The sequence below is a fragment of the Moschus berezovskii genome, chromosome 21, assembly GCF_049115385.1.
Source record: "Moschus berezovskii isolate FMDL1 chromosome 21, NW_MosBer_1.0, whole genome shotgun sequence".
NCBI lineage: Eukaryota > Metazoa > Chordata > Mammalia > Artiodactyla > Moschidae > Moschus > Moschus berezovskii.
In genome coordinates this window covers 48,663,867-48,777,181 of record NC_142480.1, presented here as the reverse complement: position 1 = coordinate 48,777,181, position 113,315 = coordinate 48,663,867, and the positions used below count along the sequence as shown (strand labels likewise).

The following is a 113,315-nucleotide window of genomic DNA, read 5'->3' as shown; positions in this document are numbered from 1 at the left end:
CCAGCAGGCAGAATCTTTACCATTGAGCCACCAGGGAAGCCAAAGAGATCAGATCTTTATAGTTGCAGCATGTGGGATCTAATTACCTGACCAGGGATTGAAGCGTGGGCCCCCTACATTGGAAGCGTGGAGTCTTAGCCCCTGGATCACCAGGGAAGTCCCTCTTGCCGCTACTCTGGGGTTTCCTTCTCTCCCTCCAGTCTCATGCTGCCTGAGCTCCTCCTCTAGCATATTTGACATAACCTTCTCTATGGCTGACAAGCCAAAGAAAGACTCAGTGAGGCCATATGGAGAGCACCTTCCATCCTGGGTCCTTGCCTCTCTGACCGAAGGCTCGGAGAGCGTTTTGAGAGTAGTACACGAGCCACTGTGGCAGAAGGGCAGCCTGACTTTCCGGAGGGCAGTTTGGGATGGAAATGAAGATCACGTTCAGGAATTTAGCCTAGTGTAATAGAATATTTATGGAAAAGTATTTTACTGCAGTTTTATTTATAGTTCAGAAAAAATCAGAAATAGCCCAAATATTCAGCTATTGGTGATTGGTTGAGTAAATTATGGTCTTCCAATATGATGAAATACTATCCCATCATGAAAAACAAATCATATTGTATACCACTGAATGAAACCATGGGAGAATTTTTTTTTTTAATACCGGAGTAGGGAAGTCCTTTATAATATTATATAAAACCTGAAGCCTCAAAAGAAAAGATTGATAAATTTGACTACCAAAAAAAATTTTTTTCTGCAAAAAACCACCACAAGCAAAGTCCAAGGAAAATTTTAAAACTGAGGGGAAAACTGCAACTCATAACATAGGCAAAGGGCAGATTTCTCTACTATGTGAAGAGCCCCCACAAATAATTTTTTTAATGGTTAAAAAAATATATTTAATGAATTTATCTGGCTGTGCTGGATCTTATGTGACACGTGGGATCTCTTAGTTGTTGCATACAAGATCTCATTCCCTGACCAGGGATGGAACCTGAGCCCCCTGCATTTGGAACAAGGAGTCTTAGCCACTGGACCACCAGAGAAGTCCCCCACAAATCTTTTTTAAATGAACCACCAGTGACTCAAATGGAGGAAAATAGGCAAAGAATATGAAGAAACAGTTAATGGTAATGGAAAGGGGGAAATTTCAATGGGCCCTTAAAGATGTAAAGAGATGCTCAATAACTCATTAAAAAGAGTATCTCCAGGGGAATTCCCTGGTGGTCCAGTGGTTAGGGCTCCAGGGCTTCCACTGCAGGGAGCAAGGGTTCGATCTCTGGTCAGGGAACTAAGATCCCACATACCTTGTGGCATGGTTAAAAAAATAAATAACTAAATAAAAAGTAAAGATTATCTTCAAAGATACTGCTCTTCACTTATCAGAACAGCAGGGATAAAGCTTGGAAACACCATATACTGGCAAGAGTGGGAAGAGAACAGGTACCCACACACATATGCAGCCACGCCTCTGCGCTGCTTGCTGGTGTGCAAACTGACTCAACTTGATAGAGGCAATTTGGTAATATTTATTCAACATCTAAACACAGGTCCCCTTTGACTCAGCACTTCCACTCCTGGAAACGAATCCTATGGATGTGCTCACACACAAGCAACAGGGGGACTGTATAAGGGTTTTCACTGCAGCAGTGACTGTAGCTGGGAAGGACCTCTACTCCACCAGTAGAGATGGGCTAATTGAATTCTTCTAAGTCCATGCAATGGAATGTACTATATAGCTATATGTAACGAAATGTAATATGTAACTATATGTAACGGAATGTAATACCTACCTATAAGAAAGAACTGGGATGCTATCTACAGAACCAAATCCAAGGCATGTTGTTAAGAGCAACAGAGGCTTACTGTATGGCACAGGGAACTGTAGTCAATATCTTGTAATCATCTATAATGGAAAATAATCTCAAAAATAGTATATGTGTGTGTGTATAACTGAATTACCTTGCTCTGCACCTGAAACATTGTAAGTCAACTATGAGTGTGTGAGTATTAGTTGCTCAGTCGTGTCCGACTTATTGTGACCCCATTAACTGTAGCCTGCTAGGCTCCTCTGTCCATGGAATTCTCTAGGCAAGAATACTAGAGTGTGTTGCCATTCCTTTCTCCAGGGGATCTTCCTGACCCAGGGATTGAACCTGGGTCTCCTGCAAGGCAGGCAGCTTTTTAACTGTCTGAGCCATCAGGGAAGCAACTCAAAAAAATATACATATATATATAAAGAAAAATAAAAGGGAAGGAGGGAAGAAATGTGCTATTTAATTAATTCTAAGATAGTCTAGATTGTAAGACACAATTATTTTATGTAACATTATTTTATGTCCCTCCTTTATGAAAGTAACAATGCTACCAATTAAATATGACATGCCATCTCTGAAAAGAAAACAAAAAGACATGTTGTTAACTAATAAAAGCTAGGTGCAGACTATTGTTCAAGTAGTTTATCGATTGTATCTTAAAAGGGGAAAAGCACATAATTCACTTTTACATAATGTATATAAGAAACTGCAAACTGATTTTTTTGCGGGTGGGCACTGAGCGCCTAGAGAACAGGGTAGGAAACAAATTTTTCAATATGTCCTTTTGTCCTTTTCAATGTTGAACCATATGAATAAGCTGACTATTCAAAATATAAATAAAATTAGCAGTATAAGACAGGAAGATCAGAGGATTAATAGATTTTATGATATAAAAATGTTTCAACTTTTATGTTTATGAATGAAATGATTTGATGTTTGGGGTTTGCTTTGAAATAATCCAGGCGAGGTGAGGAAAGTCAGGGCTGGTGGCTCAATACAACATGATTTAAAATAGGGGTGGGACTTCCCTAGTGGTCTAGTGATTAAGAATCCACCTTCTAATGCACGGGACTCCAGTTCCATCCCTGGTCCGGGAACTAGATACCACATGCCTTGGGGCAGCTAAGCCTTCGTGCCATGACTTGAGAGCCTGTGTGCAGCAGCTGAAGGCCTGAGGCAGCCAAAAATAAGTAAGTAAAAATATTTTTTTTAAAAAATAGGGGAGGACTTCCCTGGCGGTCCAGTGTTTAAAACACCACACTTCCACCACAGGGGGCGCAGGTTTAATTCCGGTTTGGGAAAGATCCCCACCCCACCGAGCCAGGAGAGGTGCAGCCAGGAAAACAGAAGAGGGGAAAAACAGAAATAAGTTAATGCTCAGTGGTTGAGGATTGATTAAATAAATTATGGTTCTCCATGTGAAAAAAATACTATGCCATCTTTTACAAAATAATAAATCATGTTTTTGAAGGACTAGAAGAATCTGTTTTATTAATAATTGTGAAGTAGGAAGACTTTTCCAAGTATATATTATATAAAGCTTCAGTTCAGTTCAGTCGCTCAGTCGTGTCCGACTCTCCGCGACCCCATGAACCACAGCACGCCAGGCCTCCCTGTCCATCACCAACTCCTGGAGTTCACTCAAACTCATGTCCACAGAGTCGGTGATGCCATCCAGCCATCTCATTCTCCGTCGTCCCCTTCTCCTCCCGCCCCCAACCTTTCCCAGCATCAGAGTCTTTTCCAGTGAGTCAACTCGTCGCATGAGGTGGCCAAAGTATTGCAGTTTCAGCTTTAGCATCAGTCCCTCCAATGAACATCCAGGATTGATCTCCTTTAGAATGGACTGGTTGGATCTCCTTGCAGTATAAGGGACTCTCAAGAGTCTTCTCCAACACCAGAAGCCACAAAAGGAAAGACAGAAATTTGACTCCACGGAAGCAAAAAATCTCTGCAATGCAAAAACTACCACAAGCAGTGTCAACAGGAAAACTTCATACTGGGGGAAAATCTATTACCCTTATCTTAATCATTATTGGAGCTTAAAAGTAGCTACATTGAGAGTTCATTATATCTTGTAATAGAGTTAAAAATCATTCAAGTATATACAAACTTGTATGGCAAAAGACAATTGTTACACTGGACTATAATATTTGCAACATATACAACAAATAATTCATGTCAATAATGTTCAAAAAAGTTCCTACAAGTTGATCTTTAAAAACAAAGACACCACAATTGAAAACTGGCAAAACTCACAGAAGAGGAAATAAAAAAGGCCAACCGTCACATGAAAAGATGATCTACCTTAGTTGTATCCAGGAAATACAATTTCAAAACAATGAGATGTCATTTTTTGCCCATGATACTGGCAAAGGTTTAGATTATCGATAGCATCTAGAGTTGGCCAGGGTGTGAGGAACTCACATTTTCATACGCTTCTGGAGCTCTTGGGAAATGCTCTGACCATCTGAGAAAGCAAAATGGCAAGACCTATTCACAATTTGGCCACCTAATGCAAAGAGCCAACTCATTGGAAAAGACCCTGATGCTGGGGAAGATTGACAGCAAAAGGAGAAATGGGTAGTAGAAGATGAGATGGTTAGATAGCATCACCAACTCAACAGAATTTGAATTTGAGCAACCTCCAGGAGATACTGAAGGACAGAGGAGCCTGGTGTGCTTCAGTCCACGGGGGTGGCAAAGAATCAAATTAACAATTCACATGCATGTCCCCTTTGACCCAGTGACTCTGCTTTGGCAGAATTTATCCCAAACCCAGGGGAGACACAACCAGAACTCAAAAGACGTGGAGGAGGAGGTTTACTGCAGAATTCGTTGTTACAGAAAGAAAAAACAAAAGAAAAAAAGGCCAGAGTGTCCACAGAGTGCCATTTAAACAAAGTATTGGGTTGGCCAAAAAGTTCCTTTGGGTTTTTCCAACTATGGATAGGTTGGAGGCTGGGGTTGGGAGAGGCTGGGTTATGGGGGTGAGAGGGGAGGGAACCAGAGTGTAGCTTGGGCTGGGGAGAATGGTGCTGGAGTCAGCACTTCCTGGAGTTGAGAATTTTTTTTTTCTTTTATTATTTCTTGCTGCTGTTGTTTGCAAGAATTCAGTTTGGGTTTTATTATAAAATTGATCAAAAACACATTTTTTTGGGAAAAAAAAAAAGGACAAAGAGCAGCTTTTAGAGCAGACTGTCTGGGCAAGACCGGAAGTGGGAAAAGAGCCTGTTGTTGTGGAGCCCAGCGGGGTCCCAGGCATGGAAGGGACAGGATGGACTGGGAACCTAGGGGGAGGCACAGAGGTCCCTGAGGGAGGGTGAGAGGGAGGGACAGGCCAGGGAGGGCAGGCAGGCAGGCTCCCAGCTTAGGGCTCCCTCTGCATCCCCACCCTCCACGTCCTGGCCACAGGCTGCCCCCAGAAGCCCCCGCAGGGCAGGGCAGAGTGCTCCCAAGGAGGTCAGTTTTATAGGCAGATACAATGCTTCCAGTCAGGGTCTGACATAAGCTGGGCAACTATCTTGGGTGTTTACTTAACCCTGACCTTTACCTTCCTTGTCTGTAAAATGGGAAAAGCCTCTCGTAGAGCTGTTTTGAGAGTTACTCAAGAAAAGCTGTGCGTGGTGTTTACCGACGTCAGGCCCACGGGAGGCCTCAGTCATGATCCCTCCATGCTGATGTCTGTGCAGGGCTCGTCTTTGGCCCACTTGGCATGGCCCATGCCTCCTCTGGCCATGCCTCTCCTTTGGGTGCGTCAGCCTCCTTCTCTAGAAACGCTCAGCTCCGGGGGGTTTCCCCTTCCACCTTCTCAGCCAGCCTGCCCGCATCTCTTCCCAGGCCCTTCTGTCTCCTGAAAGTGCCCTTTTCCTGAGTTCCCTCCTGGACCCTGGCTCTCCCATCCACTCTGAGAGCACCAAGCTTCTGCCCACATCCCACCCACAGTCTTTTCCATCCGTCCCCTTCTGCAGGCCTCCTTCTGCGCCCCCAGCCTGCACCTACCGCCCTACACCTGCCGATCTGGGAGTCTCCTTTCCCTGTGCAGTGGGTGAACCTCTGGAACTGCCCGTCTTCACCCACCAACTGATGGTTTCCTAGGGCTTCTGTAACAAATCTCCAAACTGGGTGGCTGAAAACAGCAGTGATGCATTACTCACAGATCGGGAGAGTGACCAGTCTGAAATCGCAGTGTCAGCAGTGCTCCCTCCGAAGGTGCGGGAAGGGTGCTTCAGAGGCTGCTCCAGCCTCCGGTGCCTCCAGGTGGCCTTTGGCCCGTGGTTGCCTCACTCCAGTCTCTGCCTGGGCTCACAAGGCCCTCAACTCTGCGTATCTCCTATAAGGCACTTATCATTGGATTTAGGGCTCATCTGAATAATCCAAGATAATTTCATTTAGATAACTAACTTAATTTCGTAGTGTGTACTAAGTCGCTTCAGTCAAGCCTGCCTCTTTTCGACCCTATGGAACGTAGCCCACCAGGCTCCTGTGTCCTCGGAATTTTCCAGGCAGAAATACTTGAGTGGGTTGCAGTTTCCTACTCCAGGGGATCTTCCTGACCCAGGGATCGAACCGGCGTCTCCTGTACTGCAGACAGATTCTTTACCATCTGAGCCATGAGGGAAGCCCATATAATTACATCACATTCCCTTTTTTCCATATAAGGTCACATTAACAGGTTCCAGAGATTAGAGCTGGGACATATCTCTTGCAGGGACATCATTGAACCCAGTACACTCAGCGGTGTCCTGAGGCCTTCCTCAGCCCCGCCCTGCAGTCTCTTCCAGGCATCCACTCCCCACGTGGCTCACCTGAAGCTCACCCACCGCTCACCCCCAGCCCTGCACCACAGCCTCCCCTGCCCCCTCCCACACACACCCAGCACCAGAGGGAAAGCCGCAGGCATCCTCCCCATCCATAACCTTCATGGCCCCTGGAAGACCTGCTCCAACCTGTCTGGCCACCCAGGGCTTCCTCCTCTTGCCCTGGCAGCCTGAGATCTTCTCTTGAACTTCCTTCTCTGAAGCCCCAGACACTGGACAGTCGGCCCCTTCTCAGCCCCAGGGACCTTTCCACTCCCAAGCCTTCACTTTCCTCACACATGAAGAAGGATCTGAGAGGCCCCTCAGGCTTCAGCGTTCTGGAATTTCTCCTCTTCAGAGCCCTCAGGAGGCTGTGGGGCCTCCACCACAAGGCCCCGCTCTACCCACTCCCGCCTTGAGGCCCAAGCTGTTTCGAAAAGAAGTCAACCTGATTTGGCCTTAGTCATGGGAAATGGGTCTGTCCTCTCCCTGGTACTTAGATCTGCACAAAACGTGGCCCCCAAGACAGGCTATCCACAGGAGAAGTGGGGCCATGGGCCTAGAGGTCACTGGAGCCTACACCAGGCTCCTACCAGCACCCGGCTGGAGGTTTCAGGAGAGGGTCAGCCCAGACCCTGTGTCCAGCACTGATTCCTTCAGGGGGTGCACTGTGTGGACAGCAGCAGCTGAGGATTAGGCTTTGTAACTGGGCTGTGACACTTACTGTTGTTCAGTCACTCAATCATTTCTGACTCTTTGCGACCCCACGGACTGCAGCACGCCAGGCTTCCCTGTCCTTTACTATCTCCCAGAGTTTGCTTAAACTCATGTCCATTGAGTTTATGATGCCATCCAACCATCTCATCCTCTGTTGTCCCCTTCTCCTCCTGCTCTCAATCTTTCCCAGAATAAGGGTCTTTTCCAATGACTCTGCTCTTCACATCAGGTGGCCAAAGTATTGGAGCATCAGCTTCAACTTCAGTCTTTTCAATGAATATTTAGGGTTGATTTCCTTTAGGATTGACTGGTTTGATCTCCTTGCAGTCCAAGGGACTCTCAAGAGTCTTCTCCAGCACCATAGTTCGAAAGCATCAATTCTTCAGTGTTCAACTCTCTTTATGGTCCAACTCTCACATCCGTACATGACTACTGGAAAAACCATTGTTTTGACTAGACAGACACTTATTAGTTGGGCAAGAAACTTCTCTGCAGGTAGTAATAGCATTTTACCTCTTGGGGTTGTGGTGAGGATTAAGTGAAGAAATACATGAAAGCTCAGGCGGCTGGGCTCTAGGCATGAAAATCATTTTATCACTGTCCTTACAGGCAGCCTGGGGCTTCCAGCCTCTGTCTGGGCTTGCCTCTCCCTTCAACCCCAGACCTGAGCCTTCTGCCCAAGACCCTAGGGCTCAGTGATGTGACGATTAAATGTTTAACATTCCACAGGTGAGGGGGATGTGGGGAGCTTGAGGGGTTTGTGTTGATTTAGCTTCTTCCCATCTCTACACAGTCCATGGAATTCTCCAGGCCAGAATACTGGAGTGGGTAGCCTTTTCCTTCTCCAGGGTATCTTCCCAACCCAGGGACTGAACCCAGGTCTCGTGCATTGCAGGCAGATTCTTTACCAGCTGAGCCACAAGGGAAGACCTTTCCCATCTCTAGGGTGTAAATAATCCCTCCGGTCCGAATTCAAGCTACCACAGGAAGAGGAGTTGGGAAGAGACGGTCTCTACCTAACAGACATGATGGTGCGCAGAACTGAAAGAGCATGAATACTGGTCAGAAGTGGGAACATAACACAGAAGTGCTAAATAAAATGTGTGCTAAGTCACTTCAGTTGGTTCTGACTCTTTGCAACTCCATGGACTGTAGCCCACCAGCCTCCTCTGTCCATGGAATTCTCCAGGCAAGAATACTGGAGTGGGTTGCCGGTCCCTTCTCCCGGGGATCTTCCTCACCCAGGGATTGAACCCGCATCTCTTACATCTCCCGCATTGGCAGGCAAGTTCTTTACCACTAGCTCTTTACATACTGACATGAAATGATTGCCAAGGCAGATTCAGTGCAGGAGAAAAATATCTACATGCATGGTTTACTACAATTTTGTGCCTTAGGGAAAAAATATTACAGATCTGTGTTTGCCCAATTATGCAGAGTATTTCTGGAAGGATTCACGAGGAACTCCTTCCCACAGGATATACTTCTCAATTCGAGTCATGCCAACTAATATAGTTAAAAAAGTCCAAGGAAGTACAGGCCGATGTCCAAGTGGGGCCTCACCGGAGAGGAATAAAGAGGATGCCATTGATGATGTTCAGCTGATCCAAGACATCAGGCATGCTGGGGGCTGTGAACTGGGGGCACAGGTGGGGTGAGCCACCGTGTAGCCAATCACACACAAAAGAAGTGGGAACACAGGCAGTGGGGGCAGCTAATACTGGCTTCCCATCATTGCTGCTGTCAGGTCTAGGGACTCCAACATGGGCAAGTATTCCATCCAGTCACTCCCTCTACAGCCATTTTTTTCGTTTGCTACAAACCCAGACCCTTCCATCTTTACTACAGGTTTCCAAACTCTGGGGAAAAAAAAAAAGAAGTGGGAACATAATTAGGAGGTCATGAGTTTTGAGTATTATGACCTTTGTATTTTACATATTTGAGTTAATCGTAAACATATATAATTTAATTTTGATCATGGCTATGTTTTCCTGCTATCTGAAAATACCGACTCTAAAGGATTCCTTTGGCTGTTTGGTTGTACAAATACTTCTTTGCTTTCCTTTAATTTATTTTAACTCTGTAGCAAACTTCTAATATTCCGTGCCTCTTCATTTTTTTTTTCACATTCAAAAAGCACGCAAAGGATTTCTTTGCTAGTCAAAGCTGTTCACAGAACCAAATGGGGACTGTAATTTAAGTTTTTGCAAGGAGCTTCGCCTTAGTGAAATTAGTTGACTTTGTAGGCAGAAACAGATTTACAGAGGATATTTACACCTTGGGAAAATATATCACTGATGAGGCATCCCTATATTTAATTATTTTAATAAGCATGTGACACTGCTAAGAAATAACCACAGAATTCTTCAAAACTTGTACACATCCACGCGTGTGTGCTCAGTTGCTAAGTCGTGTTCGACTCTTTTGCAACCCCATGGACTGTAGCCCACCACACTCCTCTGTCCGTGGGATTTTCCAGGCAAGAATACTGGAGTGGGTTGCCATTTCCTTCTTCCCGTCCCTCTTTAGACCGTGGGAATTCTATGGCAGAATTCCCGTGTTGAATGGACTGAGGACCATTAGGTCACCAAAGTATCAAGTGGTCACTGGGAGATGACATTTCTGCTGAAGCAGCCCTAACTTACTCTAGTTGTCCTGACGATAACCAGAGGGCATCAAAGTGGAAATGATACAGGCCTAACAGAAGATACTCTTCTCTACTAGCCTTTTTTCTTCTTCTTTTGGTCCAGTAAGTGAGTAAGTAAAAAACTACTAAAATTCAAAGTTTTAAAATTTCTCTATTTTTCAATTCAACAAATGCTTACCGAATACCTCCTGGGTGATAACTTTTAGCAGGGGAAAATTAAAACTTCTTTGGGGCTATGCAGATTGTTCTGTATGTCTGGTTTATATTCTGATTTATGGGGGGAAAATAATGGCTATGGTTAGCAACTGATTTGTGAAATTCCTGGAAATTTAAGTCAGCCCTCCCGAGTGGGACCAGTCGGCTCCAGAACCCTGCTGCTGCCATGATGTGCTCTGAAAACTGTGGGCCCGGCATCTGCCTACCTCCCCAACGAGGGGGCTCTTAGGGAACACTGTGTTTAAGCAGGGGCTGTCTCTGGGGTTCCATCAGTTCCGTAGGTGGGCTGTATTCAGACCTGGGGACTCTCACTCCTGGCCCCTTGGCCTGCCACTCAGACTCCTTCGGGATTAAAAGGCACAGGTTTTGAATTAGGGCACACCTGGTTCATTCAGACTCTGGATCCAGCCTTTAAGAGCTGAGCGACCCTCAGCAAGTAATTTAATCCCAAAGAGGCTCATTTTCCTCATCTGTAAAATAAGGATAAGAATTTTATTAGAATTCTAGTCTAGCAGAGTTGGATTTTCCTTAAAAACCGTTTATTGAGGTATGCTTGACATGCAACAAACTATATATAAAGTCTGTAAGTTCTGGACTTCCCTGATGGTCTGGTGGTTAAGAGTCTGCTCTTCCAGTGCAGAGTGTGGATGTGATCCTTAGTCAGGGAACTAAGATCCCACATGCCACATGGCCCAGTCAATAATAATAACAGCAGAAGTCCATAAGTTCTGACACATATGTATGTTCACGTAACCATCTCCACAATTAGTATAATAAACATATCTGTCACCTCAAAACTGTACTCACGCCCTTTCATAATCCCTCCCTCTTGCCCCGCTCTTTCTGATCAGGTCTCCTTTTCCATTCATTCATTCTCCTCACTGAAGCCAAAGCAAAACGGGACACATACACCTCCCCCGTGCCCCACCCCCAACACACACAAAACCACTCCCTCCCAGGTTTCCTGCTGTCCTCAGGATGGCCTCCAATCTGTTCCCTGCCTCTGAGGCCCCAGCTCTCCGTCACCGCCCAGATCCCAGCCTCCACTCCTGTCCTCAGCTACCTGCAGGCCCTTGGTGTGCCCAGTTCTCACTCTCTGGCCTCCCAGCCTCTGCACGAAGTGGCTGATTCCCTGATGAGTGACTGGGCGGCACTGATCCAGGAGGTCTTTCCCCACCACCTACAAACAAGCTCAAAACCCCTAAACTTTTGGCACCAGCTCTGTCTACAGATGGATTTGAGAGTTGAAAACACAGGGGTCTCTTCTAGTCTAAGAGGATAGTGTGGTAGGTGGGAGAAAGACCAACTGGTGACTAGGACGATGCTAAAATCAATGACCTAACATTTATTCAGCTCACACCATGGGCACTATCCTCAGTGCTTCTTGGGACAAATTCTTTTTTTTTTTAAACCTGTATGTTACTATTTTTAATAATTATATTTTTTGGTTGTGTTGGGTCTTTGTTGCAGTGTGGATTTTTTTTTCCTCTAGTTTCAGGGATGGGGGTCTACTCAATTTCAGTGCACTGATTTTTCATTACCGTGGCTTCTCTTCATACCATGGGCTCTAGGGCACTTGAGTTCAGTAGTTACAGATCCCGGGCTCTAGAACACAGCCTCAGTAGTTTCACATGGGTTTAGTTGCTCTTCAGCATGTAGAATCCGCCTTCATTGGGGATCAAACCCATGTCTCCTTCATTGGCACGTGAACTCTACCACTGAGTCACCAAGGAAGCCCTATATGTTTTTTTTTTAATAGAAGTATATCAAGCCTAGAGAAAAACACAAAAAACACAAATCATAAATGAGGAACTTCAGTGAAGTTTCACAAAGAATACACTGTGAAGCCAGCACCCAGTCGAAGAAAACGAGCATTCTCAGCACCAGGAACCCCACCCCGGCCCCTTCTTCTCTGTCTTTCTAGGCCGACACCCACTGTCCCAGCTTCTAAAACCATCCGTCCATTTTGCCTGTGTTTGAATTGGCATAAATGAACCCATACAACCTACGTGGTTTTGGGCCTGGCTTTCAATGCTTGGCGTTGTGTTTCTTAGATATCTCCACATTGTTATATGTAGTTGTAGTTCTTGTGGCTTTGTAGTATTCCAGGGTGCTTATTTATTCATGTATTCCCTTTTTAAAGTTTTTTTTTTTTTTAATGTGGACCACTTTTTAAATCTCTATGGAATTTGTTGCAATATTGCTTCTGTTTTTTTATGTTTTGCTTTTTTGGCCGCGAGGCATGTGGGATCTTAGATCCTCGACCAGGGATGGAACTTGCGCTCCCTGCGTTGAAAGTGTGGAGTCTTAACCGCTGGACCGCCAGGAAGGGCCCATGTATTCCCTTCTTGATGGGCATCTGGCTATACCCAGTTTTTGGTGATTACGCTTAGCGCTGCTGTTAACATTTTTCATCTCCATCTTCCAGAGGACATGCACACTCGCTTGGCATCAGTGAGTCAGAGGATAAGCATGCACTAACTCCAGTGGACTCCACCAGTTTCCCACCAGCTGTGTACAGGGATATGGATTAACTGCTAATCCCTAGGACAACCCTCTGCATGCAATGTGGTGGGCGGTGGCGTCTCTTCCCTGCTAGCTCAGCGAGCTTGCCACTGTGTGATGCTGGGCCAGCCCCTCTACTTGCTGTCTTAGTCTCTGGACCTGAGCTCCACCGATCAGAGGCACTGCTGGGAATCTGTCTCTTCATGGAAGGCCAGCAGGGTCTGCGGCCCCAGGTCCAGTGCTGGCAATGCTGGTGACATACTCCCAAGAATAGTCTTCCTTGTGACCTGGTCAGCTGTCTTAGGCTTTCCATCCTCCTATTGAGCCTCCCCAATAACCCCTTAGTAAGCTTCTGGGTCAGTTCTACTGTTTGCAACTTTGACTGAGCTTCAAGGAAGCTGTTTTAATCCTATTTCACAGATGAGGAAACTGAAGCAGAGAGGTTAGGTAGGTTGCCCAAGGCCACAGAGCTGGCAAGCGGTGAAGCCAGGATTCAAACCCAGTTTACCTCCCATTCAGGGCTTTCTTTACAGCTCTATGATAAGTGTGTTCTCATACACTATTCTTACAACTAGGAAGAAAGTGAAAGTTGCTCAAGTCATGTCCGGCTCGTTGTGACCGAGTTCTCCAGGCCAGAATACTGGAGTGGGTAGCCTTTCCATTCTCCAGGGGATCTTCCCAACCCAGGGACTGAACCCAGGTCTCCCACATTGCAAGTGGATTCTTTACCAATTGAGCCACAAGGGAAGTCCAAGAATACTGGAGTGGGTAGCCTATTCCTTCTCCAGTGGACCTTCCCGACCTAGGAATTGAACTGGGGTTTCCTGCATGGCAGGCAGATTCTTTACCAACCATCAGGGAAGAAGTAGGCACTAAATGACACACTCAGGCTCACATGGGGAATCAGGAAGCCAGGCCCCATGACTCCCTCCTACAAAGCCCTCAAGCCTGGAATGGGTGTGGAGCTCCATGCATGTTGAGAGAGAAACAGCAGAGGTGTTCATTCATTCACTCATGAACAATCATTTAACTGGCAGCAAAAGTGGGTCAGGTGCTGTGGTGGGCACAGCAAAAACAGCAGCAAAAAATAGTTCAAAAAAAGAGCTTGATGTTACATACATGATGATGTCAGTTTGACAAGCGCCGTGAGAAACAGGGAAGGGCAGGGAAGGTCTGAGAGCAACATTTGTGGAAAGACTCTCCTGAAATGAGAGAGTGAGGAAGGCCTAAAGACAGGCAGAGGGGATGGCCAGGGCCAAGGCCTGGCCTGGCCTGGAATCTGAGGCCTTTCTGGGACCACAGGAACGCAGAGCAGCTCAGCGGGGCGGAGTTGGGGCTGGAGTGGGTGACTTGACAGGAAAGGATTGTCACCCTGAGCACTGTGGCTCAGGGAGGGGCCTGACAGGGAGAGTCCGCTGCCATGGGCTGCCAACCTGTGCCAAGTAACTTGCAATGCCAGGTGATATTACCATATCACTTGCCAGTTTGGCACAGACCTTGGACCCAGGGATTCCATCTAATCTTGTAATATCATCACGTACTTTAAACAGCCAATGGGTTGGTTGACACTTCCTAGGGTCCAAGCAGAGGGCCAGTTGGTGGAAAAGAGGCAGGTAGAGGCTGGGGAAACTCAGCAAAAAAAAAAAAAAAGAGGGAATTTCAGCAGAAAACACCCAGAAGTGCCCAGGCCAGCATCTGAGTGGGAGCCACTTCCTGGTGGAGCAGCTGTACCTGCTGGACACACAAAGTAGTTCCAGAAAAGCTGGCTCAGCACTCAGCAGATCAAATCCTAGCTTGCCTCAGTTTAGATACGCTCTTTCCTAGCAAGAAAAGCTTACCTCCCAGGCCATGCATGTTGCCATCTATGGTGTGCAGCTACCCTCTGGCTGCCAGCCAGAGTGAGATTCATGAGGTCTATGGCCAGCTGAGGAGCCACTTGGAGGTTTGGAGAAGGGGCCCAGTGTCAAGTGCTTGGGTCTGGGTGGCTAGAGGAAAACTTCACTCCCAGGTTGCCCAGGGCCAAGGCAGTGACCTTCTGCAATGGGTGCTCTAGCTTGCGGCTATCTCTTGACCTCCAATTTCACTGCCAGTTCATAAGGGTCGAGGGATGGGGTATGAAAAGTTCCTTGTCCTTCCCACCTCAGGACCCAAGCGGGAAGAGGCACGCTGAGTCACCAAGCCACAACTGCAACCAACCAGGCCCCACGCAGGCCAGCAGAGGATGGAGCTGCAGTAGCTCCAGGTATGGCAGCCTCCTGGGTTCTCCTCTCTGTTGCCACAGGAGAGGCAGGAGCATCATGGACCACCAGTAGCATCGCCAAGCCCGTCTGGTAGCTTCATTAGTCAGTGCCTGAGCCAGGCTGAGTTGGTAGATATTTTGAATATCATCTGTGCCTGGGGAGTCTGTGGATCCAGTCTTTGAGAAATTTACCTGGCTTCCTTTCTCAGCTGCCACTAAGGTGCTCAGTCACTCAGAGGAAGCTCGGGTCGCGCTGTAGTGAGGTCTTCACTTCACCCAGTGCCCAGCACCTTGCCCAGCAGTGCCTGCTTCACATTTGCTTGTATCATGGCCTCCATCTTGAAGCTCGCCTGCATCTAACTCGGCCCTCACCCTGCACAACGAGGTGACAGTCACGGAGGAGCAATGCCCTTATTAAGCGGCTGGTGTAAACATTGACTCTTTCTGGCCAGGACGGTTTGCCAAGGCTCTGGCCAGTGTCGGCACTGGTGGGCTTGCCTAGTGCCTGGGACTGCAGCTGCAGGAGTTCCTGCCGCCCCCACCAGCTGAGAAAGAGGGGCCTGAGGAGTCTGACCATGACATGGGCTTTGGGCTTTTGACTAAACCTCTTTTGTAACACGTTCGCTAGAAAGCTGAACTCTTAAAAAATAAAGAATGAAGTACAAATTGACCAGTACCCCCTCCTCCTGTCTATTATGTCAGCAAAGTCGCTCAGTCATGTTCGACTCTTTGTGACCCCCATGGATTGTAGCCTACCAGGCTCCTCCATCCATGGGATTTTCCAAGCAAGAATACTGGAGTGGGTTGCCATTTCCTTCTCCAGATTATGTCAGCTGTGCCTTCAAGTGCCGACTCCTGCCATTGTGCCTTCAGGGTCTCTCCATGGCCCTGATGGAGGAGGAAACTTCATGGACTCCATCTTAGGCCGGGCTGCGAACATTAGGCTACACGCATGGCCACCCTCCCAATGGACTCTGAACTTTGTGCCCGGTGTCTATAGAAATGGCATACCAATGGAAAACCAGACCCCCCCCCTCCCCACACCCACCCCCATAAAAGAGCCTCAGGACTTGTACTTGGACTCTCCCTTGCCTAAAATAATATACTAATTATCTCTGTAACAGAACAAAGTGGTAAATTCCATTGTTTACTGGGATATGACCACAGGCCTATTGATAAATGTCCACTGTTTATCTCGTCTTGTGACACATGAATCATGGGTTAACTTTGATCGTATCTCTCTTTTACTTTGTCCAGACTAGTTTCAAGGAATTCGGGGAGGTGGGTTTGAGCACGTACACTTAGGGTATATAAGGTTTTCACAAAAACTGGTTGGGGTCCTTGGCTAAGAGGAGACTCTGCCTTGGGCCCGCTGGTGTAATAAACTGCACTCTACTATCTGCATTGTCCTTCTGAGTGAGTTTGTTTCCGGAACACGTGGCTACAACACTGACTCTGGGGGGGCGTGAGTTCCAGGCTGTGTTCCCTGCCCTTCTGTTCCCACCAATCACACATTCGTTCTCTGGTGCCTTCAAACCCCTCATTGTAAGGGAAGTTTCACTTTTCAGATTCCACTGCTTCCCCTACAGCTTTATCCAGTGGTGGCCTCTATATGTGGGCTCCCCTGGTGGCACAGACGGTAAAGAATCTGCCTGCAGTGCAGGAGACCTCGGTTCAATCCCTGGGTTGGAAAGATCCCCGGTGAAGGGAAAGGCAACCCACTCCAGTATTCTTGCCTTGAGAATCCCATGGACAGAGAAGCCTGGCGGGCTATAGTCCATGAGGTGCACTGTGAGGGCCTGGGGGACAGGCCAGCAGGTTCTGTCCCCAGCAGCCATCTGCAGTCCCACCTTTGAGGCCTTCTGCCAGGACTCTGGTCTCTGCATCCCAGCACCACCAAACCTCTCCTAGTTAACTGCATCTACCTCGGTTCCCACTCCCTCTGCAAAAGCCCCAGTGGTGACAGCAGCCTGTTTAAGGACTCTTCCGTGGTCTTCATCAATCCTGTTAACCCTCAAACACCTCCCAAGGCAGGAGTTATTGGCACCCCTTTATGGATGCGGATGCTGACCTTCCAAAGAAGGCTCTGTACGTCACAGAGCTGGATTGTGACCCAGCCTCTCACACGACCACCTTGTGGTCCAGACCCGCCCCACCACTAGACCAACCACCCCTTCCAAGTTCCCTCATTCACTTCCTCCCTTAGGGAACCTGGTGCGGGCAACGGCAGGACCAAGAGAGGCCATCTCTTCTCAGTCTCCACTCCTTGGCCTCTCGCAAGGGCCCTTCCCACTGAGAGTCCTCCCGACTTGAAGCAGCTCTTCTCTCTCTCCTCTCCCTTCCTCTAGGCACAGGCTAAGCCCTCAACCCTCTCTTCTCCTCCCTCGGCCACATGACTTGCCCCCAAGGCTTCAACCACTCTCTCTCTAGGAAGGATGTTTGCTTCTTCTCTGCCCTCTCCCAGGTTCCCAGCTGGCTGGCAGACATCGGCCCCAGATACCACCAGCTTCACACACCCACTTCCAGACTCTGGTCTTCCTCCCAAACCACCTCCTCCTCTCGTGTAATGGTCACCTGGGCTCCACTGTCATCAGCTTTCCCTTTCTCCTCTCCCCCTCGCTCCACAGGCCATCACCTGGTCCCTCTTTACCGGCAGTTCCCAATGCCATTACCCAAAACACTGAGCATGGGGCCCTCAGGAGCAGAAGCTACGAAGGACTGCTAGAATGACTTACCATTGGTCTCAACCGCTCACTCATTCCATAGTTATTTACTGATACCACGCACACTGTTCATAGCAGCTGGGACACAGAACTCAGCAGGAGAGACAAGGGCCCACCTTTGAGAGGCGTACATTCTAGTGGGGGAGGTGAAAATGAACAACTCTAACACACAGGACATCAGAGTCCCATGGAAAACGGGGTGGCCTGGGAGACCCTGCCTCCCTACAGAAGATGGCTGGGTGTAGAGGGCTGGAGTCAACCACCAAGGTCAAAGGGAACAGAACTCAGGAAAGTACACTTTGTTTTGGTAATTAAACTCCAGGGGCTTTTGTTTCCTAATCTTTTAAATTGGAAACACTTGTCGCTACCAGGGATTGGGGTGGGAGGTGCTCAGTGGGAACTGAGTGGGAGTTTGAGTTTGGCTCAACAGCCTTGCCTTATTCTCTGGACCACATGAATATACTGAAATAGGAAAGAACTTAATCTTTTTGGAACGAGTAATCACTTCCATGGAACTGTTTCTTAAAGGAGGCCTGTCCATCTGCTAACTGCTGCCAGCACTGCAGATGCAGGATCCCCAGTGCTCCCCAGGTAGCATCAACTTAACCGGGAGGTCAGCCGTTTGCTAGCCTGTGGCACCAGGCTCACAATGACCGCAGTGAGATGGGCATCCTTCTGGTGGCAGGAGACTTGGGAAGCTGAAGGCCAGGCTGTTTGCTGGGAGTCAACATCCTCTTCCCAAGGTCTTGCCCATCCCTAAGAGGCTCTCTCGTGGCTATCACTCTCTCCTGATCTTTATCTTAGGTCACCAATCACTGCTGCATCCTATCTGGAAACCCACAGACCACACTAAGGACATCCCCTACGAAATACTGGTCCACAAGACAGGATTAGCCAGCAGCCTGGATTCAGCCTAACTCTCTGCTTTCTTCTCTGGTGAAGGTGGGGCCCAAGAAGGCTTCCCTGGGCTGGCTCCATGGAGGTGGAGGTGGTGGGGATGAAAGGCTGGCTCTGTAAGTGGCAAAGGCCTGAGTAACAAGGACTTGAGAAGATTCAAGATATTCTAACAGTCCTCAATGTGACAAGCACAGGGCCATGACCAGGCCTAGCATAACAGGGGGTCATTAGGTATGCTGCGTGGACTGAATGCTTGTTGGTGGTGTTCAGTTGCTGAGTCCCTGTTCTTCATCTCCTGGAGTTTGCTCAAATTCATGTCCATCGAGTTGGTGATACCATCTATCTCACTGTATCCTCCCCCAGATTCACATACTGACATTCAGTTCCCTATGTGAATGTATCTGGAGATGGGGCCTTTGAGAGGTGATTAGGTTTTGGGGACATCATGAGCGGGCGCCCCAACGGTGGGTATGGTGCCCTAATACGGGGATGGAGCCCAGGGCTTTCTCTTCAACGTGTGAGGATAGAGCAAGGACATGGCCTTCTGTGAAACAAGAAGCTGGTCCACACTAGGCACCAAATCTGCCAGCACCCTGACCATGACCAGCCTGTGGAGCTGTGAGGCATCATTCTTTAAGCTGCCTGGTCTATGGTACTTTTGAGATAGCAGCTTAAAGACAGGCTGTTTGCAGCATGGACAGCAGGGCACAGTGGGGCCAGCTGGGGTTGGGAGATGAGTTACCATCTATTAAATACTCCCTGGAACACAAAGTCACTGACTCCAGTCTCCACAAATTCAGGCTGCCAGTCAGGTGTAACCTGAGCACTAGACACTCAGCAGAGACAGCTGCAGAGGGTAGAGCCTCTTTTCTCTCCATCTTTGGGGGCCTAGAACTGGGCCTGGCACTCACAGGCACTTAGAAATTGAATGATGGAAGAAGATGAGTTTTATTAGTGGCAGTGAGCACTGAAAACCCAGTGTTCTGTACCACTTTAGGAAATCCTCAGTGTGAGCCACACAGGGCCAAGGACCCCCAAATTCAAACCTAGCCCCTCTTTTCACAACCGACATTTCTCAGCAGCAACATCTGTGTCCCTCTCTGAAAAAAGGCCAATGAGGATTTCCTTATTAATAAAGTTTATGGCTTTGTTGATACCAGGCCAGAAAGGTTGATTTACAGGCAACCTCAAGTAGCTAATGAACAATTACTGTGGCTCATCCAAAGGGATCAAGTGTTCCAAACCACAGACCAGGCTCAAGTTCTATGTCATTTTTTAGAGGCAGTGCAAGGGATGAGGCTGGAATTTCTACTGCTGGAGTCTCCAGACCAGTCAATGGTTGGGGGAAATCACTGGTTTCTGGCAGGCAAGACATTCAAACAGTATCCCAGGAAATCCAGGACATGTGGCTGTGCCGTAGCAATGCAACGGGCCATAAAGCAAACAAGAAAAACAACTTGGTGAGTACACACATAGCTGATTCACTTTACACCTGAAACTAACACAACATTGTAAATCAACTATAGACTTGGTTCCAGCTTTGTGACCCTCAACATGACGCCCGAGGCTTCAGTTTCCTCATCGGTTCACTGCAGGCATGTGAAGGACCTTCCAGTTCTTACACTCTTTCATGCTTTCACTGGCTACTTTAGAAAACCGAACCTGTTTTTAATCACAGCTTCTGAGAACCTATCTAAAAATTTTGAGGTTTCTTTATCTGTAAGAAAGAAAATAAAATTGGGAGAAGCCATCTTGAGCAGCAGAAAAAAAAAAAAAATGAACCGTGGATTTAGGCAGTCAGTCTCAATTCTTAGCCCCATGTGACCTAAAGCAAGTTACTTGACCTCTCTGAGTCTTACTTTCTTGACCTGCAGAATGGGAGATAATAATGTCTGTTATAAGGACTGAGGAAGGATCCTGCTCATGCCATCTTACAGAAAGTATAAAATAAATACCATTTTCCTTCTTTGTTCCTATTTCACTTTAAGCAAATTATGAAAGAGGAATGTGAACAGGCTGAAATGTCTGTTAAAAAAAATTAAAACTTTTTAAAAGAACATCAGAGGCTTTGACATTGGATAGATATATTTACCTACATTTCCCTCTTCTCACATAAGTGCATCTACCTTCTGAGCAACACTGCCCATCTCTGAGGTTATTGGAGAGGTTCCGAAAGACTAAAGTTAAGGGGCTACAGGGAATAAAGGACACCCACCACAGGAAGCACCGTTCAAAGCGGGAGATGTGACCCGACACACGGCCTCGTTGGGCACGTCTCAGACAGGCTCTGCAACACCAGGAGGCCTGAGGAAATGGTCTGGGCACCAGCCGGCAGGCACGAGAAGTCCCCAGGCTGGGAGACTTAACAGCATGGTACCACAAGCTCCCTAACCTCAAGGCAGCTCAACAAGGCACCTGAGCCCTGGCCCCGAGGCAGTGCAGGGGAAGAGGCACTGCTCCGAGGAGCAGCTCCAGCTCTAAGAAAACCACAGGAACAAAGACCCTCACCACATGGAAAACATTTACGGGTTTCCATAGCGAGCTCTAGTGAACTGTCACCTTAGGGTGCAGGGTAAGCCCAGAGTGAGCTCAGGGAGGGATCCTTTGAACGTGGGGAAAAGATGCTGCACTGTCACAGGTCTCAGCAAGCACGCAGCCTGTGTCCCCAGGTCCAGAACAGGGGGCCCCAGCTCAGGCTCTCATGCTCCATAAGCTGGTGTAGGTTGTAGTGGGTTTCCTGTACAGAGAACACCCATCATTCAGAACACAGCAACTGACCCATCTGCTCCTCGGGAAAAGAATGTATTTTAAACCTGGAACAGTCACAATTCTGAGATGTTCCACGTGTTGTCAGCTTTGCCTTCTACAGACATGGGGCCCCGCCCCTTTGACGGGGACCGCTCTGGCTGTGGGGAGCACCCTCCCTATGGGCAGAAATGTGCAGGCAGGCAAGCAACAGGTTTACAATTGGACTGTGTCCTGTACACACACACAGCTGGGCAAGCAGAGCTGGGGCTGTGGCTGTGGGGAACGTAGGTGGGGGTGAGAAGGCTGGGCTGTGCCAAAGGATTCTGGACGTGCCAACCCTAGGAGAGCCAGTAGGCCACTCTGGATCACCTTAAACTCCTGTCCTTGATTGCCACGCACCACGTTTCCAGATCTAGAGGGTCAATCCATTCCCAGCTATGGCACCTCGCCATCACAGTCAATGCTGCAGGATCTCAGGGAGCCTTCAACTCAAGGTTGAAGCCTCGAGTCAGCACACACCCTCATGGTGGGGTTCTGGGAGAGGATCAGGGTGGGGAGAGGGCTCTCACTACATTCCCCAATCCCTGGGAGTGGCTGCACACGGGAGGGAAAGGGGGTATGTGACTTGGGCACCTGACCCCCACTGAGGTAGCCAGGGCCCCTCACATCCGCAGTCGCCGTGTGTCCGAGAGATGGGCAAGGTCGCACGCGTGAGAAGGCTGGCAGTGGACACAGGACTCTTTCCTGCTCCAGGACAGTAGGGGCCAGGGCCCGAGGCTGGACTCCTTGTGAGTGCAGAGCGGGTTGTGGTGCAGGGCTGGCTCGGCTCTGCTGGCTCCAAGGACTCAGTTCAGCTTTCCACCACTCAGACAAACTGGGACAGGTTGGGCACCTTGATGTTGAGATCACCAATGTTGATGTTCCGGGGCATCTCTGGCAGGTTGATGTTCTTCACAGCGGACACCGCCCGAGCAGGTGCGGCTGAAAGGCCACCCTGCAGAGATATGAAGTTGGCTGTGTGATAAACTCTCACTGTCATCTGCTTAATGTTTTCACAACAAAAAAACAAGTGAAAGAGGGAGAGAAAATGTCCAAACTGAGTACATGTAACACAAGCTTTGATTTTTCCATCCTTATGCCTCAAAGGTGGCCAATACAACTCTTTAGGTCAGTGGGTTCCACAGTAAAGGGACCCACACTCTGCACCCCGGAAGATGTGCTGTGTCTCGTGCAGTTTCCTGGCCCCAGCGCCCACAGTGCCTGGCACACAGGGGCTGCTCAACAGATACCCGCTGAAATAACAGCATGGTTTAACCAAGTTGTCTTCAGTATCAGGGTCACTTTTCAGGTTACGAAACAACAATACAACACTTTCCTCAAGAGACTGAAGACTTTTAACAGACGAGTGCAGTCACAGGGACATTCTTAACGGAAAAAGGAATGTCACAGCTTAGGACAACTGCTTGCCAACTAATAACATGAGACGGAGAAGAGCTGGCTTTGGAAATGTCATGTGGCCACAAGATGGGGGGAAGGCCACAGAGGAGGTAGAGCACACCCAGACACGGAAGGGCTGGAAATAGCGCAGGGAAGAAAGGTGCCTGCGGTGAGCCCCAGCCCTCCAGCTCGGCCCAGGCATGCAGAGAAGGGGAGAAGTTGACAAGGACATTCTCAAAACCGTTTACTCCTTCTCGACCACTTTCAGGATCCTGACTCCAATCCCACCCTTGCCCAGCAAGTCTCTGTTTCCTCTAGTTTCCAAACCCCTGGCCTCTGACTCACTTACTATTCCTGGAAGCTTCCCAGCCTTCATTTCTAAGAGAACTCTAGTTGCCACAATAGCTGCGGTTTGGAAAAGCTTCTTCAGCAGGACTGCCAGTCCTCACAGAAAGAATCCCTGGTTTCGCAAGATCAAGCTCTGATACACAAAGCGGTGAAGCTCTTTAAGACGCTCAGATAACTACAGAGGTAATCTGTTGTGCTTGCTCTCCCGTTTGTGAAGGTGTGTGCCGGTAACCTCTGCTCCCTGGTAAGGCTGACGAAGCTGATGGATAGACCACAGGGGAATAGGGTATAATGTACTGGGAGCATCTGTATCAGAGTCAGCACTATGAGGGGGTGGACTGGGAGTAAGCTATTTTCAAACTCAGCCCAAACTCTACTGTAGCTTTTTATCAGGCTAACTGGGAATTGGCCACTGTGAGGTTTGACAGACACGAGAAGTGGCTGCTGGGAGACAGACTCTCAGACACACAAGCTAGGAAACCACACTGGAATCTGAGAAGGTGATTCTGGGTCCCCCAGGGAACATGTGGTGATGAAAAGAGGAATTACAACCCACATAATCCCCCAAGCCAGAAGCTGTCTGCCTTCCTGTACCACTTGGCTTTCCATTCACACTTTTAGCCTCATTCTCACCTGTTTAATCTTCAAACCAATGAATGTCAATGGACTCAGGGAAAAAAAGAGGATGGAGCAGAAAACACTCCTAAGGTTCCACAATAACCCAACTCCACACAGCAGCCATCCCTCCCCCTGCCCAGGTCTTCTCTAAGCAGCCAGGGCAAAATTCCAGCAGTGTCTCACCTCGGACTTCTCCAGCCTGTTCTGGGCTTCAATCTGAGCCACGATCTCATTCATGTTTGTTTCCAGGACCATCCCACCCATCACCACCTCCTGAAGGATGTAGTGTACCTGCAAGGGAAGCAGAAGTGAGAAGGGTCAGAGCCCCTTGCGGTGTGAGGCTGTGGCCCCAGAGGAAACCCTGTGGGCTCTCCTGCAGCAGCAGAGAGGCCAGACACGACACTGGCACTTGATGTGCAATGAACGCCTCAGCCTCGTGCATCACCCACCTCTCAGGTGAGGCCACAGGGGACTCCCCCACATTTCAGAGTGTCAAGACACAGATCTCCCCCAGGACCAGTGGCAGGAGGGCCTGGCTACACTCAAGGCAGGGTGGTGCTGTATGAAGTCAGACTGTGTGTAAATTTCAGCTCCGCTATTTGTGAGCTGAGTGACCTTGGGCAAATGATCCTTTCAGTGCTTCAGCTTTCTTCCAGGATTGTGGTGAGGGCTGAACGAGATAACCTGTATAAAGCACCTGCCTAGTGCCTGGCACACGCTGGGCTCTAAATAAATGATGATGGCTTTCATTACGAGTGTGATCATCATAAATACCGACTGGTATTCAACTAGCCCAGCTATGACAGAACAGTTCCTGTCTACACACATTTCCATGTGAAATACATTATCTTCCAGGCTTCATAAGCTAGGTCCTAACAGGCCCATCCTCTGGCACCCTCCTCATATGTTCTAGCTTAGAGAGGAAACCAGGTTCAGCACGAACACCTCTCTGGTCACGGGGCTCCCATGTGGGCCGTCCACCCAGCTCACAGTTCTCAGACTGTGGTGATGGCCGAGTACTGTACTGATTCAGTAACTCTACACTACGCATGTAGGAAAGCTTTCATGGAGCCCCAGGTGGGTCAGGTCAGAGGTGCCCACTGGGGTTGGTATGTCACATTTCACATCAAGTCATATCAACATGGCCTTCAAGGCACTTTAGTCAACTTGGAAAGAGACCACCTTGTATGGTCAGTTCAGTTCAGTTCAGTTGCTCAGTCGTGTCCGACTCTCCGCAACCCCATGAATCACAGCACGCCAGGCCTCCCTGTCCATCACCAACTCCCGGAGTTCACTCAAACTCATGACCAGAGTCGGTGATGCCATCCAGCCATCTCATTCTCTGTCGTCCCCTTCTCCTCCCGCCCCCAACCTTTCCTAGCATCAGAGTCTTTTCCAGTGAGTCAACTCGTCGCATGAGGTGGCCAAAGTATTGCAGTTTCAGCTTTAGCATCAGTCCTTCCAATGAACACCCAGGATTGATCTCCTTTATTTTTTATTTTTTTTTGATCTCCTTTAGAATGGACTGGTTGGATCTCCTTGCAGTCCAAGGGACTTTCAAGAGTCTTCTTCAGCACCACAGTTCAAAAGCATCAATTCTTCGGCAATCAGCTTTCTTCACAGTCCAACTCTCACATCCATACATGACCACGGGAAAAACCATAGCCTTGACTAGACGGACCTTTGTTGGCAACGTAATGTCTCTGCTTTTTAATATACTATCAAGGTTGGTCATAACTTTCCTTCCAAGGAGTAAGCGTCTTTTAATTTCATGGCTGCAATCAGCATCTGCAGTGATTTTGGAGCCCCCCAAAATAAAGTCTGACACTGTTTCCACTGTTTTTCCATCTATTTCCCATGAAGTGATGGGACCAGATGCCATGATCTTTGTTTTTTGAATGTTGAGCTTCAAGCCAACCTTTTCACTCTCCTCTTTCACTTTCATCAAGAGGCTTTTGAGTTCCTCTTCACTTTCTGCCATAAGGGTGGTATCATCTGCATATCTGAGGTTATTGATATTTCTCCCAGCAATCTTGATTCCAGCTTGTGCTTCTTCCAGCCCAGCGTTCCTCATGATGTACTCTGCATATAAGTTAAATAAGCAAGGTGACAATAAACAGCCTTGACGTACTCCTTTTCCTATTTGGAACCAGTCTGTTGTTCCATGTCCAGTTCTGACTGTTGCTTCTTGACCTGCATACAGGTTTCTCAAGAGGCAGGTCAGGTGGTCTGGTATTACCATCTCTTTCAGAATGTTCCACAGTTTATTGTGACCCACATAGTTAAAGGCTTTGGCATAGTCAATGAAGCAGAAATAGATGGTTTTCTGGAACTCTCTTGCTTTCTCCATGATCCAGCGGATGTTGGCAATTTGATCTCTGGTGCTTCTGCCCTTTCTAAAACCTGCTTGAACATCTGGGAGTTCACGGTTCACATATTGCTGAAGCCTGGCTTGGAGAATTTTGAGCATGACTTTACTAGCGTGTGAGATGAGTGCAATTGTGCGGTAGTTTGAGCATTCTTTGGCATTGCCTTTCTTTGGGATTGGAATGAAGACTGACCTTTTCCAGTCCTGTGGCCACTGCTGAGTTTTCCGAATTTGCTGGCATATTGAGTGCAGCACTTTCACAGCATCATCTTTCAAGATTTGAAATAGCTCAACTGGAATTCCATCACCTCCACTAGCTTTATTCCTAGTGGTGCTTCCTAAGGCCCATTTGACTTCACATTCCAGGATGTCTGGCTCTAGGTCAGTGATCACGTTATCGTGACTATCTTGGTCGTGAAGATCTTTTTTGCACAGTTCTTCTGCGTATTCTTGCCACCTCTTCTTAATATCTTCTGCTTCTGTTAGGTCCATACCATTTCTGTCCTTTATTGAGCCCATCTTTGCATGAAATGTTCCCTTGGAATCTCTAATTTTCTTGAAGAGATCTCTTGTTTTTCCTATTCTGTTGTTTTCCTCTATTTCTTTGCATTGATCGCTGAGGAAGGCTTTCTTATCTCTCCTTGCTATTCTTTGGAACTCTGCATTCAGATGCTTATATCTTTCCTTTTCTCCTTTGCTTTTCGCTTCTCTTCTTTTCACAGCTATTTGTAAGGCCTCCTCAGACAGCCATTTCACTTTTTTGCATTTCTTTTCCATGGGGATGGTCTTGGTCCCTATCTCCTGTACAATGTCATGAACCTCCGTCCAGAGTTCATCAGGCACTCTATCAGATCTAGTCCCTTAAATCTATTTCTCACTTCCACTGTATAATCATAAGGGATTTGATTTAGGTCATATCTGAATGGTCTAGTGGTTTTCCCTACTTTCTTCAATTTAAGTCTGAATTTGGCAATAAGGAGTTCATGATCTTAGCCACAGTCAGCTCCTGGTCTTGTCTTTGTTAACTGTATACAGCTTCTCCATCTTTGTTGCAAAGAATATAATCAATCTGATTTCGGTGTTGACCATCTGGTGATGTCCATGTGTAGAGTCTTCTCTTGTGTTGTTGTATGGTCAACCAAGTGCCAAATTAGTGGGACAGTCCTACAGGAAGTCCAAGAGGGGCGAGAGTGGTGGTCAGAGAGGCCAGAGCTAGCTTCACGGAGACAGTGAGAGACCTGAAGCTGGGTCTGACACCAGAGAAGCAGGGAGGAAGATTTCAGCTGGGGTATGGTCTGAGGCACCCAGGTCTGGCTAGAATGTCAGGTTTACACACGAGAGAGGCTGAGAACAATGCTGAGAAGGTAGTTTGGGTTGAAGGCAAGGTCTCTCAACCTGCCATTTGGAGCTGGAGAGTTCCCTGGGGTGGGGGAGCTGCTCCGTGCACTGTGGCAGGTTTAGCAGCACTCCTGGTCTCTGTCCACTAGATTCCAGAGCACCCCTTCAGCTGAGACAACAAAAATGTCTCCAGGTATGGTCAAACGTCTGCAGGGGCAAAAACTGTCTTCAGTAGAGACTACACTGGTCTAGACTAGACTAGACTATGGAGGATTTGAGGGCCAATATACTCCACAGTATGGAGAGTCTTGTTATGGAGAGTCAAGAAAAAAGACATGTCTGTGGGTCTGTGTACTCTTGACATATGAAGTTTATTGGCCCGTCAGTTCTCCATGTTTTGTTCATGTAAGTAGGGAAATATACTAACAGCTGCCAACTAGAGTACTTCTGACCTAGACGGAGGATACTAAAGCATACATTCAAATACAAATGTTTCCCTACACTAATTAAGCCTTATTACCCACTTTTCTGTCTACACTCACGTGAGGTGTTCTTATAGTTTACACAGTATGAACTATTTCATTATCTATACGCAAAGAAGATTTAATAGTGAAACTCTCATATATAGATAGTTTATAAAATATTAAACAAGACTGGTTTTAAAATTAGTCTCCAGGTAACTACAGTGTTTTATACTTTCCCATCAAGAAACAGGCTTCAGAAAACAGTATGATGTTTCCTTAAAAAAATTAAACATAGAATTACCTTCTTACTTCTGGGATTATCCTCAAAAAATTCAAAGAGAGATTTGTACACCTATCTTCACAGCAGCATTACAATAGTCAAAAGTAGGAAGCAACCCAATCAATGAGTGAGCAGCTAAACAAAATGTGGCATAAACATGGCAATGGAATATTACTCAGCATTACAAGAAAATCTTGCAACATGCTACGATATGGATGAGCCTTGAGGGCATCATGCTAAGTGAAATAAGCCAGACATAAAAGGGCAAATTCAGTATGATTCCATATATATAACGTATCTAGTGGTCAAAATCATAGAGGCAGAAAGTAGAATGGTGACTGCCAGGAGCTGTGGGGAGGAGGGAATGGGGATGCTCTTCAGTGGGTACGCAGTTTCAGTTTTGCAAGAGAAAGAGCTCTAGAGATGGGCTGCACAAAAATGTGGACTCATTTAACACTATTGAACAGTACATTTTAAAATGAAGATAGTAAGCTTTATGTTATGTAAATGTTATCACAATTAAAAAACAGGGGTCTCTATACCAGTACTCCTAGTATTTATTTGTAATGAATCCCTTTTTCATGGGGGGAGTGGTACTTGTTGAGCATCTACTATGTGCTGAGCACTTTATATGTAACTTATTTTAAATTTATAACATCCACCTGAGGTAAAATGGTATGTGGAAATACATGGAAAAGTCAATAAACTGTCCCAACCTCACATATTTAGCAGCTGAAATGATCACTGAATCTAGTTCTGATTCCAGAGCTCAAGTTTCCACCATACTTCCTCAAAATCCCAAACTGAGTCTTTTACCCTCTTCATCTAAACATAGAGGAAGACTACATGGAATCGTTTAAGGACTTGCCTTTGGTGTGTCAAACATAAAGCAAGAATTCTTCCATGTTTTCTTCCCAAGGCCTAGAACAATGCCCAGTGTGGAGTAGGTATATTGAATGAATAACAGGTTTTTCATAAATCTGAACAGAATTCTCCTTGGGCTTCAGTGCTTACAAGATGGATGGCAGTGTGGTGGAGAGGCTTTATGGGGAAGGTGTAGTAAAAGGCCTAGCAGAGGATACAAGGGGACCACCGGCTGGTTAATAGAAAACATTAGTCTGATTTGAACACTGCATCGTAAAGTCATAATTTTTAAAAGTTATTCAAAAAGGTATTCAAGTGCAAGAAGGAGAAATAAACAAAAATGCAAACTCCATTTTCAACAAACTGAAGATAACCATAATCCCAGGCTCCCAATTAAAATGCAGAGATATCACTTTGCCTACAAAGGTCTGTTTAGTCAAAGCTATGGTTTTTCCAGTAGTCATGTATGGATGTGAGAGTTGACCCATAAAGAAGGCTGAGTGCCGAAGAATTGATGCTTTTGAATTGTGGTGCTGGCAAAGACTCGAGAGTCCCTTGGACAGCAAGATCAAACCAGTCAATCCTAAAGGAAATCAACTCTGAATATTCACTGGAAGGACAGATGTTAAAGCTCCAATACTTTGGTCATCTGATGCGAAGAGCTGACTCATTGGAAAAGACCCTGATGCTGGGAAAGACTGAAGGCAGAAGGAGAAGGGGACGATAGAGGGTGAGGTGGTTGGACAGCATCACCTACTCAATGGACATGAGTCTGAACCAACTCTGGGAGATAGTGAAGGACAGGGAAGCCTGGCATGCTGTAGTCCATGGGATTGCAAAGAGTTGGACACGACTGAGTGACTAACCAACAGCCCCCAAATGGGTGTAAAAGCTGTCAAAAGCAGGGAGCCCAAGCTAGGGCTCCTTTCCTCTTGAAAAGAAAGGATGCTACAGAGAGAGGACATGGGAGCTGGAGAACTCAGGAAGACCTGCAAACACATGCTTCTTGGAGGTGAAGGACACACCCTCTGTGATCCAAAAGTTCCCTGATTTTTGGAAGACAGGCACTTCCTTGGACCTGAAGTTGGGGCTAACTGAGAAATCATCCAAATGAGCTCTATTTTCCCTCACAGAGCTGGTCTCTGTGGAGTAGAGAGGGCAGCCTTTGCATGGTAGAAAAATCACAGATGTCCACCTCTCTTGGCTGGGTAGAAATAAAAGTAAAGAAACTTGCCTGGAACCTGAAATCATGAGAACAACTGCAGTCAGCCTGGAACACAGACTTGGTACTTCCCCTAAACAGCATCCTGCAAATAGCTGGTCCCTGAAAAACCCACCTATTTAAAGATGAGTTATAAAAATGAAATCTGCATGGGATCTATATAAAGATACAACAAGAAAAAAATTAGGAAAGAAACAGGAAAACCAAAGGGCAGACTAAGACTACAGGCCAGAAAAATGCTGTCTTAGAGCACATAAAATGCAACAAAGTATTTTACAGAATTGAAAAAAGAAAACTATGAAGCAAGAGCTCAAAGCTGACGTGTAGGAGCTTATATGGGAGGAACAGGGAGACAAGAAGAGAAGACAGAAATGGAAGGGGAAAAAAACAGAGAAATGAAGGAAGAAAAGGGAGAAGAGCCACTGCTAAAAACACAGGAAGAAAAAAAAGGAGAGAAATTTTTAAAAAGCAAATAAAATGAAACAGACAAAAGAAGAGCTAACAGCAATAGGGCGGAGAAGGCAATGGCAAGCCACTCCAGTACTCTTGCCTAGAAAATCCCATGGATGGAGGAGCCTGGTGGGCTGCAGTCCATCGGGTCGCTAAGGGTCGGACACGACTGAGAGACTTCACTTTCACTTTTCACTTTCACACATTGGAGAAGGAAATGGCAACCCACTCCAGTGTTCTTGCCCGGAGAATCCCAGGGACGGGGGAGCCTGGTGGGCTTCCGTCTATGGGGTCACACAGAGTCGGACACGACTGAAGTGACTTAGCAGCAGCAGCAACAGCAATAGGGAGAAAATGAGTTACAGAAGACAGCAAAGGAGATAAAACACATAAAAGAAAACTGTAACATGGAACAGAAGAGGTATGTAAAGACTCAGCTCATAAAGATGATGCAAAAATGTAATGCAAGATATTCCCCAAAACGCACACTGTATCCCAGGGAAAAACTGACCCAGAACAGTCAGTGCCAAGAAAGACCTTGAAGGTAAGGTTTCTCAATTTCCACAAGCAGGTGAAATGATCAAATCACTTAAAAGAGGGACATAAGCTTGAAAATTCCCACAGTAAAATTCAATGTTGGCAGAAAAAGGAGAAGTATTTACAAAAATTTCCAAGGAAAGAAAAGGTAACTCAAGAATTTTACACCGAGGTGACCATCAATTAAGAGTAACAGAATAGAAATTCCTCTGTTTTGAAGAAAAAACTTCTGCCAACCAACAGGTGACTGGAAAAACCGTGGCAGAAAGACTGGCAGTGAGCACTGAATTTCTTTACTGGAAGGACGACAGCAAATGGGGTTAGAGTGACAAGAGAATGTCAATGCTATATGCTTTGACAATGCAGAAAAACAAAGCTAGCAAAATTAGAAAGATAGGGGGAAAAGAGGAAGGCAGGTTAGTAACACTGATTTCTCTACCCCCAATGAAGAGCATTTAAAATCAACAACTCATGTAATAAAGATAGGTATTTTGACTGTGACTGTGACTTTTCCCTCAAAGTCCAAGCTTCTACTACAATCATCTACTACAGATGCTACTCTGAGCACCACCAAACTTCTGGTGTAGAGCCCACGGGATCTTTTTTATCAGTTAGACATCAATGGGGGCTTCCCTGCTGGCTCAGCGGTAAAGAAGCCATCTACCAATGCAGGGAACACGGGTTCAATCTCTGGGTTGGGAAGCTCCCTCTGGAGAAGGAAACGGCAACCCACGCCAGTCTTCTTGCCTGGGAAATCCCATGGACAGAGGAGCCTGGTGGGCCACAGTCCATGGGGGTCGCAAAGAGTCTGACACAACTTGGCAACTAAACAACGTCTATGCAATTTCTCTTGTATAAAATTCACACATAATGTATCATCTACAATTTCCAGTTTCTCTAAAGGAGAGGGAGGACTCAGATGCCTGTGAAACAGGAAGTATGGAATTTTTCTAGACTTTAGGAGTCCTCCTGCTCTGGTCTCCTTTAGTTATCCTGCCCAAACCAAATTCAACTTCATTTCCTCTTTTAAGTAACTTGCCTTTCCAAAGCAAGATAAGTTTTACAGAACAAATCTCTTTTCTCACGTATGGTTTATCTGTATATTATTAATTATGATAAATGACTTAATCACAACACCAATATAACTGGCATCAATAGGTCTGGAGCTATCACAGCTGACCTTTGGTAACCACAGTGACTCATGTGGTGTCAATGAGCCGAGGCTGAGCCACGGGGGGTTAGCTCACCAGCTGCCCAGTTAACCTGACCAGTCGGTGAAGACCTCCTTCCTCTGAATCTGCAGCAAACCATGGAAGATGGATGAGCTTTCTTTGAGTGGAGACAGAGGAGCCTTGAGAAAGTTGAAGGCTGCCAAGCATGAGTGTGGGGAGAAGGCAGTGGAGAATCAGCACCAAATGCACGTACCTAAAAAACTAGAGGTAACAAATCACAAAGAATGGTTCTGACAAACGACAAGAGCTGACTGATGGACTGAACTTGAGGATGCTAGCAGCAATGTAGATAAAATCTCAGAGAACACTGAGAGTTAAAGGATCAAACCAAGAAAGGGAGGTGGAGGAAGAAGAAATCCAAAACCTGAATCAGGGAGGGGGCACAAGAACAGAAGAAAGCAGAGGTGAAAGTCTTCAAGAGTTCGCTCAAAAGTCAAAAAGTAGGACCGACTAAAAGTCAAGGCATGTATAGCTCTGAAAAGCAATCTGACCTGCTATCAAGACTATTTTCACCCCCCCGCCCCCCACATGTGAACAACTGTCTCCCATTTTTCTTTTCCAGGAAGCTGTCACATCGCCCTCCCTTCAGAGGAGGTACCTGCTTCTATAACTGGTCCTGCTGGGCATCCAGTTTGGCCCCCTCTATTCTTTTCTGTCAGTATAAGCTAACTGTTTGAGGCCTTCCCCATCTCACTCCCTAGAGGCAAGATGAAGGTCCTGACCAGAATATAGGTTTGTACCCTGGGCTCCCTCAGAAGTTTTCCTGTGACCCAGTTTACTGATAGAGAATATAAGAAGAATAAATCTGATGCATGCTGAGTGTTCACTAGTGCTTGGGTACAGCTTTGGGACTCCTGGAAGGTGTGATTCTTCTGTTCTGAAGGACCTGAATCAGAGGTTCTGTGCCAACAAAGGCTTGGTAAGCAGTTGCACTGTGAAAATGCACAGAAAGGGGAAAACAGCCCTGGGAGGTAGCAAAGGAGAGTTAAATGACTGTCTAACCTGCTGGGACTTCCTGATGGAAAGAAAGCACTTCTCTAATTGGAACAAGGGCTTATGGTGCTGCTGACTCTGCTGAGAACTGCTAATCCTAACCCTCACTACCTTCCACTATTCTTCATGCTGATCTTAAGCAGTTCTGCAAAAATCAGAGATTGCAAAAGGAGCCTTACAAGATTTGAGGTGATGAACACCCAAGACTTCGGTGAAGTAAATTCAAGAAAGACTGAAGACCTCTCCAGGCTGAGGTAATTACCTCTTCTCAGTGATACTGCTGTGTCCAGTATGCATCTTGCCTGAGGCACTCAGCTCAGTGCACTATCATATTTTTCACTTGTCTGTTCTTCTCCTTGAAGTGAGTCCTTCAGTTTAGTTCAGTTGCTCAGTTGTGTCCATTCTTTGCGACCCCATGGACTGCAGCATGCCAGGCCTCCCTGCCCATCACCAACTCTCGGAGTTTACTCAAACTCATGTCCATGAGTTGGTGATGCCATCCAACCATCTCATCCTCTGTCGTCCCCTTCTCCTCCTGCCTTCAATTTTTCCAGCATCAGGGTCTTTTCTAATGAGTCAGTGCTTCACATCAGGGGGCCGAAGTATTAGAGCTTCAGCATCAGTCTTTCCAATGAATATTCAGGGCTGATTTCCTTTAGGACTGACTGGTTTGATCTCCATGCAATCCAAGGGACTCTCAAGAGTCTTCTCCAATACCACAGTTCAAAACAGTTCACAATTCTTTGGTGCTCAGCTTTACTTATGGTCCAACTCGCACAACCGCACATGACTACTGAAAAAAAACCATAGTTTTGACTAGGCGGACCTTTGTTGGCAAAGTAATGTCTCTGCTTTTTAATGTGCTGTTTAGGTTGGTCATAGCTTTACTTCCAAGGAGCAAGTGTCTTTTAATTTCATGGCTGCAGTCACCATCTGCAGTGATTCTGGAGCCCAAGAAAATAAAGTCTATCACTGTTTCTTCTTTCCATTGTTTCCTCCATCGATTTGCCATGAAGTGATGGGACCAGATACCATGATCTCAGTTTTCTGAACGTTGAGTTTTAAGCCAGCTTTTTCATTCTCCTCTTTTACTTTCATCAAGAGGTTCTTTACTTCCTCTTCGCTTTCTGCCATAAGGGTCACAGATATGTCATCTGCGTATCTGAGGTTATTGATATTTCTCCCAGCAATCTTGATTCCAGCTTGTGTTTCATCCAGTCCGGTATTTCGCATGATGTACTCTATATGTAAGTTAAATTAAAAAGGTGACAATATGTAGCCTTGATGAACTCCTTTCCCAATTTGGAACCAGTCTGTTGTTCCATGTCCAGTTCTAACTGTTGCTTCCTGACCTGCATACGATTTCTTAGGAGGCAGGTCAGGTGGTCTGGTAATCCCACCTCTTTCAGAATTTCCCACAGTTTGTTGTGATCTACACAGTCAAAGGCTTTAGCAAAATCAATGAAGCAGAAGCAGATGTTTTTCTGGAACTCTTTTGCTTTTTCTATGATCCAACGGATGTTGGCAATTTGATCTCTGGTTCCTCTGCCTTTTCTAAATCCAGCTTGGACATATAGAAGTTCATGGTTCACGTACTGTTGAAGCCTGGCTTGGAGAATTGTGAGCATTACTTTGCTAGTGTGTGAGATGAGAGCAATTGTGCAGTAGTTTAAACATTCTTTGGCACTGCCTTTCTTTGGGACTGGAATGAAAACTGACCTTTTCCAGTCCTGTGGCCACTGCTGAGTTTTCCAATTTGCTGGCATGTTGAGTGCAGCACATTCACAGCATCATCTTTTAGGATTTGAAATAGCTCAACTGGAATTCCATCACTTCCACTAGCTTTGTTCATAGTGATATTTCCTAAGGCCCACTTGACTTTGCACTTCAGGATGTCTGGCTCTAGGTGAGTGATCACACCATCGTGGTTATCTGGGTCATTAAGATCTGTCTTATATAGTTCTTCTGTGTATTCTTGCCACCTCTTCTTAATGTCTTCTGCTTCTGTAAGGTTCATACCATTTCTGTCCTTTATTGTGCCTATCTTTGCACGAAATGTTCCCTTGGTATCTCTAATTTTCTTGAAGAGATCTCTAGTCTTTCCATTCTATTGCTTTCCTCTATTTCTTTGCACTGATCACTGAGGAAAGCTTTCTTGTCTCTCCATGCTATTCTTTGGAACTCTGCATTCAAATGGATATAGCTTTCCTTTTCTCTTTGCCTTTCGCGTCTCTTCTTTTCTCAACTAATTGTAAGGCCTCCTCAGACAACCATTTTGCCTTTTTGCATTTCTTCTTGGGGATGGTTTTGATCACCGCTTCCTGTACAATGTTACGAACCTCTGTCCATAGTTCTTCAGGCACTGTCTATCAGATCTAATCCCTTGAATCTATTTGTCACTTTGATTTAGATCATACCTGAATGGTCTAGTGGTTTTCCCTACTTCCTTCAATATAAGTCTGAATTTTGCAATAAGGAGTTCATGATCTTAAGGGCAGAGTCTATGTCACATTCATCTCTGGGTCCACAATGCCAAGCACTGTTGTGGTTACAGAGGTACTGCACAAATCTGGCGAAATGGATGAAAGAGGCTTATATGGTTCACAAGTCCTGATTTTGAGGAGACACAGGCCTTTTGAGTTGGCCTGGCTTCCCACTCTGGAACTGAAAAGCACCCTCTCCTGCCTGGACATAGGACATAACCTCTACAACTAAAAATGGGTTAAAATGAGCTTGTTTGTTTCATGTCAGGATTGATGCAATCTAAGAGGGAAAATAAAAGCGTCACTTCAAGGAGAGATGTGCTCCTTGGGGACACAGCTCTGGAACTGCAGGGAATGGAGGCAAGTTACTTTCAACAACCCTATCCAAGAACAGAGGATTCTAGGATCTTCAAAAGTTCATCCATGGTTATGTTTCTCACTGAAGTCAAAAACGTTCTGAATCCAATCCTAGGTGAACAGAAGCCACCACTGTCTATGGCCATTAGCATAACTGATGCCACCTTGGGCCCACACAGTTCCTCCTGTCCTTCTGCTGACCCTTCCCAGGACTGTACTATGTGTTAATCACTTCTCTGTTGTTGGGGATTTGTATATAATAGTGTTTAATAATCATTAGAACCAGGTGGCCTCTATGTTGTCAGTCCCCAAACAATGATGAAGACCTTAGCTCACTTATACTTAGCACCCATGAGACTAGTAACTCATTCGTAAGTCTTGATTTAGGAACGCATGACCGTTTCCAAGCATACACCCCCTCCTGCACTAGGTAAGCTATGAAATTGTCTCAATGGCCCCTCAGCTATGAGGACTGCAGCTACAAAAGCTTCCGGAGCACTGTCTGCCCAACCCCACCCTGTGAGTAAGTTACCCTATAACAATAAACTGATCCACTGATTATATAGAGCCACCTGCCTTATCTTTCAGTCTCAAGATACCTTCTCAGTTCAGTGGGTACTTTTCCTTCCCTTGGTCCTCCAGAAATCACCAAAAGCAAAGTGATCTGGAGCCTGGTAACAAATATTACTCTTTTTCCTCCAGTAAAAATACTGTCTCCAGAGATTGTGGGCCATATTCCAAGCATTTAAGTATTAAACTTAATGATGTATTTTTCTACAGATACAATAAACAAGGCTCTCATGCCAGTAGGACACAAAGGCTGACTCAGGACGTGGTACCACAGAGCAGCCATGCAGTGACAACGAAGCACCATGAATGACATTGTTCCTACAGTAAAGTGCAGTTCCACATGGGGACGGCAGGAACCCTTCTGGAGGAACTCCACAGGTAGAGGCGGGAGGTAAGATCTTCCAGGACACTAGTGGCACGTTAACACATACCACACTGCAAGTTCACTCATATCCACAGAAACCTCTCAACTAGATTAATCCTCTTCAGGTATTTCACACTGGAGGACAGAAGCCTGCTGTGCACAAAAGACAAGGGCTCACATCCCCACTGGCTGTTCATACTCTCATATCTTTTTTAAAACAATGATCACCACAGAGAAGACAATAAGACACTAATCAAACAAGAAAGCATGGTCACAGAGCCTGCAATGGAACAGGAGGATGCCAAAGCTGCTATACTCAAGTTCTGAAAGAGAACTGTTAATCACTAATAAAACATCTAGTCTACTATATAAAAGCTAAGTGCTGATAATTTTTTCTACCCCAAGTCACAAAGCCTGGTTGGTTTCATCAATTCCTAGGAAACACCTCCAGAGAGTAAGGAAGGAAGAGATTCTAGGTAAGATGGGGTATGCATGCATCATCTCCTTGTCTGTGTTAGCGGGTGTGGTGCTCTTAACAGGTCAATGGGTAGGAGGACCCTCACTGACAGGGGAAGGGAAAATCATCTGAGTCATTTTGCCCAGAGCCAGGCTCTAGTTCCCATATTATCCACTTTAAAGAGAAATGAAAAAGGGGAAGAGGGCATAATAACACCTTGCAGAAGTGTGGCACCCTCTGCTAAAGTAAAGAAAGCAAGCCAACAGAGCAACCTGTTTAATAAAGTCCTGTTTTTCTCTTTTCCTTGCTATTAGTGTCTCCTGAGCCCCTTATGAACTTCCTTGGCCTTTGGACTTTTTCCACAGTTTTCTTCAGATGCCTTGTCATGAAATTCCCTAAGACTCGATACTTAGCCCCTGACTTCCTGTCTTTCATTCTCTTTTACTCACATGATCACACATATTTTCAATGAAAATAAAAACGAGAAAATAGTGGAGTCTCATCTTATATAAGGTTGACGTTCTAAGTAAGATGGAAACCATACATGGCCAAAAGTCCTTAAAATCACCTAAGGTCCAAACCAGGTAGTCTTTCCTCCTGATTACTTTTTCTTTTCTTTTTCTCCAGTTAAGTACTAGATGAAGTGGTTGGTTCCTTAAAGGACTACACAGATTGAAAATCTGCACTGTATCTTTAAGCATTAAAATCACTCCAAAGACCATAAGTTGCTCATGGGAGGCGCATGACAGGCACATGAGGGCAGAGGCAAAGATTCAAATCTTCCATATCACACTCACTCCAGACATAGACTAAGGGACGAAAATTGTGGGCAGAATCATTCTGTATTTACAATTTTTATTCTCTTTCTTTTTGCCAAATGGTTTAAAGATGAATGTGTATAAACTAAATATTTGTATGTGAGTCCACTGTATACACACACACACAAGATAATGTATTAGACTCAAGTAATCCCTGGTTTTCACCAAAAGAATGTGATCTGTAACAATGTCTATTTTTAAATATGCTTAACATCATAGAATATTAAGAGCCAGAAGGAAGAAATGAAGATAAGATTTGGACCCTGTCTTCAAAGGGCTTATAGTCAAGTAGGGGAGATAAAGCATGTATAAAATTAACTATAATAAAAGGAAAGACTGTGATAAATACTATGACCCAAGTATAAAATGCTATGGAAGTCTGGATGAGGGAGGGCCTTTACTGGTAAATGAAAGAGAAGCTATCCAGGCAGAGGGAATAGAAAGTTACCCAGTAACTCATTAACTATTCTGTGTGCTCTGCTAGTAATTCTTCTTCTTTAAAAAAGGATTACTCACTTTCTGCTTTTTTTCCCCTTGCCCAGGCTGTGCAGCATGTGCAATACTAGTTCCCCGACCAGGGATGGAACCCATGGCCCCTGTGGTGGAAACACGGAGTCTAAAACATCAGCCCATCAGGGAAGTCCCTCATGTGCAGGTTTTATGTTTTGTGCCCTTATGTATATATCGTTGACTAGCAAATTATACTCATTGCATATTATTCCTTCCTTTAAAAAACTTCCTATTATGACTCAGAGTTCTCTCTCAAGTAATTTTAAAAAATGTAGCAGGACCTTTTCTTTATCGTCTACTGTTTCACCCTCTGCCATTTCCTTCCTGTTGGTAACATTGGTCCCAAATGCTCTAAGTACAACACTGGGTAAAAAGATGGTCCAGGCCTGTTCTCCTCACTTCCTGGTCCAGTGGGTAAGACTCCACGTGTGCAATGCACAGGGCCTTTGCTCTAACTAAGATGCAGTGAAACCAAATAAAAATAATAAAAAACAAAACAAAGTAAAACACGAGCTTAATACATTCCTTACCATGTTGAGGATGCTAAATCAGGAGAGGACACTACGGGTAGCACAGCTGTGAGACCACAGGCTCTGAAACCAGAGTCCAGGGTCTGAATTCTGCTTCTGCCACTTACTGAGTCATCTCAGCTCTAAAACTCAGTTTCTTCAACTGCAAATGTGGAGAACTAGACTTCTTGACATACTTACTCTAAAGATAAAATAAAATGATGAAGGAAATAAATGAGACTCTGTATTTAAAATACTTAGCCTCACACTTAAATAAAGACTTGATGGATATCGGTACTGATGATAATTTAAGTCATCTTTTCCAGTCTCCTTCCCAACGCAGGAATTTATTCTTTGGGTCTTGAGACAGAACAGAGCCTTCACTGTGGTGAAAAGAGTTCACTGCTGTTCCTAAACTGTCCCATCTGCTGTGGAACAGCGATAACTGCTAGAAAGTTCTTAACTACACTGAGCCACAATGTGCGTGGAACCATTGCCATTCCCTGACCTCACCTGTGCCCTCTGGAGCTGCAAGAATAAGTCCCTGCTTTCTCCCCTGGAGTACTATCACTCTCTCTAATCTGAACAAATGGCAGGCAGTCAGGAAAGGGAAGCACAATTTATTTGACCTTGAAGAAAAAGTTCCAGATGCCATACCTGGGTCCACAAACCTGTCTCTGGGGAGATGATCCCTATCCCCACAGCGCCTACTGCTTCTAAAGCACTGCTCCTGGAACGGCCCTTGACCTTGCCCATCTTCTCTAGCCCTTTACATGCTGAGTCAAAAATTTACAAAGCTATAACATCCCTAAAGGCAAGTTATATAACTAGTCAGTGCTGCTGGAACACGGAGCTCAAGGAGGCAGTGGCAGGCGGTGAGGCTCGAGAGGCGGGCTGAAGAAAGTCTTCGTGGTCTCTGTGGACGCTGTTACAGGGCTTCAGCTCAATCCCTGTGGCAGGGGTCCCCACTCTCTTCCTACATTCACAGACATTCACCTGTAGAACACACTTCTCTCTAGCACCCAGGGTCAGTCAGTATTCATAACGGTTCTGAGGAAGTTGGGAGAAGGAATGCAGCACATACTTCTTCCCGTTAAGAATCACTGCTGTGGGGGGATAGACAGCCATTGAATAATTCAAACAAGGGAGGCAGTGAGTCAAAAATACACCTGTAATACGTCATTAGGCAGGTGTGTAAAGGATGGATTTAAGGGGGTAACTCTGAAAGCAGAGAGAACAGTAGGAAAAATGTAAAAATAAAGACAGAAGTCATCATTTATTAAGCTAAGCAATTACTCACCAACTTCAGTCCTCAAAATAACCATGAATGGTGAATATTAATATATTTAATCAAAGCAAAGAGTCTTTGATTATAAATCATACCATTATTTTATGTATCACTAAAAAGGAAAATATTGAAATGCTAGTAAACTATGAAATGCCATTGCCTGTAAGGCAAATCTGGATTTGATATGCTAAAACTTTAAATATTACCCAAAAAAGGGAGTCTAAGAGTCAAGTAAAGATGGTGTCACCCCTGTTTTACAACCAAAAAACCTGAGATACAAAGAGGTTTCAAGAGGTTGCCTAAGTCACACAGAATCTGTCAGAGCCAGAAGCCATGAAGCCATTTCAGGCAGAATCCCACTCCAGGAACACAGGGCTCCTCCTGAGTCCACCACATGTTACCTCCCAAGGGAGCAAAGGCAAAGCTAAGTGATACACTGATATATGCCCTGAAACCAGTGGGCACACACAGGTCATAACCTTGAAAGTGGAGGTCTAATTAGAATCCAATTTTTAAAAATAAGCCTTTAGCTGTGTGAATCAGACATTATATCTGAAAAGTGCTTTGAAAATTAAAAACCACACCAAATTTGGACAATCAATCAACCGTAATAATCAACCCATCCATTGTATTTGAGTGCCCTGTCCTGTTCAGATGACCAACAAAGAATCACATACTGACATTATTCCAAGACTTTAAAACCTACTGAAAGAATTAGGGATACAAACTTTAAAGCACGAGTAAGAAGAAAAATAGGCTGGAGACCTACAAGAGTGGAGTTCAAAGAAGACTTCATCAAATGTAAAACTTGAGCTGGGTTCTGAAATCTCAAAAGCTTGTTGGGGGGGATGATGAGGGTATTTCAGGGTGGCGACAAGGCATAGGCAAAGGCAGAAAGGTGGGAGTGAATCACAGTACATATGGAAAACAGGAAGATGTGCCTGAGGGGTCTATGTTCTAAAGCAGAGGGAGCCCGAGGGATGTGAGAATCCACAAGTCAGAGATCCTTTGAGGCCAGAGGGAAGAATGTAGACTGAAGGGAAAATGGGGAAACTGTTTCTATGAAAGATTAGACTGAGTGAAAACAGTTGGGAGAAAGACTGGTTTAGCTGCTGTAGTTACCTAGAGCTGATCTGTTAGTTATCTGGCAAGGAAAAGGAAAGGGAAAGGAAAGGCAGAGGTGGGACTGAAGCAGACCTGAAGGAAGAACCAGTATCATTTTGTCACCACTTGGAAACAGAAAGCAAAGCACGCATCCCTGAGATTTCATACCTCGAAGAAAGATGGAATTGATACACTGGGAGAATGAGGAAAGTTAGGAAGGGAAGACAATGGCTCAGTGGGTAAGTCGGTGGAGGGGGCAGGAAAGGAAGTGAGGCAGGGAGGAGAAAGCGAGTGGACTTGTGGGCATACATGAAGCTGGAAGTGGTGCCAGCTCATAAAGATGGAAAGGTGCTGAACACCCATGGAAACACAGGCCTTTAGCCTGGGTAAGAATGAGAGGTGGATCTGTTCCCTATCTGCATCAAAGCAGACGAGTGCTCAAGGGTGAAGGTATGAGGAGAAAGCCAGCACGGTGCCAGTGACAGACCTGTGCAGAACGTGCCCATTTCTCTCACTCTGTAAGTAGAATAAGCAGCAGCAGTTTTAAAGCCCAAGGGATCGGGCACAGTCAGCAAGGAACTGTCCACTCCTTTCCTGAGGTTTCTCTAATCAACATGAACATGATTCTTCTAGGGTAAATTCAGATATATGGATCCCGAAAACCTAAAAGGATGTACCTGTGTAGCGACTGGGAAAAAAACAGCAAGTGCTCGGCTCCAGGGTATGACAGGGTGACCTCCCTTCAGGACTGTCTGGAGTTAAAACCTCAGGTGGACAGGCCTGGGCTTCTCTCTGCCCCTAAGCTACTTAAAATGTCTCGTGGTACAGACTTGGCTAACTTCAGAAATAGAGAGAGCAACATATTCTCTACAGAATGTGGACTTTAATTTTTGAGGTCATATGCAGATAAGGCCACAAAGATTTATCAAGGACCAAGATGTAGTGTATTGTTTTCCCCAATCGGGAGCGCTCTTTCAGACTCATAACTGTGTCCTGAGGTGTACTCTGGGCCATGACCGCTGCTGTGCACACCCACTGGCCCTTCCCACTCATCCTCTGGAGTTAATCACAGCTCCGAGGCTAGGGGAAAGGGGTCATCTGTAGACAACCTATCAACTTATCTGGCTTCAAGCTCAGACTTTGTCTCAGAGCAGCAGAGAGCAATCTAAACTGTTTGCTGTCCTAGGCAATAAAGCCTGAATCGAGAGAGGACTGGTCTCTTCAGTGCACTGGGCCTAAAGCCCCAGGGTGATAAACTGGCAATAAATGCACATGGCCCAACATTTTGGAAAAGTGAGTCCCCACACTTACCCAGCTGCCCTCTCTAGAGGCAGGGACTCATATCAATCTCTTCCGTAATGATGATCTACAATGACCTACCTGCCCCTCTTTCCCCAGCCTCCCTCATCTGTTACTTTCCCCCTTTCTCACTTCCACTTAGGTAGAAGGTCTCTGGACTGGACCCACTGACCTGGAATTCTCCAGGGAAGAGCTTATCTCTGACTTCTCTTCCTTCCTTCTGGTTTTTGCTCAAATGCCATTGTATCAGTGATGCCTTCCCTAAGCTCCCTGTATAAAGCATCAAGCCTTACCAACCCACGCCTTAGCATGCTTATTTTCTCCCCTGAACTTATCACCACCTAACATTTATTGTCTCTCTCTCTAGTAGATAAAAGGTTCATGAGAAAACAAAAGTTTGAGTAACTATTTCCCTATTAGCAGATGGACAAATGAAGTCAACAATATATAAGCAGTACGTGTCAAGTATTGTGCTATTATCTGAAAATACAGGGGTGAACAAGACAGTCTGGTCTTTACCTTAATAAAATCTTGAAGTGGGGATGGGCAACAAACAAAAGAATGAAATACTTACTATGTATGGGCCTTGTTCTAAGCACTTGCTATATATTTAATGCTCCATATAAGCAAGCTGCTATCCACCATAAAAGCTAGGTGCTATCATGAGTTCCTGCCTACATATAAGTTCCAAAGGCACAAGCTATACAGTTCTTAAGTGGCAGAGCCAGGAATCAGGTACCAGCACACATAGGGTGTGTGCTCTCAACCAGGCAAGTAAGCAAAAACAATACACTGTGTTAAATGTCACGGCAAAAGCAGCTGAGGGTGCTGGGGAAATGGCAGTGCTGGTATAAAGAACCCGTCTGCCAATGCAGGAGACGTAAGAGACAAGGCTTGATCCCTGGGTTGGGAAATCCCCTGGGGGAGAGCATGGCAAACCCACTCCAATATTTTTGCTTGGAAAATACCATAGACAAAGGAGCCTTGTGGGCTATGGTCCACAGGGTCACAGAGTCAGACAAGATTGAAGCGACTGAGCACACACACATGCACACATCTATTTCAGTCTATGGGCAGGAAGGGGAATGCCAACAAAGGTTCCCCTAAAAACCTTTCCAGAACTGTCAGTCTGGAAATGGAAGGGGCTACAGATTCTGCTTTGGACATAACCGAGAGTGAAGTGAGTTCAGACGGTACTTTAGGAACCACCAGCAGAAAGGTAACTGAAATCATGGGACTGTGTAAGATGTCCTAAGAAGTGAATGTCTAAAGGAAAAAAGAGGTCATTTAAGAGGTAAGAAGCTCAAAGTGCTGATGAAACAGCCAGAAAAGTAGAAAAACATCAGGGGAATGAGTACCATGGAAACGAAACAAAGAATACTTTAAGAATAAGGAAATATCAAAAGTGCTTGATGAGAAGGGCAGTGGGGAGTGTACACTGGACTCAGAAATGCAAGGGTCAAGGCCCTCCACAATCTGATCATCAATTACTTCTTCAAACTTCTCTCTGACTAACTCCATACATAAATTCCATACTCTAATTCACTGCTCTTTATCTAGGACAGCATTGTTCCCATCCCAGAGGGCATCTGGAAATATATCAGGCAGAGTCCCCAGTGGCATTCAGCAGAGGGGGTCAAGGATATCAGCAATTCAATGAGAAATTGCACTGCACCAAAACGCCACTAATGCCTCTGCTGGCAGACCCTCTGACTAGCCAGAGCTGATGCAAAGTTCCCAGTCCCAGTGGCCTTCACCCACTATGTTCCCATGCCTCCTTATCCCCTGCATACCTTTAACCTTTGTTCCTACCATTTGGTCTCCTGAAATTCTGGTTTTGGAAACAGAAATCAACAAATTCAGTAAATTTTTACATATCTTATAGTATTTGCAGCTATGGAAGCAATTTATTCTATTAGGGAATTTTAATTTTGTAAGTCACCTGAAATTCATTTGAGAACTAAACAAGAGACAAATACTAAGTGTTTCATTAGAGAAAGTGAAAAGCGGCTACACTAGATGCCTTTTACTAAGAGTCAATCATGTTTCCTTCTTACAAGTGTGTTCCTCTATTTTTCTGATACTAAAAATTTCTAAGTTTTCACCTATAAAGTGATACCGAAGCAAATGTCAGATTTATTTTTCCTCTAAGAAAATAAATGAAGACAACAACAACAAAAAAACCCTGTAGTAGTCATTAGTATATTCAAAACTATTTCAGGTTCTCCCTCATCTTGGGCACATGGGTAGGACTGTACTTCCCCAGGGCTTTAAGCATGACCGTGTGACTTGCCTTTGGCCAATGAAATATGAGTGTGATGGATATGCCACTTTAAGAGCCAACACATCAAGTGCCCAGGTGGAAGTACATGTTGATGAAGATTTCCATAAGCCTGGACCCCAGAGTGACTACAGTAGCAGAGACACTACAATGGCCACACAGCGTGAGTGAGAAGTGAACCTTTCTGCTATAAGCTATTGAAAATTTGAAGTCAGTGGCTCAGCAGCAAAGAATCCACCTGCAATACAGGAACCCCAGGAGACATGGGTTCGATTCCTTGGTTGGGAAAATCTCCTGGAGAAGGAAATGGTAACTCACTGCAGTATTCTTGCCTGAAGAAGCCCATGGACAGAGGAGCCTGGAGGGCTACAGTCCCCGGGGTCACAAAGAGTTGAACCCAACTGAAGCAACTCAGTACATACAGCACACATGACCAAGTCTATCTAGACTGATACAAACATCAAGTCTGAAAAAGGGTTCTCAACTAGGGATCAAGAAATTCTGTTTTTTATCTCAGAGCAGGCCAATCCTCTTGTGTATCCTAAAGGATAACAGCAAGAACAACATAACTAAAGCTCTGTTCCAGACTTCCAGGACACCTACACACCAGCTATCAAAGGGATATACAATTTGTTTTATCTGCAACACAACCAAGCAACATCATCGGTAATACGCTCTGCTCTGACTACAATCTTGTCAAACACTGGTTTTACTGAAAAGGCCGGATACAAACAGATAGCTCTAAAGGTCAAATTTGGCTGTTTTGTGTACACTGTCATCCTAATGCCCTTAACTGGCAATAAGGAACGATTAAACAAACCAAAAGGGTCTCTGCAATTTCAAGTGGGAATCAATGACACTGCAGGCTGAGGCAGTGCAAAGTTCAAGTAAGGAAAGTGACAGTGTGTACTGTAGCCAATGTTAAGTGTAGTTTGGAGCAGTCTGAGCTTTTCTTTCCTTTTTTTTTTTTAAACCAAGTATAACAATGTTAGAAATTTAAGAAATCGTTATTGCTAATCTCTGAGCTGTCCTGATGGGATGAGATACTGGCCTCTGAAAAATATTCTGCCACAAAAGTCTCTCTCAGGCATCAGGAGAGAAGGGCCCGGGATGCAATGGGACAAAAGGCAGGCCTCAGCTCCTCTCCAGTCTCTTGGGACCATTCAGGTAGCCAGATATGCCAACTACCATCTTTCATAAGAACTGAAACTCAAACAGAATATCTTGTCCTTTTGGGCTCAAACAGCCCCTCCTTCCTCACTGAAACCACACAAAACGCATGTCCTTTACTCTTCCTCCAGTTTTTGAGACAGAAATCAGCATATCTCCTTCAAACGTCACTGGTATAGAGGGCGTTAATGAGCTTTCTTATCACAACCTCTGTTCTCAGAAGGGACATTTAAGGAGCACCATGCATTATTACTATCTACAATCCTTTCATCTTAAGGCTCAACAGTTCAGTTCAATTTTGAGCCATCAGCATTTTCCCATTTCAGCAGCCTATACTTAGCAGAGATTTTAAATTCTATACTACAAGGTTTCCTGGGTTCAGACCTGCCCCAAAACATGTGTTTCAAATCTCCTGAGACAGCCCATTGCAGACTGAAATCTATAAAAACCAGATGCACTCCCTTGACACAGCCACTAAATCATGACTCTGATGACCAAAACTGTGAAAGCACAATTGAATTCCAGCTTTGCTGCTGAACAGGGTATGAGGCTACTCACACGACTTTCTTTGAACAAAACTCAATTCACCAAGATCAACACCAATTCCCACTTCAGCCAGGATGTACTTGGTGGGATGTCTGAAAGCAGAAGGGAACCAACTGCCCCAGGCAAGGTAAGCTCCAAATGGCACAGTCTAGAGAGGTGGGGACTATGCCAGAGGTTATGAAAACAAACTTGATTCCAGCTTGCAACACTTTAAGTCATGAAGAAATTTGTGAGGCTAGAGGCATGAGAACTCTTTGTTGACACACACCTGGAGACACCTCCCACAGTGAAAGGGGCCAGACTAGATCCAGTGAGGGAGAGAAGGGCAAACACAAAGAAAAGAACAGTCTAATGAAGAAGGAAAAACATACAAACTTACATAAACTAAGGTACACAAATCAGAAATAGCACTACATACTGTTCACAGAGATGACCACAGGCCAGAGTAACCAGGACAATCTTTAGGGTGGTAGGACTTGAGCTGAGCTTAAAAGACAAGCTGGATTCAGTTGTTTAAGATGTTGAAAGGCAATTCAGTCAGAGGCTCTGGGGCAGGAATTACAAAGAGATGAAGACTGATTCAGTCTGGCTAGAGCAGAAGGTATCTGGCTAGAAGTAATGTAAGTGAGGACAAGACAGAACAGGGACAAATTGTGGAGAACCTTGCATGCCCGGCCACGGTGTCAAAGCTTGATAACAGGGGACCAAAACAGGTTTGTGATCAAGGGAGCTCGTTTAAAGGGCTTGGAAAATGAATCTAGGGGTCTTCCTGTCAGTCCAGTGGTTATGACTCCATGCTTTCCACTGCAGGGAGCACTGGTTCAATCCCTCGTTAGGGAACTAAGACCCCACATGGCACAAAAAAATAAATGAATGAATAAATAAAAATAAATGAACTGAAAACATCTAAGAAAAAAAAAGAAAATGAATCTAATTCCAGTGTGTAGGACCAACAATAAGAGAAAATAAGGTTAGAAAATCTGACAGACACAACAGAAATCAAGAGTTACCATAACTAAAGACAGTGCTTGACTCATAACTGAAACTAGGATCATAAAATATACATACATATAAAGGACATTACTAGGACAAATGTGGAAAATTAAACATAAACTATATATTGGATAACAGTATTTATTAATGTTAAATTTCCTGAGAGCTAATTATGTTGTGGTTAATAATTAATTATGCTGTAATTAAGAATGTTAGAGAATTATGCACAGTGTATTATATAACATGCTGTCCTTGTCCTTAGGAGATGTCTGCTGAAGTACTTTGGGTTGAAAAGTTATAATGTCTGCAACTAACTCTCAAATGGTTCAGGAACAAAAAGTATATATCTAGAGAGATATTAATACAAATGCAAATGTGACAAATGTTAATAATTGGTGAATCTAAGAACAAGATATAAGAAGGACTCTATGGAAAGAAGCACAGGTGGTAGTGACTAATTGGCTGTTGGGGGCACGAAAGAAGGAGGAAAGGTTTTGCATGTACATGACACAGCATACTGGTACTGCCACCAAAAACGGGAAGCTAAGGGAAGAAAGAGTTTTCAGGTGACACATGTTGAACCTGGCTACGGATAAGGTGTGGCAAGAAGAAACAACACACTAAAATGAAATGAGAAAGAAATGTCTTTGAGCAACTGGGACCTAAGAGGGAAGAATGAGAGGGAACAGAGTAAAGCGAGAGAGGACTGACTTTATAATTTACTGGTAGAAGGTGGGAAGAGAGTAAGAGAAAAACCAGGAGAGTTCTATGTGACAGAAACTAAGGCAGGAAAAGGATTTAGGCAGTGCTCTGTGGAATGATCAACAGCATCAAATGCTGCAGAAACATTAAAGAAGGAGATGACTAGCAAATGGAATTAGGAAATAATCAGTGAATTCTGGGTAGAAGTGAAAAGCAGGCTATAGGCTCCAGAAAAAGAACAGATAAAGTAGAAATGCAAGACTATTGAAGAAGTTTACCTTAAATGAAATGACAGAAATGAAATGACAGTTAAAACGAGCAGTAGAAGCATGGGAAAGGTTGGAGGCGGGAGGAGAAGGGGACGACAGAGAATGAGATGGCTGGATGGCATCACCGACTCTGTGGACATGAGTTTGAGTGAACTCCGGGAGTTGGTGATGGACAGGGAGGCCTGGCGTGCTGTGATTAATGGGGTCGCGGAGAGTCAGACACGACTGAGCGACTGAACTGAACTGAACTGAAGAAGCATGGGAGAGCTGTATTCTGTAAGAGACTGGGGCAATTTGGGGATATCTGTAGTTACAGAAGAAAGAGCAAATAAAGACATCTCAGAGGTGAGCTGAAGAAGTGAGATTTATGGTGCATATTAGGGACAGGAAGAGATCTTAGTTCTAGAAACGGAATGGATTAAACTTTCTTTAATACAGGAAGAAAGGGTGAGAGAAGAGGTGAAGAGGGCTGCAGTAATAAAAACAGGACATTGAAAAAAATAACTTAGAAGCTGAGAAAGAAATCTCAAGATTAGGAAGAAAAAAAAACAACTGCCAGGACAGCAGGAATTCAGTCATTTCTGGTCCTTACACAGGCCTCCTGCTCCAGCCACCACCGCACAGGGGGATGGGGCAGCTACCCGTGACGACCCAATGCACAGTGTAAAACCACCTGAGGGGAATCCTGACTTGAGGTGGAGAAACTCTTCAATTAAGAAGGATGGCATTAAAGGTGACCTTCTTATTGTCTTATGACAGATCCTTTACCTATCTGAATAAAAAGACCATTTTCTTCTATCAACAGATGATATGCCTGGATTAGCAGCTGCTCTACATTGAGGGCAAAGGTGAGCTTGAAACCCCACTGAAAGAAAGCCACCTGTTGGAAGATACCTGCTGACATTATACGGCGAGTAGAGTGAGATTCGGGTTCCTTGGATCATCACTTTTCAAAAACCTTAGGAGATATAGATAGCAATTTCCTGATGTCATAGAGCAACTAAAAATAAGTTTTACAACCTGTAAAAGAAATGTGCAGCCGCAGCAAAACATTGTATAGAACTCATCTGAAGATAAGACATATGAGAAAGAACAATATTTTTATGGCCTTTTATTTCCTGCAAAAGTCATGTGCAATAAAATAGATGGGACTGAGATTACTCTACTGCTTTAGCAAGTATCCTCACAAATAATTAAAAATATATATTAGAATAATACAGGGGGAAAAAAAGTGATTCCCTCAAGTGATGGAGAAAGAGCTCTTGATATATTTTAACAACTTTTCATAACTAAAAATTCTTAGCCACTAAAAAGAGAAGACACTCCCTTTAACCTAATAAAGAACATTTACCTCCAAATTTACTATACTTCAAATACTATATATATATATACAGCAAATACTGACAGGAAGAGACTTCCCTTTGAAATCAGGATCAAAATGAGATGAGCACTACCACCACTTCTATTCAACATTACACTGGAGTTCCTAGTCAGTAGACTAGAGCAAGAAAAAGACATGAAATGTACAGGATTGAAAAGAAATGGACAAAATGTTTACAGATAAAATATCAGAATTAGTAAGTCTAACATAATTCTGAATTGAACATCAACATGCAGAAATGAAGTGATTTCTATATGACGATAGCAGCAATAAAGGAAAAAATGAATATTTAAAACATAAGTACATAAAAAAAACAGGTATCTAAGAACAAATTTAATAAAAGATAAGTAAAATCTCTATGGGAAGAACTGTAAAAGTTCAGAGAAACCTCAAAGACCTAAAGAAACAGATATATCATAACATGGATAAAACAATATTATAAAAAGTAAATTCTCCTCAATGTTATATAGATTCAATGCAATTCTAATCAAAATTCCAACAGGCGTGTGTGTGTGTGCGTGTGTATGTGTGCATGCCTGCGCCTGTGTGTGTGTGTGTGCATGAGCACATGTGTAACTTAAAAACTGACCCTAAATTGTAAACTAAAATGCAAAGGACCCAAGCTCAACTTCCCACAGGACCCTCAACTGCCTCCTCCAGGTATATCATCCCATAGGTCCCTTAGTTTTCAGGTGTTAGGCAGCTGGCATTCTGAGACAACTTCTACAGAAAGCTGGCACCCAAACAGATTATCTAGTATCCAGGCAGTCTGTGTATCTCACTAGTAAGTTTGCTCCCTTAGCTGCCTGATAAAAAGAGAGGGCATTGTGGGGAAGGGGGAGGGTATGGGGGCAGGTGGGGGACACCACAGGCCCTCCCCATGGGGACAATGGGAGGATGGAAGACCAGTGCCTCCTCTTCTATTGCTTGGGAATTTCCTTTCCCTGGTAAAATCTATCCCTTAAATCATGATCTGAGATGAGGATCCGGCTTGGTAAGCAACAGGGGACAACTGAAAAGGAATCCTCTTTGAAACCAGGTGGTAACCCCAAGGTAACACCTCGTATTTCACAATTTTTTTTTAAATTGCTTTAAAATAATAGTAACAATAAGGCCTATGGAAGCCATTCCTCTATTCCTTCCATATTCTCAAGTCTCTTTAATCTTAACCTTTTTCCCCACTGGTAGAGAAGGAAAATGGAGTTGAGCTATGCCTCTCCTTGCCAGAAATTACCAGATAGCAGCATCTTTAGCAACTGACAGTGAAAGTCACTCAGTCGTGTCCGACTCTGTAACCCCATGGACTGGGGCCTGCCAGGCTCCTCTGTCCATGGAATTCTCCAGGCAAGAATACTGGAGTGGGTAGCTGTTCCCTTCTCCAGGCGATCTTCCCAACCCAGGAATCAAACTGTGGTCACCTGCACTACAGGCGGATTCTTTACCAGCTGAGCTACCAGGGAAGCCCTGGTCTACAACAACTCGTATTAGCTGTAAAGAGGAGGGGTAAGAGGTCTCTGAAGTTTCTAAGATCCTTTCATACGAAAAGAGACTGACTACCTCAAAAGCATTGGTGAGCCCTGGAAGCCTTGTGAGGCTATCAGGGAGCCCCAAGTCAAGTACCTATTAATACAAAAGGAATGGGGTTCTGTGATTCTCCTGTACCAGGCTGCTCAGGGAGCCACACAGCCAAGCCAGATGCTGAGAGAGAGAACGTTACTCCATTCCAACACCCACTGCATTGGCCCAGAAAGTGCCCCAGGAAAATTCTGGGAACTGAGACTGAAGATTCAAATGAGATATCAAAGTCCTCAAGATGGCAATGATGGATCTAAAAATAACCTGCCTTGTCATGATGAAAACAGACTAATAAAGGAGTATGGCTCAGCAATGAGCAATAGTCTCCTAAACATCTTTATCTCCCTCCAAGGGCCATGGATCATAGAGATGATAATCGTGGGAGAAAGACCACAGCCAAGCAAACCTAAGATGCACCCACCTCCACCAGTGAAGAGCACTGGGTACAGCATGTGCTGAGCTGGATAAAAGAAGTCCCTATCTATCCCCTTGCTGGCTATCTCCCACAGATAATTTTGCACATGAGGATGTTAGCCATGTCACTGTTAGATGCTAGCAACTCGTAACTGCAGACATGTAGTTTGGCCCACTTCAATTCTGCCTGGCAGGCTACAGAATATCAATCACCTGACCTCAAAATATGTTACTGATGTCTCAGTCACTGTATTACTCTTCAGGAAAAATGTAAATTTCACTAAGTCAAAAACCCTTGTGTCAGGGCTTCCCTGGCATTTTGGTGGTTAAGAATCTGTGCTTCCAGTGTAGGGAGCATGGGTTTGACCCCTGGTCAGGGAACTAAGATGCCCTGCAGAGCAGCCAAAAAAACACCAAAACAACTCCACGCAGTGTTTATTTCAAAGCTTCACTGTGACTGGACTATACCTAGGAAACTCATTTCAAAATCAACATAAACCTATTTATCTCACCATCGGCCTGGTAGCCATCATTGCCCTAAACCAACAAGTCTGTCTGTGAAAAATGAACCATAATATAGGCCCAGTAATAATCCTGTGTTAAAACTGGTAACAAATCTTAGCAAAGTACTACCAAAACTATAAACTTAAGTTATTAAATAAAACAAGTTCTAAGACTATCTCCAAAGTGAAAAAAAAAAAAAGAAACATGAAAGTGTACAGATGAAATGAACTTTATGCCAAGAATGAAAATTTGAATTTATAGGCATATACAGTAAAATGGTCACAAGAAGAAATGGATAATCTGAATATTGTATACTTACTAAATAAATTTAATGAGTAATTAAAAAAAAAAAAAAGAAAGAAAGTGTACAGATGGCTAGAGATGGTCAAAGTTCTTAGCTTTCCAGTAACCCTGGCTTGGGAGAGTAGTACCTTATCCATATGGAAGATCAAATCCAATTCACAAACGTTTTCGAAACACTTGTCCAGAGTCTCCACGAAAACCTAGGAAACAAGGAGAAATACATACACAATTCCTATCTTCATAAAATGTCACAGGAGAAAGTAAAGGGGGCAGTCAAGATACTATTTGCATTACGATAAATCTCAAAAACCAACAAAACACCCCAATGCACTCCAAACCTCCCAGCTGATCACCCTACTTATCCCAATCTGAAGGGGGCAACTGAGGACAGGACCACCTTGTTTTCAGTATAGAAACACAACCAGCAGACACATGTGGCTTTCTTTCCCCTTTTATAAGATGCTAATTTATTAATATACAAAAGAATAACAAAATACTTATATTATGTCCTTTTCCCAAGCTGCCACTTACACATGCAAAAGAATTTTTCATTATGATGGTGTTAACAGCTCTGTCTGGCTAATTTCAATGAACATTAACTTCAAAATACTTTTCCATGAATCAACTTAATTAACAGGCTTAACAATTTTAATTTACCTTTAAATGTAAGACTTAAACAGAAAAGTATACAAATGATAAGGGTACAGCTTAATGAGTTCAGAATAAACATACCATGTGAACACCATCCTGATACTGAAATGCAGCATTAGAGCTCCCCAGAAGCCCCCTCTCCAAAGGTAACCACCACCATCCTAACTCCTGCCATCGATTTAGTTTTGCCAGCCCCTGAATTTACATAAAAGGTGGCAAATTATCCTTTCCTTACACTGCTACTTACACTCAAGTTTTTCCAAACTAGCAAAGTATCATTTAGGGAATACATATCACATGATAAAACTATACAGAGAAGCAAAGCAATGATCAATTTAAAAGTCTGAAAAAAGTAAATGAGAAGGACAGAATTGAGAAGGGACATATAGCAGATTTAAGGCCCTTGAAACGTACTGTTTCTTAATCTGGGTGACAGTTTCTTCTTTAAATTGGTATTCTTCAAACTATATAGGCGTGTTTTCCATATTTGTTATGTATACATATTTCACAATAAAAACTACTTAAAAACAACAGTAATCTTATTGGGATTCTGACTGGGTTTTTAGTAATTTATAAGCTGGAAGTACACCTGACCCTTGGACAACAGAGTTTTGAACAGTGCGGGTCCACTTACGCTTAGATTTTTTTCAATAGCAAGCACTATAGTACTACACAATCTCTAGTTGGTTGAATCCAAAGATGAGGAACCATGGATATGCAGGAAATGTGTACGCAGAAGAACTGTGTATACAGAGGAACTGGGTGATACAGGAGGGTCCACTGTAAGTTATATGCAGATTTTTAACAGCATGGAGGGTCAGCACCCCTGGCCCCTGTGTTATTCAAGGGTCAACTGTATTGACATTTTAAAAGTAACTTATGAAAAAAAAAAAGTAACTTATGTATGTATATATATAATTTAATAATTTTCTCAAAGGCAAAGGGTATGCTTTATTGATTTATTTTGCTCTTTTATCGTATTTTCAGCAGAATTTAAAAACGTTTTCTCCACATAGATCTTACATTTTTACATTTATCCCTGGGTACCTGAAGGAAATTTTTGCAATCATGAGTGGGCCCCATTTAAATTTTATGTTTTCTAACTTATTATTGCTAAGGGAAAGCTACTAATTTTTATACATTAAACCTGTATCCAGTCCCTGAATTCTACTGCTAGTTCTGTTTTCCAGTTTGTTTGAATTTTCCAGATGGATAAGAATTTCATCTGCAACCATTACATATTCTGAAGCCTAGTAAAGCAAATCACTCATTACTGCCCTTTTCTTCTCAAAACCTATTTCTGCATTTCTTGGCCATTCATTTTTCCTGATAAACTTTCTCTTTACAAAGTTCAACAAGATCTCCTGGATTTAAACTCGGTTTTCCCATCTCATCTATCGACCACTACTGTCTTCTTTGCTCTCTTTATTCTCTTTACAGTAAGGAGAGGGCTTGTAGCTCCACTTATTTCAAGAATTCCTTTATGCTCTTCCTTTAGGATTTTTCAGTTTTATTGGACTCAATGTCAAGTATTCCATACTAAGTTAATTTCCAAACATTAAATATCCTTTGTCACTACTGTAAGTGAAATTTCTTTAATTACAAATTTTCTAGCTGCTTTCACAAGAGGAAATTCAATTTTGATAAACCAGTCTCATATTCTGCCACTTTGCTCATATCATTCATTACCTGTTACAATCTCTGCTCACTTTTTTTCTTTTTTTAAGGTTTTCTAGGTACAATATCAGGCCATCTCACAGTGATAACTTACCTCTCTCCTGAACTATGTTATTTATTCATTTCTTTCTTAATCACTTTTTACAAATGTTTGCCCTAATTAGAGTGAACAGTAAGAGACACCCTTTTGATAAATGCCTATAGATTTCTCCCGTGAGAAAACTCTGGCTCTTGGTTTTAAAACTAAAATTAGCTGTTTCTGGGTGACTAGGGGAGAGAAGAAAGATGTTTTCACTGTATACTCTTGGTATACCTTTTGAATTTTGAGCCACATAAGTGTATTATTTCTTCAACAATAAACAGTGAATAAACATGCACTAAATACCAAGTAAAAATACTTTCTATTCTAATTTAAGAGTACTTCAGAAAAATAATTTGGGTAATTATTTCTCTGAGAATCTACTGGATGAAATTACATTAGTTTCTACTGTCTTTCTTACTGCTGTTACAGAGATGTGGCTCAGATGGTAAAGAGGTCGCCTGCAGTGCAGGAAACCTGGGTTCAATTCCTGGGGTGGGACGATCCCCTGGAGGAGGAAATGGCAACCCACTCCAGTATTCTTGCCTGGAGAACGCCCATGGACAGAGGAGCCTGGCGGGCTACAGTCCATAGGGTTGCAAAGGGCTGGACATGACTGAGCGACTAAGTTCACACACAAGAATATTTTATTGTTAAACTGACTTGTATCCTTGGAATAAAGACTATTAGGACATAATGAATAATTATTTTAGTATGCAGTATTCCGAAGAGAAAAAATTTTAGTTAGAAAAGAACATCTTACTTATAAATCAAAACAAATGCTCATACACACAGAGCCAAAACATGAAACAAAAACCCTTACACCAACAAAACATGAATGATTTAAGATCATACTGCTTGTTATTGGGAGAATCCAAAACAAGAGACAGGTCTCATGACTCGCTTCAACAAATAACTGGCTAAGATTTTATTTAATGATTCTGTCCAATAGTAATATGTAATATCTGACTAATATTTTCTTTTTGAGGAGCTTTTGGATCATAACCAATCCACTCCATAAAATACACTTAAGCAGGATGACTTTTTTTAGTCTGATTTTAAAAAATAACTTACATAATAGAGGTTTTCTTGTACTTTAACATATAAAAAAAAATCTACTGAGTCTATTAGGGAGTCAGTTTTTCATTTAACCTTTCTTATTTCATCAGGATACTGGATTCAAGGTCTTTCTGTGGACCTACTTTGGATATTTATTTTTTGGAGTCAGTTATTTCAAACACATTGGCATTATAACTATGTATTTCAACCTCTAAAAACATTTTGATGGTTTCTTTTTCTGACTTTTATCCTCTTTTTATTAGGATAACTATTGATTTTATTGTCTTTTAAGAGATCAAACCTCTTACTTCCTATTATTTTCACTTTTTATGTATCTATCTTCCCAAATCTAATACACCCTAAGTATTTAATAAATGTCCATAATATTATAAAGTTACATTTCTCTTTGTCTTGTTAACATAGATATCTGAAATGCATCTCCTCCAAAGACTGCATCTCAATTTAAAAAATATATTATCACTATATTTCATTTATTTTCTAATACATTTGTTACATGCACATTCCTATAGCATTCTATAGTGTAAAATACTTAATACATTGTCACAATTGAATCCATGACATAGTATTTTGGATTTTTTTAGTTGAAATATAGTTGACATACAACATGATGTTGAGCTTCAGATATACTACACAGTGATTTGACATTTGCATATATTATGATACAATCAACACAATAAGACTAGTAACCATCTGTTTCCAAACACAGTTACTGAAATATTATGGATCATATTCCTTGAGGTGTATATTATATCCCTGGCTCATCTGTTTTACACCCAGAGGTCTGTACTCTCAGTCCTTGTTACCTGCACTGCCCTCCACCTCCATCCGCCTTCCCTGACAAACATCCATTTGTTCTCTGCAAGTCTGTTTCCATTTTTACAACCTAAGATTTCTATACCAGATGGTGGACCCATGACTCAAACCCAGGTTTTCTGTTTCTAGATCTTGAGCTCTTTCTGTTATGCCACATTGACTCTCAATATCCAATCTGACTCGGGTGTTAAGAAAGCATTTAAAATTACCAGAGATGAGTCTTTTTTGGCTGTTTCCAGTATTTATTTATACTTTTTTTATATGATAAGTGAATATGATACATGAAATTTTTAAACTAATACTAAATCATTTTCTGAATGTGAATGGGTAAATATATAAATAAAATGAAAAGTTCCTATATCCAAGAATATAACTTTTTGGAATAGTATAGTATATGTAAAATAAAAATACAATTCAAAATTTCCATTTCTTTATCCTAAAGTTTATTTAGTTTCTTTACTTTTATCTCAACAAAACAAAATATAGTTGTAAACAAGTAAAGCTTATATTTTATAGCTAGAGTTTTCTATACACTTGATCTTAGCCAAAAGGCCGATAATTGTTGTTATTAGGTTTTACACATGCTCTTTTTGAGTGCTTTCAACTTAAGTGACTTGTTGAAGTCACACAAAGTCTATCTAGAATATCATGTACCAAATAATGGAATTGTCCTAATTAATGGTTCCCAGTATAGGGTCCCACATACCTCAATTTCCATGAAAGTAATGAAAACAAATCTGTAAGCCATTTCTAATTTTCAAAAAGCCTAAAAAAATCATGTTTACCTATGTCAAGACTGTACCTATTAGATAAAACATCAAGTTCCTTTGTTTCAGGCTAGAATTACAAATGAAAATATAAAGTATGTATTTTAAAATATCACTTAGTTTGATACTTGAAAAAAAATTTCAAAACATGACATGATAGTATAATTTATTTACAATACAAGTATAATACAAGTATTTGGTATTCATCCTTGTTGCTGGCTCCTAAAAACCTTGGAATTTCCAAAGTGATAGGGTTGTCTTGTTCTGCTAATAAGGTTAACTTTTGGAAAGCACCAAAGAATGGGGGCTGGTTGCCATGGGAACCAACTGTATGACTGGGAACTTTGAGTCTCACTTACCGATTTCTGGGAGGGGAGAGGGGATGCAGACTCAATCAATTGCCAATGGGCAACAACTCAAGCAATCATGCCTATGTAAAGAGGCCTCCATAAAACCCAAAAGGGATAGGTTTCAGAGAGTTTCTATGTTAGCAAATGTGGAGATTTGAGGAGAGTGGCATGCCTGGAGAGGGCACAGAAGCTCCACGCCCTTTTCCCCTACCTTGTACTATGCATCTTTTCCATCTGATTGTTCCTAAGTTATATCCTTTCACATTAAGCTAGCAGAGTGTGAGCCACTCTAGCAAATTAACTGAACCTGAGGAGGAAATCATGTGAGAAGGCAATCTTGGGCATATTCAATCTACAGGCTGTCAGTCAAATGCACAGGTGACAGACAACCCGGACCTGACATCAGTATCTATCTTCAGGTAGATAGCGTCAGAATTGAGTAAATCTGTGGGACCCCTGGTGAGTGTCCATGGAGAACTGAGTTACTTGCTTCAGGTGCGAGGTAGGGGGAGTATACATATAGGAATTGGTATCAGACTCATAAGAAAACCAAGGGCAGTGAGAGAGCTGCAGAAGCAGAGAACCTAAAAGCGCTAAGAATGGATGAGGGTTGCTAAGGAGCTTTCTCATAGCACCACCTGGTGGACATGCAGCAATGTTTACCAGTATCAGTAAAGAGACTGACTAAAGGATCTACATACAGATCAAAAACTTACAGCTACTACAGATTTTTAGCTACTAAAGATCCAGACCAAACTCTCTGAAGTGGCTACCGTCATTACCTGCTACACATACCTGGATGAGGTCCAAGATCCCAAGTTCACTCTCTGAGGAATCCACACAAAATACAAAGTAGAGGGTAGCATAATGCCGATATATCAGTTTGTAGTCAGAGCCACCAATCAAACTGCGGAAGATGGGAAACATTTAAAAGCTTGTATTTGAATTGAACATATCAAAGAGAAGCTCCTTGCCAAGGAAAGAAAATGGGCCCAAATGAAAGGGGGAGGGTAGGCCAAACAATAGGCTATTTCCACCAGGTGAAGGGCAACCAAATTTGGCAGAGGTGCCTAAAGCCATTTTTCTTCATTTTTTCTTCTACCCATCCTCCCAGGAACCAAACATTTAATAGCTTCCCAAACAGAGCTGAGTCTCTCCCTGAGCAGACTATGCTCAGCTCAGCTCAACTTCATCAGATATTCACCCGACACTTAAGCACTGCCTAAAGAAGCAATAATGGCATGATGAAGGCCACCCGAAAGTGGATATACGGGGAGAAAACTGATGATTTACCTTCCACCCTCCAAGAAGTTACAGATGTTGTCATCCCGCTTGAGAACTAGATGAAAGGTCTCTCGAACAATCTGCTGCTGAATTTCTTCTGGCTAGGGAAAAAAAGAAGTAAAGTGAGACAGTGGGAAAGCCTGAAAAACTATATCCCATCAAAGAGGACAGACAGGAAGGCAAGTGCTTCCAAACAGGAATGATCTGAACATTTGGTACCAGTTTCCTGAAAAGACAGAAATTATGAGTGGAGGAAAAAATAAAAGGAGAATCTATAGAAAATGGAAAAGGCACTGTTACAGGAAATAAAATAGGGTATATTTACCTAGATACCTAGTCCCTAGCCATTACTGTCCTGCTAGGTGAGCTGATACTTCTCATACAAGGTCAAAGAATTCTCATACAAGGTTAAAGAATACCTAGAAGGCACAGTCCTGAAATATATTACCCTAGAAAACATCTATGCCAGAACAAATAACAAATGTCAATAGATCTACCACTGTAAGGAAGTCAAGATGTAATCATGTACATGTTTTAAAAACCTGCATGAGAGTCCCTTAGACCACAAGATCAAATCAGTCAATCCTAAAGGAAATCAGTCCTGAATATTCATTGGAAGGACTGATGCTGAAACTCCAATACTTTGGCCACCTGATGCAAAGAACTGACTCACTGGAAAAGACTCTGATGCTGGGAAAGACTGAAGGCAGGAGAAGGGGATGACAGAGGATGAGATTGTTGGATGGCATCACCGACTTGATGAACATGAATTTGAGCAAGTTCTGGGAGCTGGTGATAGACAGGGAAGCCTGGCGTGCTGCAGTCCATGGGGTTGCAAAGAGTTGGAAACAACTGAGCGACTGAACTGAATAGTGGTAATACAGATATTATATATAAGATGCTGCGTGACCAACAAAGTACTACTGAGAAAGCAGAAAATATTCTATTGAGAGATTTGAATCTTGAACAATTGCAGATCTATAAATACCTTTTTTTAATTTACTATTCATTTACTACACACCAGAAAGCTCAAATGTGATGGGATCTCTTGATGACCCACATTTGATTTCTACTTATACATATGAGGTTCATATTAAGTATGTTTATAAAAAAAAGGCTATGGAGGGGGAGAAATCAGTCATTAAAAACAGCGACTTCCCTGGCAGTCTTGTGGTTAAGACTCTGCACTTCCACTGCTAGGGGTCTGGATTCAAATCCCTGGTTGGGGAACTAAGATCCCACATATCTCTTGGTCAAAAAAAAAACACGACAAAAGTAATTAAAAACTCTAGACCAGTGCTCTCAAATCTCAATGTATAATGGGATTTTCCCAGCAGTCCAATGGTTAGGACTCTGCACTTTCACTGCCAAGGACACAGGTTCAGTCTCTGGCAGGGGAACTAAGATATCTCAAGCCAAAAAAAAAGCAACAACAACAAACTCAGTGAGTTTGCATAATGAATCACCTGGAAATACTGTTAAAATGCAGACTAATTTAGTAGGTCTGGGGTAGGTCCTGAGACTGCAGTTCTAACAAGTTTCCAGGTAATAAGAACGCTGGTGATCTGAGAACCACTGAAAACCATTAGAATGGACTTAGCCTCAGAGTCAGAAAATAAACTCAAGTAACATTAACCCCTTTCCCTCTACGGCACTGAATTTAGGCTAGAAGTGGTTGGTTATTTAAAAGAAACAGAAGAAAAAAGAGGAAAAACATCATTGTGGAGCAATTACTTTTCATAACTTTGACTTACACAGGTACACAGTGGCTCTCCATATTTAATGAATGGATGAACAATAAAAACTTGCTAATAACTGGTCACTGTAAGTTTAAGTAAATCAATCACTATTTTCTGGTTTCCATTTAAAAGAACTCACAAAGTTCACAGACGCCAAGATGCTGTAAAGGCTTAACTCTGTGTACCCAGAAATACAAAACATGCTAATCACCAGCATTTTTAAACCGAAAAAAAAAAACTTGAAAACTAAAGCCTTTTATCTGACTACCAGGAAGTGATGGTAGTCAATGGGTAAGCAGTATGAAATGGTGAGGCTACCTAATTTCTAATTCAACAAAATAGCAAATTACCAATTGCTGACATCTCTCAGTGATTTTCATAATCCCTCATATCTTTTAGTACTTTGTAGTTTCCAAGGTTATTTTCACTAAGAAGCTAATTTAGTTCTTAAAAATCCTACACTCTCCAAGAAGATATACCAATGTCAGTAAGGGTACAAAAAAAACAGTCATTAGAAAAAAACCAAAACCACAAGGAGAATCCACTTAACATCTACTAAAATGTCTTTAATCAAAAAGATAATAGAAAACTTGACAGAGATGTAGAAAAATTAGAGTTTAAAAAAATAATTATTTTTGGCTGCGTTGAGTCTTAGTTGCAGCACACAGGCTCAGTAGTTGCGGCATGGGACTAGTTGCTCCAGGGCACATGGGATCTTAGATCCCCAATCAAGGATTCAACCTGAGTCCCCTCCACTGGAAGATGGATTCTCAACCTCTGGACCATCAGGGAAGTCCCAAGCTGTATTTCTTATATATTGTTGATAGGAATGTAAAATGGCATAACCACTTAAGAAAGCAGTTTGGTAGTTTATCCAAATGACAACTACAAAGTCACTATCTACACCGAGATACAAACCCAAGAGAAATCAAAATACACACTCACACAAAAAGCTTGTACATGAATGTTTATAGCAGCATTATTCACAAGAGCCAGAGGTAGAAACAGCATCTGATGAATGGATAATCAAAATGTGATAGATCCACTCAATGGGATATGTGCCAAGTCACTTTACTAGCATCTCATTACAACCCTGTGGACTGTAGCCCACCAGGCTCCCCTGTCCATGGGATTCTCCAAGCAAGAACACTGGAGTGGGTTGCCATTTCCTCCTCCAAGGTATCCTCCCCACCCAGCCATTGAACCCAGGTCTCCTATGTCTCCTGCATCCGCAGGCAGGTTCTTTATCACTAGCACCACCTGGGAAACCTATCAATGGACTGTAACTTGGCAATTAAAAAGAATAAAGAACTGGCAACACTACAACATGGATGAACCTTGAAAACATTATACTAAAAAAAAAAAGTCAGTAATAAAAGACCACATATTGTATGATTCCATTTTACATGAAATGTCTAGAACAGGCAAATTTAGAGAGAGAGAAAATAGATCATTGGTGGCCTAAGACTAGGGGAACTGAGGAGGAAATACAGAATAATTGCTAATGGGTAGGGATTCCTTTTTGGGATAATGAAAATATTCTAAGATTGTGGTGATGGTTACATAACTTTTAAAGTACTATAAACCATTCCACTGTACATTTTTAAAAGGTGAACTGTAGGTATGTAACATATAACAATAACACTTTTAAAAACCTGAGAAAAACTGACACACAAATGCAAACTGAAGTGTTAATGAATGCTAATATAAATCGATATGATTTAATAAAATGTAACCAAGCTATAAAATTCTATTTAAAAGGTACCCCCCAAAATTTCTTTCATTTCTATTCATTCTATTTAACAAGAGGAAATAAAGTCTGAAAGAGGTTTGTTAACTTGACACAAGGATAAAAAAAAAAAAGGTGTTGCTGAGGCCTGAACGTAAGTTTTCTGACACTTTCCCCTTTACGGTTTTCTCAGTTCACCAATTATGTACGTAACATTTTGAAACCTAGCCACGAAGAAATAAAACATCGGGGTGCAGGAGGCAAATGATGATGCTTATTTTTTCAGAGGAACGTCTTTGGGAAATTCGAACTTGCATTATCACTCACTGAGCCCTCACGCGGCAGCATTTATAATTTCACAGTAGTTCCCACTTTGAAACTTTCTTCAATTCTACAGAATGAAAGATGTCTAGTCCCTGGGCACTCCTAGCCTACACTGAAGTAAAATAATTCCAAGAAAGCATTTTTCAAATCCTCTGGCTAAAGCAAAACCATTGAAAAGCTGTATATTTCTTCCTCCTCCGGAAACTGCGTTTAGCGACCCACAAGACTAATAAGACTTCATTCAAGCTGTCAAGGAGGCACACCCCCACTACCATTTAAAGTGCCCCGAGACTCTGGGAGAAGTGTCCCAGAATGGCACAGAAATGTCGGGGTCCAGGAAGAGGGAGGCAAAAGCGGTGAAGCGGGGCGTGGGGCCCAAGGCCTGAGACTGGAAGAGCCCTTCTGGGACTTCCCGTCCGCGGAAGGCTGAGTCTGGGGTCACTCATGTTGCCGGACCCCGAGGTCAGTGGGCTCTGCCCGCGAGCGCCGTCCGGCCCAAAAAAAGGGAAGGGGGCGCAGGCGCCCTGAAAGGACGTGACGAAGCTGCGCACTCACGAAACGCTGGTAGAAGCGGACCAGCCGCGGCTTCCCGTGGTTATTGAAAACCAGAATCGCCTGAATCATCTTTGCCCGCCAAGCTCCTCTCACCACCGGCTGCTTCCAGAGAGAGCCTCTCCTTCCGCCACAACAAGGACGCTTCCGGCTGGTGCGCAGCTGAGAGTGGTCCCCGGAAACATGTCCCGGCGCCCAGGGGCCTGACCAAGAAGAGTCCGGCTTCCCGGCAGGCCTTGGAGGAAGGCTCTCTAGGATGGGCGGCTGGCTGGCGGGGGAAAGGCTGCTGCGGACACCGAGGTTGGGGAGGGTCGTCACCTTGGCCGGCGTCGGTTGCCCTTTCAGGGCCTGGCCAGGACGCGAGCGCCGCTCTCTGCCCTTTGTCTCGAACGACTGCTTGCCGCAGAATCCCGGCCCTGCGCAAAGCCGAGCCCGTCGGAAAAGAATGGGATGGAGAAGCAGAAACCGCAAAAGCAGCCGCGCTCCCGGGTGAAGATGAAGCGGGCGCCTCCCTTTATCGGGGTCTGCGTTAACACACACGGTCATGCCTTTCGCTTGACACTGCAGAACGTTCCGAAAATTAGGGAACATCTTTACTTTTTAGTATTACAAACAGTGCTGTAGTGAATTACATATGTGCCACCTCGTGCAAAAGGGCTGTCTCTCCGTGGTAGATAGCGAATGGTAGAATTAAGGGATCTTTAATGCAATTCCTTTTAAAAGGTACCTGCGACCCCAAATTGGTAGGGTTTGTATTTTCTTTTAATACCTTAGTGGGGGGTGAGTGGAGCACGTCCTTATATTGCAGATAGAGCTGCAAATGGTAATTGCCCAAAAGACTGTTGACAATATGTATAAAAAAGCCTTTAGAATATATTGAACGTTAGACCCAGCATTTGCAGTTTTGAATTTATAATAAAAAGACTGTGGATGTGTGAAAAGATTTAGCCTCAGGAACGTGCATCTCAGTAGTCTTATTTCGGGGGAAATGGGAAGCAACAACTCATTATTCCAAAATGAGAAATTGGTTAAATGCATTGATCCACGTGCATATGAGGAATATTAAAGTTATAAAATATCATGTTGTGAAAGGTTTATGGTCTAGGGAAATGTTCATGGCATAGCTGTGTGTGGAAAGATTACACAAAGTATATACAGGGACCCTGTACTTTGTAAAAGACTAGAAGTATATACACCAAAGGGCTTGCCTGGTGGCTCAGTGGTTAAGAATCCACCTGCCAAGCAGGAGAGGCAGGTTTGATCCCTGGGTGGGGAAGATGTCCTGGGGGAAAAAATGCAATCCACTCCAGTATTCTTGCCTGGGAAATTCCATGGACAGAGGAGCCTGGCGGACTACAGTCCATGAGGTCGAAGAGTCGGACACGACTTAGCAACTAAACAGCAGCAGCAGCATAGCTACTAATATAAAAAAATTTTGCTTTTTTCAATCAATTTTTGAATGGAAAAGTTTTTTAAATATGGAAAATGGTTATATTTAAAGTATAACTGACCAACCCAAAAGACCTTCCCCCTCAGTAATAAATGGGCAAAGGAACTGAATCAACAAACAAGGATATACATCTAGGAAACGAAGATGAAAAATATATTTAAGCTTACTATTGGGGGAAAAGGCTAATTAAAGTATTATCTTTAAAATTAAAGTATTATTTTCACCTTATCCATATCAATTTTTAAAACATTACCACATCCAAATCTGGCAAGAATAGCATGAAAATAGCCCTTTTCTGCCTTGCTGGTGAGATAATTTAGAAAGCAATCTGGCAATATGACAAGATCTGTACAAAGAATTCCTAGATTTCCAGTAATCTGACTCCTGGGAATCCATCCCTAAGGAAATAACCCCCAAAATATAGTCAGGGTAGAGGAGTAGGTGGGTGAGAGAACTATGTAACTTAAAATAGTTTTTGACATAGCTCTAAATAGGGATCATTAATTACCCAAATTTTGGAAAATGACAGAACTTTTAAGGCTGTGGCTGCTGCTTAGTTGCTTCAGTCCTGTCCAGGCTCCTCTGTCCATAAGATTCTCCAGGCAAGAATACTGGAGTGGGTTGCCATGACCTCCTCCAGGGGATCTTCATTAAGGCAATCAATCTTAAAAACAATGGTAATGAAGACTATGTAGGAATATAGACAATGGTTATAAAACATCAGTTGAAAAAGGATTATCAAATTTTATATGTTGGTGTAATATTGCAGTAACCATGTACAGAAATTGTATATTCCAAGGTCAGGCCACTCCCTTATCTCCATGGCTTTGTAGGTTCTCTTCTCTTACTGCAAAGTCCCTTTCCACCTGCCTGCCTGAATATCTTTCCATCTCCCCTGCCACTACTACAGACCAGATCACTCTAGGCTCTCACCCCCGCCACAGCAGCAATCTCCTGTCTGGACTCATTCCCTTCAGTTTCTCTGCAGTCAAGCAATCTTTGAAATATACAAATCAGATCATATTACTCTCCCTGGGATCACCGGCTTCCAAGATATTTAGGATAAAGTCCCAAAACATCAATACTTAACATGCTGAAGATGCCATGCCTGACCTCCAGCCTCACCTCCAGCGCAGTTCCATTCCCATCACTCTGTGAGCTCCAGCCATGATGGCCTTTTCCTTCCAGGAGCCTGTCCCCAACCTGCTGAGACCCCGGAGCCTAGCTGTTGCCCCCAGCTTCCCGACTGACACACTGTGCCTGCTTATTTAGGATGGTGGCCTGCCCACAGGAGCTTGCCCTACCTGTTGGGCAGCAGGATGCCCTCCCTGGGTGCCTCTCCCCAAGTCAGTGTCTACAGTCCTCCTCCTGTTTAAGCGCTCCCTGGCCACCACATGCTTGAGGTCCCAGCATGCTCAGTGGTGAGTCAGCCCCATTCAGGCACAGGACACTAGGGAAGCGGTTTCTACAGTAGGTGGAATGAGAGAACGAGATGTGAACTGAGACAAGGGCAGCAAGAACGGAAGAGACCCAGGAGCGCTCCAGCCACCTGTAACTTCGGTCAGTCTAAGTGAAGTGTTAATCCCAAGCCTCACAGCCATATTGTTGAGCCCAGGCTCAAATATACAGGAAGGCAAATGACAGTTTGAACCATGATAATACATGCTGGGACCTCAACCATGAAAACCATATAAAAAAAAAAGGAGATAATAATCACTTGTGCCTCTTGGGATGGTTATAACAAGCAAAACACTGCAAGTGCTTGGCACAAGTACGAGAACCAAGAGGCCCTCCGCAGTCAGCACCTATAATTATCATCACGGAAAGCATCTAGTGTTGTGTTTGACCCATTAGGGGACTTCGTTAGTTTACCACCACCCCCTGGCTTTCCCTGAGGCAAGCAGGATCTACATTCTAAGTCTCTACCCATTCTTAGGATATGTAGATTTCAACACCTGGTCTCTTCATTGATGTGGATGTGGGCACATTACCCTGCAAGATAATGTTCATGATCAAAAGCATATGGCTTTTGGGGCTTCCCTGATAGTCCAGTGGTTAAGACTCTGAGCTCCCAATGCAGAGGACGTGGGTTTGATCCCTGGTGGGGGCACTAAGATCCTACATGCTGCATGGTGTGGCCAAAGGAAAAAAAAAGATATGGCTGTCTTCTTATAAGGTTGCTCAGTGTATACCTAATAATAAAACAGTCAGTGTAGAGGAATCCTTTCCTGAAATTTTACTCATTCATAAAAAATTCTCAAGGTACAAAACAAGAAAGAAAGGTGTTATCCAAAATGTGGCCTGTGGCCTGGCGGAGGGAGTCAAAGAGAAGGAGACAGACGAGCTGGCCATACCTATGAACGAGCTCAGCCTCCGTAAAAAGAGCATCACCAGGAAAACAGCCAAGGGAGGTCAGGAGGCAGGAACCCCCAAGGTAGCAGAGAACCAGAGGAAGAAAAAGAACTGGCAGTTCTGGGGGCCGAGAAGGGCACGAGGGAAGAGGAGGCTTGAGCAGGAGGGCAGAGGCCCCCAACACAGAGGACTGAGGAGGAGGGCAGCTGCAGGAGGAAAGCAGGAAATAGAAGGACAGAAGGAGGAGGCCCCACTAACTTCTCCTCGGAGCCACTCTGCGTACAGATGAGGGATTCCCTCCAATTCTGCAGCAAGTCCAGATCTTCTGACTGCCCCAAGGGGGCTCGCCCCCTGCCTGCCTCCACAAACAAGGCTGCCGCTCAGGGCAAGGGCCACCATGAAAATGTCTGGGGAAGGCTAGACTCACATCCAGGGAGGGACCCTCCACGAGCCACAGCCTGGCACCCCATGGCTAACATCAGGGTCTTAGATTTGATTTTAGCAGAGCTTGTTCGAAGAGTATATTCCACGGTGGCCACAGGGAAGAACCAGGTAAGGCGTGGTGGACCTGCTCCCCCTGAGCTCCAGAGTGAAAGTTGATGAAAGAAACGCTCAGTGGTGCCAGTGGGTCCTGGAGGTACCCCATCTCTCCCTGACCTCAGTCGTCCTAGAGGTAAAGAGAGATGAACAGAGTGTATTTCATAAACATCTTCTATTGTCATCAAACAAGGGTTCGCTCGAGTGGTACTGGTAGGGCCCTGGGCTGCCTGCCTTGGCCTCATCTCATTAACATTGGCCCAGGGAGCCAGCCTGGCAATTCCCATTGTTTTATAGTCCAAGACTTGCTTTATTAAGACAAAAGGGAATCCATTTTCTCTATCTGCCCCTGTTTTCTCTGGCTAATGTCTTCACTTCATCAGCTAGACAGACAGCCCGTTTTTCTGAGACTTGGTTTTAAATGTTCAATTTGGGAGTCTTTTGACACCAATTCAAATCTTCGGGTGAAATACAGCTCAAAAAACCAAATCAACTGTGAATCGGTTGAGGATCAACTAGGGGGCTGACCTTTGAGCCAAAAAAGCTATTAAGGTCCAAGTCAGCCATTTTCCAGTCACTCTGGGCAGGAAGCCCAGAACAGAGTGGGGGAAAATGTTCATTCAGCAGCTCAACACGGCTAATGTATTCACTTGAAGTGGAAATGTTTGGAGCCTTCCTGGCATTAAGTCTCCTTGGTTCCCCTCTGTGCTCCCTTTCTTCTGTCCTTTACTTTTATAAATCTGTGGGGCTCTCTTGTTGATTGGCACAGTTCAGACCCACCAGGAAGAAAGGTCCCTTCATATCTTGAGGGACTTTTCATCAGGCTCACACTCAGGAATTCCACCAAAGCTGGGAGTAAAGTTAAGCTGCTCTCTCTTTCTCCTACAACCCAACCGCAACCAGTCCATACAAAACTCCTGCCAAGAGATAAACCACACTAACGCCAGGTCCAGTCATCTCCCTGGACCTACCCACTCCTCATCCTCTGCACCATCCCCCTGCTCTCGGGTCTCGCTTGCAGCCCCCTCCGAAGACTTTTGGGCCATGATGTTGTCCGTCCAGGATGCTCCCGTCTTCCCATCTCCAGCGAAATTACACTTGGTCACTGTTCCAGCCTCGAGTTTGGCTAATGAATCTGCAAGGAGAAGTTCAGAATTCCCTCAGAATCTCTTCCTTTCCCTTAGAATTCCCTCACTGTCTTGCCTCTCTCCACGTGGTGGACACCTAGTGGGGCCTGGCCCTTCTGCTGGGGTCCTCTAGGCCTGAGTGTGCTCAGGGAGCCCCTGGAGGGGACCCCAGATAGGAGAGGTCACGCACAGGAACCAGAGGATTGAGCAGCACCCCAGGATCCAGAACATCCAGGCTGTTGCACCCAGGCCACTTGTCCAGGGAACTGAGGAATCAATCTCACCGGGTCATCTCTGCAGGGAGGCCGGACCTGACCTGCTCCGTGAGCCCTAAGCAGGAGGGGTGAGGGGCCCTCTGACAGGAAGCCAGGAGCCCCCACAGGCCATACAGGGGAATCAGGCCACAGCGAGGGCTGCACTGCTCACCCAGGAAGGGGCCGTCGCCTCGAGTTTTCAGCCGTACCCCAGCCCCGAGTTCGAGCTCCATGGCTTCCATCTCTGACTCAGGCATCCAGAAGGCCACTGTCTCAGCAGGGGTGAGGCTCTCTGTCAGCGCAAGCAGCTCCGGCTTATTCACCAGTCCCTTCAGCACCTCGGGCGTCAGTCTGTCCGAGTCACCCTTGGCTTCCACCTCTGCAGTGTAAACATGATGTGTGCGATAAATGCTCTCTGCCAGCTGTCCCCCTGGGCTTCCACCAGCACGAGGTGGTCATTACCACTGTAACAGCAAGCACTCTGGGAGGGCTCTTTAGAAGCCAGCTGAGGGCTGACTGTTGTACCTGCTCACAAACACCCGCACTCCCATCCTGCCCCTGCTCATCAAGGAGCGCATGCAGAGGATTATGGGTAAGGGCTCTGGAGCCAGGCTGCCTGGTGCACATCTGCTTTACATGCTCTGTGACCACAGGCAAGTTGCTTAACCTCTCTCTGTCTGACAAATAGGGTGAAACGTGGTACCTACCCAATGGGACTGATATGAGGTGTAAAAGAAAGATCTGGTGTACATAAAGCGCTTAGCATGAGGCCCAGCACACAGCAAACTCTCAGCAGCCATCAGTGTTTTTACTGTCCCTATTTACAAATGAGAAAACTAGGGCTTAGAGAGGTTAAGTAATTTGCCCAAGGTTACACAGCTAGTCGGTGGAGGCGGCAGGATTCAAGCCCTTCACACAATTCTGCCTTCCCAGGGACCAGGCAGAGGTCTCCCCTGGCTGGGAGGGGGTCTGCTGGAACCAGCAGCAAACTTGGATGGTCCTCAGATTCTCTACTGGCCTGCTTATCCTGGCCTGGGCAGAGCGCAGGGGCTCAGCCAGGGTTCCAATAGCCTCTCACTGCCTACCCTGGAAGTCCCAAATCTGCTGATCTCAGCTTGGGGGTGGGGAGAATGATTCCACCAGACTGCAGGAGACAGGAGGCGCTGGGAAGGCACCAGGCCTTCAGCACTGAGGTGGGGCACTGGGGACCCTGAGTGAACAGAGGGCAGGAAGAGTCCAGCCAGATGGCCCTCAGACCAGACACAGATTTCAATCATGCTGAGAAGACACTTTGTGGCACCTAAGAGACCTCTGGAGGCAAAAGAAGGCCACAGTGTAGGACGGCCCCGGGGCAGGAAGGGCAGAGGGTACCTACTGTAAGAGGACATGAGGAAGCCTGTGTTCACCTTCCTGGTGGCGCTGAAGTTGGGCTCAATTTCATTTCCCTTGGGGTCGAACTTACGGCGATGGATGCGACTCGGCCGGATATACAACACGTAGTAGCGCTCCTGGGGCCAAGCAGAGAGAGAGTGAGGGGCTGTTCACTCCCTTCACCCCAAAACGCACACACTCCCCACGTGCTCTGGCTGCAGCCCCCGAGCCTCACTCTCTACTCTAGCATTCCACCTTGGCTCCAAAAGATATTCAAGCTGGCCAGAGGGCCCCCACTCCCAATACTCATTTATTCACATGTTTAGCAGAGCATGGGCCACACGTGATCGACCATGACTACACATCCAGGAGAGGGCAGGCTCAGAGCCCAACCCCATGGCCTCCACACGGTCAGAGCCAGAAAGAACAGAAAATCATAACCCAAGGATCCCAAATGCCAGGAAGCGGGAGTAGCAGCAGCCAAGATGCCCCCAAAACGGCACTGCAATGGAGTTCTGAATGAGCACTGCCACTGTTACCCTTCCAACAGACGTGGGTCCTGCAGCATGTGACGCTTAGCCTCAGTCTCCCCTGTTGCCTGGAGACAACGTGAGGTCTACTTTCAGGCATGTTGTAAGGATTCAAGGGATAACAAAGGAGCAAGCACAGTGTAAACATTAAGTGTGATACATACTGTCTGCCAGCTGTCCTAATCAAAACAGGAGATGACAACATTGTAGATCAACTATATATCAAGAAAATTTTAAATTAACACTATAATTCAAAACAAAAACTAGAGATTGCAGAAGAGGAAACCACCACCTGGGACAGACAGGGAAGGCAAGTTCTCACAGTGTGAAGAAACCGGCAATTGTGCGAGTAAGGGTGCAGGAAGGATTTTAAAGGCCCAGACAGGTACATAAAACAAAAGTCAGGGTCCCATGTGGACGTCTGAACGATGGAGGGGCCCTGGAAGCCTCACGGGAGTCTGAGCTGCGGAAGCACATGTGGGATCATGTCAGACAGGCCTTGAGTTGGCACCTGGAGTTTGGATTTTACATGGCAGACCAGAGGGAATCCTGAAAGGTTTCTGAACAGCACCTAGACTATGACAGATGTCTTTCAGGAGACCAGCAGGCTGCAGGGCAGGGATGGGCGCTGGGTGCAGCCAGAGGCAGGAGAGGGGACGCAAGGTTTAATCAGGACAGGCTGAGTTCCTAAGGGCCCATGTGGGGACATGGAAGGGGAGGTGTGACATGGGCAAGGTAGGAAACCTATAGGACCAAGCATTACTCTTTGGGGGAGGGGTGGAGGAGAGGAGGCTTGCAGGCTGGTGGTCGGGGGCATATAGTGATTGTCATTAGGAACAAGGAACAAGGAGGAGGAAGGTTTGGAGAGGGACTGGAGAACACCCTGCCTGCAGAGGACAGCCGGAGCAGTCCAGCCCCACATCAGCTCCTGCTGGGCAGGCTGGCTGGTGTTACGGACTGGGGTGCTTACTCTGCTGACCCAGGTGCTAAGGAAGGGAGGGCAAAGCAAAGCATCTCCTGGCCTGAAACTAGTGCTGAGCTGAAAGCTGAGGCGGTTCACAAGGGGTGTGGGTGAGAAACTGGCTCCAGGTAGCCGCAGGCCTCTAGAATTTGCGTAGCTCAGTTCTAGAGATTAAGGAGATAAGTCGGTCAGTACATCTGGGTGGGGTTATTTGGAAGGGGGGAGGGGTACAGATTCAGAACTTGTTGTTCAGTTGCTGAATTGTGTCTGACTCTTTGCAACCCCATGGACTGCAGCATACCAGGCTTCCCTGTCATTGACCATCTCCCAGAGTTTGCTCAAACTCATGTCCATTGAGTCGGTGATGCTATCTAACCATCTCATCCTGTCACCTCCTTCTACTCCTGCCCTCAGTATTTCCCAGCATCAGGGTCTTTTCCAGTGAGTTGGCTCTTTGCATCAGATAGCCAAAGTAATGGAGCTTCAGCTTGAACGTAAGTCCTTCCAGTGAATATTCAGGGTTGATTTCCTTTAGGATTGACTGGTCTGATCTCCTTGCAGTCCAAGGGACTCTGAAGAGTCTTCTCCAGCACCACAATTTGAAAGCATCAATTCTTCGGCACTCAGCCTTCTTTAAGATCCAAATCTCACATCCATACCTGACTACTGGAAAAACCATAGCTTTGACGATGCAGACCTTTGTCAGCATAGTGATGTCTCTGCTTTTTAATACACTGTCTATGTTTGTCATAAGGGCTTCCCTTGTGGCTCTTTGGTAAAGAATCCGCCTGCAGTACAGGAGACCTGGGTTCGATTCTTGAGTTGGGAAGATCCTCTGGAAAAGGGGAAAGGCTACCCACTCCAGTATTCTGGCCTAGAGAATTCCATGGACTGTAGAGCCCACGGGGTCGCAAAGAGACACGACTGAGCGACTTTCACTTCACTTCACTACATTTGTCATAGCTTTTCTTCCAAAAAGCTTTTCAGACCTCGTGCTCAGGAAAGAAACCCTTGCTAGCGGGAGATGGTGAATGCCAGCCAGGTCATGGACATCTGAAATGGGGAGCAATAAAGGGCGTGATACTAGGAGGCTGAGAGGATAAGAAAAGAAGGGCATGGACATGGGAGCTGGAGCCCCAGGTGGCATCAGCAAGGCAGACTTCACATGCAAGCTGGAAACAAAGGCCCAGAACACAGCAACCCTCCTCCCACGTCAAGGTTCCACACTCATGCACATGCACACGTCCAGGTCCACACTGGTGACCTGCTTTATAAAAATCCAGCATTCAAATGGCAACCCACTCCATTGTTCTTGCCTAGAGAATCCCAGGGACGGGAGCCTGGTGGGCTTCCGTCAGTGGGGTCGCACAGAGTTGGACACGACTGAAGCGACTTAGCAGCAGCAGCATTCCAAAACACCCAGCCACACAGGGATATTAAAAGATGAGCAAGGGAATTCCCTGACGGTACAGTGGTTAGGACTCCATACTTCCACTGCGGGAACCCGGGTTTGATCCCCAGTCGGGGAACTAAGATCCCCGCAAAACTAGCTATACGTGGACAAAAAAAAATAAAGGATGCGAAAGCCCTGCTAAGATATTCACCACTCTGCAAACGGAGTTGCTTCAGGGCTCCTTCTGAAAGCAGACTTCAACAGTACATTTAAAGTAATTCAACTCCAAACAACTCAAGGTACACATGATTTCCCAGCCACACAGCTGGTACCCCAAAGGGGAAGGTCACTGTTGACCTCGCACCCACATAGGCAGGTAACTTTGCTCTGACCTTGTTCATCAGGTCTGGAAGCAGTGGGAACCACCAGACCAGAGGAGACGGCCAGGCCCTCAGCCCAGAGCCACTCATTCTGCCTACCCAGACAAGTTCCCAGCATTCTAGTTCTGTTCCACTGGGAGACAGGTTCTCTTCAGAGGGCCTTCCAGCCCACTCAGAACCCACAGCTTGAGCCCTGAACCACTGACCTCACCCAGTCCTGCTCTCAGCCCTCCCAGTCCTGGCCCCAAACACACCCCTTGGTTTAGGGCCTTGTCTGTCTTCTCATCAAGAACCCAGTACCCACCCCTCAGCCCCAACCTTGGTCTGTCTAACCCAGCAAAGCCCTACTGATCCCTTCCATCCGTGGCCCCTTTTGGTTGCCAATCTCCCAGCCAACCCTCTACCTGCCCTGTGAGCCTCACAAGGAAAGAGCTGGACCCCAAGTCTTGGCACTGGCAGAGTCAAGCCGAGGGAGATACCCTGGTGGGTGGGAACCCTGAAGCCAGTGTCCTGAAGGCGCCCCCTGGGAAACATCCTCACCTTCCTGCCGTGGGCATCCGAGATGCTGTGCCGGGATACATCGAGCAATTCTCCCTCCAGCAAGACGCCATCTCCCCTGAGGATGAGAAAGAATGAGGGCTTCACTGGTTCTGTCCTCCCCTGGAAAGAACCACAAGTGCAATGGCCCCACCTGCAGGGCGTTACTGTAACCAGAGCCTCAGTCTTCACGAGTACCAACCACCTCATTTGCTTCTGAAGGTAACCTACAACTAGGTAGGTGAAGGTGCTTTGTAAACTATTAAGCGTTTACAAAATATAAATAACTTTACTTTTTTAAGTAACCAAATTTGGGGGTGGGGTTCTAAGGTCTAAGCTGTTACAAAGTAGCTTCCCTTTTCACCTGTTTTAAAGCACTTTCATATTTCTGTTCTCCTTCTTATCCATTTTTAGAATGGAGAAACCCAGACTCAGAAGTTTCCTGAGAAGCCCAAGGTCACAGGGTCCCTCACTGAGAGGAACTGGACCCTCCCTTCCCAATTCCAGTTTTCATAAAAGCTGAAACTAGGGACTTCCGCCTTTGGAACCACGCAAATGAGAGAGGGGTGGGGGCAACTGAAGAGATGGGAATGAAATGAAACCTCCCTGGACCTTACCTGTCCCTACCCACCCCCCTTAAGCCCTTCGTTCTTTGGTGGTGGTGGTTGGTTGTTCAGTGGCTAAAGTCGTGTCCGACCTTTGGCGACCCCATGGACTAAAGCCCGCCAGGCTTCCCTGTCCTTCACCATCTTCCGGAGTTTGCTCAAACTCCTTTCTTTAGGTTTTGTCATTGCAAATGGAATGTCCATTTGTTCTCATAACCTCCGCGTCCATAATGGCAGGGCTGGGCCCTCCCAATCCAACAGGCCTCCGGGCAGGCCTTGCGCCCCCCCAACCCTTCCAGGCCGACTCCCACCCGCTGTCTCCGTCCCTGCAGGACATTGTCCTTCTGGAACTGGAGGGCAGCCTGTGCAAAGGCCTGAAGACAAGGCAAGGGCAAGCGGCGCCGCGTGGAGTCACCGGGGCGGGGAAGAGACAAAGGTGGAGGTGAGTAGGCACCGCCTTTTGAGACCCGTTTGGAAGTCGAGACCGACCGTCCGTGAGCTTCACGCCCGATCGGTGTCTCTGGGGTGCGCTCCGAGGGGAGCACTGTGAGAGACGATCCAGAGGCCCCGGAGGTCTTCGGCGAGCCCCGCCTTTCCTTCCACCCGCACCCCATCCCGGTGGCGCCACCCCCACCCCAACCCCCGCGCGCAATCAGGACGCCTGGATGCAAAACAGATGCTCGCGAGCCGACGGACGCCCGGCGGGGAGGCGGTGGACAGACGCGGGCGGGGCCTACCGCTGGTGAGCAGCGGGGTCCCAGGCCCCCGGCAGCCGCGCGCTCCGCACCGCCTTGTTGCAGAGGGCGCTGTCGTGGTAGATGCGGCTCATCCTCCCCGAGGCCGCGGCGCCCTCGAGGGCTGGCGAACCGAGCGGGCACGCGGGGCTGGGGGCAGCGCGAGGGGAAGCTTCCGGAGGAGGCGCGGAGGCCGGCAATTCCCGGCGGCCGATCGGGGGCTGCGCCGCCCGGCCCAGGGCGTTCCCGCGCGGGATTTAAAGGGGCCGAGCCCCATTCCTGCCCGCAGGACCTTGCTTGGGGGGAAGTGGGCTTCCGGGAGGACCGGGCTGGGGCCTTAGCCCGGAGATGGAGGTGGGATGAGGGAGAGAGCCACTCTTTTCTCTTTTCTCTCCCTCGTCCTTGTTACTAGTGGGAGACCCCTACTCCCTACACGCACAAAGGGGAAATCGAGGCTCAGAGAGCCCATAGGATCATCTCTGATAGGAATGGGAAAAAGGGAACGGCCCGGAGGCGGTTGGGTGGTAAGTGCCGAGCTGCTCTTTTTGCCCGGGTGAGGTCTCACAGTGGCCGAGGGAGGGGTTCTTGGGATCTGTCACGAAGGAGCCTAGGCTTGGGTGTCGTATCAGCTGACCTACCAAGGCTGGAATCCGCACTGTGTGAGCTTGGGCAAGTGCCTCAACCTCTCTGAGCTTCTTACTCTGTAAAACGGGGTCCGAATCAGAGGGATTGTAAGGGTTTAATGGCTTTCCTGGTGGCTCAGTGGTAAAGAACCCTGCCTGCCAATGCGGGACACGCAGATTCGATCCCTGGGTTGGGAAGGTCCCCTGGAGAAGGAAATGGCAACACACTTCAGTATTCTGGCCTGGAGAATTCCATGGACTGAGAAGCCTGGCAGGTCCTACAGTGCACGGGGTTGCAAAGTGTCGGACACTACTGACCAACTAAGCATGTACGCCACGATATAGAAAATAGATAACTACCGAGGACCTACTGTATAGCAGAGGGAACTCTAGGCAATACTCTGTAATGACCTACATGTAAAAAGAATCTAAAAAAGAGTGGGTTTATGTGTATGTGAACTGATTCACTTTGCTGTACACCTGAAACTAACACAACATTGTAAATCAACTATACTCCAATAAAAATTTTTAAAAAAATAAATTTGTCACCAAACCAAAGTCACATAGCTGGTAAATAAAATCAGTTTTCAAACCGAAAAAACAAAATCCCTCCAGGCTGATGTAAGGAACTCTCATAACTCAATAGAAAAGGCAGGGGAAATGATTTTTAAAAATAGACCAATGAACTAAATAGATATTTCTCCAAAGAAGACATACAGATGGACAAAAGATGTATGAAAAGCGGCTCAGTATCACTAATGATCAGAGAAATGCAAACCCAAACCACAATAAGGTATCACTTCACACCTGTTAGAATGGCTGTTATCAAAAAACCAAAAGATAAGTGTTAGCAAGGATATGAAGAAAAGGGAACACTTGTATGGCATTGATGGGAATGTAAATTGGTACAGCCACTATGGAAGACGTTATGGAAGTTTCTCATGAAATTAAAAAGAAAACTACCAAATGATTCAGCAATCTCACTTCTGAGTATGTGCACAAGGAAACTGAAATCAAGACATCAAAGGAATGTCCAGACTCCCATGTTTCTTTCACAACACCCAAAAAGTAGAAGCAACCTAAATGTCCATCAATGGATGAATGGAAAAGGAAAATGTGGTATATGCATACTGTGGAATATTATTTGGGTTGAAAAAAGGAAGGAAAGCCTGCCATTTGCAGCAACCTAGATGAACCTGGAAATGAAAGAAGCCAGGCACAAAAGGACAAGTAGTGCATGATCTCATTTACATGAGAAATCTAAAATAATCAGACTCATAGAAGCAGAGAGTGGAGAGGCTGTCAGGGGCTGAAAGGGGGAGGGAGAAACAGGCAGGTCAAAGGCACTGTGTTTTAGGTGTACACGATGAATAATATCTGGAGATCTATAACTACAGAGTGCCTGTAGTTAACAATATCGTATTATATGCTTAAACGTTAACTGAGGGTAGATCTTACGTTGAGTGTTCTTACACACACACACAAACACACACACACTAAAAAATAATAATAAAGAAGACTTGAGGAAACTTGGAGATGACAATATGTTTACAGCATAGCTTGTAGTGATGGTTTCATGAGTGTGTGCTTATCTCCAAACTCATGAAGTGTATACCTTAAATATGTACAGTTTTTTGTATGTCAGTCATACCTGCGGACTTTTTGGTGGTCCAGTGGTTAGGACCCTGTGCTTCCAATGCAGGGGACTCAGATTCGATCCCTGGTCAAGGAATTAATATACCACATGCTGCACCAAGGGGCAAAAAACAAACAAACAAACCTGAATAAAATGATTTAAAAAACAAACCAACCAAAATACTCTCAGGTTGGTCACAGCCCCATGGCCAGAACACTGCCCCCACCACCTCCTTCCCCTTTCTGTATCATCTTTTTCCTTAAATGGCTCCAAATCTTCACTGCCTTATATGGCAGCCACTAGTTATATGTGGCTATTTAAATGTAAATTTTAGTTCAGTTCAGTTGCTCAATCGTGTCTGACTCTTTGCAACCTCATGAACCGCAGCATGCCAGGCCTCCCTGTATGTCACCAACTCCCGGAGTCCACCCAAACCCATGTCCATCGAGTCAGTGAAGCCATCCAACCATCTCATCCTCTGTCGTCCCCTTCTCCTCCTGCCCTCAATCTTTCCCAGCATCAGGGTCTTTTCAAATGATTCAGTTCTTTGCATAAGGTGGCCAAATTATTGGAGTTTCAGCTTCAACATTCGTCCTTCCAATGAATATTCAGGACTGTTTTCCTTTAGGATGGACTGGTTGGATATCCTTGCAGTCCAAGGGACTCTAAAGAGGCTTCTCCAATACCACAGTTCAAAAGCATCAATTCTTTGGCACTCAGCTTTCTTTATAGTCCAACTCTCACATCCATACATGGCTACTGGAAAAAACCATACATATCTTTGACTAGATGGACCTTTGTTGGCAAAGTAATGTCTCTGCTTTTTAATATGCTGTCTAGGCTGGTCATAGCTTTTCTTCCAAGGAGTAAGCATCTTTTAATTTCATGGCTGCAGTCACTATCTGCAATGATTTTGGAGCCCAAGAAAATAATGTCTCTCACTGTTTCCATTATTTCCCCATCTTATTGCCGTGAAGTGATGGGACCGGATGCCACGATCTTAGTTTTTAGAATGTTGAGTTTTAAACCAGCTTTTTCACTTTCCTCTTTCACTTTCATCAAGAGGCTCTTTAGTTTCTCTTCACTTTCTGCCATAAGGGTGGTATCATCTGCATATCTGAGGTTATTGATATTTCTCCCGGCAATCTTGATTCCAGTTTGTGCTTCATCCAGTCCGGCATTTCGCATGATGTACTCCGCATATAAGTTAAATAAGCAAGGTGACAACATACAGCCTTGACACACTCCTTTCCCAATTTGGAACCAGTCTGTTGTTCCATGTCCAGTTCTAACTGTTGTTTCTTGATCTGCATACAGATTTCTGAGGAGGCAGGTAAGGTGGTCTTGTATTCTGATCTCTTTAAGAATTCCCCACAGTTTGTTGTGATCTACACAGTCAAAGGCGTTGGCGTAATCAATAAAGCAGATGTTTTTCTGGAATTCTCTTGGTTTTTCTATGTTCCAATGGATGTTGGTAATTTGATCTGTGGTTCCTCTTCCTCTTCTAAATCCATCTTGATCATCTGGATTTTTTAGTTAATTAAACCTAAATGAAATGTAAAGTTCAATTCTTCAGTCTCACTAGCCACATTTCAAGGGCTTAAAAGTTAGCAACATGTGATCAGTGACTACCATGTAGGACAGTTCTGATAAGAACCTTTCCATCATTGCAGAAAGTCCTATTAGACTGCACTGCTGGAAATCCTTTCTTAGGAAGGGTAATCTTCTTATTGAGCTCTGTGACTTCATCCCATCAGCACAGTCAGCTGACGAGGTACCAGCAAGACGGGGAACCAAAAAGAACAAGAAAAAAAAATGTTTTTTAAGTTCTGATATTCGTTTCCTAAAAAAGTGGAGATCATCATGGGAGAGAAAAAGAGCCGTTGGACTTTGTTACAACTATTTGTGGGTTATCGATGACTCTATATTAAATTATAAACCATGAGGTACAGCATAAGGATTCCAAGGTGGCTCAGTGGTAAAGAAGGCACTTGCTAATTCAGGAGACTGATGTTCAATCCCTGGGTTAGAAAAATCCCCTGGAGGAGGAAATGGCAACCTACTCCAGTATTCTTGCATGTATTCCGTGGACAGAGGCACCTGGCGGGCTACAGTCCATGGGGTTGAAAGCAGTCGGACACAACTGAGCATACACAAGGTACGACATGGAGATACTTTAAGCTTCCTCAGTTCTGTGGTCTCTTTTAAGGAGGGTTTGAAGGTCCCTAACAAGGTGTTCTTGCCTGGAAAATCCCATGGATAGAGGAGCCTGGTGGGCTATAGTCCGTGGGGTCACTGGGGGTCGGACACGACTGAGCGACTTCACTTTCACTTTTCACTTTCACACATTGAAGAAGGCAATGGCAACCCACTCCAGTGTTCTTGCCTGGAGAATCCCAGGGAAGGGGGAGCCTGGTGGGCTTCTGTCTATGGGGTCACACAGAGTCGGACACGACTGAAGTGACTTAGCAGTAGCAGTAGCAGTAGCAACAAGGTGTTCATGTGGGTATCTGCTTTTGTAAAATTTTCATAGGTAAGAAGGCAATTTTAGTGTAGTCAGTTAAGAACACTACCTCCTTTTGCCCAAATTTTTATTTGCCTTATGTCAGATAATGGAGTGAAAGCTGACATGAGATACATCTAGTTTGGGTTTTGTAGAATACATTTACGTGGTCTGTAGTCCTTCCCACCTATAATTCAGTTTTCGACAGCTGTCCTGGTGTGGGAGTGCCCTGCCACCCTCTGTGATGATGCATCTGGTGTAGGGCACAAAGCGGGTGGCACAGGGGAGAAAGTCAAGGGGTCCCATCGCAGGAAAACATGCTCCGACTGTGGGGAATGTCGAGGGAACAAAGTGTGAAACTAAGGATTCAGAAGCGGCTGCGAAGAGAATCATTCCACTCAGCAGACAGGTAAAATTGTAAGCAAAGGATTTGGTTCTCATTTACCCTAATCAAGGGAATTCCCTGGTGGTCCAGTGGTTAGGATTCCATGCTCTCTCTGCCGTGGGCCTGGTGGGTTCAATTCAGTTCCTGGTCGAGGAACTAAGATCCCACAAGCTGTGCAGAATGGCCAGGAAAAAAAAAAGGAAAAAAACAACAACAGCAGCAGCAACAACAAAAAACCCTACTCAAAATGCAAGCACTTTGGGGAGTATTCTCACTAAAGCTGTGCATGTAGTCATAAACACACCAAATTTCTTTTTATCCTTTGATGAAAAGCAAAAATGGAATTTATCAAGATTTCCATTGGGCACAAATATGTTAACAGTAAAACAAACCAGGAGGCGGAGTGTGTGTGGATTCTAGGCTTTTATGCCTCAGATCACATTTAGCATATCTGACAGACCCCAGTCCTGACAGTCTGGGGGTTCCAGAAGAAATAGTGTGCTAAATTACAACCAATGCAGTGAAATAGCCTGAAGAAAACACACATACACACCACCACAAAGCAAAAGATGCAAAACAAAGGGAGCACTCAAGAGAGGAAAGCGTAATGTAAAACAGGATGCCAGAATGAGAACTAAACCTATCCATCACATCGAATCAATACATGCAAATGGGGTAAACCTAGTTTGGAAAGAAAATCTATGCTGAGCCTTTGTAGCAGACATCTCTCAATGCCATATCAGAGCCTCTCAGCCTCCAGTGTCTTTGACCTGTCCTGTCCTAGCCCCTCCGTAGTGACCCAGCTCCACCTGGGCTCCAGCTGACTTCACGCAGAAACAATGCCCCATACGTCATCTCAAGGCCACACTGTGCCACTTGCCCCCAAAGACAGTTGGTCCCAAGGGTGATCCTGAAAAGAAGACTTTCAGGATAGGACTGTGGGGACTTCCCTGTTTGTCCAGTGGTTAAGGCTCTGTGCTGCCAATGAGGGTTCGGTTCCTGGTTAGGGAACTAAGATCCCACAAAAGGATAGGATTGTGACACTGGATTTCCTATTGTTCTGCAAGCAGTAGGGACAATATTGATCACGGTAAGTGGGTGGTGGTAATAACCCTTGGTATGAAGTGGCATCAGAATGACTAAGGTTTTCGTCTGGGGTTAATTGGGGGTGAGGTGCAAGTGGAAGGTGAGATTGAGCTGGAGAACAGAACACAGTATTTGATTGTATGTCGGCAATGATAATTATAAGAAATGTAGAATAGGCTGGCTTTTAGTAAAAGCATAAGAAATCTTGCAAAAAAAAAAAGAGAAAATGATAGGCTTCGAGTAGCTCACAGCCAACTTAAGATTGTGTAAGAGCCACTAGAGCTTTATGGCAGTTTTTAAGGAGACTCTCATCTCCTTCTGTTTCAGGGCCAACTGATAAAAGTCAGGCACAGCAGCTGATTGTAAGGGTGCCTGCGCTGCCAAAGGAGACTGAATGGGTAGCTTTGACAAATCTCCTGTAAAAATCAGGCTCCGCTCGGAAAAGCATTGGACCCTGGGATGGGGGTGTTGCGTGGATGAGAATGGAAACCTTGATCCCACAGATTCCCAGGAGTGTTCATGACCAGCAGAAGCAGCCCCCTGTCACTGGAATCTGGAGACAGTGTGCAGACTTCACTGGAAGCAGATGCCTCACAAGATGTCATTTGCTTTTCTTACGATCTGCCTCCATCACCACTCACTGTCTCCAGGCCCATAATGAGAATCAGGACTCACCACAACCTGAGCAGGAGGTTACACAGTCCCTCCTCCTAGAGGCTCAGCTGACTCACCCGAGGAATTGCAGGACCTGGTCCACACGCGCCATCTGGAACAAAGAGAAGCCGTGTGGCAGTGGATCTGAGGTGATCGACCAGGGGGAGTAAAACATGCCGCTTGGTTGGAGAGAATGTATGTTATTTTTGGCTGTGCATTGCAGCATGCAGGATCTTAGTTCCCAGGAACCAAATCCATGCCCCCTTGCATTGGAAGTGCGGAGTCCTAACCACTGGACTACCAGGGAAGTCCTGAGAGAATGTATTGCCATGTGGTATTTGCCTGCGAGATGGCCTTCAATATTATAGTGAAGATGCATGGAGCTGGTTTTTTTAAAATAATTTATGTGTTTGTTTTTGACTGTACCAGGACTTGGTTGCTGTGTGGGCTTTTCTCTAGTTGTGGTGAGCAGGGGCTACTCTCTAGTTGCGGTGTGCGGGCCTCTCATTGTGGTGGCTTCTCTTGTTGTGGAGCATGGGCTCGCCCTTCGGTAGTTGGGCATGTGGGCTCTGGAGCACAGGCTTAGTTGCTCCCTGGCATATGGGATCTTCCCCACCCAGAGATTGAACGCCTGTCTCCTGCATTGGCAGATGGATTCTTTACCACTGAGCCACCAGGGAAGCCCTGGAGCTGGTCTTAATTGTGTGTGAAGATGGCTACAAAACTTGTACATGACAATGAGGTGGAGATGCCAGAACCTCCTTGACACAGTATTGACAAGGTGATTACAAAGCTCAGGGAGAGGAGAATGTAAGAAGGAAGTTACTATGTAAGACTAAGAACCCACTATCTGACTAGGCCCAGGAAGGCCCAAGGACACTGAAAAAGAACACGGCCACCAGTCGGTATCTTTCAGAGGCCCCGTAGGGTTGATGGGAGTAGATACATGGGTACCACACCACTAGGAAACTAGACTCCCAAGTAAAAGTCTTGGGAATGTGACTGGCCTCCACCTTGAAGGCAATTCTGAGACTAAGGAATCTTTTCTCATGTCTGGGACTTTCCTGGGCAGTTCCACTGCAGGGAGCATGGATTCAATCCCTGGTCAGGAAACTAAGATCCCACATGCCACATGGTTTGGCTAAAAGAAAAACAAAAATGGAGACCCCATGTTGCAGTATGGCAGTCAAGGTGGGTGGGGGGCAGCCCAAGCAGATCTGAGTGTCCATGCTAGGGTTGGACCTTCCGCCCCACCTGTCTCTGGGGGCTTTGGCCTCTTGTGCAGTTCCAGCTGTTGCTATAGCAACAAACTACGAGTGCTTCAACTCACTTCATGTGGGTACAGCCCAGCAGTGCCTCAGATGCTCCTGCGTCACTTTTCCCTACTCTTATCCCGGGGCGTCCTTGTTGAGGCTGAAGCACAAGGCACCCGGGCCCTCTGAGCTCCAGGGCTTGTATAACCCTTCAGTGCAGAGGGGTGAACACTGTGGAGAGAATCTTTGACCAATGATTTGTCAGTTTGCTTGCAGCTGGCAGACAAATTCTTCCTCCTTTCTCTCCCTGTTCAGATTGTGATGAAACATAGTTGAGAGGGCCTCTTGGCCTCTTTCAGTTGTGACATCTAGTTCCCCAACCAGGAATCGAATGCAGGTCTCCTGCATTGAGAGCACAGAATCTTAGCCACTGGACCACCAGGGAAGTCACTCTCATTGGCTTTTAAAAAGGAGAATATGGTTGTACATAAATGCATTTCTTCTTACTTCTGTGCTTGCTTATGTACATTATATTTTGGGAAGGAAAAACAAGAAACTGGTCATGGTGGCTGCTCAGGGAGGGGACTGCGGTCCAAGGTGGGAAGGAAACTTATGTTTCACAGCATATCTTTTTATGCTGTTCGATATTTTTACCATGTATATGAATTATTTTTTCAATTAAAAACTAGTTAATTTTTTAAGCTATGGAAACATCTTAATATTCAATGTCAGTTGTAATCAGGGAATTGCAAATTAAAACTTCACGGAAATAAGACTTTTGGGGAAGGATTTAAAAACTCATAAAGCTCAGAGTTGATGAGGATATGAGAAAATGGACTTGTATATTGTTTGTTTATTTTATTGGTGGGAATGAGTCTTGGTAAACTTTCCAAAGGATCATGGAACTTTTTTTGATATCAAAGTCCTTAAATTTTTTCCTATATCTTTGCCTCAGCTATTTAATGTCTATGAATTTCCCCAGAGGAAAGAGTTAAGAACAGGTACGAAGAGAATTCCCTGTCAGTCCAGTGGTTAGGACTCAGCACTTTCATTGCAATGGCCTGGGTTCAATCCCTGGCTGGGGAACTAAAATGCCCCCGAGCCAGTTGGTGTGGCCAAAAAGAAAAAAAAAAAAAAAATCCAAAAACACAAATGAAAAAATAGGTACAAAGATTAACCACCAGCATATTAAATCCAGCATGTTACTAATAGGGAAATTTTAGGAGCAATTTAAATTCTAACAATATTCATTTATTTAAATAAACTATGGTATATCCATACAATGGAATTTTGTGACTATATTTAAAATACTCTTAAAATATTTAATGACATGCAAACATGTTATCAATTCATCGTTAGGTGAAAAATAAAAGTACAAAAGAGAGTGTTCCGTTTTCTAGTGTTAGCACAAATAAAAGTAAGTATATACACACACATATATAGAAGGACTACAAAAATATTCCAATAGTAAATAGGGAGTGATTTACAGTCTCTTCTTTTTGCCTGAAGTGCATTTTAAAGATGATTTTTATTTTTTGGACCTCAAATGCATGTATTTAGATTTTAATTCTTAAATAAGAACACACTTTCATTGTTTAGTCCATGCATGATCATTTTCATCTTATTTTGATTTGTTTCTGTAGGCATGTCTATAATGAACCCCCACAAATCCACTATGGAACTAGAATATTACCAATAACTAGTTGGCTCCTCACCTTTCCCATCCCCATCCTTCCACAACCAAAAGTACACACCATCTTGAATTTCATGCTTACAATTGCTTTGCTTTTTTTCATTAAAAAAAAAAAATGTGGTAAAATACACATCACATAAAATTTAATGTCTTAACCATTTTAAAAATATTTATTTCTTTACTATTTTTTTGGCTATGCCAAGATCTTAGTTGAGGCATGCAGGATCTAGTTTCCTGACCAGGGGTTGAATCCAGGCCCCGGCAGTGAAAGCAGGGAGTCCTAACCACTAACCTAACTACTGGACCTCCAGGCAATTCCCATTTGCCCATGTTTTATTGGGTAGGTTTTTATTGTTGTCTGTGCTTCTGGTTTCATATCCGTACAGTCCTTGCTTTTTAAAAATGGTTTTATCACATATATGGGGGATTTCCCTGGTGGCTCAGACGGTAAAGCGTCTGTCTGCAATGCGGGAGACCCAGGTTTGATCCCTGGGTCGGGAAGATCCCCTGGAGAAGGAAATGGCAACCCACTCCAGTACTCTTGCCTGGAAAATCCATGGATGGAGGAGCCTGGTAGGCTGCAGTCCATGGGGTCGCTACGAGTCGGACCCGACTGAGCGACTTCCCTTCACTTCACTTCACTTGTGGCTTAGCTGGTAAAGAATCCGCCTGCAGTGCAGGAGACCTGGCTTTAATCCCTGGGTTGGGAAGATTCCCTGGAGAAGGGAAAGGCTAACCACTCCAGTATTCTGGCCTGGAGAATTCCATGGACTGTATAGTCCATGGGGTTGCAAAGAGTCGGATACACTGAGTGACTTTCACTTTCAAACAATGTATTGTTTTCTTTGTTTTAAAGTCTTATAAATTGTATATTGCATTCTATATGGTCATCTGATAAGTACTTTTCCCCCCTCATCATTATGCTGTCCAGCTTCATACCTATTGTCTAACACCTAGAGCTATAGTTCATTTGTTTTCAGAGCTGTATAATATCCCATGGTGGAAATATACCAAAGTTTATTCATTCATTCTTCTACCAATGAGCATTGCATCAATTCTAGTTTTTTACTACACTGCACAATACATGTGTGAATGCTTCCTATGTGTCTCTTGGTGCATGTGTATAAGAGTCCTCTCAGCTATCCACCTAGGAGTTACTGGGCCATAGGATTTAAGAATGCTCAAATGTACACAATAATTCCAGATTATTTCAAAGTAGTTAAATCAATCTTCACACTCACCAGCAACATTTATGAGGTCACATTAATCCATATCTTCTTCAACACTGGGTATAGTCAGATTTCTTAATTTTTGTTATGGTTGTTAAAACTTATCTCATTGTGGTCTTGATTTGCATTTCCCTGATTAATATGGAAATTAATGTACTTATTGACCATATGTATTTACTTTTTTGTAAAATGCCTGTTTGTGTCTTTTGCCCATATTCTGATAAAGTTGTTTATTTTTTTCTTAATAGATTTGAAGACATTCTTTATGCATTCTTGGCAGCAATTCTTTGTTTGGATACATATGTTGTAAATATTTTCTCCCTTTTTTCCTCTCATTTTTTACAGTGTCTGTTGATGAATAGGTGCTCTTAATTTAAATGCAACATACAAATCTTTTCTTTCAGAGTTAGAATTTTTTGGCATCTTGTCTAAGAAATCTTTCCCTATTCTAAAATTATAAGATATTCCCTATATTTTTAAAAAATGTTCTTAAGTTTTACTCCAGACATTCAGGTCTATAATAAACTGAGTTGATTTTTTGATATTGATTTTAGGGAGGGATACAATTTATTACTTATATAGATAATTCATTTGTCCAGTTCCATTTATCAGAGTATCAGAGGCAGAATGTGTTGTTATTCAGTCGCTAAGTCATGTCCAACTCTTTGCAACCCCGTGGACTGCAACATATCAGGCTCCTCTGTCCTCCACTATCTCCCAGAGTTTCTCAAATTCATGTCCATTGAGTCGGTGATGCCATCCAACCATCTCATTCTCTGTCATCCCCTTCTCCTCCTGCCCTCAATCTTCCCCAGCATCAGGGTCTTTTCCAATGAGTTGGCTCTTTGCATCAGGTGGCCAAAATATTGGAGCTTCAGCTTCAGCATCAGTCCTTGCAATGAATATTCAAGGTTGATTTTCTTTAGAATTGACTGGTTTGATCTCCTTCCTGGCAAAGGGACTCTCAAGAGTCTTCTCAGCAGAATATGAGAAACAGACAATTCAGTAATTGGAGATGGGCATGGGAAAAATCCTTTAAGCCTCAGAGAAATCTGCTGAGGTTTCTCCCTTAATAATAATTGACAAGTGATGGGAGATTGCTTTCTTGCATATTGTCATATGAGGATTTGATGCTAGGGGCTACTGCAGCCACTGTGTCCCCAGAAGGGAACACTGTTGATACACAGAAATCGGACAACTGGAAATCTGTGAAGGACTAAAGTCTCTGATGATATTCATTGAACAACTGAACCAACTCTAGAAGCAAGGATCTGGCACATATTAGGCCATTGACAAATGTCTTGGAATAAGTAAATGAATGAATACATGACCACACAGGACCGCTTCCCGTGCCTCGTAGAACCCAGTTCTACGTGCCTTTGCACGTAGCCTTGTCTCTGTGCCTTTGCATTTCTGTTCCTCCTACCTGGAACACCATCCCCTCACCATCTCCATCTCCTAAAATGTGGCTCATCCTCCAAGACTCATCTAGAATGCCACCTCTCCCCTGAAACTTATTCTAACCTCCACTGAATACTCTTAGCACTTTGTACTTAATCACATCTGCCTTTTTGAACTTTTGACTTTATCTTTGGCCAAACCCCATGCATGTGGGATCCTAGTTTTCCAACCAGAGTTGGAGCCTGTGCCTCCTGCAGTGGAAGTGTGGAGTCCTAACCATTGTGCCGCCAAGGAATTCCCCTAAATTTTTTATTTTTATTTATTTTTAATTGGAGAGTGATTGTTTTACAATGTTGCCCCTAAACTTCTGACTTCTAATTAGTTATGCCTACACAAGTCTCGTTCTTTTATATAAAAGATTTGGAAGTGCCTATAAGAATATAAAAATAAAGAATACAAAAATATAACTAAAATTTTAAAAATTGAGCCCCCAAATCTTTAAACTAAAACATAAGACCAAAGCAGGTAGGGTCTTGGAGAGCATTTATGTAAACCATGGAGTCCACAGTGATTAAATATGGGCTCACAGTGATTAATCAGTCAGTCAGTTCAGTTTCTCAGTCGTGTCCGACTTTTTGCAACCCCATGAACCACAGCACGCTAGGCCTCCCTGTCCATCACCAACTCCCAGAGTCCACCCAAACCCATGTCCATTGTGTCAGTGATGCCATCAAACCATCTCATTCTCTGTCGTCCCCTTCTCCTCCTGCCCTCAATCTTTCCCAGCATCAGGGTCTTTTCCAATGAGTCAGCTCTCCGCATCAGGTGGCCAAAGTATTGGAGCTTCAGCCTCAGCATCAGTCCTTCCAATGAACACCCGGGACTGATCTCCTTAAGGGTGGACTGGTTGGATCTCCTTGCAGTCCAAGGGACCCTCAAGAGTCTTCTCCAACACCACAGTTCAAAAGCATCAATTCTTCGGCGATCAGCTTTCTTCACAGTCCAACTTTCACATCTCCTTGCAGTCCAAGGGACTCTCAAGAGTCTTCTCTAACACCACAGTTCAAAAGCATCAATTCTTCAGCGATCAGCTTTCTTCACAGTCCAACTTTCACATCCATACATGACCACTGGAAAAACCATAGCCTTGACTAGACGGACCTTGGTTGACAAAGTAATGTCTCTGCTTTTTAATATGCTATCTAGGTTGGTTATAACTTTCCTTCAAAGGAGTAAGCGTCTTTTAATTTCATGGCTGCAATCAGCATCTGCAGTGATTTTGGAGCCCAAAAAAATAAAGTCTGCCACTGTTTCCACTGTTTCCCCATCTATTTCCCATGAAGTGATGGGACCGGATGCCATGATCTTCGTTTTCTGAATGTTGAGCTTTAAGCCAACTTTTTCACTCTCTTCTTTCACTTTCATCAAGAGGCTCTTTAGTTCTTCTTCACTTTCTGCCATAAGGGTGGTGTCATCTGCATATCTGAGGTTATTGATATTTTTCCCTGCAATCTTGATTCCAGCTTGTGCTTCTTCCAGCCCAGTGTTTCTCATGATGTAGTCTGCGTATATGTTAAATAAGCAGGGTGACAATATACAGCCTTGACATATTCCTTTTCCTATTTGGAACCAGTCTGTTGTTCCATGTCCAGTTCTAACTGTTGCTTCCTGACCTGCATATAGGTTTCTCAAGAGGCAGGTCAGGTGGTCTGGTATTCCCATCTCTTTCAGAATGTTCCACAGTTTATTGTGATCCACACAGTCAAAGGCTTTGGCATAGTCAATGAAACAGAAATAGATGGTTTTCTGGAACTCTCTTGCTTTCTCCATGATCCAGCGGATGTTGGCAATTTGATCTCTGGTGTCTCTGCCTTTTCTAAAACCTGCTTGAACATCTGGGAGTTCACGGTTCACATATTGCTGAAGCCTGGCTTGGAGAATTTTGAGCATGACTTTACTAGCGTGTGAGATGAGTGCAATTGTGCGGTAGTTTGAGCATTCTTTGGCATTGCCTTTCTTTGGGATTGGAATGAAGACTGACCTTTTCCAGTCCTGTGGCCACTGCTGAGTTTTCCAAATTTGCCAACATATTGAGTGCAGCACTTTCACAACATCATCTTTTAGAATTTGAAATAACTCAACTGGAATTCCATCGCCTCCACTAGCTTTGTTCGTAGTGATGCTTCCTAAGACCCACCTGACTTCACAGTGATTAAATATGAGCTAATTCTTATGAATCTATAATAGCTCCTCCTGATTCAGAACTAAATACATCCCTGAGAGGTTATTTGAAATACCATCTTTGTCATATCAGTTTTCTTTTTGTAATGTGGAAACTATGTGTAAATATTTCTTGGCTTTTTTATTCTGGTCCACTGATCTGTCTGTGTTGTACCAATACTGTTTTAATTTTTGTAGTTCTATGAAATATTCCAAAAACAAGTAGGGCAAGTTCCCTTTTATAATTCTTCTCAGGCTATCTGCTTGGGGATCTGGTCACATTTTGATTGTATTTAAATATTTGTCTTAGATACCCCATGGTGATGGTGGTGGTTTAGTCACTAAGACATGTCTGACTCACCATGTTCCTCTGTCTGTGGGATTTCCCAGGCAAGAATACTGGAGTGGGTTGCCATTTCCTTCTTCAGGTGATCTTCCCGACCCAGGGATCGAACCTGGGTCTCCTGGATTGCAGGTGGATTCTTTATCGACTGAGCCACCAGAGAAGCAGATACCCCAGGCAGAAGTAAATTATCTCTGAGGGTCAGAATGCCAGAATCAGGGGTTTTCCTAGACCTGCCAGAATGCATGCCGATCTGACTGGAAAATTCCTCACTAATTTGTTCATAAGGACATGGGTGGTATTAAACAACAATGCGTGGCAATGATCTTAGAGAAACATTATATTTCTGCTTTGAGGGATGGTGTTACAGAGATATCCTATTGACTTTTCCTTGCAAACTGTCCTACTTGGACTAGATACTGGGAAACAGGGAAGAGTGACCATTTCGCACAGCTATGTCACCCACATCCTGTTGCAGTTGGGGTATGTTGATTCGAGAAGAGCAAGGGGCTTTAGAAATCCATTTGTAACACTGCTCTGTAAGATTTTGTTTTAAATTTTTATCTATTATTTTTTCAGATCTACACAGTCATTATAGAAAATAACTTCTTTCAAAATAACTATTGTTGGGACTTCCCTGATGGTCCAGTGGCTAATCCTCTGTGCTCCCAATGCAGGGGGGCTGGGTTCTATCCCTGAACTAGATCCCACATGCCACAACTAAGACTTCACATATTGCAACTAAAAATATTTCACAAATATTTTTTAAAATAAAATAACTATTGTTAACATTTTCATGACTTTCCTCAAGTCTGTTTTTTATATATAACTGAGATCTTTGAGTATATACACATTGATTCCATGACATCAACTTATTGTATAATTAAAATAATCCAAAAAGATAATTTTCATAGCCATGTAAAATGGTTATGAAATAATTTATTAAACCATTCTCCTATTGCAGTATATTTCAGTTCCAAGCTTTTATTTTTATAAATGTATCAGGGTCTTGACTTAGCTGATATGCGAAGAAAAAATATAGCCCTTTCATTTTCCCCTGTCTTCCTAAGTCCTATTTTCTGGCTAGTGTCAGTCTCCCAGCCTTTAAGAAAAAAATAGTTTCCTTTATATGCAAGGCTCGGCTTTCTAAGAAGAATGGTCTGTCTTCCACTCCTGTCCAAGATGGTGACTGAGGAGCAGAATGGGATGGGGTGTGGCTTCTGGGACTCCAGGACAGGGATGGAAGGGAGACTCAGGGGCCTTCACCATCATTGGCTCAGGTCCCTTCTGAATGTAGGGGATGTCACCCTTCTGAATGTAGGGGCTGTCACATCACAGTGATCCTCTCCGGCAGCTTCACCAGGCACTCTCAAATCAAATCAAGATGTCAAAGTAGAAGGACATTGCCTATCTCCTCCTGCGAGAGCGCTGAAATCACAACTAGCTATTGAACAACCATTGACAAGAGGATGCTGGAACCCACCAGCACTCTCAGCTAGGTCATGATCCCATCCTCCCAGGTGTGTGCTGTAGTCCCCCAGGGAGCTTTAATGGCTGGGCCCATTCATCTGCCAAACTACACTTTAATTTGATGTGACTGTGCCTCACATTGATATAGGACTTTCTTTCTTTTTGATGTGGACCATTTTTAAAAAGTTTTTATTGAATTTGTTTCCATTTTGTGTTTTGGTTTTTGGCCATGTGGGATCTTAGCTCCCCCACCAGAGATCGAACCCATACTCCTTGAATTGGAAGGGCGAGTCTTAACCATTGGACCACCAGGGAAGTCCCATAGGGCTTTCTTTGAGGAAGCCGCCACCAGGAGCTCCAAGCAAGAAGAGAGACATAGCCCCCTTCATCATGGGTGTCACTGTGTTACTGACTTACCAAACTTGCGTCTCATTTCTGCCTGTCTTGCTCTCCTCTTCTCCTCCTTCATGGCTTTCATCTCCTACTTTCCCCAGGGCCTGAGACAGGTGACATTCCGCCCTGCTCTCCCTCACCTCCCTCCAAGGTGGGGCAGCAAGACCCTTGGCCTGCCTTCCAGAGCCAGAAAGATTATCTTCTCCTCTTAGAGGACCCCACAGGTTGAAACCTCTGGGCTTGGCTGTTGAAATGCTCATGTGCCTAGTATCAAAAGAAAAAAATTTAGAATATCTCCTTTTAAGACAAACACTCATTTTGCAAGGCTAATATCTTGCTGCATAATTTTATTTTGAATGTCAAAAGCTGGATATTAATTCCTTGTCTCTTCAGTCTTTCCATGATTTTGCATTTCACTGAAATGAATGACATCAGTTGTAAAATGCACTGTTATTTTAGGTAAAGTAATGTCTCTGCTTTTTAATATACTATCAAGGTTGGTCATAACTTTCCTTCCAAGGAGCAAGCGTCTTTTAATTTCATGGCTGCAATCAGCATCTGCAGTGATTTTGGAGTGACCCAAAATAAAATCAGCCACTGTTTCCACTGTTTTTCCATCTATTTCCCATGAAGTGATGGGACCAGATGCCATGATCTTTGTTTTCTGAATGTTGAGCTTCAAGCCAACCTTTTCACTCTCCTCTTTCACTTTCATCAAGAGGCTTTTGAGTTCCTCTTCACTTTCTGCCATAAGGGTAGTGTCATCTGCATATCTGAGGTTATTGATATTTCTCCCAGCAATCTTGATTCCAGCTTGTGCTTCTTCCAGCCCAGCGTTCCTCATGATGTACTCTGCATATAAGTTAAATAAGCAAGGTGACAATATACAACCTTGACGTACACCTTTTCCTACTTGGAACCAGTCTGTTGTTCCATGTCCAGTTCTAACTGTTGCTTCCTGACCTGCATACAGGTTTCTCAAGAGGCAAGTCAGGTGGTCTGGGATTCCCATCTCTTTCAGAATGTTCCACAGTTTATTGTGATCCACACAGTCAAAGGCTTTGGCATAGTCAATGAAGCAGAAATAGATGTTTTTCTGGAACTCTCTTGCTTTCTCCATGATCCAGCGGATGTTGGCAATTTGATCTCTGGTGCCTCTGCCTTTTCTAAAACCTGCTTGAACATCTGGGAGTTCACGGTTCACATACTGCTGAAGCCTGGCTTGGAGAATTTTGAGCATGACTTTACTAGCGTGTGAGATGAGTGCAATTGTGCGGTAGTTTGAGCATTCTTTGGCATTGCCTTTCTTTGGGATTGGAATGAAGACTGACCTCTTCCAGTCCTGTGGCCAGCTCTGAGTTTTCCAAATCTGCTGGCATATTGAGTGCAGCACTTTCACAGCATCATCTTTCAAGATTTGAAATAGCTCAACTGGAATTCCATCACCTCCACTAGCTTTGCTAGTAGTGATGCTTTCTAAGGCCAACCAAGGTCCGTCTAGTCAAGGCAATGGTTTTTCCCGTGGTCATGTATGGATGTGAGAGTTGGACTGTGAAGAAAGCTGATCGCCGAAGAATCGATGCTTTTGAACTGTGGTGTTGGAGAAGACTCTTGAGAGTCCCTTATACTGCAAGGAGATCCAACCAGTCCATTCTAAAGGAGATCAATCCTGGGTGTTCATTGGAGGGACTGATGCTAAAGCTGAAACTGCAATACTTTGGCCACCTCATGCGACGAGTTGACTCACTGGAAAAGACTCTGATGCTGGGAAAGGTTGGGGGCGGGAGGAGAAGGGGACGACGGAGAATGAGATGGCTGGATGGCATCACCGACTCTGTGGACATGAGTTTGAGTGTACTCTGGGAGTTGGTGATGGACAGGGAGGCCTGGCGTGCTGTGATTCATGGGGTCGCGGAGAGTCAGACACGACTGAGCGACTGAACTGAACTGAACTGAACTGAAGGAAGAAAAACAAGCTACTAATTATGTTATGAACAATGCTTTCTTATCATTTAGAATGTTGGTTTATATTTATCGAAAAAGCTCTTTTTAGACTTATTTAGACATACATTTTTATCATGGATCACTCTTGTGCATAGGTAAAAAGGAAAATATAAGCAAAGTAAATTGGAAAGTATTCCTGTAACTTCTTTACAGAAGAAGCTGATGCAGAGAATGTTTCTTCTGGATCCCTTTCAACCAGAGTTAGTGATAATCATGTCTTTTCCCACAGTATTGTTGTCTGTGAATCAAAAGTGTTGTTGACATAGGATCTCTTAACCCAGATCTAAGAGATCTGCTACGGCTTCTGGGATTTTCTTACAAACTGATGACACTGATCCTGCAAGTTTTATGCTGCTCCTCCCCAGTCTTTAAAAAGGTTTGTAGTGTCAGTCACTCAGTTTGTGTCCAACTCTTTGCACCCCCATGGACTGTAGCCCACCAGGCTCCTCTCTCCATGGGATTTCCCAGGCAAGAATACTGGAGTGGGTTGCCATTTCTTTCTCCAGGGGATCTTTTTGACCCAGGGATCAAACCACAGTCTCATGCATTGCAGGCAGATTCTTTACCATCTGAGCAACCAGGGAAGCTCTCCCAAAAAAGTCTTGTAGAAGATATCAGTAGGTTTCCAGACCAAGTTTGGGTATGTGCAGACAATGACAATCATATTATGGTTGTTGCCTAGCCAACAACTGTTGTCAGTCAACACTGACTGTAGAACACACCCAAATTTCAAAGAAAGAAATTAAGGCTTTCCTCCTCCTCCCCTGGCTGCACTGTGAGGCATGTGGGATCTTAGTTCCCACCAGTTATCAAACCCATGCCCCTTGCAGTGGAAGTACAGTCTTAACCACTAACTGCCAGGGAAATCCCGAAATGTAAGTCTTAGAGATTATGAATTACAATGAAATTTACTAGTACTGTTTCTCCTTTTCACACCTCCTCTTCCACCTCTAGGCAGGTGAATGCTTCAAGCCAAATAGAAAGAAAGGCGTGTACTTGGAAAGATGATTTGCTACTTTCTCAGGTATTAATTCTATTATGTAAGTACTGATACAAAGGAAATCTTTGAAATAAAACTGACTACTATTCTGTTGTTTCTTCAGAGAAAGTCTTAGAATAGTAGGTTTAGATACTTAAAAATAAGACTGATTATTCTTTTCATGAGGGCTTCTCAGGTGGCTCAGTGGGTAAAGAATACACCTACAATGCGGGAGACACAGGCTCAATCCCTGGGTTGGGAAGATCCCCTGGAGGAGGGCATGGCAACCCACTCCAGTGTTCTTGCCTGGAGAATCCCATGGACAGAGGAGTCTGGCGGTTACGGTCCATGGGGTTGCAAAGAGTCAGACATGACTGAAGTGACTGAGCACGCTTGCATTCTTTTCATGAATATACATCACAGTTATTGGATCAGACAAGAGGTAGGCAGACACGCACACGTGTAATGTGCCCACGTGTGTGTGTATGCACACACACATGAACACTAGGCAACACACTAGGAAACAAGGGGTGTTCTGGACTTGATGAGGAACTACTTTAAAGACAGAGGAGAATGAGGCTAGACTGAAGGAGAAAACCACAACACCAGCCGCATGAAAGAGAAGGCTGCAGTAGAGGCTCTAAGACAAAATGTTCGGTACGGGAAACAGAAGAAAGTGCGGCGGTGCTTGAAGATGATCTGTTGACGCATCACAGTAGGAATAGGAGATGAGTTCTCTGCTTTCTTCCCTTGTTTGTGGCAAAGAGAAGACAGCAGAGGCAGCTGCCTGTAGTCAGGAGTAGTAAGATGGACACGAGCTAAAAAAATCAGGACAGGGACTTCCCTGGCAGTCCGGTGGTTAAAACTCTGTGCTCCTATTGCAGGGGGCTCGGGTTCAATCCCTGGTCAGGGAACTAGATCCCACATGCCACAACTAAAGATCCTGCATGCCACAGCTAAGACTCAGTGAAGTCAAAAGAAAACAAAAAAATCTCATGCAAAATGCCCCAAAAAACATAAAACCACACAAATGTTAAAGGTAAAAGAATGGATAAAGACGTATCAGGCAAATATAAACAAAAGAGAGATGGGTGTAATCATATTATTAGATGAAATGGTCTTTAAGATAAAGAATGTTATTAAGAGGGAGACGTTCACCATATGATGACACATAATTCTCTAAGAAGTTATAGCAACTTTAAACTTGTATGCAAGTAATAAAGTACATAAGACAAAATGGATAAAGATATAGGGGGGAATTCTTTTTTTTATTTGGCCTTGCTATATAGCTGGCGAGATCTCAGTTCCCTGACCAGGAACTGAACCCTGGCCACAGAAGTGAAAGCACCAAATTCTAACCACTAGCCCACCAGGGAACTCCTGAAATTCATAACTGTATCGTCAAAGTGGGAGATTTCAACATATCTCTCCTGAATATTGATGGATCAAGCAGAAGAATATTCATCAAAGATATAGAAAATGTGAACATGATTAACAAATTTGATATAATAATAAGTATGGAGAGTGTCCTGTATCTAACAGTGAGAGAAAGCAATTTCTTTTTTTCAGTCACCCAAAACACTTAACAAAAATTGATAAAGAAAACCTCAACACATTTTTCAATGCATTGGTGTTATGTAGAGCCTAATCTCTGTGTAAAACTTCATTAAGTTAGAAGTTAATTACAAAAAGGTAAGTTAAAAAATCCCTACTTACTTGGAGACCTTTAAACATACTACTAAATAGCATGTGTAAAATTAGTCATCTGGGCTTCCCTGCTGGCTCAGTGGTAAAGAATATGCCTGAAATGCAGGAGACCTGGGTTCATTCCCTGGGTCAGGAAGATCCCTTGGAGAAGGGAATGGCTACCCACTCCAGTGTTCTTGTCCAGGGAATTCCATGGAGAGAGGAGCCTGGCGGACTGCAGTCCATGGAGTCACACAGAGTTGGACACAACTGAGAGACTCACACGCACACACACAATTAGTCATCATGGAAATTTAAAATAACCAAAACAGAATGATAGAAAATATTGTACTCAAATTGCATAGGGTACAGCAAATCTGTGCTTCAGGTTGTTTAAATATTTATATTGAAGTAGAGGAAGGGTTTAAAATTACTGAGCTAAGTGGTCTCATTAAGAAGCTAGAAATAGAACAACAAAATAAAACGAAAAAGATAACAAAAGCAGAAACCAATAAAAGATAAAAAAAAAAAAAAGGATTCAACAGAGTTGATCAAAAAGTGAATACTGGTTCTTTGAAAAAGAATAAAATTAGACTTCCCTGGTGGCTCAGTGGTAAAGAATCCACCCGTCAATGCAGGAGACACAGGTTCTATCCATGGTCTGGAAAGATCCCACATGCCCCAGAATAACTAAGCCCATGAACCACAGCTGTTGAGTCTGTGCTCTAGAGCCCAGTGCAGCAACTACAGAAGCCTATACACCCTGGAGTCTGTGCTCCACAGTAAGAGAAGCCCATGCACGGCAAATAGAGAGGAGCACCCATTCACCATAAGTAGAGAAAAGCACACAGAGCAACAAACACCAAGTACAGGCAAAATAAATACATAACAATAAAAAAAAAAAAGAAGAAAATTGACAGGACTTCCCTGGCACTCCAGGGGTTAAGACTGCACACTTCCATGCAAGGGGTCCAGGTTCGCTCCCTGGCAGGGAACTAAGATCCCAAATGTCGAACCAACGTGACAAAATAAATAAATAAAAGAATTTTTAAAAAAGAATAAAATTGACAAGCTTCTAGCAATATTGATCATGAGGAAAGATACAGATAAGATGCAAACAAGTACTGTGAATGTAAATAGAGACATAATCACAGATAAAGTAGAGGTTAAAAGGGCAAGAGGCTGTGATTAACAACTATTCACCAACAATTTTCAGAACTTGGACAAGCTATTCAGATTTTCCAAAAAATATATTTAATCATAACTGACTCAAGAGGAAATAAAAAATTAGAGTAGTCTTATTGAGGTAGGAGATAGAGGGACCCCTGGGCTGGACATCTGGTGTTTGTCAAATGGAGTAAAACTGAAGCTCAGCTCTTACCCAGACACTCCAAGGACAAAGCTAGTAGCAGAAGCTGAACTCTGTTAAAGCAGAGATAAGGTGACCACTCCTGAGGTCACAGAAGACTTCCCTGTCTGCACATGTGCAGGAAGACTCCTTGGGGGTCAAAAAGGAAAGAGGCAGCACCCCATAAGAGTGGACATGCACCCACAGCCCTCTGTGGTGGGATCTATCTTAGCAAAAAGATGCACACACATGTTGGGGAGTATCCTAGGACCATTCAGGTGTGAAGAAAGAAAAACGGTAGTTGGCCAAAGGTAAACAAGACCCTGAAGGACTGTCCTGTATAAGTGATTTATGTCACCGCTTTAGTGTTCTCCTGCTCATCAGAGAGGACGCCCTTATCTCTGGGTGTGTTATCTTAGCCCGGCTTCTGTCTCAAATAAACAAACTGGGTCTCTGTGTGCTCTCCCGTATGTTGTGCTTTGTCTCTGAAGATAAACTTTGTACCTGGTTTTATATTTCTTGCCTCCTTGAAACATTCTTGTTTCCTGTGGCGGTAAGAACCAGGGGAACTTTGCTCTTTATCCAGAGATAAAGGCTCCTGGCTAGCCCCTGGTGGTCTAGCGGCAAGGACTCCTAGTGGTCACCCACGGTATCCAGGTTCGCAAGCTGGAATCAAGATTGCTGGGAGAAATATCAATAACCTCAGATGTGCAGATGACACCACCCTTATTGTAGAAAGTGAAAAAGAACTAAAGAGCCTCTTGATGAAAGTGAAAGATGAGAGTGAAAAAGTTGGCTTAAAGCTCAACATTCAGAAAACTAAGATCATGGCATCCGGTCCCATCACTTCATGGCAAATAGATGGGGAAACAGTGGAAACAGTGGCTGGCTTTATTTTTGGGGGCTCCAAAATCACTGCAGATGGTGACTGCAGCCCTGAAATTAAAAAACGCTTACTCCTTGGTAGGAAAGTTATGACTAACCTAGGCAGCATATTACAAAGCAGAGACATTACTTTGTCAACAAATGTCCGTCTAGTCAAGGCTATGGTTTTTCCAGTGGTCATGTATGGATGTGAGAGTTGGACTATAAAGAAAGCTGAGCACCAAAGAATTGATGCTTTTGAACTGTGGTGCTGAGAAGACTCTTGCGAGTCCCTTGGACCGCAAGGAGATCCAACCAGTCCATCCTGAAGGAGATCGGTCCTGGGTGTTCACTGGAAGGACTGATGTTGAAGCTGAAGCTCCAATACTTTGGCCACCTGATGCGAAGAGCTGACTCATTTGTAAAGAGCCTGATGCTGGGAAAGATTGAGGGCAGGAGGAGAAGGGGACAACAGAGGATGAGATGGTTGGATAGCATCACCAACTCAATGGACATGGGTTTGGGTGGACTCTGGGAGTTGGTGATGGACAGGGAGTCCTGGCATGCTGTGGTTCATGGGGTCGCAGAGAGTCGGACACGACTGAGTGACTGAACTGAACTGAACTGATCCAGGTTCAATTCCTGGGCAGGGAACCAAGATCTCTCTCCGGGACCACTCATTGCTATCTTTCTAAGATCATTATAACTTTTAAAAATTAATCAGTGGTTCAATCTTTCCATTAAGTAAATCCCAGGCACACAGTTTTGGTTTTCTCTTTTTTTTTAGGCCCAAAGTTTTTAAGGAAAGTTCTATCAAAAAAAAAAAAAAAGGAAAAGTCTATCAAATGTTCAAAGAACAGATCAACCCAAGTTAATCCAAACTCTTTCACACTCACTTTACAGAGCCAACATAATTTTGATGCTAAAGACAAACTCAGATTATGAGAAAGGACAATAATATAAATATAGATGTAAGAATTCTAAATAATATATTATCAAACCAAACCCAAATTGTATAAAAAATATAATATACAATGACCAAGGTGCATTATCCAAAGAATGAAAGAATAATTAGAAAATCTACAAATGTAATTTACTAAGTTAAAAGATTCAGAAATCCATGTAAATGCTTAATAGATACAGAAAAACTATTTGATAAAATTCAATATTCATACATTATTTTTTAACTCATAGTAAATTAGAAACAGAAAGAAACTTTCAAAATCTGCTTAAGTATGTCCATTTTTAAAAAATGGGACTTTCCTTGTAGTCCAGTGAGTGGCTAAGACTCTGCACACCCAATGCAGGGTCCCTGGTTCAATTCCTGGTCAGGAACTAGATCCAATGTACTGCAACTAAGAGTTCACACACTGCAACTAAAGATCCCACATGCCAAAACTAAGACCCAGCACAGTCAAATAAATAAATATTAAAAAAAATAATAACAGAGCAAACGTGATTCTAAGGGAATATTTTAAAAGTATTCCCTTTAAACTCAGAAACAAGATAAGAATGCCCACTATCATTATTTTTAATCGATACTGTATGTGAGGTTTTAGTCAATGTAATAATGTGAGAAAAATAAATTAAAGGCATAATGATTGGAAAAAAAGAAAGAAAGCCTTTATTATTTGTGAATAATAATATAGAAACCCCAAAAGAATCTACAGATAAATCATTAGAAACAATAGGAGAGTTTAACAAAATGGAAATATATAAGATTAATATACAAAAGGTCAGCTGCATTTTTATACCCCAGCAGTAAACAGCTAGAAAATGTAATTAAAGAGAAAATATTAAAAGACTTCTAAGACAAAATAATAAATCTTTATTAGAACATACTTTAAAAGACCTAAATAAGTAGCGAGATATAGCACACTTATGGATAGAACGGCATGTTATTCTAAAATGTCAATCTTCCACAAATTGATCTATATTTGATGCAGTTTCAATCAATATCTCAATATGGTTTTCCATAGAATTTGTTAAGATTATTCCAAAATGTAGACGGAAAATTCAAAGTCCAAAGATAACCAGGACATTTCTAAAGACAGAGTGAATAGTTTTATGTGGTAGGTAAGTGGAAAAGGAGCTGAAAGAATGGTTATCTATGTAGGGAAAAATTGAACCCCTGCTCATATGATAAGTAAAACTCAATTACAAAAATTCAAGACTTCAGGGACTTCCCTGGTGATTCAATGGTTAAGATTCTGAGCTTCCAATGCAGGGGGCATGGGTTGGATTCCTGGTTGGGGAAGTAAGATCCCCCATTCTCTGTGGTATGGCCAAAAAAAAAGGAAATAAAAAAAGAAAAAATTAAGAATTTAGATTCCAAAGCAAAATGGGAAAATTTTTAGCAGAGAGCTTAAAGACCCATCCTTTAGAACATGGAGGAGGGAAAATTTTCTCAAACAAGCTATAAAAAACATTGACAATAAAATATAAGATTGACAGTTTGACTACATTAAGCTTTAGAATTTTTTTTCCAAAGGAAAACTTAAGAAAATAAAAGGTACACATTGACAAAGAATTCAGCTCAAAAATGGATAAAGAACTTTAATTAATATGAAAGGAACAAAAAGTCTGATAGAAAAATAGGCAAAAGATGTGGGAACCACATATATCAACAAAATATGAAGAGAGATTTTAAAAATGATCCAATAAATGCAAGTCAAGACCACAAGGAGATACTCTTTTACAAACATTTAATTGACAAAAGCAAAAAGGTTGATGCAATCAAGCATGAGAAAGAATCTAAACCCATAATATCTCCTAAATGTTGCAGATGGGAATGTAAGTTCAGGCAACCACCTTAGAAAACAATAAGATTATTATGACTCAGTAAATCTACTCTTAGATATATACCTACACTGTTAGACATGCACATCCAGAGACATGTAAGAATGTCCATAGCAGCATTACTAAAAATATAAAAAATGTGGAAGTAGTTATTATAGGGGCTGTAGACTGAAAAAAATATAAAGGGTCAAGTTGGAAAAGTCACACAGGTGTTAGAAATTTTTCTGAACAACAACAAAAAGATTCACACACTGTCACATCCTGAAAAAGCTTTCAAATTCCACGGAAATGAAAAACTGTAAAACAAACAAAACCTAGAAATAAACTAAATGCCCACCAATAGGGAAATGGATGAATTAACCATGGTAAATTCATACACTCAAACATATACAGCAGTCAAATATCAATGAACTAGGGACTTCCCTGGTGGTCCAGTGTCTAAGATTTGAACTCCCAACGTAGAGGGCCCGAGTTCAATCCCTGGTCAGGGAACTAGATCCCAAGTACCACAACTAAGAACTGGCTCAGTCAAATAAACAAATAAATTCAAAAAAAAAATGAGTAAACTATAGTGAAACACACAATATAGACAAATCTTAGAAATAAAATACAAAGATAAAAAGTAAGGCCCAAAAGTTTACATACATCTGTGTCTTTTCTATAAAGCTGAAAAACAACTAAAAAATATGTACTTTCTTCATATACATATAAATGCAATAAAATTATACAAAGGAAATCAAGGAAATGATGAACATAGGATTCAGGATGCTTTTTTTTTCAGAGTAGTGATTTTCATCTTTATTAACCTTTATTTTATTACATTCCACTTTTAATTTTTTAAATTTTATTTTGTTTATTTATTTGTTTAGGCTGCACCAGGTATTAGTTGTGGCTTGTGGAATCCAGTTCCCTAACCAGGGATCAAACCCGGGCCCTCTGTATTGGGAGTGAAGAGTCTTACCCACTGGACTGCCAGGGAAGTTCCTAAATTATTTTTTGTATTGAAGTATAGTTGATTTATAGTTCAGGTGTACAGCAAAGTGATTCAGTTACAAATACATATATGTTCTTTTTCAGACTCTTTTCCATTAAATGTTATAACAAGATGCTGTATGTAGTTCCCCGTGCTATGCAGTAGGACCTTGTTGTGTATCTGTATATAGTAGTGTGTCTCTGTTAATCTCAAATTCCGAATTTATCCCTCCAGCCCCAGGATATCTTAGTAGATATCTGGAAGGAGCGGTATGAGGGGGAGGGTTATATGTTAGCTATAAATTATTGTCATGATTCTTACTTTTGTTTAGGTGATAGGTTAATGATATTTGTGTGCTGTGCTTAGTCGCTAAGCCGTGTCCGACTCTTTGTGAGGGGTGTCTCCACGAGGGAGTCAATGCACAGGGCAGGGTAAGAAGGGTGTCCCCACCGAGGGGCAGCCCGGTGTGGGACGTCAGAGTCTGAGCAGGGCTGAGAGCGCTGTGGAGCAGAGGTTCAACGTGGCATGAGGTAAGGGGTGAGACGGAGTTCTTGGGAGAGAGGTGATCTTTCAGGGGGTGACGGAGCCCAAGGGGAGTGGATGCCTGGGGGGATGGGCAGGGGTGGCAGTGGCAATAAGAGGCTGCTGCTGCTGCTGCTAAGTCACTTCAGTCGTGTCCGACTCTGTGTGACCCCAGCTGCATACAAAGGGATTCACCATATAATTCATTATATCAAAGACAGTGGGACTCAAGTTTCTCACTGTCAGGGAAAGGACTTAAAAAATATGGAAAGGGAGAACACTTACAAATAGGGAAAGGGTGGCTTGCGGGATGGGATTGGAATTGGAGGTACCGTGTGAATTTATGGTTTTCAGTACAGATACATAAAGAAATAGACACAGATATCAGAATGTATACAGAGGCACTTCCTCGGTGGTCCAGTGGTTAAGACTTTGCCTTCCAGCGCAGGGTGTGCAGGTTCAATCCCTGGTTGGGGATCTAAGAGTCCACATGCCTCATGGCCAAAAGACCAAAACATAAAACAGTAGCAACATTCAATAAAGACTTTAAAAATGGTCCACATCAAAAAAAAAAAATCTTTAAAAGAAATACACTAACAGATTCCTTAGCTCTCTCCACCCAGAAAGCCTGGGAGAAGTAACACCCTTAAAGCTATGCACACATCTAGAGTCCTTTTTTGCAGAGCAGCGAAAGAGCAACTATGAGAAGCTGTAAGCTGAACAATTCCCACAGCTCACTCAGGTCTCAGAGATGCTTGGGTTCCAGCCAGCCTGGGTGGAGGAGCTGCATTGAACTCCCAGCGTGTCCCTTGAAAAGCCACTGAAAACCACAAATGACTGAAACTGGTATAAGAAGAAAATAGCAACGTGAATATTCTTGTATCTAGTGAAGACTTTGGGTTTATCATTTAAAAATAAAATCTTTGCAAACACATACACATAGGCAATATTCTTAGAGGCAAATTTATAGCTGTGTAAATATATAATAAAGGAAAAAATGTCTAAAATCAAGCTTCCATCTCAAGGAACTAGAAAAAGAAGAGCAAATTAAACTCAACATAAGTAGAGGGAAAGAAATAAGAGTGGAAATCAATAAAATAGGAGACAGGCAAACATTAGAGAAAATCAATGAGGCCAAAAGCTGGATCTCTGAGACGATCAATGAAATTGATCAACTTCTAGATAGACTGATCAAGAAAAAAGAAAGGAAGACACAAATTGCCAACATACTTTGATTTAAGCTTGTTTTACTCTTATGTTAAACATCTACGTAAGTCTAAAGTCAAATCTGCAAAACAAGGTGTATTCGGACAAATATAGCTTCTCCCCTTCTCTCTTCCACCCTGTTCCCTTCCTCTCCTATAGGTAATCAGTTTATTTATATTCTAGCTTATCCATACCATATTTTGACGTAAAAAAATACATGGCATAAGAAAAATATATAAATACAGTGAGTACATTTATAGTATTATTTTGAGAAATGTTGTGTTTCACAGAGAGGCACATCTCAAGGGGTGGTTTAAGATTCTTGTGAATATAGTCATGTTTAAATATAATCAATACATGTGAACAAAAACCTTCAGTGTGTTAAAAAATACAGGCAAGTGTGTGTTCAATAGATCAATGAATATGATTGCATTAGATAAATATCCATAGACAAGAGACAAGGGCTTTGGCCTGACTCTGCAGAGGGAGAGTTCTTTCTTTTTGTTGACTGTCAAGTGATAAAGCATCTGACCATGTGAATTAGATTTTTGTGCAAAATTTGTTTGGTTTATTTTCTAAAATCCTGTCTTATATTCCAAAGTTTCCACTAATGCCAAGTGATGAAGATTCCTTTTATAATCTGGCTAATAATGTTCATGGCCCTATACCATCTGTGGACAAGTGCGTCCCAGCTGAGGGATGGGTCTTTCTAAAGTCTTTTGTTGTCAGTGTTTAAATGTGTTGCTCTTTTCGTTTTATAAATTGATGAGCCTTCACTAAAAATCTTAAGCTATAATTGTTCGTTTTCTCCTGAGATAAAATGTAATATCAGCACTGATAATATAACTCCTGAATTGTTCTCAGCGGCCATATGGTGAACAGACTTACCAGGTATGATAGGTACTGGTAATAATTCCTGATTCTGCTATGACTGTATAAACACTTGCATAACTTGATCCAGTTGTTTGCATTTATTTTCAAATTAGAGGTGATAGTGTTCTAGTAACTTATCATTACTCTGAACTTATAATTATTCTGAACTTATAGTTTATATCTGGAGAGGCTTTCTGCTACATATCCTTTTTTGGCTGATGTATTTAGTTGCTAACCTGAAGAGAAATCTTATTTAGGAGATGGGTGGAAAATAGGAACATCAGGTAAAAGAGTTTGGATCAGCTTCTCTCTGGTTCAACGCACGTTACGTGTACAAAGATACCCTTAGGGACATATTATGGAAAATACCAATTTGTTGGTAGAGTTTTATATGTATAATAAAGGTTGGAATATAGAGAAATACACTTTGAGTTAGAGACAAAATTCTCCTTTTGTGTTTTAGGTTGTTGTATAGCCAGATACAGTGGAAACAGTGTCAGACTTTATTTTTGGGGGGCTCCAAAATCACTGCAGATGCTGATTGCAGTCATGAAATTAAAAGACGCTTACTCCTTGGAAGGAAAGTTATGACCAACCTAGATAGTATATTAAAAAGCAGAGACATTACTTTGCCAACCAAGGTCCGTCTAGTCAAGGCTATGGTTTTTCCCGTGGTCATGTATGGATGTGAGAGTTGGACTGTGAAGAAAGCTGATCGCCGAAGAATTGATGCTTTTGAACTGTGGTGCTGGAGAAGACTCTTGAGAGTCCCTTGGACTGCAAGGAGATCCAACCAGTCCATTCTAAAGGAGATCAATCCTGGGTGTTCATTGGAAGGACTGATGCTAAAGCTGAAACTCCAATACTTTGGCCACCTCATGTGACGAGTTGACTCATTGGAAAAGACTCTGATGCTGGGAAGGATTAGGGGCAGAAGGAGAAGGGGACGACAGAGAATGAGATGGCTGGATGGCATCACCGATTCGATGGACATGAGTTTGAGTGAACTCCGGGAGTTGGTAATGGCCAGGGAGGCCTGGCGTGCTATGATTCATGGGGTCACAAAGGGTCAGACACGACTGAGCGACTGAACTGAACTGAACTGATAGCCAGATACAGACTCATTTTTAAAATTTAACATATACCTATTATTATTTTTGTCCAAAATCTCCAAAGCATGAGTGTCAAAAAATAAAATCAAGTGAGTATTAAAATATAATGTATTGCTGTTATTGTCTATAATAATTACAGAACTATTACACTTTGAAAATATTACCCAGAAAGTGTAAGTAGAAAATTTCAATAGATCTATAAATTTACAATACTATTTGAGTTTCATAAGGACCAATTTATTAAAGGCATGGTTGGCTTATAACACAACCTAATTTTTATTTTATTTAATTAAATTTTTAAATACAATTTAAGCCCCTGTTTATTTATAATCTTCATATGTTCCAAATTTTATATTCTGCTGTATGAGAACAATGATCTCACCTTTTAAATAATCATGTTAAGAAAAAATTCAACACATAGCATTGAATTCACCATCTAAACATTACAGGTATAGAATTCCATGGGATTATGTACATTCATTTTGTTGTGCAACAGTCACCACCATCCATCCGCAGAACTCCTTTTATCTGACAAAACTGAAACTCTTTACCCAATAAACAATAGTTCCCAGCTCCTCCTTCCCCCAGCCCCTGGCAACCACCATTCTACTTTCTGTGTCCATGGATTTGATGACTCTAGGTACCTTATCTAAGTGGAATTGTACAATATTTGTCTTTTGGAGACTGGCTTATTTCACCAAACACAGTGGCCTCAAGATTCATCCAAGCGGTAGCATGTGACAGGATTTCCTTCTTTTCTAAGACCATAATTTTCCATTGTGTTGATATGCCACGTTTTGTTTTCTACTCACCTATTGATTGGAAGGACTGATGTTGAAGCTGAAACTCCAATACTCTGGCCACCTGATGCAAAGAGCTGACTCATTTGAAAAGACATTGATGCTGGGAAAGATTGAAGGCTGGAGGAGAAGGGGTTGACAGAGGATGAGATGGTTGGATGGCATCACCGACTCAATGGACGTGAATTTAGGTGGACTCCGGGAATTGGTGATGGACCGGGAGGCCTGGTGTGCTGCAGTCCGTGGGGTCACAAAGAGTCAGACACGACTGAGCGACTGCACTGAACTGATTGATGGACATTGAGTTGTTTCCACCTTTTGGCTATTGTAAATAATGCTGTTATAAATGTGGGTGTACAAATATCTCTTTGACACTCTGGTTTCAATTATTTTGAATTATATACCCAGGAGTGGAATTACTGGATCATATGGAAATTTTGTTTTTAATTTCTTATTTTAAAAAGATTTGTTTATTTGATTTGCACCAGGTCTCAGTTGCAGCATGTGGGATTTTCAATGCAGTATGCAGGAGGATCTTTAGTTGCAGCGAGCAAACTGCTAGTTGCAGCAGTTGGGATCTAATTCCCTGGCCAGGGATGGAACCTGGATTCCCTGCATTGAGAGTGCAGAGTCTTAGCCACTGGACCACTAGGGACATCTCCTGTTTTTAATTTCTTGAGGGACCACCATATTATTATACCATTTTATATTCCCAACAAGGATTCCAATTTCTCCACGTCCTCACTAACGTTCATTTTCTGTTTGTTGTTTGTTTGTTTTCATGGTAGCCATCCTAGTGGACATGAGGTGATATCTCATTGCGGGTTTGTTTTTTTTCAATATTTTTTTATTTGACTGCATCATGTTGGATCATTCACTGTGGTGCCTGGACTCTCTAGCTGTGGTGTGCAGGCCTAGCCGCTCCATGAATGTGGGATCCTAGTTCCCCCATCAGGGATAGAAACCATTGCATTGCAAGGTGGATTCTTAACCAGTGGACCAGCAAGGAAGTCCCCTCTTATTGTTATTATTTGATTTAATTTTCCTGATGGTTAGTGATGAACATCTTTTCACATATCTGTGGGCCATCTGTATGTCTTCTTTGGAAAAATGTCTATTCAGATCTTCTGCCCATCTTTTTAATTGGGTTTTTTTTTTTGATGCTGAGTTGTATGAGTTCTTTATGTAGTGGGTATGTTAACCCATCATTGGATATATAATTTGCAAATATCTTCTTCCATTCAGTAGATTGCCTTTTTGTTTTGTTGATAGTTTCCTTCATTGTGGAAAAGCTTTTTAGTCTGGTGTGATTTCATTTGTTTATTTTTGCATTTGTTGCCCTCATCTGAAAAAACATATCTAAAAATATGGCTAACACCAATGTCAAGGAGCAGACTGCTTATGATTTCTTCGAGGAGTTCTATGGTTTCAGGTCTTATATTTAAGTCTTTAACCCACTTTGATTTTATTTTTGTATATGGTATGAGAAAGTAGTCCAGTTTGATTCATTTGTATGGAGCAGTCCAGTTTTCCTAGCATCATTTATTGAAGCTTTCTTTTCCCCATTGTATATTCTTGCCTCTTTAGTTATAAATTAATTGACCATATAAATGTGGGTTTGTTTCTAGGCTCTCTATTCTATGATCTAAGTGTCTGCTTTTATGCCATACTATTTTGATTACTATAGTTTTGTGAACTTTTCTGTTGTGGTGGGGCTGACTACTGTGGGCATGCTGGTAGGCAGGATTAGCTCCTGGTCTGTTGGCTGCCAGGTCCTGCCTCATACTGCACAGTCTGAAAGGTCCCAGGGCTAGTGCCAGCGAACTGGTGGGTGGATAATGTCCTTGTACTAATAAGCTAGAGAGAAGACTCCAACATGGCACATGCCGATACCAGTGTCCTCATGGTAGAACACATTCCCCCAAATTGCTGCCACCAGCATCTGCATCTCTAAGGGGACTTCTAGTTGCCTCCTGCCACTATGGGGAGCTCTTCAAGATCAGCAAGTGTGTCTGACCCAGGCTTCTTTCAAATTACTGCCTCTGAGTTGAGACTTGGAGAATGTAGATTTTGTATGGGCCCTTTAAGCATGAAATGTCTGTTTTCTACAGCTCTCAGACTTTCCTGTATGCAAGCCCTGCTGGCCTTCAAAGCCAATTGTTACGGGGTCTTGTCTTCGCAGTGTAGGAACCCCAGGCCCAAGAGCTCAGTTAGGGCTCAGAGCTCTCATTCTCAGGGGAGAACCTCCACAATTGTGGTTATTCTTCTGTTTGTGGGTCACCTCCCTAGGGGTATGGGTTTTGACTATGCTGCATTTATGCACTTCTTACCTGTCTCATTGTGGTTCCTTCTTTCTTTATTTGCAGAAAATCTTTTCTGCTAGTATTGATGTTGTCCTTATAAATAGTTGTTCTGTAAATAGTTTTAATTTTGGTGTGCCCCTGGGAGGAGATAAGTTTAGGGTCTTCTTGGCAGTGTTGGCCACACCTGCTCAATTTTTTTTTAAATGCTTTGGGACATCCATTCCGGAGACCATCATCATTCATTCATTTCAAAATTATTTACTGAGTGCCTCTCATGTGACAAAACTGTTCTAGGTTCTGGGGATACAGCGTGGAACAGGATAGACAAGTAGGCTTTATTGAGCTTCCATTCAGGTGGAAGCTAGGGAAGACAGGCAGCAAGCCATAATGGATAATTATGTTGGGAGATGAGATACCATATGAAAAAGAGCACAGTAAGGGAGATAGATGATGCTGGGGGAGGGGTCTTATATAGAATGATCAAGAAAGGCCTTTCTAAAGAGGAGACTTGAGGGACTTCTCTAGTGGTCCAGTAGTTGAGAATCCACCTTCCAATGCAGGGGACACAGATTCAACCGCTGATCAGGGAACTAAGATCTCATATGCCTCAGGGCAGCTAAGCCTGCATGGCACAACTAATTAACCCTAGTGCCACAACTAGAGAAAACCCATGTGCCATAATAAAGCCTCAACACAGCCAAAAGAAATTTTTTTGATTAAAAAAAAAAAGCGAGAGAGATGAGATTTGAGCAGGGCCTTAAACTGAATAGTGGAGTAAGCCATTCACTATCTGGTGGAAGAACATTCCTCATGGAAGGAATAGTCAGTAAGGATGTTGAGATATGTGGTCACACATTAAAAGTGAGGCTTTTCAGCATGATCATGAATTTTCAGCAGTTAGTTCGTGTACAACTACAGAGATAGAAGAAAGATGGAAACAACCTGGGTTGGAGTTTTGCCAAAGAAGCTGAGAGTTCAAGGAAGTGGTTATCGTGTTGTGATACCTGGAGGCTAAACTGTGTAATGAGGGTTGCTGGTGGAAGAGGGCTGGAGACCAGATGGCAAAGGCACATGGAGAAAGTGGTGTCAGTGCATTGCAGGTTCCTACAGGGATGAGATATTGATGGAGCAAGAAATATAGGAGGAAGAGGTCAGAGAGTACAGTGCTTAAGAATTGAAATTTTGGGGATAAAAGATGATAAAGGTGGGACTTCCCTGGTGGTCCAGTGGCTAAGATCCTAAGCTCCCAATGTAGGGGGCCTGAATTCAATCCCTGGTCATGGAACTAGATCCTTCGTGCCCCAGTGAGAAGAGCCCACATGCCACAAAGAAGACCCAGTCCAGTGAAATAAATATTTTTTTTAAAAGATGACAAGGGCTACAGTAAAACCACACTTTGCCCAGAAATGTGCCTTGCATGAGAGTGCCAGGCAAGAGGACCACCAGGGGAAAAATGTCCTATCCACACTCCCTTCACCACTCGGGTGCCTGGGCCTCTGTTATCCAGAAGTGATGCCTTTTTCTAATTTATCCCAGTGTGCTCTAGAGTCTAATCAGTAGACTTGGGTTCAGCAGCTTTCCTGGGGAGAGCTAGGATTCATTTAGAGAAAGAAGGTAAAGGCTAAGGGAACGTTGAAAGGAAAGGTTCATGATGCCGGGGAGCTTGCTGATGAGAGACTCAGTCCCAGAGGTCTGATGGCAGGTGCAGGGGTAAAAACTATCAGAATGGAAAAAAAGAAAAAAAGCTTTATAAGCTCGGGGAGGGCAGGAACTCTTAAACAAGATTTTTTAAATTATAAAGGAAAAAAAAAATCAAGGGATTTGACCATTTGAAGATTTGAGTTCCATAGAGTGCCCCAGAAACAAAATGAGCAGGCTAATGTTAGTCTGAGAAGAATCTGTGCAAAGCCAAGAGCAGAGTCATACCTAGAACATTCAAGAACTGTAGATCAGCAAGAAAAAGACAGGAAACACAATTTTTAAAATGGGCAAAGGATTTGCTAGATAACACACTGAAGGGGAAACACACCAGTCTAGTAAACACAGGAAGGGATATTCCATCTCACCAGTAACGAGAAAAATGCAAATCAAAAAAACTGATAACGCTTTACGAAAGGAAGAAGTTAGATGTTATCAAGTTCTGGAGAATATGGGGGAATGAAGAGCCCTCCTGTTCTTGCTGGCATGACATAAAGTGGTGCAACTGTCTGGAGAGAAGTCTGACAGTACTTAGTAAGATTAAAAATGCACACTCCCAATATTGCCCTAGTGGGCCAGTGGTTAAGGTGGCTGTGCTTCTGCTGCAGGGGAAGTGGGTTCACATGTTGCATGGCATGG

At 43.8% G+C, this 113,315-nt stretch overlaps 2 protein-coding genes and 1 long non-coding RNA gene across 3 annotated transcripts; all 3 read right to left on the bottom strand.

The window, feature by feature from the left end:
• Positions 1 to 9,209: 9,209 nt before the first annotated feature.
• On the bottom strand, positions 9,210 to 15,901 carry LOC148774560 (uncharacterized). The gene is made up of 3 exons (XR_016035655.1): positions 14,528 to 15,901; positions 11,744 to 11,956; positions 9,210 to 10,654 (listed from the first exon to the last, which is right to left on the bottom strand). It is a non-coding gene; the product is annotated as an uncharacterized LOC148774560 (long non-coding RNA).
• Positions 15,902 to 21,334: 5,433 nt separating this feature from the next.
• On the bottom strand, positions 21,335 to 64,550 carry AP3S2 (adaptor related protein complex 3 subunit sigma 2). Its single transcript, XM_088829622.1, has 6 exons — positions 64,393 to 64,550; positions 60,055 to 60,146; positions 59,557 to 59,668; positions 53,473 to 53,544; positions 23,883 to 23,990; positions 21,335 to 22,290 (listed from the first exon to the last, which is right to left on the bottom strand). The coding sequence occupies exons 1-6, from the start codon at positions 64,459 to 64,461 to the stop codon at positions 22,162 to 22,164; spliced, it is 582 nt and encodes a 193-aa protein (XP_088685748.1). The 5' UTR covers positions 64,462 to 64,550; the 3' UTR covers positions 21,335 to 22,161.
• Positions 64,551 to 66,563: 2,013 nt separating this feature from the next.
• ARPIN (actin related protein 2/3 complex inhibitor) lies at positions 66,564 to 76,840 on the bottom strand. Its single transcript, XM_088829621.1, has 6 exons — positions 76,624 to 76,840; positions 75,285 to 75,360; positions 71,485 to 71,617; positions 70,282 to 70,488; positions 69,700 to 69,863; positions 66,564 to 68,858 (listed from the first exon to the last, which is right to left on the bottom strand). Exons 1-6 carry the CDS (start codon positions 76,713 to 76,715, stop codon positions 68,850 to 68,852), a joined length of 681 nt encoding a protein of 226 aa, XP_088685747.1. The 5' UTR covers positions 76,716 to 76,840; the 3' UTR covers positions 66,564 to 68,849.
• Positions 76,841 to 113,315: the final 36,475 nt, after the last annotated feature.

Excerpts from the sequence above, each read along its gene's own strand:
- AP3S2 (XM_088829622.1), bottom strand. The coding sequence starts at position 64,461 with ATGATTCAGGCGATTCTGGTTTTCAATAACCACGGGAAGCCGCGGCTG. Across the intron at positions 59,669-60,054 it reads AACTTCTTGGAGGGTGGAAG|TTTGATTGGTGGCTCTGACT; the intron begins GTAAATCATCAG and ends CATCTTCCGCAG. Across the intron at positions 22,291-23,882 it reads ACAGGCTGGAGAAGTCCGAG|GGTGGCCTTTCAGCCGCACC; the intron begins GTGAGACACTGC and ends ATATCTCTGCAG.
- ARPIN (XM_088829621.1), bottom strand. The coding sequence starts at position 76,715 with ATGAGCCGCATCTACCACGACAGCGCCCTCTGCAACAAGGCGGTGCGG. Across the intron at positions 75,361-76,623 it reads GACCCCGCTGCTCACCAGCG|GGGAGATGGCGTCTTGCTGG; the intron begins GTAGGCCCCGCC and ends TCTCATCCTCAG. Across the intron at positions 70,489-71,484 it reads CTTCCTCATGTCCTCTTACA|AGGTGGAAGCCAAGGGTGAC; the intron begins GTAGGTACCCTC and ends TTTACACTGCAG.